At 57.0% G+C, this 138,495-nt stretch overlaps 6 protein-coding genes across 15 annotated transcripts in view; 3 read left to right on the top strand and 3 right to left on the bottom strand.

Moving 5' to 3' along the window:
- LOC102394760 (tubulin polymerization promoting protein) overlaps positions 1–19,504 on the bottom strand; it is a 21,480-nt gene extending 1,976 nt beyond the window's left edge. Inside the window, exons 1-4 of one of the 2 annotated variants that reach the window (XM_025270778.3) lie at positions 19,389–19,504; positions 6,961–7,278; positions 1,767–1,920; positions 1–1,656 (exon numbers count right to left, since the gene is read on the bottom strand). The exon at positions 1–1,656 is cut by the window's left edge and continues 1,976 nt beyond it. In XM_025270778.3, coding sequence (XP_025126563.3) covers positions 1,462–1,656; positions 1,767–1,920; positions 6,961–7,277 — 666 coding nt within the window. In that variant the 5' untranslated portion in view covers position 7,278; positions 19,389–19,504 and the 3' untranslated portion in view covers positions 1–1,461. Of the gene's footprint in view, positions 1,657–1,766; positions 1,921–6,960; positions 7,282–19,388 lie in introns of both variants that reach the window. The other variant, XM_025270779.3, reaches the window with a different exon arrangement.
- LOC123465179 (basic proline-rich protein-like) lies at positions 5,516–6,954 on the top strand. The gene is made up of 2 exons (XM_045163672.1): positions 5,516–5,754; positions 6,366–6,954. The coding sequence occupies exons 1-2, from the start codon at positions 5,637–5,639 to the stop codon at positions 6,764–6,766; spliced, it is 519 nt and encodes a 172-aa protein (XP_045019607.1). The 5' UTR covers positions 5,516–5,636; the 3' UTR covers positions 6,767–6,954.
- Positions 7,929–11,446, top strand: LOC102395081. The gene is made up of 2 exons (XM_006053507.4): positions 7,929–8,112; positions 9,799–11,446. The coding sequence occupies exon 2, from the start codon at positions 9,952–9,954 to the stop codon at positions 10,726–10,728; it is 777 nt and encodes a 258-aa protein (XP_006053569.4). The 5' UTR covers positions 7,929–8,112; positions 9,799–9,951; the 3' UTR covers positions 10,729–11,446.
- Positions 19,505–25,631: 6,127 nt separating the features above from the next.
- LOC102398132 (palmitoyltransferase ZDHHC1) lies at positions 25,632–73,390 on the bottom strand. Its single transcript, XM_044932496.2, has 20 exons — positions 73,294–73,390; positions 72,891–72,983; positions 72,587–72,822; positions 72,261–72,389; positions 70,964–71,083; positions 70,588–70,809; positions 68,978–69,199; positions 61,937–62,112; positions 61,444–61,545; positions 60,553–60,677; positions 58,270–58,425; positions 56,272–56,384; positions 54,993–55,027; positions 47,473–47,566; positions 42,695–42,729; positions 38,038–38,128; positions 35,547–35,581; positions 35,035–35,128; positions 27,882–27,954; positions 25,632–26,086 (listed from the first exon to the last, which is right to left on the bottom strand). Exons 1-20 carry the CDS (start codon positions 73,388–73,390, stop codon positions 25,632–25,634), a joined length of 2,703 nt encoding a protein of 900 aa, XP_044788431.2.
- A 1,703-nt stretch (positions 73,391–75,093) lies between these two features.
- Positions 75,094–93,738, bottom strand: BRD9 (bromodomain containing 9). Of its 9 annotated transcripts, none has more exons than XM_025270758.3 (16): positions 93,566–93,737; positions 92,749–92,963; positions 92,333–92,465; positions 90,576–90,636; positions 90,071–90,215; positions 87,829–87,939; positions 87,112–87,287; positions 85,937–86,069; positions 84,348–84,423; positions 83,655–83,750; positions 83,134–83,266; positions 81,491–81,653; positions 79,988–80,026; positions 78,903–79,002; positions 77,386–77,553; positions 75,094–75,751 (listed from the first exon to the last, which is right to left on the bottom strand). In XM_025270758.3, the coding sequence occupies exons 1-16, from the start codon at positions 93,615–93,617 to the stop codon at positions 75,651–75,653; spliced, it is 1,902 nt and encodes a 633-aa protein (XP_025126543.1). In that variant the 5' UTR covers positions 93,618–93,737; the 3' UTR covers positions 75,094–75,650. The 9 variants fall into 9 exon arrangements, 8 of the variants coding, with proteins under 8 accessions (XP_025126543.1, XP_025126544.1, XP_025126546.1 ...); XM_025270759.3 differs by having other exon boundaries at positions 87,112–87,245; XM_025270761.3 differs by having other exon boundaries at positions 87,112–87,227.
- A 46-nt stretch (positions 93,739–93,784) lies between these two features.
- On the top strand, positions 93,785–109,478 carry TRIP13 (thyroid hormone receptor interactor 13). Its single transcript, XM_006053514.4, has 13 exons — positions 93,785–94,015; positions 94,761–94,926; positions 95,033–95,162; positions 95,822–95,877; positions 96,616–96,706; positions 97,937–98,009; positions 102,611–102,674; positions 103,410–103,496; positions 103,704–103,810; positions 104,942–105,095; positions 105,319–105,431; positions 108,186–108,255; positions 108,542–109,478. Exons 1-13 carry the CDS (start codon positions 93,924–93,926, stop codon positions 108,635–108,637), a joined length of 1,299 nt encoding a protein of 432 aa, XP_006053576.1. The 5' UTR covers positions 93,785–93,923; the 3' UTR covers positions 108,638–109,478.
- Positions 109,479–138,495: the final 29,017 nt, after the last annotated feature.

The following is a 138,495-nucleotide window of genomic DNA, read 5'->3' as shown; positions in this document are numbered from 1 at the left end:
CAAGTTGGAGACTTCCAAGATGGCAGTGACCGTGTCCTCCCAAGTGCTTCCGGACCCCTGTGTTCCATCTCTCGCTTCCCAGGTGTTTCTACAGTGAGGTGTCAGGGGCTTAGAACGAAGCTGCCCACGGAAGCCACTGCCGATCGGGCGTGTGCAGCGCTAGCCTGAGCCCCTCCGCGGTGGGCAGGGCCTGCAGGTCCAGTAGGGACCAGTGCGCGTGGCAGAGCTGGCCTTCTCGCAGCTGCCTGTGCTGTGGGCCGGCCGTGCGTCCAGGGAGGGGTGCCCCAGGCAGCCCACTGCCCTGGACACAGCACAGACAGTGGCAGAGCACTGGGCTCCAGGAGGCACTCCCCAGGGGCCGCCATGGGCTTTCCCAAGACAGACACCCGACCCTGGGGCCCAGGGGGTCACGGGCTAGGCTGCGCCTGTGTTCACACAAAAGGACACGTTGCCAAGGGGCCAGTGCCACAGGAGGCCCCGCCCCTGGCCCCTCGGAGACCCCGAATGCAGACGCTGGCCGCTCAGGCCCTCCTTGGGCTGGTCTCGCCCTGCGGTTTCTGCTTTCCTGGGCAGGGGTGGACGAGGGGGCCACTTGCAGAGGCTGCAGCGGCCGGCTGGAGGGGGAGGAAGGGGGCAGCCAGCCACCCGCAGCCTTGAGCCCAGGAGTCTTCTTGGCCCAGGACTCGAGGCACAGGGGTTGTGGGAGAGAGGCCCAGAGACAGGCTATTCTGAGTCTTCCCTGAGCCGTTCTGAGATCAAACTCTAATAACCATTTCTTATTTCTTCTCAGAAAAGCAAAATGAAATGAATTGCCCTTAGTTTTAGAATCCTGTAACTTCACACTTCAAGTCAGTTTGGTCGACGGAGAAGGCTCCTTCCTTTGCACAGCAGCCCTCAGCTCAGCGCCCACCCTTAGCACAGCCTTGGTCCATGGGCGTGCATGTGTGTGTGTGCGCGCATGTGTGCAGCGTGTGCGCGTGCGTGCGTGCAGCCTGTGTGTGCGTAGCGTGTGTGTGCGTGCACAGCGTGTGGGTACGTGTGTGTATGTGCACGCGTGTGCCACCTCCCCTGCCTGCACGGTGCTTTCTGGGCCCCATGGGGCCCTGACTGGGCTCCTCCGCGTCACTGGGGCTGCAGGTCGGCGCCGTCGTCAGCACAGACCCGACGGGGCCTGTCCCACCAGCTCCTTTGGACACCCCTTTGCTGCAAGCCAGTGGCCGGTATGGTCTGGTTCTGGGAGACACTTTGGAAAGGGCCATCTAATTCCTGGCAGGGACGAAGCATGTGTGTTAGGAAAGGTGAGTTCAGGGGCCAAAGCTGGGGTCCAGGGGGCACGAGGGCTGGGCAGGAGGGAGGCCAGGGGCTCTGCGGCCACCCAGCCCCAGGTCCGAGTTCTGCCGGTGAGCACAGGAATGTAACGAAGTGGAGGTGGTGAGGGCCCAGGGACGGGAGGCCCGCCGGCTACTTGCCCCCCTGCACCTTCTGGTCATAGGTGCCTGCGTGCTTGTAGCCTGGCACGTAGCCCGACTCATCCACGAGGTCCACGCGGCCCGCCCGGCCCTTGCCCCTGCCTGACGGGTCAAAGCGCTCCTTGTGGGAGCCCGTGAACTTGCTGGTGTCCGTGAGCCGTGACACAGTGGGCGAGGAGATGGCTTTCTGCAAGAGAGCAGGGACGTGGGGGAGGTAAGCCTGGGCCCCAGACCACAGACAGGGGCCACCCGTGCGGGGACCCACACCTGTCCCGCCTGCCTGCCCGGGGCACTCACCGTCACCCCCGAGATGATGGGGGCCTTGCCCTCGATGAGCTTGTGCACCTCCCTGACAGCCTCCTCCGCGCTCTTGTCTTTGAATCTCTTCTTGGCGAGCTCCTCCAGTGCCTCCTTGAACTGCTCGAACGTGATGGTCCTGCAGGACTTGCCCCTGCAGGGAGCGGAGCCTCAGGGGGCGCCCAGGGACCCCCACCCTGCCCCAGGCCCCGTGACATCGGGGACCCCCACCTCCCCTGCAAAGCCCAGAGTGAGCCTGCCCCTCCCCCACCTCAGTCTGCAGCATTTGCACCCAGCAGTTGGTTGCCATTGGCAACGGCAGCAAATACAAATTGTCTTGGAGAGAAGCTTAAAGAAAGCACATCATTTATGAAAGACTGGACATCAAAACACAGTTTCGTCTGGTTCTAAAGCAGGCGAGCGTGCGGCCTCCGTGGGAGACGGACCCGCAGAGAGGGTGGGAAGCACGTCGCCCCCTGCGGTGTGGAGGGCATCTCAGTCCCGCTGGGGGCCCCCAGCCTGCATGGAGGCACCGTCCCCCGAGGACAGGATTGGGAGCCACCTCCCCACGTTCCGGCCTGACCAGGGGCCTGGGAGCAGCTCTCCATGAAGACAGCCCCTGGCGGCCGGACCTGGCGGGTCATCCTCCCAACTTCAAGATGCCTGAACTGACTCTCCATCTCTGAGAATCTTAACTGGTACAGTTCTGCTCCCTGGAGCAGATCTCCCCCAGCTAATCCGTTCAGTGAGGGCTTCAGTGTTTTACAGCAAGAGAAGGTGGGGGACGTGCCTGGGATGAGAGAGGCCGCCTGCAGGAGCCCAGGACTCCAGGGGCAGCGTGGCTGCGGTGCCCGGGGTCCTGGCTGGAGGGCACCCTGGGTGGAAGGCGCCACGCCCATGTCAGCACTGGCCACAGCAGCCGCAGGATGGCGTCAGAGATGGGGAGCACAGGATTTCAACAAGGTCACAAAGGCAGTGAGTGGTCGCATATTGTCTTTTCAGCAAACAGAGCCACAGCGACCGGTGGGCCGTGTGCAGAGGAGCAGGCCTGGGCTGGCCCCACACCACCTGCGGTAGTAACTGGACCACAGTCCTGAGCTTGTCATAGTGCCTGAACCGGCCGCCTTGTGAGAGGCCATCCAGGTGCAAGTCGCTGTGACCCTGTCTTAGGCAGAGATCTTCTTAGAAACAGCCCCCAAAAAACCATCCAGAAAAAAAAAAAAATGAATTGGACTTGACCAAAACTTTTAAAACCATGCTCTTCAAAAAGATACTGTTAAGAGAAGCAAAAGACAAGCCACAGACTGGAGAAAGTTCACTGAAGTATTCATATCTGAATACGCAAATAACAAGAAGAATAAAACCCAAGGTAAAAAGTTGGGCAAAATATTTGAACCGGGCACTTTGTCCAAGGTGTCTACCAGATGCAAACCAGCCCAAGAAGGCTGTTCCATGCTGCTGGGCGTGAGGAAAGTGAGAGGGCATCCCAGCGTGGCCTGGTGAGGCACCCACCCACCGGCACAGCTGCCATGAAGGCCGGATGAGCGCACAGCGGGGCGTGGCAGGGCCCTGGGAGGCCGGCGGCCCACACAGCCCCATGACCCCTCCTGGCCCACTCGCTCACCCTCCTGTTCACGGACCTGTTCAGTCACCAGAACTCAAGCAGCTCGGCGACGATGGACAGACACACCTCAGGACATCCCCGGCACACACGGGGACTCACATTTGACACGTGAGCCTGAGGACACAGGACACGCTGACTGACTATGCCGACGTCAGGGCGACAGTGGAAGGAGGCCTCCTGAGACTGGACGTCCAGGCCGTGGGTTGCGCCCGCCCCTGGAAGCCCCGCTGCCCTGCATGGCCACTCTGAGGCCATGGGCCCGGCCCTGCCATGGGCAGGGAACCCGCTGTCCCAGCTGGGGGGTGACCCTCCACAGCCACGGGGTCCCGCTTGTTTGTCCCGGGCCGTCAAAGGCGAGCCTGTCTCTATTCACAGGCTCCAGGCCCAACCGGCAGCCCAGTGTCCAGCCGGGGGGCACACAGCCCTCCCCGCATCACGGCACCAGGCGCCACCAGCGTGAGTCACTCGGCCGGGGCGGGGGGACGACCGCCCGGGCCTCCATCAGAGGCCACATTCAGATCGTGTGGACGCAGGGCCCAGGGCTGACCTGCCTGCTGCACCAGGCGGGGCAGGCGTCCCCACCGTGACTGCCCCACAGAGTTCGGGGCCTGGTCGGGGCCAGCAGGGAGCTGCCCCAGGGGCCCGGGGCCCGCCGCTGAGAGCAGTCCCCGGGCAGCGCTGCAGCGACAATGCCAGCTCTTCCCTGGAGACGCCTGGGTACTTGACACAGCTGCGCAGACACAGGGCGCCTGTGCTGCAGAGCACAGAGATGAGAGGGCCCACAGCACAGCCCTCTTCTCCCGCCTGGCACCTGGTCAGAGGCTGTTGTCCTGTGGGGACGCTGGCCCGGCGGTAACGGGGTCACCGGGCGCACACGTGGCCCCCGCGCTGAGCTCCCTGGGCGCTGCACTCCTGGGCCTGCAGGCCCAGGGCAGGTCACCCGGGGACGCCGGGCGGCCAGGGATCCTGGCGGGGGGCCAGCCAGCCCTCCGAGGACAGAGGTCTGTGCCTCCAGGGCCAGCGTCACGAAGGGCCCTGGACTTTGGCCGACACGTTCCAGGACAACGCAAGGGCCCCCCAACCCGCCCTGGACTATAACCTGCCGCATGCGGGGCTGGAGGAAGCCGACTCCGGGCGCCCCTGACCTGCAGGAGCCGGACACGGTGACCCATCCAGAGAGCAGGAGGTGGGACCTGACCCCCAGCAGGCCCAGGCTGGGGGGCGGCCTGGGGGACTGGACCGTAGCAGACATGCAGGCTGCCACAAAAGTGGCGCCAGACACCGGCCCCTGCTCTTTGCCCGGCTCCCCTCTGCGGGCCGCCTCCTGGCCTCACCCCCGCCTGGGCCTGGGCCCCGAGGGCGACGCTGCTCACGCAGCTCTGGGATGCCGGCCGGCCCCCCACCCTGGGCCCAGGCTCTGCAGATGCGCCAGGAGGGCCACAGCAAGCCAGGCCGGGCTCTGCTGGATGCCTGCGCGGCCTCGGGCCGGGAGAGGGACCCCCGGACCCTGTGAGACCACACCACCAGAGCTGGAAGCAGGGCCCAGGGGCGGCGTCCCCACCAGCCTGGACACAGGGGCGGCCCCCGGCGGGCCTGGGACACCCCGTCCCCGGAGCTCAGCCCACCCCACCTGCTCCCTCAGGCCCCGTGGATGCGCCAAGCTCCAGGCTTCGGACAGTCCCCGCCCCGCCCCGCCCCACCCTGCCCCGGCCTGCGCCATCCCAACCAGCCCAGACGAGTCTCCAGAATCACGGGGAACGTGACCATTGTCCAGAAAGCTGTAGTGGGGGCCAGGAGGGGTAGCCCCCCATCCCTGCCTGCCCCACGTGGGCACACACACAGGGACCCCACCGCCCATGGACCCCTGACGGCGGTGTCGGACCCCCGACGTGCTCGTGGGAATGGTGTCCTGCGTTCACTCCTTTGGCCCTGGGGCAGCGGAGCAGGGATGGGGGTGGGGAGCCCCGTCTCAGAAACAATAGTTTTCAATTAAGGCCTAGGGAAGAGCGGCAAGAAGTTTGTTTAAAACTTAACACATAGTAACATCAAAACAAACAAGCGCTGCCACGGCGACAGGCCCAAACAGAGGCTGCAGATACCGGCGCGGCAGGGCCACCGAGCCATGGCAACCGCCCCAAACAGAAACAGCCGTCGCCATCGGCCCCCGCGGCTCAGCGTCCGCGGACGCGGCTCCCACGAGCTGGGCCGCCTCTGCCGGGGCCACCACCTGGGGACCCTCAACCAGCATGCACACGTCCACGCCGCACCACGCTCCGCAGACCTGGGCACCAGGGGGCCCCGGCCTGTCCTGCAAGACCCTACCTGGAGCACCGCCCGCCTCTCCCCAAGGACAAGAGCGTGAGGGTGGGTCCCTCACTCCATACCCAGGAGGTCTGGGGGGTCCGCCCCCGGAACAGGTCACAGGGACCCCACGGGGAGTCTAGGTTCAGGAGGGCAGCGGGAAGGAGCCACAGGCTGCTCTTAACTGTGTCTTGATCATGACCCTTGCTGGGCCCGCACCCCTAGACGGCCAGCACCCCGCAAGCTGAGGCAGTGACCCTGGGGTCTGGGCAGCCGGGCGGCTGGGGTGGCCTGCATGTTTGAGCAGCTGGCGTCCTGCCCTCTGGAGTGAGGCTGGGGCCAGAAGGGGCCACCCTTGCTGGGGCAGGAAGGCCCGTGTCCCCCCACCGTCCACGCGTCCTGCACACGGAGTCGCAGGGCCTGTCCAAAGCGCTTGTCCTCCAGGTGAGCCCTGACCAGGGAGTGGAGCCCTGAGCTCTACGTGTGCATACATGTGCACACGTGTGTGATGCAGCGGGTGCTTTTCTCGGGTGTGGTCCCGGGTGTGGCGGCCAGGAGAGGGGGAGGGGCGTGCTGACGCCTGGAGGTGCTCACGCGTGTGGACACACGTGGACACGCATGCAGAGGCCACTGTTCATTACCCCTGCCCTTCCTCACATGTGAACGCCCCCCAGAGCTGAGGAGCCGCACCACGGACGCCTACCTCCGGCTGCCACCCACGCCAGGCCCCGCAGGCAGGACTCACCCTCGCGAGACCCTCGGCTCCGACCCACTGCCCCTCGGGTGTGGCTCTGGCTCCGCACACAGGGACCCAGCCCCGCCCCCGATGGCCTCCGCAGGCAGGACTCACCCACGCGAGACCCCCGCGGCCAGCTGTGACTGCCCCGACCCGAGCCCCTGGCCCCGTCCGAGGGACCCAGCCCCACCCCCTCCAGCCCCCGCCAGCAAGACCCTTGGGCCCCCGCGGCCGGCTGTGACTGCCCCCACCCGAGCCCCTGGCCCCGTCCGAGGGACCCAGCCCCACCCCCTCCAGCCCCCGCCAGCAAGACCCTTGGGCCCCCGCGGCCGGCTGTGACTGCCCCCACCCGAGCCCCTGGCCCCGTCCGAGGGACCCAGCCCCACCCCCACCAGCTCCCGCAGGCAGGACTCACCCACGCGGGACCCTCGGGCCCCCACAGCCGGCTGTGACTGCCCCCACCCGAGCCCCTGGCCCCTCCCGAGGGACCCAGCCCCCCACCCCCAACAGCCCCAGGCGGAGCCAGCACGCACTTGATCTTGCTGAAGACGATGTCCACGTCAGTGACGGTCACGCTCCGGCCGTCGATCACCTGGCAGTCCCGGCACAGCTTGGACCAGTTCTTGCCGTGCATCTCCCGGCCCGACGCCCGGGCGTCCCCGTGCACCGCGAACTTCCGGAAGGCCTCCTCCAGGGCGCTGAGCTCCGCGCCCGCCGCGGCCGCCCCCTCGCCGGACCCTTCTGCCTCGAGCGACAGCCTCTTGGCTGCCTTGTCCTTGGCGGGCTCCCCCGGGGACTTGGGGGGCGTCTTGTTGGCGGGCTTGGCGGGCTTGGGCCTGCTGTCAGCCATGCTGCTGGGAGGAAGAGACGAGAGGTCACCTGCTTTGTGGGTGGCTGTGTGAGACCCCCTGCCACCCACGGACAGCAGCCCTGTCCAGAAGCGACTTCGCAACCATGGGGGACACTGTCCTGTGTCTGCTGCAGACACAGCCCAGCCCCTCCGGCCCTGGCACCCTGTCCACCTGTCCCCAAGGTCCCAGCCCCAGCCATGGGGGGAGCACGCAGCCAGCAGCCCAGGGGGTGCAGGACCACTCCAGAACCCCCTCACCTTCCCCTCCAGCTACTGCTCTGGGGGCTCCCCAAGCAACACCCCTCTGGACACCGGTGGGGTGACATGATCCTTGTGGCGAGGATCCAGAGCAGTCACACAACTGCCCCCACCTCAGGGCCTGGCCTGCTGACCGGGGTACCCCTCACCCGGGTGGCCAAGCTGAGTACTGGGGGCAGAGAGGGCCCCAGGTGAGGGCAGGCATCTGGGGGACCCTAAGGGCTGAGCACATCTGCGCCCAGGCCCAGGGTGGAGGCCCCATGTTGGGGGGACGGCTGACGGGGTCCGGAGCCCAGTGAATCCCCAAGGCTGGGCCTGGGTCCCCGTGAGGCTGAGACACCTCCACCTCCAGCAGCTTTGGGGGGCCCGGAGCTGAGCATTGACACCCCCAGAGGCACAGCCGGTGGCTAGGGTGGGACCCGTGAGCCCAGCCCCCGGAGGAGCAGCGGCCTCAGGAGAACCAGCAGGTCAGCAAGTGGAGAGAAGGCAGGATGCGGCCCAAGCACAGAGGCCGGCTGGGCGCCCAGAGCCGTGGACAGCTAGCTTGCTCACGGCCGAACCCACAGAAAACCCTCAGGTCTGAGTCAGAGCACAGAAAGCAGTGCCCAGCCAGGCAGGAGTCCCCTGTGAGCGGGACCAGGTGCGTCTGTGAGCGGGACCAGGTGTGTCTGTGACCTAGGCCAGGTGCGCCTGTGAGCGGGACCAGGTGCGTCTGTGAGCGGGACCAGGTGTGTCTGTGACCTGGACCAGGTGTGTCTGTGACCTAGGCCAGGTGTGTCTGTGAGCGGGACCAGGTGCGCCTGTGAGCGGGACCAGGTGTGTCTGTGACCTAGGCCAGGTGTGTCTGTGAGGGGATCAGGTGCGCCTGTGAGCGGGACCAGGTGTGTCTGTGACCTAGACCAGGTGCGTCTGTGAGCGGGACCAGGTGTGTCTGTGAATGGGACCAGGTGTGTCTGTGACCTGGACCAGGTGTGTCTGTGAATGGGACCAGGTGTGTCTGTGACCTGGACCAGGTGTGTCTGTGACCTAGGCCAGGTGTGTCTGTGAGTGGGACTAGGTGGGCCTGTGAGCGGGACCAGGTGTGTCTGTGACCTAGGCCAGGTGTGTCTGTGAGGGGATCAGGTGCGCCTGTGAGCGGGACCAGGTGTGTCTGTGACCTAGGCCAGGTGTGTCTGTGAGCGGGACCAGGTGTGCCTGTGAGTGGGACCAGGTGTGTCTGTGACCTAGGCCAGGTGTGTCTGTGAGCGGGACCAGGTATGTCTGTGACCTAGGCCAGGTGCGTCTGTGAGCGGGATCAGGTGCGCCTGTGAGCGGGACCAGGTGCGCCTGTGAGCGGGACCAGGTGTGCCTGTGACCTGGACCAGGTGTGTCTGTGACCTAGGCCAGGTGCGTCTGTAAGCGGGACCAGGTGTGTCTGTGACCTAGGCCAGGTGCGCCTGTGAGCGGGACCAGGTGCGTCTGTGAGTGGGACCAGGTGTGTCTGTGACCTAGACCAGGTGCGCCTGTGAGCGGGACCAGGTGCGCCTGTGAGCGGGACCAGGTGCGTCTGTGACCTGGACCAGGTGCGTCTGTGAGTGGGACCAGGTGCGTCCGTGAGCGGGACCAGGTGTGTCTGTGACCTGGACCAGGTGTGTCTGTGATCTAGGCCAGGTGTATCTGTGAGCAGGATCAGGTGCGCCTGTGAGCGGGACCAGGTGCGCCTGTGAGCGGGACCAGGTGTGCCTGTGACCTGGACCAGGTGTGTCTGTGACCTAGGCCAGGTGCGTCTGTAAGCGGGACCAGGTGTGTCTGTGACCTAGGCCAGGTGCGCCTGTGAGCGGGACCAGGTGCGTCTGTGAGTGGGACCAGGTGTGTCTGTGACCTAGACCAGGTGCGCCTGTGAGCGGGACCAGGTGCGCCTGTGAGCGGGACCAGGTGCGTCTGTGACCTGGACCAGGTGCGTCTGTGAGTGGGACCAGGTGCGTCTGTGAGCGGGACCAGGTGTGTCTGTGACCTGGACCAGGTGTGTCTGTGATCTAGGCCAGGTGTATCTGTGAGCAGGATCAGGTGCGCCTGTGAGCGGGACCAGGTGCGTCTGTGAGCGGGACCAGGTGCGCCTGTGAGCGGGACCAGGTGTGTCTGTGAGCGGGACCAGGTGTGTCTGTGAGCGGGACCGGGTGTTGTTTTAAAGGCAGCATCAACTCTGCCTCTCCTGGTTCTTGCTGGAGCAGAAGGCAGATCTGGCCTGAGAGTGAACAGGGAATGTGGATTCCTTCTTCTGCAGGTGTGAACACACCTCCGCTCCCTGGTTCCCTCAGCTTTCAGCCCCTCATCCTGCCCACAAACTACACCCCAGCCTGCAGGCACTTCCTGATAGGATGGAGCATCCTGCCCTGGGAAGCTGGCTGCCTTCAGCCCAGGCCCCTCCCACCCCTCCATGTGCTCTGGGCCCGAAGTCTCGGTGCACACCAGATGGACTGCCTCCTGTGGGTGCCAGGTATGCCCAGATGACCCAGCCTCCCTGGGTGGGGGACAAGCGTCGCTGGAGAGGGGTCTAGGCTGGTGTGCAGAGGGGCAGAATGCGCATGTCTGGAGCTCGGACCTGCACAGGGGACCCTCCGCCCCCCACCCCCCACCCCTCAAGCTCCCAGCACCTCCCCGGGGGCTGTGTGAGGTCCTCTGCAAAACCCAGGGCCGACCAGCCCCAAGCAGGCGAGGGGCCTTCAGGCTTCAGGATGCCCCAGCTACAAGCTTTGTGATTCTCCCACCTCATACCCAGCGAGCCGGGCTGGCAACGCGGGAGAGCTGGGGCCACGGCCCAGGAACCATGGTGCCTGGACCCCTCTCAGGCTCTGCCAGGTCACTGGGCTGGGCTGTCGGGCCGGCATCGCAGCCCCTACTTGAAGAGCTGGGGGCCCCTGCCCCGCTGAGTGACCACACGCTGGGGACCACGTCCCAAGAAGACGCTCTGGAGTGGGAGCCGGGCCAGGAGGGAACCCAGGCCCTGGAGGCTCCTGTGGGTCCTCAGGGCAGCTGGCAGCTGGCCGCCCCCACGAGCCAGGTCACAGGCAGCATCCTCCCCCCGGGCCGGGAGCCCAAGTCCCTGGGCCACGGCCAGGCCAGCCAGCGTGACCCCCAGGCCCAGGGTCCTGCTGACCAGCATCTGTGTAAGAACTGCATGGACCCTGGAAACAGCAGGTCCCTGAGCCTCTGACAAGTGGGCTGAGCTTGGACCTCGACAGAGTGCCAGACGCCGGCCAGGCTGACTGTCTGCTGAGGGCACCTGACCTCGGCCCCATGGAGGCCGAGCCACAGAAGGCCCCAAGCCAGACACCGCTGGACACACAGAGGGAACCCAGAGGCCCTGTGCAGCGGGCAGACGGAGCAGAGGCAGTGCAGAATGAGCGGGTGCCTCCCGGGGCACCTCAGCCCCCTGGCTGGCTCAGCCCCTGGGGGCCTGGTCTCAGGGCAGATGTGGTGGAGTGGGGAGGCTGGGGGCGTGACGCCTGCTGCCCTCACGGGAGCCCCGAGCACACTCGCTCTGCAGCCATGCAGAGGAGGCTGGGCGCCGGGTCAGCTGGGCCAGGGAGGACCCCCACCGGCCCCCCAGACCCCTGCCAAGTGTGGGCGCCGGACCCCTGCAGAAGCGCTTGCGGGCGGGGGGAGGAGGTAGACAGTATATTCAAAAGACCAAGCCGAGGGAGCGGACGCCACTACTCTGCAGCCCGCCACCCACCAGAACTCGACTCCCAGGGTCGGGTCCAGCCCCCGGCAAGGGCACAGTCCCCAAGCAAACAGCCCCGGGAGCAGCAGAGCCGAGCCTGCAGACCCGCTGGCTGCCCGGGGCCTGAAGCCTTGGCCCTTTATCCCAGAGTTCATTTGAGCCCAACGCAGCCGTTTGGCAGTTGTTCACATTCGAATCACGATACGGCCACCACTCCACAGCTGCCCAGCACTCGACGTGAATGACCACCCATACCAGTCAGCGGAGCCTCCCCAGGCGGGCACCCACCCTGCGGAGCTGATGGTGCCTGGAGTCTCAGCGTGGACGCAGCCCCCTGCCCCAGCCTGCCTCTCACAGGCTCTGCAGAGACCTCGGCAGGGAGGGGCGCGTGACCGCACTGTCGGACAAGGAAGACGCTCGGGGCCCGTGTCACGCACTTCAGGCCAGGGGCCCGGAAAGGCCCCTGGAAGTGGGGACCTCCTGCACGGGGCGAGGTGTCCCTTGGAGCAGCCTGGTCACAGCCACACTGGTCTGGGTCCCGGAGTCAGAGGTGATGTCTCCGGGATGAGAAGAAAGGGGTGGGTGGGCAGTCTTTCCGAGGGAGGCGTCCACCAAGGACCAGGGCCACTCTCCTGCAGCGAGCCTGCTGTGGGAGCCATCCCACCCCCCGAACCTGGGGGCTGCTGCTGCTGGACCAAGGGGAGGAGGAAGAGGCCAGGACACAGTTACCAGCCCTGCCCTCAGCAGACCTCATGTGGACAGAGGTCACTGGGTCCCTGCGAGGCTGGGGGTTTCCCTCCTGGGGACCCCTTGGCCTCCCAGGACCCACACCCGGGCCCCAGTGTCCAGGCCCCAGAGCCAGCCACTGCCATCAGCCTGCTTCTTACAAAGCCCAAGAACACAACACCTGCAGCCCACCTGGTGCCAGGGTGAGTCAGGTGTGGTCACACGCTCACAAGGTGGGTGAACCTTGTTTGGAAGAAGGGTCCCTACAGACGCCATCAAGCTAAGGATCTCTAGATGGGCCCACTCTGGACCAGGGTGGCCCTAAGTCCAGCGACAGGCGTCCTTGAGAAGGACAGAAGGGAAGAGACACAGACGCAGAGGAGAGGCCATGTGCAGATGGAGGCAGAGACAGGAGCGTCGTGGCCCCGAGCCCAGGGACCCCTGGCACCCTGGGAGACGGAAGCAGCAGGAGGGACCCTCCTGGGGCCTCCCAAGGGAGCCCAGTCCTGCACCAGCTTCATCTCGGACGGGGCTCTGGCCCAGAGCGGAAGGAGGACACGTTTCTGCTGTTGCAGCCAAGCCTACAGGCATTTGTTACAGCAGCCCTGGACCCTCACACACTGGAGAGACCGGGGGGCTGGGGAGGGGGTCCCTGTCCCAGAGAAAAGTGCTTGCGGAGGCCCAAGTGCTGAAGCGCCAGGCGGGCACACAGACCTGGCGGCCAGAGCTGGCAGCGGGCCCGTCCTGGGCTCTGGCCCCCTGCTGCTGTGCATGGTGGGAGAGGCAGAGGCCGCAGCAGGAAGCCTGTTGTTCCAGAAACGTGGCTGCAGTGGGTGGCCTGGCCTGTCTCCGACGGCAGCGCCCGGCAGTCACCATGGCCCCGCACAGCTGGTCCCAGAGCCAGGCCTCTCCTGCCCGGGACCACCAAGACCCCTGGACACCACGGCGCCAAGGGTGGGCCCGGCGGGGCCACAGACAGTGGGAGGCCACGCACAGGCCAGGGGCAGGCCCAGGGCTGGGGGGTGGGCCACTGCCCACACCTGACTGGCTGGAAGGTGAGGAACAGTGTGGCCCACAGGCCTCAAAGCCCCGCAGAGGGGAGAGGTGGCACTGGAGTGGAGGCCGGGCCACCATCCCTGGGGAGCAGGAAGCCCCCGGCTCACCCCGGGGGAGGGAGGCCCCATAGCGGCCGGCCCTGTGCTCAGGGCTGGGGGCGAGGCGAGGCGAGGCCTGCCGGACGGAGGGATGCCCGGGAGTGGACAGGCAGCCAGCAAGGGCCGCCAAGTGGGCTCCTCTCAGCTCACAACGTGGACTTGGGAGCCCTGGATCACTGGTGCCCCAGACACCACTGGACACACCCGCTCCAGAGGAAGAGACTCCCACTGGAGACAGAGACGTTTCTGTGACATCTTTAGATCACCGTATCCACACATGGTGAAGAAACAGCTGAGCTTAACAGGGGAAGTGCCAAGAGCCTGCAGAGACAAGTGGAGACAGAAACGAGAGGCTCCGCTCTCCATACTGGACTCAACTGGACACTAATTCAAAGTAACAGCATGTGCTGTGTGCAGAAGAAATGGGTGGTGCATGCCGTGTGCAAAGAGGAAGGGCGGGATGAGGAATTCCAGAAGAGAACAGCGGCTGTGAGAATGCAGGAAGCGGCTTTGAAAAGAGAACACATAGAGTCTAGCCCTGAAAAGGTTAACAACTAAAATTCAGAACTCAGTGGATCAGTTTTACAGCAGGGAAGATTAAAGAACTCCTGGATCAGAAATCCCCAAAAGAAAACACCTAGATGTGGTGTCAACGTGTGTATGTACACACATGTATACAAACACATGTGTGTACACAGTGTATACAGATGGACGCGTGCAGACATGCATGTTTGTGTACACGTGTGTATGGTGTACATGGGCTTTCCTGCTGGCCCAGATGATAAAGAATCCACCTGCAGTATGGGAGACCCAGGTTTGATCCCAGGTGGGGAAGATCCTCCAGAGAAGGGAATGGCAGCCCACTCCAGGACTTTTGCCTGGAGAATTTCGTGGACAGAGGAGCCTGGCGGGCTACAGCCCATGGGGTTGCAGAGAGTGACTGACACATGGTGTACACACAAATGAAAATCATTTGATGGAATTTAGCATTTATTCATCATAAAGACTCTTAGCAAATCAGAAAAGGAAACACATTTCTTAACTTCATAATGGATGGTGTGTTACTTGCTCAGTCGTGCTACTCCTTACAGCCCCATGGACTGTGGTCCCCAGGCCCCTCTGTCCACGGGATTCTCCAGGCCAGGACACTGGAGTGGGTCGCCATTCCCTTCCCCAGGGGATCTTCCCGACCCAGGGATCGAACCCAGGTCTCCCGCACTGCAGGTGGGTTCTTTATCATCTGAGCCACCAGGGAAGCCCTTGATAATGGGCACCTACAAAAAACTACAAAAATATGTGAATACTGAAAATGTTTCTTTTCAAGCTGGAGTAAGGGGAGGATGCCTGCCTGCTGGCGCCATTCTGTTCGCCTCTGTTCAGTGGTGAGACAAGGGCAGAGTGGCATAAACACGGGCAGGGAGAAGTGGACCTGCCTCTGCTGCAGTCTCCATGACTGTGCACACACAACGTCCGAAGGGGTCCTGGGAGACTTTTCAGAATCAGTGTAAGTTTATCAAGATTCCTGCCTACATGGTGAACATACAAAAGTCTATTTTATTTCCATGAAGCAGCAAAACCAGACAATAACAGTGTTTAGAAATACATCATTTAAAATAATGTGAGGAAATCAATTTCCTAGGGATCAATTTAACAAAAGTTGTGCAAGACCGTCGACACATCACTGAGAGAATAGTGACATCACGAACACAGACTAAGTCTGAACACAAAGACGCCCATTATCCCCAGACTCACACACAGCTTTAATTTAATCCAATCAAAAATTCCTACACTTTTTTTTTGGTCTGGGTTGTGAGACAAGCTGAATGCAAAGCAAACGAAACGGCAAAAGATCGTGAATTAACTAGCCATCTCGGAGGAAGAACAGGTGGAGGATTTGCCCAGCAGTTTTCAGACTTGATGGGAAGTTCTGGAAATGAAGTGGTGTGTGGTCCTGCTCTAGGACAGAGAATAAACCACGGGGCAGAAAAAAGCTCCCCACCCACCCGCAAGGCGGAGACGGTGTGGATGGCAAGGTGGTCCTGCAGGAAAAGAGGGAAGAAAACGTTCTCCAAGAAAGGAGACAGGCTTACTGACTAGACACACGGCGAGAAACGAGAATTCACTCAGGTGCCGACGGCAGTAGGAGGCGAGGCCATTAAGCCCCAGGTGGGTGATGCTTAAGAACATCCGATGTCCTTGTGTGGGAAAGACTGTACATGGTATACAAAACCACTGTCCCCAAAGCAGAAGATTCTGAAACAGGCCCAGATTAAAATATGGAGCTTCTGTTCCTCCAAAAGTATCATTTAAGGAGTGAAAAGGTGGCTGTGGGGTGGACAAGGTGTCTCCTGCGTGCAACCTACACCGCTGGTCTCCAGAATCGAGAGCGAGCCCCGTGGGTCAACCAGAACCCCGGAGGAATCCGCAAGGCGCGGGGGCATCGGGCACCAGGCCTCGGTGGGGACGCCAGGCCTGTCACCGTGGCCCGAAGCGCAGGCTCTGACACGCGCCCTGCAGGTGGCCACAGCCTGCCGGGCGCTGCTGGCGATGGGGCTGCGACTGGGAGGTGGCGCCCGGGGCCCTGCAGACGCTTGCCTGTCCCCCAAGGAGCAGAGCAGGGAGACTCCTGGTGGCCGTGCTCACAGGAACCAGAAATCAGAAGCAACTCAGGGCCTGTGGGGCACAGCGGAGCAGCGGACAGCGGTGGCATGTTCACAGAACGGACACGCGCTGACGGTGCAAGAGCACATGCTCTGAGCCGAGGTTAGACTAGACGAGGGGCGGGGGGCGGACAGGCTCAGGCAGCAAAGCCAGCAGGAGGCAGAGCCCGGCCTCTGCAGGAGACAGGAGGGCACCCCGGGAGGCGTGGGCCCAGGGCTGCGGAGCGGAGTGAGCCCTGAACCTGCTCCCGGAGGCTGCTCAGGCTCAGAGCCGTGGCCACGGCGGCCAGAGATAGAGGGCGTGTGAGACATCTGGCTTCGTGACGTTGCCGCTGGGGCGGCCCTCCCAGGGTTCACCTGCGACCGGGCACTTGGCCCCTAACACACGGGTGCAACAGGGTGAGGCCCTGGGGAACTCGGCCCAGGGCAGGGGACTGTGCCAGGCACGCACACGTGGGGCAGGAGGGGCACACTCAGGGGCGCCATGCAGAGCGGGAAGGGCCCCGGGTGTTCTTAACCCCTAGGCTTGGACAAAGGACAGTCCTTCCTTTCCACAAATCTAGCAAGAAAAGGGAAAGCGGTGTGAACGAGAGAATGAGCTCCCCGCCCCCACGTCACAGAAGACACATGTGTTCCGTGCCAAAGTTGGAGCCCTTTGGAGGCTCAGAAGCCTCACCATCCTCACGCCCTGTGGGAGCCAGTTTACGTGTTCCCAGCCAAGAAGGTCCTTCCTTTGGACACTTACACATTGCACTGCAGTTGAGCTTCACTGCATGTCGCCGCACGTCCTGGTACAGTCAAAGGGCAACTCTGCAACCTGCAAGGAGTCTTGCTTTCCTGCCAGGGTGACAGCGCACTCCTGACCCTGCCGTGGTCCTCTCCCAGCCCCGCCCTTCCCCCACACGCCTCTCCTGGAGGCTGCAGACCACAGAACCTGCACCCCCTGGCAACGCGCCCTCCCCCCCGTGACCCAACCCCCTGGCGATGCAACCCCCCCACCAGCGACACACCCCCCTAGTGACCCCCCAGTGACCCACCCCCTGGTGACCCCCCCAGTGACCCACCCCCTGGCGACGCACCCCCCGGTGACACCCCCCATGATGCACCCCTCTGGTGACACCCCGTGACGCACCCCTCTGGTGACACCCCCCATGACGCACCCCTCTGGTGACACCCCCCATGACGCACCCCTCTGGTGACACCCCCCATGATGCACCCCCCGGTGATACCCCCCATGATGCACCCCCCGGTGACACCCCCCATGATGCACCCCTCTGGTGACACCCCCCATGATGCACCCCTCTGGTGACACCCCCCGTGACGCACCCCAGGAGCAAGCAGCCACGTGAATGCCGCAGAGGACGTGCCCTCCGCAGAGGCACTGCTGAGCTGGTACACCGAGGTCCCGTCGAGGATGCTGGGGTTCGGGGGTGCCAGCTCTGCGGATCCACGGACTGTGACCCCACAGCCACCTCCACAGCCAGAGAGGAAGCTGCTCTGCCAGGAGGGGCTGGATGGTGAATGAATGCACCAGGGCCCCGCAGGCCCCATCAGGGCTCCACTCCTTCCTGCCCTGGGAACACCTGTCGATGGAGCGGCCGGGACTGGACACGGGTCGCTCCTCCTGCCTGTGCCCGTGGCCTGCCTGGTCTTTGGCTTGTGAGCTCGCGTGGGCTCCTCACAGTGCCCTGCACCCTGGGTCTGCAGTGGCTCCAGGGTGGCGACAGGCGGGGCCCGAGGAGGACCTGATGCCCGGTGCCGCGTGGCCCCCACATCCCCGGATGGCATCTCTTGTATGTGCTCCTCCAGCCTCACCAGCAACATCACCAGCTATAAATAGCCCTGGCGCTAAGTCAGCAAGCCTCTCCCCGAGGAAGCGTTTAATTCTCAGCCTCTTCTGCAGGGAACGGTTCCTCTACCCACCGGGGAAGGGAGCCACGCGGAAGCGGCCCCGAGGGCACTTTGGCTGCTCATGGTTTTCTCTTATACCTCAATCAGTGATAAGCCATTTTAATTTTCTTTACGAAATTCTCCTGTGATTTGCACATTTCCCACAGTGAGCATCTATAACCTTGTATGTAGTTAAAACAGTTTATTTATTGCGACTTCAAAGGATTCGCAAAGATGAGACAAACGATGCCCAGGCGATAGGAACACGGCCCCAGATGGCTTCCTCTGGTCCCTCTCATGTCGTCATTCCAGAATGAAGGAGAATTTTTTAATGTAGTACTTAAATGATGACACCTTCCTGAGAGATCCTTCTGAAAGCCATGAAGGCCACGGGCCCTTTCCCCAGGAAAACACGCACCCTCCTGTGTGTCACGTTTGGCAGATACTCCCAGGAAATTCACCAACACCGGCTTGCCCCCTCGCTATCCCTGAGCCCTGGGATTCCAACCGCGGGGTTGGAACAGGGGCCGGTACCAGAGCCGGGATCAAGAGTCCAGGGGAAGGCCCCCTCAAGGCGCCCCTCCCGCGGCCCGCCCCACCCCATTTCCTGCCTGCTCCAAGCTCGCCCTCCCCACCCCATCGCTCCATCCCCGGATGTGGTCCCAGGGCATTTGGAGTTCAGGTCAGGGTTCACTGACCACCTCCCAGGCTCTGGGGAGGCCCTGCCAGCACCCCTCCCTGAGAGACCGGCCCTGGGGAGCCCTAGGATGTGTGCTGGGGGCCTGGGAAGCTAGGTCTTTGATCATTCGTAAATGTCAGATGAATTAGCCAGTAAATACACACACGCGTGACCGCACAGCCAGCTTATCCTAAAAGGCGTCTGGTCTTCAGAGAACACAAGACGCCCATCAACACGGCAGGCACAGGGGGCCCTTCTTCCCACCACGTTTCCAGGCTTCATTTACATAACTGAAGCCGCAGATAAAGGGTTTCTCCGGATCCTCCTTCAAGGGCGGGGCTCTGGTCCCCAGGGGCGTGTGGAACGCACGCACTGGCCGCCAACCTCTTTATCTAGATTGACGGTTATGCGCCCACATGCGATAAGAAAACATAACACCCCTCTGGCGGATTCTGAGTCGCAGAGTGTCGGTCTGACACACTCACCTGCTCCGATAGGGCACAGCAATGCCCGACACAGAGGGGCGGTGTTCTCGCCAGAGGATCACGCTCATTCTGGGCCGCGGACGCAAACGGCCCTTTCTGTGGCCCTGAGATTCGTGCAGCGTGACAGCGGCCCCTTTTCAAAGCCTCCAAGCCCTAAATTTCTGCCGTCTCGTTAGCAGCCGCCACCCTGGGCCTGGGCATGTGAACGCTGTTTATGCAGATGGACCCGGAGGGGGAAGGGGCTGCAAGGGGCGTGCTCAGTCCTCTGCTCACCGACGGGCAGAAAGGCCGGGGCGCCCCAGCGAGGGCCGATTACAAACCCGTCCTCTGCATCGCCGGTCGCTCCAGCCTGTGCCCCCCGCGCCCCGCCACCCGTCCCCAGACCCGCGTCCGGACGCAGCCGCGGGGGCCCGAGCGCCGGCAGCTGCGGGGCGCGGGGCCTCGGGGAAGGGACGCGGCCGGCGCGCGGAGCGGGAGGCGCGCCCCGACCTGCGGGTGCAGGTGGCTAGAGAAGCAGGCGCCCCGCGCCCCGGGACAGCGCCCCGCGGCCACTTACCTCGGAGATGCGGCGACCGCAGCGGCAGCGCCTCCGCGACTCGGCCGCGAGCGACCCGGTGCCCGGCCTGCGCTCGCGCCGCCGCTCCCCGCCGCCGGCCCCGCCCCCGGCCCGGGCCCGCCCCCGGCCCCCCGCTTCCGCGCCCGGCCCGGCCCACGCCCTGCGCGCCGCGCGCTCTCATTGGGAAACGCGGCCCCGGCCCGCCCCGTGCGCTCCGGCCGCCCCGCCCGGCCCTCCCCCCGGCCGCCCGGCGCCCGGAGGCCGGCCTCGCTCGGCCTCTGCCTTACAAGGCGGGTCGGCGCGGGCCCCGGGGCCACACGGCTCCGCGGGCGGGGGCGGCCCCTCCCGGCCCTCCCGGTCGCCCCGGCCCCTCCGGCCCCCGGGCGCTGGGAGACGGAGGGGCGCGCGGACCGGCCTCCCTGGGCGGGCAGTCGGGTGCGAGCCTCTCCGCGGAGACGCTGTGGGTCCGCTTTGGGGGCCGGGGTTGCGGGGTTGGGACCCCACGGAGCGAGTGCAGGGGGCGGGGAGTGGGGGCGCCTTGCGAGAGCTGGGGGACGACGGGAGCGTGCGGTGAGCGCCTCGGTGGGGTCGGGGCCGGGCACTGGGCGCCGTGCGCAGTTGGGCCGCTTTGGTGGTGGGGGGGTGGGGGCGGGGTGTAACCCCATTCCAGCTGGAGGCGATCGGTCTTCCTGCGGACAGCCTGGACCCCAGGCTTCCCGTGTGAAAGCGCAGACCTCAGACCCTCTTCCACTGTCTCCGTCCTTCTCGGGGCACCTGCTGCCCTCTCACCTCCAGGCGGTGAGCTCGCGGGCACCCCCGCTGCCCTGGACAGCAGTGCTCAGCAGAGGTTCTCGGGCTGGGGTGACGGAGGTGCTAGTGTTGAGTGCTATGGCATGGGGTGCAGGGGTCTTCCTGTGGATCCTCCAGGAGCCCCTCCGGTGGAGGAAGCTGCCCCAGGCTGCCGGGATGCCCAACCTCCTGGGGAAGAGTGGCCTTCAGGTCGTTTCCAGTTTCGCTGCTTTGTGACTGGCCAAGGAGCCACCCCAGGCCCTTCCTCCCCTCCTGGCTGCAAAGCCACCCCCTCCCCCACGGTTACACACACCCCACACCCCACACCCCCACCCCCAGGACCTGTCCTCTGTCCTGGCTGCAAAGCCCCCGCACCCCAACTTGACTTGAGTCTCACCTGAATCAGAATTGTGCCAGTAGCTTCTGACTTCACCTGGGATTCCAGCCAGGCCAGGGGGCCATAGAGGCAGCAGAGGAAGCTAGGCTGCTGAGCTGGAGGAGGAGTGACCGACAGGCAGCCCCACAGGTGAGAGGACGCGGTTCCCCCTGGGGAGCGCAGCAGGCAGGTGAGTTCTGCCCTCCCCACCCTGGCCCTGGGCCTTTCCCTCAAGCCCTCTGGTTTCTGCTTCTGCTCAAAACCGGCCGAAGATGGGCTTCTAGTTCTAATTCCTCTGCAAAGGTTCGCACTGCGGAGCTCGGTGAGTCCAGAATCTTAGACCAGGAAGAGCAGGAAGAGCAGGGAGTCACCCGAGGCCCGCTCCTGGCCAATCTTGGTCCTGACTTTCCAGGTGGATGCTGGGCTGCGCCCTACCAGGCCCCCACAGCCCTGACTGCCGTCCACGTTGTTCTTAACGCAAACGAAGTCACAAAGACCACTTCTCAGTATTATGTCCCCATTTTCGTATCAGCCAAAAGGCAGGTGTTCAATCCATTTTTCAAAACCAGTGCGAATGCCGTGACGTGACCGCTGGTGGTTTTGCCAACGGAGAACCGCTCTGGGAGGCGCGTAGCAGGCTTCAGGGGTAGAAACGCTTGAGGGACAGTGTCCTTGGGACGCAGAGACGGGGCCTGGGGGCCACGGTGGGCTCCCACAACATGTGCTCCCCCCCAACGACAGAATGGCTGGAGCCGCAGCCCTCAACCCCGCCCCACGCCCAGGTGCAGACTGCCAGAAGCAGAGGGGAGCCCTGGTGCCATTCTGAAGGCTGCCTCTGGTTGTCTGCGAGTGAAATTTTGAGTTCACAGTGTGCTGTTTCATAGCGTGGGGTCCGTTCTGGGCACACTCAGAAAATCCCCTGAAATAGTGACGTTGGCTGTTTTGCTGGGAGCATTTCCTTCTCTAGGGGAGGCAGGTTATGTCCTGGTTTGGGATCAGGGGACCCTTCTTCCATCTGTGGCTGCCGGACTCATCTTTTGTGGGGGATGACCACCCCCTGGCCCTTGGTCCTCTGACAAGACCTGGATGATCCCCGTCTACCCTGCAGTTATTACAACCCAGCCTGAGTGGGCAGGAGCAGGTCTGCACCGTGGCCGTGTGGAGGCCCACGGATGGGACGATCTGCCCTTGCGGAACACTGCTGGTTTTCAGGGCCACGGGGCAGAGGACCACGTGCTGGTGGCTTAAACAGCAGAAGGCCGCACAGTTCAGAGCCAGGGCGCTCCCTGCAACGCCTCTGGGGCCCCTCCTCCTCCTCCGGCTTCCGGGCCGCCAGGCGTCCTGGGCCCCAGGCTGCATCACCCAACCCAGGCCTCCGTCCTCACATGGCCTCCTCCTCCTCTGGCTTCTGGGCCGCCAGGCGTCCCTGGGCCCCAGGCTGCATCACCCAACCCAGGCCTCCGTCCTCACATGGCCTCCTCCTCCTCCGGCTTCTGGGCCGCCAGGCGCCCCTGGGCCCCAGGCTGCATCACCCAACCCAGGCCTCCGTCCTCACATGGCGTCCTCCTCCTCCGGCTTCTGGGCCACCAGGCGCCCCTGGGCCCCAGGCTGCATCACCCAACCCAGGCCTCCGTCCTCACATGGCGTCCTCCCCCGTGTCTGTTTCCGCCCTGCGTCTTGCACCAGGACATGCGTGGATTTAGGGCCCATGCGGGTCGTCTGGGGTGCCCTCCTGTCGAGCCCCTAAGTATGCCTGCAGAGACCACCATCTGTGCTGTCCCCTGGGATGGGCGCTAAGTCTCCGCGGCCCAGCGGCCCCAGCCCAGCGTCCTGGGTAGGTTCTGCGTCCCGTGTCTCGACTGCGCCAGCCTGGCTCTGGACCCTGGGCCCCCTCCCCACTGACCACTTCAATGGGAGGCGGCTGTGGGCAGGAAGGCATTGGGCTCTCGGGCAGTACCAAACTCCACATGCTGGGCGTGAACGTGGTCCTTATTTTAAATCCCGAAGGACACCTTCTTGGTTGAAATGCATCCTTTTCCACATGCTTGGAGGCCCTGGGTGGCTGCATCTTGGACCATGCAGTCTTCCCCAGGTGGGAAGCCACTCCTGGGCCGCGGGCTGTGTCCAGGCTCCACTCGAGTGGCAGTGGGGGCCCGTCCATCTCGCCGGGGCCGGGGGCAGAGCTCTGGGCCTCCTGGTGGTGCTGCTCAGCTCAGGCAGGGTTGCCCTTCATCACAGACGAGGCCTGAGGAGTTCTGTGCAGCCCAGGGAGTGGGGAGACCTCAGTGCAGAGCCCCGGATGGACACTGCGTGGGGGCGGGGCCACTCTGTGAGCTCGCTGCAGGTCAGCGCCTGGCGGGGTCCCCTCCCCTGTGGGAGGTGTGTGGGGAGGGTGGACAGTCAGCTTCTTGGAGGAACATGCTCAGGACAGGCCAGCGTGGCGGCTGGGGATGGCCAGACCCGCTCTGTGCCCATGGGGGCCCTGTCCCCCTGCACATACAGGCCTCCTGGGGTGGACGTCCAGCCAAGGCCCGTCAGGGGCCAGACACTTGCTCCAGATCGTGAAGAATCTCACGATGGCAGCAGAGCACTGGACCAGCCCCAGCACCCCCCGGGGTCCTAGGTGTGAATGGGCCTGATTGCCATCCCGACTTTAAGGCAGTGCCCCTGGGACTCAGAGGCCGAGTTGCTGACCCAGGACACACAGTGGGTTCGGGGCAGGGCTGGCGCCCAGCACCAGCATGTGCTTGATGCTCACCTTGGAGACCCTAGGTTCACCCTTGTAGTCACAAAGCTGGGCATCAGATCAGATCAGTCCTCAGTCGTGTCCAACTCTTTGTGACCCCATGAATCGCAGCACGCCAGGCCTCCCTGTCCATCGCCAACTCCTGGAGTTCACTCAGACTCACGTCCATCGAGTCAGTGATGCCATCCTCTGTCATCCCCTTCTCCTCCTGCCCCCAATCCCTCCCAGCATCAGAGTCTTTTCCAATGAGTCAACTCTTCGCATGAGGTGGCCAAAGTACTGGAGTTTCAGCTTTAGCATCATTCCTTCCAAAGAAATCCCAGGGCTGATTTCCTTTAGAATGGACTGGTTGGATCTCCTTACAGTCCAAGGGACTATCAAGAGTCTTCTCCAACACCACAGTTCAAAAGCATCAATTCTTTGGTGCTCAGCCTTCTTCACAGTCCAACTCTCACATCCATACATGACCACAGGAAAAACCATAGCCTTGATTAGACGAACCTTTGTGGGCAAAGTAATGTTTCTGCTTTTGAATATGCTATCTAGGTTGGTCATAACTTTCCTTCCAAGGAGTAAGCGTCTTTTAATTTCATGGCTGCAGTCACCATCTGGGCATACAGTCTTATTAAGAAAGCCATATAAATTTCTCATGGTTTAAGATGATTCCATAATTTTTATTGTAATAAGGTTTTCAGGACCTGGGACCTGTTATTTACTCTGCTTCTAAGAAAATCTAGCCTGGCTTCAGCTCAGCAAGGAGGCCAGGGGCTTCCCCTTGGGTCTGGGGACCCGCCACCCACCCATCCCTCCTCACCTCTGCTTGTGCCAGACCTGCGGTGCTGACCCTCCAATGTCTTTGCCCTATGCTGGCGTTGTTGAGTCCGTGCTTCCATACTGACTGCTATTTCTGTCACCCTGTGATGCCACCCCTCCTGGTGTTACCTTCCTGCCCTCCTCCACAAGATCTCTAGGCAGAGGTGTCTGTTTACGCAGCTTGGCACACGCTATGCCTCCCGTATCTGTGCTTCCACATCCTTTGTCAGTTCAGGGGACCCTGTCACCCCTAACGCTCACCTCCCTGCATGCTCGTCTTCCTGGCCTCCAGCTGGACACACGACATCCCCTTCTGCCCTCCATCTCTGCTGACCTTTCCTCTGTCCATCTCATCCTCTCTGCTGGGTAATTTCTTCACATTTATCTTCCAGTTTAATAAGTCTTTCTTCAACTCTGTTTATTGTTTCATTTACTTTAACAACTGTATTTATTTCTAAAAATTCTTTTACATGTCCTTCTGATCATGCAGAAAATCCACTTATTGCTTATTTTTTGTGATTGTCATGTATTTACATATTTTATGCACCCAACTGAATACTCCTCATTTCTGATTCCAAATCTCAAGTTCCCAGGGCCTGAATCCACCTTTGTCATTTGTTGACTTCTACTCATGATAGTGTTTTCTTTTGATCTTTGATTGTGAGCTCGTTTTCATTGATCTTAAACTTTGAAATCTAGAGTGCTCAGAAATCTAGAATCTCAGCTTTGGCCACTTTATTTCAGTTTCTGCCTCAGTCCCTGACTTTGTCTTGGAATCTTGCACCCAGGCCTGCTTTTGATTTGAGGCCTGGTTTCAAAGAAGCCCGCCCTTTTGTGTGCCCACCACTTATCTCCAAGCTCACTTTCTTCCTTTAGTTTCAGCCAGAGAGGCCTGGAGGGTCACACCTCAATTCAGGGGTCTCCCCCCAGAGACGGGCTTGGGAGCCTGTTCTGGAGGCCCAAACCAGGCCTGGTTCCTGCCAGGCTGCAGAGCCCAACGCCAGCATGAGGGAGGGCCAGGGTCAGTCGCCAGCCCTCCACGGAAGCCGCTGCCCAAATCATCTACCAGGACTGGTTTCAAGTTCATTGCCGTTAGAATTAACTTTTATTATTTCCTATAAAACTTAATAAAGAGTTCCGAAGAATTTCCTTAAAAAGCTCCTTAAAGTCATACAGTCCAAAACACTAATAATCAACGAAAGTGAAAGCATGGCAGCCAGCCCGTCGTGAATCTGCCTTCTTTCTGGAATAACATATAGACGTGTTTAGAAAACTAGGCGGGTCTTTAAGATACGGCTTCTGGAGTGAGGGAGATGCGAGTTCATGAGACTCTTCCACATAGCCAGAGCAGCGGGCTTCGGCTCTGTTCCCTCTTGATGCCGGGGCAGGGGTGGGGGGACTCTGAAGGTGGGTGGCGGGGCCCAGGTGTCCTCCTCGAGGTGGAAGCCAGGCTGGGCAGCATAGGCAATGCCAGCCAGAGGGAGGGGTGGCCTGGGGGCCTGGGGGACGCACCCTGGCTCTACACGAGCTGAGGTGCCCTGTCCCCCAGCTCAGGGTCCTCCGGCATCATGATCATGGTGACGGGGGTGGGGCTGCTGGGCACAGGGGCCTTCGTGGGGGTGCAGACCCCCATCTCTCTGATGACCAGGGTCCCCTCCTCCCCGCACTCTTCCTTGATGCCAGGCAGGCTTTCAGGCGCCTGGACTAACGGCATCACCGCCAGCGTGCGGGGCACGTGCTGGACGTCCAGCTCGCCGTCCAGCCCTCCAGGGATGTTGATGACTGTGGACTCCATGGTCCAGGGCTCCTGGTGGCTGGGGACAGTGTCCTGGTGCATCTGGGGCCACACGTCCTGGTCACGGCCCTGCAGCGGGGACAGCAGCTGGAGGGTTTCCGGGACAGACTCCGCAGCTGGGATCCCGGTGGAAAAGGACACCTGGGCGCAGGACTCGGCTGGTTCGGGTCCCTGGGCTCCTGCAGAGAAAGGAGACGTCCCCGTGAGCACCTCAGGGCAGGGATGGGAGTGGAGCCCAGACACCACACAGGGCCCTGCACGCAGGCCCCCAGACAGCGGGGACCGGCATTGGCAGCAAAGCCCAGGCTCAGCCCTGTGCGCCTCTTCCTGCCCCTTTGCATGTCTGTAAGCTCTATTTCATTCTTTCTCAAACGTGTTTTGCTCATACTCAGCCGCATCTGACTCTTTGTGACTCCATGGACAGTAGCCCACCAGGCTCCTCTGTCCATGGGATTTTCCAGGCAAGGGTACCGGAGCAGGTTGCCATTTCCTTCTCCAGGGCATCTTGCTGATCCAGGGATGGAACCTGGGTCTCCTGCACTGGCAGTTGGGCCTTTACCACTGAGCCACCAGGGAAGCCCCTCAAATGTGTTTGGTAATTAATAGTTTTCTGTTCTCTTCAGATATTTTGAACTTGGTCTTTTATTTCTCTAAGCAAAGTAAACCCCGTAGTTATTTGGTGGTTTCACCTGCTGAGTCCCAAGGCCCTTGGGCTGTTTCTCCCGTGGTTTTGCTGACTCTCTCACTCAGGGGCCTTGTCTCCACAGGGTGTCAGCCACTTGGACAAGGAGCAGCCGGTTTTCCGTGTTCTGTCTGTGTCGTCCGCAAGGAAGCAGCGTTGCGTGATGAAGGGCGAGTCTCAGAGGGTCACCCCCTTTCACAAAGTCGGGTTGGCCGGGGTCCAAGAGTCAGCAGTGACTTTGCTCTCTTCCCCTCTCCCCAAGGGTTGAGGCTGGGGGTGGAGCGTTGGGGCCCTCTTGTTCACCTCTACACCTGGGGGTCCCAGTTTTATGGGATAACTTAACCCGTAAAGCAAGTCAGCCCTGGACTTGGCCCTCTGTTTCTGTCTCCTTCATGTCTGTGAAGGTTAAACTCAGCAGGGCTTGTGCCCTGGGCGTCTCTCTGGGCATCCCTCTGCCTCAGTCCCCGCCCGAGACTCCCTTACCTCCCAGCGGGTTCACCGCCCACAAGAGGCCCTCCCCACATGCGGGGCACACCCCGTGCCTTTCCTCCTTGGAGTCAGTCTGCTCGCTCAGGCTCACGGAACAACCTCCCTTCTTCTCCACCAGTTTCACTGACAGCACGTTTGTATTTTGTGGTCCTTACGTGGAACCACGTAGACATCAAACTAGCCCTCCCGGCCGCCAGCTCCCTCCCAGGGGTCGGAGGCGCCGAGCCCCGTGTCAGGCGTTTTGAAGAGTTAACAGCTCAGGTGTCCTGTGCTCAGGGGCACACGCTCGTGAGAGGTTAGCATCGTGAACGTTCATTGTTGAAAAGCTGAGTGGTGGGTGTTGTTCACACTCGGAAAGGACGAAGACTCACAAATGAAGAGGTCTGTGTGAAAGCTCTGGAGACCCTGGCGGGCGGGGTGCGGCAGAGCTGAGCCCGAGTGTCTGCAGGACCCTGCCCCGCGGCCACCACAAGCTCAGCCGCCGTCACTCTTGGGCTCCTCAGCTCTGGTGGGGCCACAGGAGAGGACACAGGGCGGCCCTCAGCCCGGGCAGATGTTTGCTGCTGCTGCTTAGACCCGTGCCCAGCTATTCCTCTGGAGCCCACCGCTGTTTGGCACGCAGGGGCAGGGGCTGTCTGCGGACCTCCTGGCAGGCTCCCCCTTGTCTGCATCACAGACACAAGGGTCCCAGCCCTAGCTTTCTCTGGCGGTTTCTCTCCTTCTTTTTCTTTTGAGAATATTGGACATTCTAGACAATCAAATGTAGGTAGATCTCGACGTGCCCAGACTGTGAAGGGTCTCACCTGAGGCGGAGGCTTGGTTTTCAGCCGTGTCTCCTGCTCGAAGTTGCTTTCTTTCTCTCTGATCCTTTGTGTTCTACAGAAAGAGAAATCACAGGGAATCCGTGATGTAGGGTTCGTCATACTGCCCAAGAGAACAAAACAGGTGACACTTTAGAGGATGCTTCAGAGACAGACGGGTCTGCGCCCCACGCCCCGTGAGCTGCGGCGGTCACCTAGAGCTTCAGAACCTTCCCCTCAACCTGGGGCTGGAACCCGGCAGCCTCAGCGAGAGGCTGACCCTCCTCCGGCCTGTGCGTCAGGACGGACACAGGTGTGCTTTGTCTGATGCGTGTGAGGGTCTCAGGAAGCCAGGGAGACCCCTGTGATTCCCAGCACGAGAAAGGCTGGCTGCTCCCTGTGCGGGGCTCTGCCTACCAAGAAGCCTGAGCATTTCACCTGTATCTGAACACAGGCGTGTGTCTCCTGCCCTGGCCCTGCAGACCAACGGCAGTATTGTCCTGCGTCCGCTGGCTGGCAGGTCGGAGGGGTGACCACAGTTCTTGCCAGACTCGCCAAAGGGTCAGGGATGCACTCACTCCAGCTTTCAGTGGCGCACGTGCGGTCCCAGAGACTGGGCCTGTGCAAAACTTCTGAGAGTCTGGACAGACTCACAAGAAGATCTCTTGCTGGGAGACTTCTCAGTCCAAACAGTCCAAACAGTCCAAACAGCACATCTGTAAATGCTCTCGACCCTTCCCTGGTCCAGGACTTTAAAATTATCATCAAAGTACAAATATCGATAGATAACGTGAGTGCGTGAAGATACAACTTCAGGGGAAACAAGGAGGGACTCCTCGCTGGGCCAGAAGCACGGATACCACAAGAGGAGAAAGCAGAGGCCCAGAGGAGGCTGCTGTGGACGGCGGGTGAGGCTCTCGTGGAATCCACCACGAGGGAGGCGGGGTGGCCGTGGGAGTGAGGATCCCGATGGATAGCTTGCTGGGGCCTCAGCAGGCCCAGCGGCCAGGCAGGCAGCAGGTGACTGCTGCAAAACCTCCTGAATCCACAGCAACAGCGGGGTGCCTGCCCCGCATGAAAACGGTAACCTCAGTGGACAGAGGGCAGTGTGAGCACACACACGTGCAAGGGCGTGGTGCCCAGGAAGCGGAGGTGGGTCGAGGTGTCACCAAACACCCAAGCGCCGCTGGGAATCAGGAGCAAAGCGCTGCTGTGGGGTGAAGAGGAGAACGCGACGCAGCGGGTGGATGAGGCGCAGGAGGGTGTGGAGCAGAGCCTGTAGGAGGACATGGGGGCTGGTGGGGGGGGGCTGTGCATCAAAGCACACGGGGGTCTGCCAAAGGAGAGCGGGGCCGTCAGAAGCTGCAGAAGCTTGCTCTCCACCGAGGGCTTCCCAGGTGGCATTAGTGGTAAGGAACCTGCCTGCCAGTGCAGGAGAGGTAAGAAATACAGGTTCAATCCCTGGACCAGGAAGATCCCCTGGAGGAGGAAACGGCAAGGCACTCCAGTATTCTCGCCTGGAAAACCCCATTGACAGAGGAGCCTGGTGGGCTACAGTCCACGGGGTCCAGCTGCAGCTTCAGGGGAGGGCAGCCCCACTCCCCACGCTGTGCAGTGTTGGTGGCTGGCGCGCCGCGCGTGGGGGGCGTGCACTCTGGCTGGCCTGGCCCTGCCCTGAGGGGTGGGCACAGCTGCTGTCCTGGTTCTGGCCCCCTTGGCAGCAACAGCCTCCCAAGTGCCGCCCAGTGGAAGACTTAAAGAGACAGGACCTTCCCCCTCCTGCTTGCAGCCAGACAGTCAAGGATGTCTTCCCCAGGCCACGGGCTGACCAGACAGGCAATGGAAGAAAATTTTCAGTGGCAAGAAACACACTCTTTGCAAAATTCAGCCTTCAACAGGCAAAAATCTATAATCCCCAAGGAACAAATCTGACTTCCATCATTATCACGATTTATTACGAAGAAATAGGAAGTCTGGACTTTCAAGTTAATAGTCAAGAATATTAAATCAGCTGTCTCAGAAATACTCAATGAGTCAGGGGACATCAAGGATGAAGAATTAAAGGACATCAGGATAATAGTGTAAGAACAGATCAGAATATCAACAAAGAAGTAGAAATTATGGACAGAAACTAAACAAATTCTAGAGCTAAAAAGTACAACAATTGAAATTTAAAAATTCACTAGAGGAGCTCAACAGATTTGACCAGTGAAAAAAGCATCCAAAAAAAAACTTGTCTAAACTGAAATTATTAATATCCAGTCTGAACTGTAAAGAAAAAACAATGAAAGGAAGTGAACGGAGCCTGGTGGGCCTGTGGGTCTCCATCAAAGGTATCAAGATATGCCTTGTAGGACTCCCAGGAGGAGGAGAGAGAAACAGAGCAGAAAAATTGCTGAATAAATAATGAAAACTTCCCAAAATGGATAAAAACATGAATCTACACATCCAATCTACCTTCTCCATGAAGAGTATGAAGAGGCAAAAAGATAGGACACTGAAAGAGGAACTCCCCAGGTTGGTAGGTGCCCGATATGCTACTGGAGAAGAGGGGAGAAGTAGCTCCACAAAGAATGAAGAGACAGAGCCGAAGCAAAAAATCCACAATGCCCAGCTGTCAATGTGACTGGTGGTGGAAGTAAAGCCCAATGCTGTAAAAAATATTGCGTAGGAACCTGGAATGTTAGGTCTGTTAATCAAGGTAAATTGGAAGTGGTCAAACAGGAGATGGCAAGAGTGAACACCTACATTTTAGCAATCAGTGAACTAAAATGGACCAGAATAGGTGAATTTAATTCAGATGACCACTGTATCTACCGCTGTGGGCAGGAAGCCCTTAGATGAAGCGGAGTAGCCGTCATAGTCAACAAAAGAGTCTGAAATGCAGTACTTGGATGCAATCTCAAAAATGACAGAATGATCTCTATTCGTTTCCAAGGCAAACCATTCAATATCATAGTAATCCAAGTCTATGCCCCGACCAGTAATACCAAAGAAGTAGAAATTGAATAGTTCTATGAAGACCTACAGGACCATCTAGAAAGTGAAAGTGAAAGTCACTCAGTTGTGTCTGACCCTTTGTGACCCCACGGACTATACAATCCACAGAATTCTCCAGCCCAGAATACCAGAGTGGGTAGCCTTTCCCTTCTCCAGGGGATCTTCCCAACCCAGGGATCAAACCCAGGCCACCCACATAGCAGGCAGATTCTTTACCAGCTGAGCCACAAGGGAAGCCCAAGAATACTGGAGTGGGTAGCCTATCCCTTCTCCAGGGGATCTTCCCAACCCAGGAATCAAACTGGGGTCTCCCGCATTGTAGGTGGATTCTTTACCAATTGAGCCCCCAGGGAAGCCCTTCTAGACCTTCTAGAACTAACACCCAAAAAAGATGTCCTTTTCATCACAGGGGACTGGGATGCAAAAGTAGGAAGTAAAGAGACACCTGGAGTAACAGGAAAGTTCGGCCTTGGAGTACAGAATGAAGCAGGGCAAAGGCTAACAGAGTTTTGCCAAGAGAACACACTGGTCAGAGCAAACACCCTCTTCCAACAACACAAGAGAAGACTCTACACGTGGACATCACCAGATGGTCAACACCGAAATCAGATTGATTATATTCTTGACAGCTGAAGATGGAGAAGCTCTACACAGTCAGCAAAAACAATACTGGGAGCTGACTGTGGCTCAGATCACGAACTCCTTATTACCGGATCCAGACTTAAATTGAAGAAAATAGGGAAAACCACTAGATCATTCAGGTATGACCTAAATCAAATCCCTTACAATTATACAGTGGAAGTGAGAAATTGATTCAAGAGATTAGATCTGATAGACAGAGTCCCTGAAGAACTATAGATGGAGGATCGTAAGTTGTACAGGAAGTGGTGATCAAAACCATCCCTAAAAAAAAGAAATGCAAAAAGGCAAAATGGCTGTCTGAGGAGGCCTTACAAATAGCTGAAAAAGAAGAGACGCAAAAGGCAAAGGAGAAACAGAAAGATATACCCATCTGAATGCAGAGTTCCAAAGAATAGCAAGGAGAGATAAGAAAGCCTTCTTAAGTAAACAATGCAAAGAAATAGAGGAAAACAATAGAATGGGAAACACTAGAGATCGCTTCAAGAAAATTAGAGACACAAGGGAGCATTTCATGCAAAGATGGGCTCAATAAAGGAAAGAAACTGTATGCACCAAACAGAAGCAGAAGATATTAAGAAGAGGTGACAAGAATACACACAAGAACTATACAAAAAAGATCTTCATGACCCAGATAACCACGATGGTATGGTCACTCACCTAGAGCCACCATCCTGGAGTGTGATGTCAAGTGAGTCTTAGGAAGCATCACTACTAACAAAGCTAGAGGAGGTGATGGAATTCCAGCTGAGCTATTGCAGATCCTAAAAGATGATGCTGTGAAAGTGCTGCACTCAATACGCCAGCAAATTTGGAAAACTCAGCAGTGGCCACAGCACTGGAAAAGGTCAGTTCTCATTCAAATCCCAGAGAAAAGCAATACCAAAGAATGTTCCAACTACCGCACAATTGCACTCATCTCACACACTAGCAAAGTAATGCTAAAAATTCTTCAAGCCAGGCTTCAGCAGTACATGAACTAAGAACTTCCTTCCATATGTTCAAGCTGGATTTAGAAAAGGAAGAGGAACCAGAGATCAAATTGCCAACATCTGTTAGATCATAGAAAAAGCAAGAGAATTCCAGAAAAAAAAAATCTACTTCTGCTTCATTGACTATGCCAAAGCCTTTGACTGTGTGGATCACAGCAAACAGTGGAAAATTCTTCAAGAGATGGGAATACCACCTTACCTGTTTCCTGAGAAACCTGTATGCAGGTCAAGGAGCAACAGTTAAAACTGGACATGAAACAACAGACTGGTTCCAAATTGGGAAAGGTGTACATCAAGGCTGTATATTGTCACCTTGCTTATTTAACTTATATGCAGAGTACATCATGCAAAATGCTGGGCTGGATGAAGTACAAAGTGGAATCAAGATTGCCGGGAGAAATATCAATAACCTCAGATATGCAGGGGACACCACCCTAATAGCAGAAATTGAAGAGGAACTAAAGAGCCTCTTGATGAAGGTGAAAGAGGAGAGTGAAAAAGCTGGCTTATAACTCAGCATTCAAAAAACTAAGATCATGGCATCTGGTTCCATCACTTCATGACAAATAAATGGGGAAACAATGGAAACAGTGACAGACTTTATTTTCTTGGGCTCCAAAATCACTGCAGATGATGACTGCAGCCATGAAATTAAAAGATGCTTGCTCCTTGGAAGAAAAGCATATTAAACCAACCTAGAAGGCATATTAAAAAGCAGAGACATTACTTTGCCAACAAAGCTCCCATATAGTCAAAGTTATGGTTTTTCCAGTAGTCATGTATGGATGTGAGGGTTGGACCATAAAGAAGGCTGAGCGCCAAAGAAGGACTGATGCTGAAGCTCCCATCCTTTGGCCCCCTGAGGTGAAGAGCTGACTCACTAGAAAAGACCCTGATGCTGGGAAAGATTGAAGGCAGAAGGAAGAAGGGGATGACAGAAGATGAGATGGTTGGATGGCATCACCGACTCAATGGACATGTTGAGCAAGCTCCAGGAGATGTGAAGGACAGGGAAGCCTGGTGTGCTACATTCCATGGGGTCACAAAGAGTCAGACACAACTGAGCGACTGAACAACAGCAACACAGTCAAGAAGCTTAACTTAACTCCAAGCAAGATAAACTAAAAAAACCTCTCAGTGAGATATATTACAGCCAATTTCTTAGAACCTAAAGAGAGAATTTTGAAAGCAGCAAGAGAGAGAGCTAATCACAAAGGAGAGCTCCTCAATGTGATAAACAGTGACTTCTCATCAGATTCCATGCAGGCCAGAAGGCATTGGGGTGGCATGAGATCATGAAGGGGGAAAAAAAAAAACTGCCAACCAAGAATTCCAAACCCCCCAAAGCTATCTTTTAAGAATGATGGAGAAACTAACATTTTCAGGTAGCTGGGCTGAGGGACTTTATCACAATAGACCTGCCATACAAGAAATGCTAAAAAGACTTACACAGTTTACTAGTCTCTCCACATTCTTCAGGTTAAAATAAAAAGATGCTGCTGCTGTTGCTGCTGCTGTTAAGTCGCTTCAGTCGTGTCCGACTCTGTGCGACCCCATAGACGGCAGCCCACCAGGCTCCCCCGTCCCTGGGATTCTCCAGGCAAGAACGCTGGAGTGGGTTGCCATTTCCTTCTCCAATGCATGAAAGTGAAAGGTGAAAGTGAAGTCGCTCAGTCGTGTCCGACTCTTAGCGACCCTATGGACTGCAGCCCACCAGGCTCCCCGTCCCTGGGATTCTCCAGGCGAGAGCACTGGAGTGGGCGCTGCTGCCCTCTCCGTAAAGGTAACTACGTATGTTAATTTATCAGCCAGTACTGTTGTGCTTGGATGCGTAATGCTTCCCCTTTTCTATATGATTTAAAGATAGAAACATAAAACAGTAATTATAAATCTTTGTTCATGGGCACACAGTATACAAATATGTAATCTGTGACATTAACAACATAAAGGAGGAGAGATGGAAATGTATGAGAATAGAGTCTTGGAACACTATTGAATACTGAATTAAAATACTACTGAAACTGAATTAGTATTATTCAATAAAGTATAACTTTATTGTTATAAATTTAGAATGTTCATTGTAATCCTCAAGGTAACCATTAAGATGACTAAAGACCATGTAGAAAAGGAAGAAGGTAATCAATGGGTACCGCATAAAAGTTCAATTAAATACAGAAAGTCAGTTGTATTTATTCGACTCCTAATGGAGGAATTGAGGAACAATATATATATAATAGCTGAGTAGCAGAAGTAAATCCTTATCTACTGGTTAATTACCTTAAACATGAATGAAGCAGGAAACACTAGAAATCCCATGGGAATTGGGGAGCCAGACCCCTGCTTCACACCGCACACACCAACCACAGATAGGAAAGGACCCAGCTCTCAAGATCAAAATGTTAAACTTTCGGTAGGAAGTATCGAAGACTCTCCTTTAGGTTTTTGGGTGCAAGATTTGTGAATACAGCCCCAAAGCACTATCTTTAAAATATTCGTAATTGTGACTCCCGGGCCCGCGGGCTTACCTGGGGTGGTGGGGAGCTCTCGGGGGTGACGGTGCTGACGGAGCTCAGGCTGGAGCACCTGGAGAGCGGGGGCAGGAACTCCTTCCGCTTGACTCTGCCCGACGAGACAGACAGACATGGGGCGGCGCCACGAGGGAGCCGGGGGGCGGGGCTGGGGGTGTCTGAGGGCTGCAGGGGAGAGTGTGTGTGTGCCCGTGTGCATGTGTGCGTGCGCTCACGCGTGTGTGCTCGTCTGCATGTGTGTGAACCGTCGGAAGGGCTGCCTACACTTCCACAGACAGAAGTCAAACGAGTGTGATGCCTGGTGTCCAGCTCAGGCGCCAGCCGTGAGCAGGGTGACCGTGAGGGGTCGTGCCTTCCAGGCTGGGGCAGAGCTGAGAGCCAGAGTCAGTGACTGAAATCCGCACAGGGGTTTCCTGCCCCAAATCTCCTTCACAGATGCTCGCTCTCCTAGGAGACCTGCGCCGAGGCGCACCCCCAGCCCCCGTCGGGTAGAAAGTCTGGCAACTCACCGCACTGCGGACGCGCTTCGGCCGGCACTAGCTTCCTGCGGGCAGGAGGGGAGGACCAGCCGGTCAGGAGGAGCCAAGCCCCACCCTGGATGTCATGTCAGGGCGCCTGGGGGCCCCGGGTCCAGGGAGGGCGCTGGAGGATGGCGCCCGGCCCCACCCTCGAGTTCTGGCTGAACTGCGTCCCCTCCCTTCCGTGATTGAAGTCCTGTCCCTCGTGACGCAGCATGTGACCATTCTTGGAAACGGGGCCCCACGGAGGCTATTAACAGTGGAGCCAGGTCACCCGTGTGGGTCCCGGAGCACGAGGCCTGATGTCCTGGCCTGTGCCAGGTGCCCTGGCGGTGCCCTGACCGCAGACTTCTAACTCCAGGATGGGAGAAGGAAGTGAGCTGCCTGGCCAGCCTCTGCAGCCCCAGCAGAGAAACACACGCCTGCGCTCACTTCTCCTTGGTCAGGGCGGGAGCAGGACAGCCCCAGCTCTGAAGGCGCCCACCTAACTCCTGGGCACAGGCCTGGCCTCCCCGCCTCTGGCTCAGACGTGGCCTCCGTAGATTGGAGCCTCACGGGCAGGTGTGTGGTTACGCCTCCTGTCGCTGTCATCTGCGTGTCCTCTGGGCCTGATTCTGGGCATCTTTTCAGGTGCTCATTTGCCACCCATAGATCGCTTCGGTGAAGAGTTCGTTAAAATCTACAGTTTGAACTGTGGTGTTGGAGAAGACTCCTGAGACTCCCTTGGACTGCAAGGAGGTCAAACCAGTCAATCCTGAAGGAAATCAGTCCTGAATATTCATTGGAAGGACTGATGCTGAAGCTCCAATACTTTGGCCGCCTGATGTGAAGAACTGACTCATTGGAAAAGACTCTGATGCTGGGAGGGCTTGGGGGCAGGAGGCGAAGGGGACGACAGAGGATGAGATGGTTGGATGGCATCACCGACTCAATGGACATGGGTCTGAGTAAACTCCAGAAGCTGGTGATGGACAGGGAGGCCTGGTGTGCTGTGGTTGATGGGATCACAAAGAGTTGGATACGACTGAGCGACTGACCTGAACTGAACTGAGGTTATTTCAGATTTTTGTTTTTATAAACAACGTTACAGGGAACATCTCTGTCATAGAGCTTTGTCTGCTTTTCTGAGGTTGGGCTTTAAGTTACTGGTGGTAGACAGCCGATGCGCCACGTGCTGAGGCTGCAGCAGCGGGCCGTCTCCTTTAATCGTCACCCGCACACTCGGAGGTGTGCGCGGGGCCCCCTGCCCAGGTAACTGCAGAACAGGGTCGGACCCGGGAAGCCTTCGAGTCTATTTTAATTCTTGGGAGTGCAATTCCTGGGTCCAAAAGCTTTATCAGTGAGTTTACCCAAAGGAAGACCCTTTAAAAGTAAACCAGTGACCTAACATGCCTCATGGTGACTGAACTTGCAATTTCAGAGTGCGTCTCAAGGTCTCCTCTCACACACAAAGGAGACGGGTGGTAACTTGCAGTCGTCTCACGAAGGACGCGTGGGTCTTCTTCCTCTTTCACAGGTAGCACTCTGTGCGCCATACCAAAGGGAACCCTACACAGGAAATCTTAACACAAGACCACACGCGATTCATCCCAGAAGCAGTGAACGGGGAGAAACGCGTGTGTGTCTGAGTGCCCATCTGGACCTGAGAATGGACACAGAACCCTGCTTCACCCACACAAACACGTGTCTCAAAAGTGAACACAGACCCACATGCAGGAGGTCAAACCCTCACCTTCACCCGGGCTGGGGCTCAAGCACGACATCAGGTAAAAGTGGTGAGTGCGGACCCCGTGTCTTAAGGGGAAGCTTTCAGCTTTTCATCACTAGGTAAGATGTTAGCTGTGAGTTTTCAAGGTGCCCCCTGAGGGAATGGGGATCTTGTCTTTGCGTTCCCAAGCTGGGGCTGTTTTAAAATCATGAAAGGGACTTTGTTGCTGTCCGGTCCTCGCTCTGCAGTGACCGCCGCATCCATACGATGGTTGTCCAACCCTAACCAGACCCAGGCCTCAGACGCGGTGCCCACTGGACAGATGCAGCGTCTCCAGACGGCCACACCCAGGCCTGCGAGGACCGGCAGGAACTGACCAGCCTCTGCTGCTGAAGGCTGACCCGGTGAGGGCCCAGGACCAGCACATCCTCAGGGGCGGACCATGTCCACGCTGCTGCCCCGGGAGGCCTCGGAGAGCCTTGCGCTGCGTGCCCGCGGGCTGCTGAGCCCACGAGGGGCGAACCCGCAGCAGATGGGCTGGGGCCACGCAGACACAGTGCGCTTGGCCCTACAGGCCTCCGTAGCCTGTGGTCTGCACCTGCTTCTCTCACACGCGTGCCCACCACTTTCCCGGGCAAGTGGCACGCCCCGAAACACTGCAAACGCTTAAAGTGAGCACGTCAGACCAGCACCTCCTGTGCCGTGCAGTCCTCTGCGGGGTCCTGGGGTGGCCGTGCCCCTGCCTCTGGCCCCCACCCCCCGCACCAGGCTCACCTGCTGTGACAAGCAGCTGCTGGCATGGATGTTGAGGTTGGAGACCTGCCAGTGGTCCAGGGCTGCTGGCAAGAGTTGCATGGACTTCACGCTGGTGGGGACGCACAGGAGAGAGAAAGCGCATGTGTCAGCAAACGGGGATTCTTGGGGGCCCAGAAAGTCTCTCTGTCGTGGTTCTCCATTTTCCTGAGGACCTCACAGCTTGGGATGGGTCGCGGGATCCCCCTGCCCCAGAAAAGTCAGAAAGCAAGCAGCCCTGCTGATCCCCGGAGCCTCCGACATGGACGGAGAACCGGGGCCTCCTGTCTTAAGCCCCCGTTTTGTGGGAATTCGTCGCACTGAACCTAAAATGCCACAGGAGGGTCACGTTGAATTATCCACATGTGGTCACCTGAGCCTTGAGGAATGGAGGGCCCGGGAAGGCTAGCTGAGATAGATCGGAACATGAGGAGGACTGGGACTGCTGTGGCTGGCGGGAGGGGCGCAGCAGGAGGGTGTGAGCCCGTCTCCCGGCGCTCCTGGGGTCCTCCCCTGCGGGGTCAGAGCAGAGACCAGGCTCACCTGGCCGGGTTTCTGCTCCAAGGAAACCATGAGAAGATGCATGCTGGTGTGTCTTCACGTGTGAGACCATAATCCTTGTTCATATTCTCATCCTACCCACTTAACCTTTCAGAACAGACGAAACAGTCCAGAAGAAACTCTCTCAGAAATGGCCCAGCCACCGCCCCCAGGGGTACTTTGTAACGTCCTCCGTAGAGGCTTTCCTCTGAAACGTGCCCGCGGAGCTCCCACACCCCGCACGGGTGTGTGCTGGGCGTGTTCCTTCCTTTGGCAGGTGTCACGAGGCTTAGAAACGTCCTCTGATCGCTGTGAACTCGACCCCACTGGCTCTAACTGGCTCTAAGAGGGTCAACCTCGGGAGTGGGGCTGGGAATGGCCGTCAGCAGTGCCAATTTGCTCAACTGGACCCAGAAACTGCTTTACCTGGAAAACATTCCCTGCAACAAAAGACTACAGAATTTACTTCCCATCTCATCTAGCGGATTTGTAACTTACTTGTATCACATTTTACCCATTGCTAACCCTTGATTAAATAGGGCGGGCTCCTCTTCCAGGAGAAGGAACACAAGCTGGATTGGAAATGAAAACAAATGTTCCCGTAGATATGCACGTGGCACCTGCCCAAGGGGGGTGAGTGTACCCGTAAAAGTCTTGTTATTTTCTTTTAACAGAAAGAACCTCACAATACATGAGGTAAAACAAGAAGCTCCTAAGGAATCGTATATGCTCACTCTTTTATAAAATAAAACATTGTGTGTATATATATATATGCACAGAAAAGGTACTGGAAAGAAAGATGTAAAAAATACAAATCAATGTCCCAGCAACAGTTATTAGTGGGTGGGGAAATCTGTGTGTTTCTGCTTTTATACTGGGAATTTGTATTTCCAAATTTTGTATAATAAATACACGTTGATTCTAAAAAAAAAAAAAAAAATTAAGGCAAAGGTCTACCATCCTGGTTCCAGTTAAGTTTCTGTCTTTCTTACCAGAAAAGGAAAAAATAGAAAAAGTTCTTAGATTTTACTTAAAGGATCATGGTTAAATGATATTTTGAAGTGAAATTCAAAATGATGTGGATTTACATGTTAGTATTGCCAATCAGATTTCTAAGGAAGAAAACCTGGAAGAAAAGTTATTGGGTTGTTTGAAAGAAAACAGGCCTTGCACGGTGAACTGCATTTCCTGGCCAACTGCTAACTAAGCAAGAACCTCAGGAACGCTCAGCCTTTGGGACACTGCCGAGTGCTGTCTTTCTCTAAGCTCCCCGCTCCTGGGGTTCTGTGGGCCCTCTCTGCCCCTCTGAATGCAGGACAGGGACGCAGTGACCCCAGGGCCACAGCCCTGGTGCCCCCCCCAGCTCCAGGCGCCCCTCCTGAAGTCACTCCAGGCCCCTTCCCCGCCCCCAAAGGAGATGACTCTGTGCCCCCACCTGGGGCAGCGACGCTGGGAGGAGCCTAGTCCCCCGTGAGTGAAGGTGTATTCAGCACAACGCCAACCCCAAATGCAAGTGACTTGGAACTGGACAAAATCACTTGAAAGTTTACACGGAAAAACAAATGTGCGAGAATTGTCAAAAAATGTGAAAAATGAGAAAGGCTTGGGAAGAATTTGTCTACTAGGGAGTAAAGAGAGGCTGCAGAAGAAAGAGATGACGGAGGCAGAAGCAAGTGCGTCCAGACACGGAGGGTCAGCGGGCCATCTATGCCATGGGGATCACTGAGCTTGTCCCCTCTCTCGTTGTATCCAAAAGCTAAGATGGCCTGAGGATCAAAGTGCAAAGGAAGCAAGTAAAACTGCAAGAATATTACAAAGATTGGAGGAATGTTTGGAAAACTCAGAAGCAAAGAAGGTTTTTAAAAGACAAAATAAAAATTTGACACACTTGGCTTCAGAAAAATTTGTGACCTCTACATTGCAAAAGACACAATAAACTTTTTAAAACGACAGATTGGATGAAATATATTTGAGACACAAAGAACAAAGAATTAATCAGTATTTTCAATAGTCAAAGAGCTCTTAGAATGGATAATATGCAAATACCCCAGTATAAAAATGGGGAAAATATTTGAAAACCTAATGCAATGCACACAAGAGAGATTGTCGAACAGTCAAGACAGATGGAATGATGTACGTTCCCACTGGTGTCAAGAGGAATGCACATAGAAACAATTGTTTTACTTGGATAAAACCAAATATACTGTTCTTATGCTGCAGAGTCTGGGGAAATTGGTGGTCCCTCTAGCTTTGGGGAAAGTCATCGTGAAGACTTATGAAGATGTAGCACAGGCAGCCCTTTGCCTTCGGACGTCCGACAGCAGTAAAGCCGCTGTACCTGACAACAGGGCCCCTCAGGGGCTCCGCGGTGAAGCGCCCAGCTGCATTGCACAGGACGCGGGCTCGGTCCCTGCATCAGGAAGATCCCCTGGAGAAGGCCATGGCCACCCACTCCAGGCTTCTTGCCTGGAGAATTCCATGGACAGAGGAGACTGGCGGGCTACAGACCACAGGATAGCAAAGAGTCAGACACGACGGAGGCGACTCAGCACACGTGTGCAGCTGACAATGTGGGCACAGAGACACTCCCAGAGTGCTGTCAGAACAAACCACCAGGAGGCCAGAGCCTCCCGGTCTGTCAGGGCATGGTCCGCCCATGGAGGACAACGCTGCCGATGAGAGGTGGTCACATCTGCCCGCAGGGTGACAGGAGCTGCCCTGGCGTATGGCTGGGGTGTGAACGAGGGCGTGGCAGATGGACAGGTGCGGCGTCACCTAACCCTGTGAGTTTCATGCGTGGATGGAGCGCGCTGAGAGCTGCTCGGGCGTCACCCTTGAGGTTCTGCTGGGGGTGCCGCTGTCTCTACACTGGTTCACGAGCCCATGTCACGACATAATAATGAAGAAGCAGTGAGGAACCAATCTCAACCAACTCTCACACTTTAAATGGGTAACCAGCCCGGCTTCCTGGCGTGGAGCTGGGGGGGGTCTGGCGATACCACAGATGACCAAGCCAAAGGGGGTTGCTCTCAAGACTTGAAGCCTGAGGCATTTGCCCTGCTGGGTTTCAGACAGGCTTGGGGCTGGTGACCTTTGCTTCCTTCTGAGTTCTTCCTTCTTGAATGGGTGTGTCTAGCCTATGATGGTCCCCTCAGTGCATTTTGGAAGCAAATGGCTTGTCTAGTTTCACAGGTTCACAGATGGAGAGGACTTTGGTCCAGGATGAATCCTGCCTGGGGTCTCAGCCATCACAGATCTGCATGACTTAGGTGACAGGCTTTGGGACTTAGAGCTGATGCTTGAATTCAGGGAAGTTGTGATGCAGTGAATTATTCTGTGTGACAGAAGACAGTGGGCTTTCGGGGGCCAGAGGGCAGACAATGTGGACCAAATTGTGTCTCTTCAAAAAAGGTGAGTGGTTTACCCTTGAACAACACGAGTTTGGACTGTGCTGGTTAACACATGTGTGTGTGTGTTTCAGTATACCGTTGGCCCTCTGGATTCATGGGTCTCATATCCAAGGATCACCAAAGCTTGGACTGAAATGTCTGTGTTTGGTTGAGCCCTTGGATCCAGAATGCATGGATGTGGATGGCTAACTATGGGACTTGAGCATCCGTGGATTTTGTTAAATGCAAGGGCTCCTGGAGCCAACGTCCCACAAGTACCAAGTACGACTGCATTGGAGCCCTAAAATGTTAGCGTTAACTGATCAACTGACTCAGAATGAGCCAGCCTGACTTTTAGGAGCTTCAGTTCAGTTCATTCGCTCAGTCGTGTCCGACTCTTTGCGACCCCATGAATCCCAGCACGTCAGGCCTCCCTGTCCATCACCAACTCCCAGAGTTCACTCAGACTCACATCCATCGAGCAGAAACCAAATGTTATTGGGGACCGTACAGAAGACCCTCAGACGCAACACTGCCCGTGTTCTCCAGGTGGCACAGAAGATAGATGGGCGCTCTTACTTTCATGCATTCATCCGGATGTTAGTTTGTAAAGCAGGCTGAGAAGAATTATTGTACTTTTTGCAAAATAAGTAAAACTGAGATATGAGTAATTGTTAGTAATGTTAAGCGAACTATTTGATCTAACTTACCTCTGTACAGATGAACTTAAGTTGGCAACTGATTTCTGTGAAAATAAAAAAAAAATCAGTAACGTTGCACAAGAGATATTGTCGACGTTGAGGTTATTTTTTTGGAAACTTCACGTCTGTTGTTAGTGGACTCACCTGATGCTGCTGCGGGGATGTCTGAGGCCTGGGGAAGGCCTCACCGAGGGGACAGCTTCTGTCCTCCCCAGCCATGCTGTGCGCCCAGGGTGGCTTAATTTCTCCTTAGTGAGTGTGAATATATTTAAATTTTAAGAAAACTGCCAAACAGCTTTCCCAAGCCGTGCCACTGTAAGTCCTCGTCTTACTTTCAATGTGTTAGACACCCAGCTCCTCCACGGATCGCCATCACCTGGTGTTGCTGCCTCTTCAGTGTTAGCCATTCCAATTCAGGTGTGCACGAGTGCGTGTGTGCTCAGTCATGTCTGACTCTGCGACCCCATGGACTGTGGCCCACCAGGCTCCTCTGTTTGTGGGATTTTCCAGGCAAGAATGCTGGAGTGGGTTGCCATGCCCTCCTCCAGGGGCCATTCTTGACACAGGGACTGAACCTGCATCTCCTGCCTTGGCAGGCAGATTCTTCACCACTGCGTCACCTGGAAGCCCTGACTCCGTGTGGTGGGGTCTTACTGTGGTTTTGATTTGCATTCCCCTAATGTCTGATGGTGTTGACCATCTTTTCATGTGCTTATTTGCCACCTATATATATATATACGCACACACACACATATATATGCTGCTGCTAAGTCGCTTCAGTCGTGTCCGACTCTGTGCGACCCCATAGACGGCAGCCCACCAGGCTCCCCCGTCCCTGGGATTCTCCAGGCAGGAACACTGGAGTGGGTTGCCATTTCCTTCTCCAATGCAGGAAAGTGAAAAGTGAAAGTGAAGTCACTCAGTCGTGTCCGATTCTGTGCGACCCCATGGACTGCAGCCCACCAGGCTCCTCCGTCCGTGGGATTCTCCAGGCAAGAACACTGGAGTGGGCTGCCATTTCCTTCTCCAATGCATTAAAGTGAAGTCGCTCAGTCGCTCAGTCGTGTCTGACTCTTAGCAACCCCATGGACTGCGGCCCACCAGGCTCTCCAATCCATGGGATTTTCCAGTCAAGAGTGCTGGAGTGGGGTGCCATTGCGTTCTCTCTCTCTCTATATATATATTGGTGCAAAGTTCGTTAAAATCTTTTCGTATTTAAAAAAACCTGGGTCATTTTTCTTATAATTGAGTTTTGAAAATTCTTTATGTATTCTGGATACAAGTAGACGATTTGGAAATATTCCAGCCAAAGTATTTTTGTTTTTGAAATGGTGACTCCCAAAGGGCAAATGTTTTCGCTTCTATGAAGCCCAACTTCTTCATATTTTTATTTAATAGCGCTTTAGGTGTCATGTTAAAGAAAAGTTTGCCTAACGCAAGCCCACGAGATTTTATTCTGTTTTCTTCCCAGAGTATTATGGGTTTACCCTTAAAATTTAGCTCTAAGATTGATTTTGAGTTACTTTTGTATCTGCTGTGAAATAGCACGTGAGGTTCATTTTTTTTCCTTGTGGGTATCTGATTATTCCAGTACCATTTATTGAAAATACATTGCTCCCCATTGAATTGCCTTGGCATCTTGGTTTAAAATCCAATGATCAGAAATGTAAATGTTTTGTTTCTGGAGCTTCGACTCTGTTTGTCTGTCTGTATGTCTGTCCTTAACACCGGCACCTTACAGTACCTTCGTAGTAAATTCTGGAATCAGATTATGGAAGCTTTCCAATGTGTTTCTTCTTTTTCTAAATTATTTTGGTCATTCGTAAGGGTTCTGAATTTCCACATACAGCTTGATACTTCCTTAAAGAAAAAAGCTTGCTGGGAATTCAACGGGGATCATTTAAGTTTGTAGATCAGTGTGGGGAGATCTCCTGTCATGACAATACTGAGTACCCCAATCCCTAAATATCATAAGTCTTTCCATCTATCTGGGTTGTATTTAATTTCTCTCAACAGCAGCTGTAGCTTCACATGTATGGGTTTTGTATTTGTGTTTTGTTGTTTTTTGACGCTGCTGTGAAAGGAGTAGTTTCCTCAGTACTATTTCCAGACTTTTCTCTGCGAGTATACAGGAGTATAATTCAATTTTTTAATATTGATTTTGTATCCTACCACCTTGCTAAGTTATCCTATTATTCCTATTAGCTTTTCTGCAGGTTTGTTAGGATCACGTTACCTGCAAATAAACACAGTTGCACTTTCAGATAGATGTGCGTGTAACTTCTGTTTCTTGCTTTATTGTACTGGCTGGAAGTTTTTAGTAAAATGTCAGACAGACGTTTGGAGTGCACATTTTTGTCTTGGTCCAAGTCTTAAGGACACTGCTTCAGCATGAATTAAGTATGAGTTAGTGGTGAGTTTCATCAGATTCTTCATCAGGTTTGGGGGCTCCACCCTTAGGCTGTGAAATGGTTTTATCATATCTAGATGTGCTGTTGGCAACTGCTTTTTCTGACTGGGTGTGCTCATGTTTATTCTACTTTATTTTATTAATCGGAGAAGACAATGGCACCCCACTCCGGTACTTTTGCCTAGAAAATCCCATGGACGGAGGAGCCTGGTAGGCTGCCGTCCATGGGGTCGCTGAGGGTCAGACAGGACTGAGCGACTTCACTTTCACTTCTCACTTTCATGCATTGGAGAAGGATATGGCAACCCACTCCAGTGTTCTTGCCTGGAGAATCCCAGGGACGGGGGAGCCTGGTGGGCTGCCGTCTATGGGGTCGCACAGAGTCGGACACGACTGGAGTGACGCTGATTACGCTACTACATTTTCAGATGTTAAGCCAACCTTGCGTTTCTGGAATAACCCTCCCTTAGTTACAGTGTATGCACCTGTTGTGTGTGTTTGTATATGCCTGTGTCTGGTCAATGATATTTGCCTCTATATTCACGGGTGACATCAGCTTATAAGATTCTTTCTTGGCAACAGGATCTGGCTTTGGTATTATGTACTCATATATGTACAGAGGATGGGAGGTTGGATGGCATCACTGACTCGATGGACATGAGTTTGAGCTCCAGGTGTTGGTGATGGGCAGGGAGGCCTGGCGCACTGCAGTCCATGGGGTCGCAGAGTCGGATGCGACTGAGCGACTGAACTGAACTGAGTATGTACCCACCTCGTAGGATGAACTGGGTGGTATTTCTTCCTCTTCCATTTTCTGAAAGTTTGCGCGTGATTGATTTGGGTTTTTTTTCCCTTAAAACATCAGGTAGAATGCACCAATGAAGCCATTAGGGCCTAGGATTTTCTTTGTGGAGAATTTAAAATTACTAGTTCACAGTTTTTACTTGTTATATGTCCATTTGAATTTTCTATTTCTTCTTGAATCATTTAGTAATTTGTATCAATTAAGTAGAATGGTAAATCCCTTTCTTAAGTAACAAAGCATGTTTCAACCTTGGAACACTTATAATTAAGCATAGAAAAGTCTAAGAGACCCAAACCCATGACGTTATTATTTTCGCTTTGGCAAGTTATCGGCACATTGGCGATTTGGATTTTATGTTCCTGAATGCCAGAGCTGATGTGTCCTGTGCAGGAGAGACAAAGCTTTCAGCTCTTAGAGTCTTAGAGATTGCCTTGCTCTCTCCTGTTTCCCACCAAATAAATCTAACAAAGCTGCATCCAGGGGACCCTTTGCTGAGATTTAACACAAAGGTCAGTGACAAGCGTCCGTCAGGGTGCTGGCTGCATGGTCAGGGCTGGCAGCGGGCGTCCAGTGGGACTGTCCCGGGCACGTTGGGACCTGGGGTCACCCTGGCTTCCACAACAGCAAAGCATAACCCCTGATTGCCTGCTCCCACCTTGGAGTGGATATCACATGTAGCGGTTGAGTCTGGGATAGGGACAGGATTATAGGTTCCCATAAATGTGCTTCCAAACCTCGAGTGGAAGCTGCTGGTACAAGTGTAAACAAGAAAAACATCACTGCTGCCGAAGGTGGGTACTGACCCCCTTCCTAGTTCTATCTTATTACAAGAAGCCCCTTCTCTGATGCCCTGCAGGGGTCGTGAGAAGAATCTCCGCTGCAGAGAAAGTGAAGTCACCAGTTGCCTGCAGGAATCAGTACAATTGCAAACCTGCTCACATTAACCCACCAGAGACCCCGGGGCACCTGACCTCTGGGGGCTGAAGGTGGCAGCCCCGCTGGCTCCATCCTGGGATGGCAGAGATGACGGAGCATACTCACACGTCACCCTCACACCACACATACACACACACAGACACACAGGGCACACACACACCACGCACAGAATACATACGTCACACACATACACACCCCACAGAAAACACACGCATCACATCGCACACACACACCACTCACACACACTCACACGTCACCCTCACACCACACATACACACACACAGAATACACGCACACAGACACACAGGGCACACACACACCACGCACAGAATACATACGTCACACACATACACACCCCACAGAAAACACACGCATCACATCGCACACACACACCACTCACACACACTCACACTCACACAAGTACTCGCCCACGGTTCAGCTGAGTTCCATCCCTCACTTCCTCTTCTGTCCCCACCTCCTCATTCCCCTGTGAGCAGCACTCCCCAGGCACCACATAAGGGCTGCAGTTCACACAAGCGGTTCCAAACACGGCTCTGCCCGGGTTCTTGGAGGGCCTTGGGCCCAGCCCTGGCTCTAGCCCGGTGGGGCAGCTCATGCTGGGGGCTGGGGGCTCACCTTCAGCGATGTCGGGGTGTCCTCTGGCTGTATGGTGGCGGCGGAACACAGACTCGGGTGCCGGGAAGAGGGCAGGAGCTCCTTGGGCGTCTCTCTGTGAGGACGGGGGTGTGGGCGGTCAGCAGGGGTGCCTGGCTGTGGGTGGGGTGCTGCACACGGCCCCCCTCCCCTGCAGGGCTCCGAGCAGCTGCCTGGGCTTGTCCCCCGCCCCGAGCACCCTGACCCCTGTGCGTGCCAGTCTGGCAGCAGTGGGGCAGGGGCCTGCAGAAACGCACAAGGGCACAGAGCTGGGCCCACGGCCATGGCATGGCCCCTCCCTGCGGAGGCCCCAGGAGATGGACCCTCAGGGGGCGGCCTCATCACATGAACAAGAGGGGGGCTCGGCCCTGCACTACCGACCTGACGGCGGAGCATAAGGGCAGCTCTGGCCGGTCAGAGCTCCAGGCCCACCATCCATGGGGACGCGGCCCCAGGAGTCTTGACTGTCCGCGCATAGCACTGAGCACAGCCCAACACGCTGGCTGGCATGTGAGCTGCTGGGACCGTGTCCGCTTTGTCACTTGGTCTATGTAGCAATGGGCATGGGTGCAGGCCACACCTGCAAGATTGGACAGTGCACGCCTGCCTGTCTGCGGTCATCCCCACTCACGTTTTCATCCTGGCCAGTCAGTCCCAATAATCCAACCCAGTTACAGTCCCCAGCAGCAAACAGTCCAAAAGGAAAACTCCCCATAAATCGGTCGGATCACTGCTGCCAGAGACACACTCTGTAAAGTCCTGCAAGGTGCTTCCACTAAGCACCCGTGAGACACGGCAGTGCCCAGGATTCAAGCATATTCCCAGGTCTCCAGAAGCCCAGATGCCTGACCTGCCCCAGCAGCAACCCCCAGGCTGTGTCTGCTGCTCGCTGTTCGTGTCCAAGGCCAAGCATTCAGCATCACACTAACCAAGTCTGTGCCCCAACACTGAAGCCAAAGAAGCTGAAGTTGACCAGTTCTATGATGACCTACAAGACCTTCTAGAACTAACACTTAAAAAAAGACATCCTTTTCTTCATAAGGGATTGGAATGCAAAGTAGGAAGTCAAGAGATACCTGGACTAACAGGAAAGTTTGGCTTTGGAGTACAGAATGAAGCAGGGCAAAGGCTAACAGAGTTCTGTCAAGAGAACGCACTGGTCATAGCAAACACCCTCTTCCAACAACACAAGAGATACCTCTACATGGGGACATCACCAGATGATCAATACCAAAATTAGATCGACTATATTCTTCGCAGCTGAAGATGGAGAAGCTCTATATAGTCCGCAAAAACATGAGCTAGAGCTGACTCTGGCTCATATCATCAGCTCCTTATTGTAAAATTCAGACTTAAATTGAAGAAAGTAGGGAAAATCACTAGGCTATTCAGGTATGACCTAAATGAAATCTCTTGTGATTATACAGTGGAGGCGATTAATAGATTCAAGGGATTAGATCTGATAGAGTGCCTGAAGAACTATGGACAGAGGTTAATATCATTGTACAGGTGGAAGTGACCAAAACCATCCCCAAAAGAAAGAAATGCAAGAAGGCAAAGTGGTTGCCTGAGGAGACTTTACAAATGGCTGAGCAAAGAAGAGAAGCAAAAAGCAAGGGAGAAAGGGAAAGATATACCCAACTGAATGCAGAGTTCCAGAAAATAGCAAGGAGAGATAAGAAGGCCTTCTTCTATGAACAATGCAAAGAAACAGAGGAAATCAATAGAATGGGAAAGACTAGAGATCTCTTAAAGAAAACTGGAGATATCAAGGGAATGAAAAGGACAGAAATGGTAAGGACCTAATAGAGGCAGAAGAGATTAAGAAGAAGTGGCAAGAATACACAGAACTATATAAAAAATGTCTTCCTGACCCGGATAACCATGATGGTGTGATCACTCACCTAGAGCCAGACGTTATGGAGTGTGAAATGAAGTGGGCCTTAGGAAGCATCACTATGAACAAAGCTAGTGGAGGTGATGGAATTCCAGCTGAACTATTTAAAATCCTAAAAGATGGTGCTGTTAAAGTTAGAATGTCAATACATCAGCAAATTTGGAAAATTCAGCAGGGGCCACAGGACTCAAAAAGGTCAGTTTTCATTCCAGTCCTAAAGAAGGACAATGTCAACTTTCAAACTATAGGACAATTGTACTCATTTCACGTATTAGTAAGGTTATGCTTAGAATCCTTCAAGCTAGGCTTCAGCAGTACGTGAACTGAGAACTTCCAGATGTATAAGCTGGATTTAGAAAAGGCAGAGGAACTAGAGATCAAATTGCCAGCATTCACTGGATCACAGAGAAAGCAAGGGAATTCCAGAAAAGCATCTACTTCTGCCTCATTGACTACACTAAAGCCTTTGACTGTGTGGATCACGATAAACTGCAGAAAATTCTTCAGGAGATTGGGAACACCAGACCACCTTCCTGTCTCCTGAGAAACCGTATGAGAGTCAAGAGGCAGCAGTTAAAGCTGGACATGGAACAGCTGAGTGGTTCCAAATTGGGAAAGGAGTACATCAAGGCTGTATATTCTCACTCTTTTTAACTTAGATATGCAGACAATACCACTCTAATGGCAGAAAGAAGAGGAATTAAAGAACCTCTTGATGAGGGTGAAAGGGGACAGTGAAAAGGAGGGCTTAGTTCAAAAAACTAAGGCCATGGCATCAGGACCCATCACTTCATGGCAAATAGAAGGGGAAAAAGTAGAAAGGGTTGCAGACTATTTCCTTGGGCTCCAAAATCGCTGTGGACAGTGAGTGCAGCCGTGGAATTAAAAGGCGCTTGCTGCTCAGAAGGAAAGCTAAGACAAACCTAGACAGCACATTGCAAAGCACAGACATCACTTAGAGACCATTGCTGACAAAGGTCTGTGTAGTCAAAGCTCTGGTTTTTGCAGTAGTCATGTACTGTGAGAGTTGGATCATATAGACAGCTGAGTGCTGAAAAAATGATGCTTTTGAATTGTAGTGTTGGAGAAGACTCTTGAGAGTCCCTTGGGCTGCAAGGAGATCAAATCAGTCCATCCTTAAGGAAATCATCTCTGAATATTCATTGGAAGGATAAATGCTGAAGCAAAATATTCAATATTTTGGCCACTTGATGCAAAAGAAGAAGAGGGCAGCAGAGGATGAGATGGTTGGATAGCATCACCGACTCAATGGACATGAATTTGAGCAAACTCCAGGAGATAGTGAAGGACAGAGAAGCCTGGCGTGCTGCAGTCCGTGGGGTCACAAAGAGTCGGACACGACTGACTGAACAACAACGAGTCCGTCGCTAGGCTGACTGCAGATGAGCCCAGGAAGGTTTCCGCAGCAAAAGGGACGCATGTTCTCTTGCTCACTGGGTCTGGACGGTGGGAAACTGGCACACTTCCCACGCAATCAACCTCTCAGTAAAGGAATGCAAGATCAGACTGAAAATGAAGAACAGTATTCCAAAAATGAGGAATACAGTACATTCCAAAGATGCAGTAACTTACATTCATAAAAAGCCATATATTCACAATATATGAAGTTTTTAAGGCTTCTAAAGAGTTCTACAATATGATTGTAACTTTATAAGACATGATGTATGCTCATACACACAAAACATTCTTAAAGGAGACTCGAAAGACACTAATCGACACGCCAGCTGTGCCGCTGGGGGAGGGCTGCTCGCTTCACACTGGGAAGCTCTGCAGTTTCCCAGTTTTGTGTGATGAGTATACATTGATTAGGCAATTTGAAAAAAAAAAAAAAGAGGCTTTTGTCTTGTTTACTTTTAGAGCTAAGTTTCCAGACTGATTCCAGTTAGTTTCTTACCAAAGGATAAAGGAAAAACTATTCTTAGATTTTATGTAAAGGACGCTACAGCTGGGTGATTCTTGAAGGTGGAATTCAAGCTGACTAAGATTTTCACTAAGTGCCAGCAAGTTTCTAATACGTTTGAAAGGGACTGACCTTTCACACTAAGCTACTCCCTGGTCATCAAGCAGAAATCTGCAGGAATTGTCAGCTTTGGGGAAATGGACTCCCGGTGCATGCCTGCCTTTCCCGGGTCTCTCTGCCAGCTGGGCTGGAGGGAGGGGAGATGTGGAGCCCCAGCAGCCCGATCTTCTCCGCCAGGAACGCTAGTGCCTGCCCTGCAGGTTTCCAGGAAGAAGGAGGCCGCGAGGGGCAGGTGCGCCCGGCACTTCCAGGCCCTCGATGCCCCCGCCACCCCAGGAGACTGGCTTCCTGGTTCTTCTCAACACAGCTGCTGAGCAGGCAGGTGGGAAGGCAGGCTTTGTCCCTCTCACATAAAGTGCATACCTAACCTAACTCTAGTTCAAATCCCAGGTTTCTTGGAACTGCGCAAAATGATCTTTAAGCCTATAGGGAAAAATAAATGTGAAAGAATTGTCAAATGTGAAGAAAAACAAAAATATGAGAGGAGGATTCACCTGCCAGGTATTAAAAGGTAGCTAAATGAAGTCGTTTTTTGAGATTGAAATGAAAACTGGCTTTTTCCAGTCCTGTGGCCACTGGTGAGTTTCCCAAATTTGCTGCCATGTTGATTGCAGCACTTTAACAGCATCATCCCTTAGGATTTTAAATAGCTGAGCTGGAATTCTATCACCTCCACTAACTCTGTTCATACTAATGACTCCTAAGGTCCACTTGATTTTGCACTCCCTGATGTCTGGCTCTCGGAGAGTGACCATCCGTCACAGTCATCTGGGTCATGGAGACCTTTTCTTGTGTAGTTTTCCTGTGTATTCTTGCCACCACTTCTTCATCTCTTCTGCCTCTGTCAGATCTTTCTGTTTCTGTCCTTTATCATGCCCATTCTTGCATGAAATATTCCCTTGATATCTCCAATTTTCTTGACGGGATCTCTACTTTTTCCCATTCTATTGTTTTCCTCTATTTTTTTGCATTGTTCATTGAAGACAGCATTCTAATCTCTCCTCGCTAGTCTCTGGAACTCTGCGTTCAGTTGGGTATGTCTTTCTCTTCTTTGTTCAGCTATTTGTAAAGCCTCCTCAGACAACCACTTTACCTTCTGGCATTTCTTTTTCTTTGGGACGGTTTTGGTTACTTCCTCCTGTACAATGTTATCAACCTCTGTCGATAGTTCTTCAGGCAGGCTGTTGACAAAACTCTGTTAGCCTTTTCCTGCTTCATTTTGTACTCTAAGGCCAGACTTGCCTATCATTCCAGGTATCTCTTGACTTCTTGCTTTTGTATTCCAGTCCCTTGTGATGAAAAAGACATATATATATATATATATTTTTCGTGTTAGTTCTAGAAGGTCTTGTAGGTCTTCATAGAACTATTCAACTCCATCTTCTCCAGAATTAGTGGTTGGGGCATAGACTTGGATTACTGTGACGTTGAAAGGTTTACCTTGGAGACAAACTGAGATCTTTCTGTCTTTTTTGAGATGACACCCAAGTACTGCATGTCAGACTCTTTGATTGGCTATAAGGGCTCTTCCGTTTATTCTAAGGGGTTCTTGCCGGTAGCAGTAGATACAATGGTCATCTGGATGACATTTTCCCATTCCCATCCATTTTAGTTCACCCGATTCCTAAAATGTCACTGTTCAATCTTGCCATCTCCTGCTTGACCATGTCCAATTTACCTTGATTCATGGACCTAACATTCCAGGTTCTTATGCAATATTGCTCTTTACAGCCATTGGACTTGACTTTCACCACCAGACACAGCCACAGCTAAGCGTCGTTTCCGCTTTGGCCGCTCCGTTCTTTGTGGGGCTATTAGTAATCGTCCTCCACTCTTCCCCAGGAGCGTATTGGACACCTTCCGACCTGGGATACTCATCTTCTGATGTCCTATATTTTTGCCTTTTCATACTGTTTGTTCATGGGGTTCTCCTGGCAAGAATACTGGGGTGGGTTGCCATTTCCTTCTCCAGTGGACCACGAAGGTATCAAAGAGGCAGAGGAACCAGGGATCAAATTGCCAACATCTGTTGGATCATAGAAAAAGCAAGAGATTTCCTGAAAAAAAAATCTACCTCTGCTTCACTGACTACACTAAAGTCTTTGAATGTGCAGATCACAACAAACCATGGAAAATTCTTCAAGTGATGGGAGATGGGAATACCAGACCACCTGACCCACCTCCTGAAAAACCTGTATGCAGATCATGAAGCAACAGTTAGAACTGAACATGGAACAACAGACTGGTTCCAAATTGAGAAAGGAGTACGTCAAGGCTGTATATTGTCACCGCTTATTTAATTTATATGCAGAGTACCTGATGCAAAATGCTGGGCCAGGTGAACTTTAAGCTGGACTCAAGATTGCCGGGAGAAATATCAACAACCTCAGATATGCATATGAAACCACTCTAATGGCAGAAAGTGAAGAAGAACTAAAGAGCCTCTTGATGAGGGTAAAAGAAGAGAGTGAAAAAGTTGGCTTGAAACTCAATATGAAAAAAACTAAGATCATAGCCTCTGGTCCCATCACTTCATGGTCAATAGAAGGGGAAAAAGTAGAAGCAGTGACAGGCTTTATTCTCTTGGGCTCCAAACTCACTGCAGATGGTGACTGCAGCCGTGAAATTAAAAGACGCTTGCTCTTTGGAAGGAAATCAATGACAAACCTAGTCAGTGTATTAAAAAGCAGAGATATCATTTTGTCGACAAAGGTCCATCTAATCAAAGGTATGGCTTTTCCAGTGGTCATGTATGGATGTGACAGTTGGACCATAAAGAAGGCTGAGCGCTGAAGACCTGATGCTTTTGAACTGTGGTGCTGGAGAAGACTCTTGAGAGTCCCTTGGACTGCAAGGAGATCCAACCAGTCAGTCCTAAAGGAGATCAGTCCTGAATGTTCACTGGAAGGACTGACACTGAAGCTGAAGCGCCAGTCCTATGGCCATCTGACGAGAACTGACTCACCGGAAAAGATCCTGATGCTGAGAAATATTGAAGGCAAAAGGAGAAGGGGGCAACAGAGGATGAGATGGTGGATGGCATCACCGACTCAATGCACATGAGTTTGAGCAAACTCCGGGAGACAGTGGAGGACAGAGCAGCCTGGCGCACTGCAGTCCGTGGGGTCGCAGAGTCGGACTTAACCCAGTGAGGGAACAGCAGCAAGTAAAGTCCAGTCCTTAAACAGCACAGTGTCCTGTAGGACACACAGCAGATGGACAGACCAGCGTCCAGAAGCAGACGGATCAGCTTCCAGGAAAACTTGGGGTGTCAGGAAGGCGCCCTTAGACTGGATGAGGAAAAGAGGACCATTTAGTTAACGAGAAAACAACCACCAGTTAGGCTGTAATAAGACAACCTTGGCTCCTACTTCACTAAATAAAAAAAATTAATTGAAGATGGTTTGAAAACCAAAATATGAAGCAAATAAAAATTACGAAAGTGTTAGCAAGGAGTATGGAGGATATTCTGTGAAAAAAAGAACGATTTTTTAAAGCAAGGCAGTAGAGGACAATATAGCTACTTCAGACGCACAAAACAACTCTAGGGAAATGGCAACTTACCCCTGCTCGGAGGATCCCAGGGAGCTGTCCTGAGGCTGTGGGGGAAGCACAGGATGCGGCCACTGTGGACACCGCGCTCACCAGCACAGCTCCCGCGCATCTGCAGCCGACGTGGAGGAGAGGTGCCTCGGGGTCTCACGGGGGAGCCCCCTTCCCCATGCCCTTGCTCATGTGTGAATGTGTCTGCTTCTCATTGGTAAGAAACAGGAAGGAGAAGGCTGGGTCACGAGAGATGTATTTATTTTAGAAGAAAATGCCAACTCTTTGCAAAGGCTTGTAGCTGCACACCCGCCAGCCGCATGTGAGCCTGCTGTGTACAGCCTTGCCAGCCCTGGCGGTTGGGCTTTTTGATTACGGCCGCTCTGGGGGGCGAGTAGCGGTGTCTCATCGTGGTTTAGCTTGTGTTTCCTTAACGTGGAACGATGCTGGTGTTGACCATCTGGGTTTGTCTGCCACCTATGGGATCCCCCTTTGGTGAAGTGTGTTCAGATATTTTGCCCATTTAAAAAACCTGGTCAGTGTTCTTGTAATTGACTTTTGAAAGTTCTATACATATTCTGGGTACATGTATATGATTTGCAAATAATTATTTCTCTCTGTGGCTTATATTTTCATTTTCTGAATGGTGACCTTTAAAGACTAAAAGTTAACTCTGATAAGGAGCTGCAGAAATGGGTGGGTCTGAAAGGAGTCAGCCCCGCGGGCTTGACCTTGTGGAGAGTGAATTCAGAAACGACACAACACACACACTCACAGGACTCGCCGAAGACCCACATACACAGAACCCCGCACGTGCACTGCATCACACACACACACACCACACACTCACATGTACGTGCAACGCCCCACCCCTACCTCACCAGCACAGAGGTCCCGGCCTCCAGGTGGCCTTGGGCTGCCCCCAGTCCTGGATGGACAGATGGGGGAGCAGGGGCGCCCGTACCTGTGACAGGTGGCCTTGGGCCGCCCCATCCTGGGCGGATAGATGGGGGAGCAGGGGCGCCCGTACCTGTGACAGGTGGCCTTGGGCCACCCCCCGTCCTGGGCGGATAGATGGGGGAGCGGGGCGCCCATACCTGTGACAGGTGGCCTCGGGCCGCCCCCTGTCCTGGGCGGATAGATGGGGGATCAGGGGCACCCGTACCTGTGACAGGTGGCCTCGGGCCGCCCCCTGTCCTGGGCGGATAGATGGGGGATCAGGGGCACCCGTACCTGTGACAGGTGGCCTTGGGCCACCCCCCGTCCTGGGCGGATAGATGGGGGAGCGGGGCGCCCGTACCTGTGACAGATCTTCCATTTGTAAACTCACATCCTTCTTCCCTTTCTCGTGTTTCGACTTTTGCTGTTGGCGGCCCTGTGTCATGTAATCAAACGTGCTCAACCTTTTGGCCACTAGAAAGGAGAACGCAGGCAAGAGACAGAGTCACTGCCCCCCGTCCACCACCCGCAGTGCTGGGAGCTGCTCCCAGCCTGGAGCCTGGGGAGTGGCCGGAAGGCCACCCCAAGCCCGGCTGACCTTCAGGCTGAAGCCGGCAGGTGCCCGCACCCGTGGAGCCCACCAGCCCTGGCCCCAGGGGGCCTCACAGGCCCATAGCAGTGTGGATGCAGCTCTGTCTTAATTAAGGTGAGATAGCGGCCAGCACGTGGCAGACAGGCTCAGGTTATTAGAGTCTCTAACGTGTTTGTCAACAGAAGACCACCACTAACGGAAGGAAACACGATCCAGTTATGTGTCTCCGCCCTGGTGGTGTGGGGTGGGGCCTAACTTTTCCATTTCTCTTTCTCCGAAAACTGACAAACATGGGAACAGATGGTTTATAATTATTTCTGGAAAGAGAAAAGGCCTCCCACAGAAGCCTATTTGCAGCTTGAGGAGCAGACGGAAGGCCGCCGCCCCCACAGCCCCTGGCCGGGGTCTGCTCCCTGAGGCGGGCCAGGGCTCGGCCCCTCCCCGGGGGCTCCTACAAGGGCTGCTTCTTCTCGGGCCTTCAATTCTTTCTCCATTGACTGCACACACTCCCTCAGAGGCCGTCGCAGTCTGGGGATGAGAACTGGGCCTTGCTGACATTCTAGTGAAGACATCCACTCTTCTGCCTGGGTCTGCACAAAGGCCCCCAGACGCAGGCTGCCGGCAGGCTCTGCGTGTCTCCTAGAGCCCGCCTGGAGTGACACGGGCGTGGACGGCGGTGAGCCCACAGAGAAGGAGATGCGGGACGGGCCTGCGTCCCTGGTCTGACCCTCGGCCTCTGTGCAGCTGCCCGGAGCCTCCTCACGCCTCCGTCTGAGGCCATCTCCCCCTGGCTCGCTGAGCACTCGCCACAGCCGGGCCAGGCTCCTTGCGGCCGCGGCCGTGAGCTAGCCTGCTGGCTCTGCCTCGGGCCCCATGTCTGCGGGGGCTCGTCCTCCACCTCCTTGCCCCCCAACCACACAGAAGCTGGAGACGGCGTCCGCGGGTCCAATGTTCTTATCGTCCGGGATTCTGGCAGGTGCTTCTCTAAACGCCCTGTTCCTGCCTCACAGACTCCATCCCCTCATCTCTCTCAACACGGGCACCCCCCACTTTATACCCCTCTGTGTTTCTGCAGGTCTCAGAGTAGAACTCAGCCCTCTGCCCTCTTGGGGTGTTCCTTTCTACCCTGAACTCATTGCTGGAGGGGGCAGCCTGCCGGGGACCCATGTGAGCACAGGGGTGAAGGCCAGTGAACTTGGGGAGCACGTGTTCAGGTAGAGGCGGAGCCTGGGGAGCACGTACTCAGGTAGAGGGGGAGCCTAGGAGCACGTGCTCAGGTAGAAGGGAACCTGGGGAGCACGTGCCCAGGTAGAGATGGAACCTGGGAAGCACGTGCCCAGGTAGAGATGGAACCTGGGGAGCACGTGCTCAGGTAGAGGGGGAGCCTGGGAGCACGTGCCCAGGTAGAGGGGGAGCCTGGGAGCACCTGCTCAGGTAGAGGGGAGCCTGGGAGCACATACTCAGGTAGAGGGGAACCTGGGAAGCATGTGCCCAGGTAGAGATGGAACCTGGGGAGCACATGCTCAGGTACAGGGGAGCTTGGGAGCACGTACTCAGGTAGAGGGGAACCTGGGAAGCATGTGCCCAGGTAGAGATGGAACCTGGGGAGCACGTGCTCAGGTAGAGGGGAGCCTGGGAGCACTTGCTCAGGTAGAGGGGTGCCTGAAGCACTTGCCCAGGTAGAAGGGGAGCCTGGGAGCATTTGCTCAGATAGAGGGGGAGCCTGGGAGCACCTGCTCAGGTAGAGAGGACCTGGGGAGCACGTACTCAGGTAGAGGTGGAAGAAGAGCAGGTGGCCGAGCAGCAGCAGGCTGATGAGCGCCAGCAGCAGCACCAGCAGCCCAAGCGCCAGGAGGACGCAGGGGTTGGTCCTCACGGGGGAGATCGGGAGGAACAGCAGCCACGTGTCCTTGTTGGAGATACCTGTGGAGGCAGCACCTCATCAGGTGCGTCCTGGGGTCAGCGCCTGGCACTGGGAGAGCCCCTCCCTCCCTCCCAGGTGAGCCCCTCCCTGTCCAGGTGTGTCCCTCCCTGCCCAGGTGAGCTCCTCCCTGTCCAGGTGGGCCCCTCCCTGCCCAGGTGAGTCCCTCCCTGCCCAGGTGGGCCCCTGCCTTCCCAGGTGAGCCCCTCCTTGTCCAGGTGTGTCCCTCCCTGCCCAGGTGAGTCCCTCCCTGCCCAGGTGAGCCCCTCCCTGTCCAGGTGAGTCCCCCCTTGCCCAGGTGAGCCCCTCCCTGCCCAGGTGTGTCCCTCCCTGTCCAGGTGGGCCCCCTCCCTGCCCAGGTGAGTCCCCCCTTGCCCAGGTGAGCCCCTCCCTGCCCAGGTGAGCCCTCCCTGCCCAGGTGTGTCCCTCCCTGTCCAGGTGTGTCCCTCCCTGTCCAGGTGGGTGCCTCCCTGCCCAGGTGAGCCCCTCCCTGTCCAGGTGGGTGCCTCCCTGCCCAGGTGAGCCCCTCCCTGCCCAGGTGGGCCCCCTCCCTGTCCAGGTGGGCGCCTCCCTGCCCAGGTGGGCCCCTCCCTGCCCAGGTGGGCCCCTCCCTGCCCAGGTGGGCGCCTCCCTGCCCAGGTGGGCCCCTCCTTGTCCAGGTGTGTCCCTCCCTGCCCAGGTGGGCGCCTCCCTGCCCAGGTGAGCCCCTCCTTGTCCAGGTGTGTCCCTCCCTGCCCAGGTGAGCTCCTCCCTGCCCAGGTGGGCCCCTCCCTGCCCAGGTGAGTCCCTCCCTGCCCAGGTGAGCCCCTCCCTGTCCAGGTGAGCCCCTCCCTGCCCAGGTGAGTCCCCCCTTGCCCAGGTGAGCCCCTCCCTGCCCAGGTGTGTCCCCCCTTGCCCAGGTGAGCCCCTCCCTGTCCAGGTGAGCCCCTCCCTGCCCAGGTGAGTCCCCCCTTGCCCAGGTGAGCCCCTCCCTGCCCAGGTGTGTCCCTCCCTGTCCAGGTGGGCCCCTCCCTGCCCAGGTGAGTCCCTCCCTGCCCAGGTGAGTCCCTCCTTGCCCAGGTGAGCCCCTCCCTGCCCAGGTGTGTCCCTCCCTGTCCAGTTGGGCCCCCTCCCTGCCCAGGTGAGTCCCCCCTTGCCCAGGTGAGCCCCTCCCTGCCCAGGTGTGTCCCTCCCTGTCCAGGTGGGTGCCTCCCTGCCCAGGTGAGTCCCTCCCTGCCCAGGTGAGCCCCTCCCTGTCCAGGTGAGCCCCTCCCTGCCCAGGTGAGTCCCCCCTTGCCCAGGTGAGCCCCTCCCTGCCCAGGTGAGTCCCCCCTTGCCCAGGTGAGCCCCTCCCTGCCCAGGTGAGTCCCTCCCTGCCCAGGTGAGCCCCTCCCTGCCCAGGTGAGTCCCCCCTTGCCCAGGTGTGTCCCTCCCTGTCCAGGTGGGCCCCTCCCTGCCCAGGTGTGTCCCTCCCTGTCCAGGTGGGCCCCTCCCTGCCCAGGTGAGCCCCTCCCTGCCCAGGTGAGCCCCTCCCTGTCCAGGTGGGCCCCTCCCTGCCCAGGTGAGTCCCTCCCTGCCCAGGTGAGCCCCTCCTTGTCCAGGTGTGTCCCTCCCTGCCCAGGTGAGCCCCTCCCTGCCCAGGTGAGTCCCTCCCTGCCCAGGTGAGCCCCTCCCTGTCCAGGTGGGCCCCTCCCTGCCCAGGTAAGCCCCTGCTCATTGCTCTGCCTGACCTAAGTGCCCTTGCAGCCCCTCCTCTCTGAGGTGGGCATTATGATTCCCCTTATGGGTCTGGAAGGTGAGGCTGGGAGAGGGTAACTAAGTGCCCAGGTCACAGAGCCTGACCCTGGCACCCACTGTGCTGGGCCCTCCCCACTGTCCCTACAGCTGAAAGGCCACAGCCACCACCTGGGGGCGTTTCCAGGACACAGTCTCTGTGACAAGGGGCCCTGAACCCACAACCACACAGGTTCCAAAACCAAGTGAGGAGAAGCAGGGAGGGGCCATGTGCGGGCCACTGAAGGCCGAGTTTCAGCTGAAATGTCTTCGCCCCACAGCTAGCTCTGGACAGGTGCTTGGGCCCAGACTGCCCCATGTGGCCCCCTGGGCGGGTGGTGGGCGGGCGGCCGGTCTCAGGGGTGGGGGGCGCGTACTCCGATAGCGTGCGTCGGTGCGCAGGGTGGCAGGGTTGAAGAAGTACTGGAATAAGATGTACAGAAGGATGATGATGATGCAGAGGAGACCGGCTGAAGCGGAGGCCACTGAGCTGAAGAAGCACCTGAGGGCAGAGCTGGCTGAGTGCCCAGGCCTGATGGCCCAGGAGGGGTGCCGCCAGCTCTGGAGTGTCCCTGCCGAGCCCTGGGACCCCCGCTGAGCCCCGGGACCCCCGCCGAGCCCCCTGGACCCCCGCCGAGCCCCCAGGACCCACGCCGAGCCCCCAGGACCCCCGCCAAGCTCCCTGGACCCCTGCTGAGCCCCCAGGACCCCCACCGAGCCCTGGGACCCCCGCCAAGCCCCCTGGAACCCGCTGAGCCCTAGGACCCTTGTCAAGAGCCTGCGACCAGAATAATGTCTCCCTCCAAAACAATAAACCCTAGGCAGCAATTCTCGGAGTGTGGTTTCACTGAAGTATCTTCCTTCAGTCTTCCTGCTGTTACACCTTTAACGTTTTCAACGTTAAACAGGGTCTTAGTTCACCCGAGACTTAGTTGATTCCCTGCTTTTCCTGAAGGTCCCTTACACCTGCCCCCAGGCCTCCAGCCCCCTGTCCCCAAATGGCCCCATCTTGCTGAGCCTGTCTGTGGACATGGGGACTCCCGGGCTCACCTGCCCCGCCCGGAGCCCCTCTCAGCCTGCTCTGCGTCAGGACCTGCAGTGCCCGTGAGCTCAGCACCCTCAGCCCTCCTCCAGGCGTGCAGGCAGGGAGCAGGCACCTTGAGGGGTTGTGCCCCAGAGGAGGGGCACTGAGAAGGCTGAAGAGGTGGGTCCTGCCCTCCACCAGGGCCCCTCTGCCATCAGGGGGCGGAGGGGGGAGGGACCCTCACCAGTAATTTCTGCTTCCCACGCAGTTGTTCAGCCATTTGCAGTGATGGTCGAAGCCTGAGACACACTTGTTGCACGCGCTGCAGTGCTTGGCTTTGGCACTCCTGGGAGGAAGGGTGGACAAGGCAGCCTGTCAGTAGGCTGTGTGGTGGGGCACCGGGCAGAGCCCGTCTGCTCAGAGGGCCCACCCGACGCAGTGGGCGTCTTCCCTGGGCCTGCTTCAGGTCGCTCCTGCCCGCCCATGGACGCCCCAGGGGCCCCGAGCAGCCCGGGCCGTGATGGGGCCGGGGTCAACAGCTCGTCTGAGACCTCAGGCAGGTACTCGGCCCAGGAGGGGGCGGGGGGCTGTGCCTGGGACCCCGCCTCTCTGAAGGGGGCTGTGCCAGGCACCTGCCAGGGATCAGGGGAGCCTGAATCCAGCCTGCTCGCAACCCCCTCCTCAACCCCAGACACACTGCGGCGCCCCTGCCGTGGCTGACCACGCCAGACACGCACACGGTGACCTCGCAGAGATGGCAGTACTGGTTCTGGATGACATGCGGGTGTTTGGACCGGTCGAAGGTCGGCATAGGCTGGGAGTAGTTCTTCAAGCGGACGCTGGCTTCGGCCGGGTCGATGGAAATGGCGATCAGGTGGACTAAGAAGTGGAAGAAGAATATCCCGCCGGTCACCTGCAGGGGCGTCAAGGAGAAACTCTGCCCAGGCAGCACGCGCGGGGCCCGCCCAGGAGGTGGGTGGTCGGGTCCTCACCTGCCGGCGGGGGTGGGGGGTGAGGGCCCTTGCATAGCTGGCGGCAGGGAGCAGGCCCGCCCCTCTGATAGCCACGTGCCCAGCAGGACCCCTGAGCCCTCCATCCTCCAAGGACAGAGCAGGGTGGGCCGTGGCCCTGAAACCCCCCTGAGCCTCATGGAGGAGCAGGTCAGGCCTGTGCGTGCCCGTGGGAGTCCTTGGGGCAGGGGGGCTGTGCTGAGCTTGAGTCCTCATAAAACTAGGTGTGGGAGGGTTCAAACACCTGCCAGTGAGCCTCTGTGACCAGTGGGCCCAAGACTGTCTGTGTCTGTCTGTCTGTCTCTGTGTCTCTGTCTCCCTGTATGTCTGTGTCTCTGTCTCTCTGTGTCTGTCTCTGTGTCTCTGTCTCTCTCTCAGTCTCTGTCTCTGTCTGTCCTTGTGTCTCTCTTTGTCTGCCTCTCTCTCTGTCCCTGTGTCTCTGTCTTTCTGTCTCTGTCTGTCTGTCCCGGTGTCTCTGTCTGTCTGTCCCTGTGTCTGTCTCTGGCTCTGTGGCTGTCTCTCTGTCTGTCCCTGTGTCTCTGACTCTGTCTGTCTCTGTGTCTCTTACTCTCTGTGTCTCTGTCCCTGTGTCTCTGTCTTTCTGTCTCTGTCTGTCCCTGTGTCTGTCTCTGTCTCTGTCTCTCTCTCTGTCCCTGTGTCTCTGTCTTTCTGTCTCTGTCTGTCTCTCTGTCTGTCCCGGTGTCTCTGTCTGTCTGTCCCTGTGTCTGTCTCTGTCTCTCTGTCTCTCTGTCTCTGTCTCTGTGGCTGTCTCTCTGTCTGTCCCTGTGTCCCTGACTCTGTCTGTCTCTGTGTCTCTGACTCTCTGTCTGTGTCTCTGTCTGTCCCTGTGTCTCTGTCTGTGTCTCTGTCTGTCTGTCTCTCTGTCTGTCCCTGTGTCTCTGTCTCTGTCTCTTTCTGTCTGTCTGTCTGTCTCCCCCTCAGCCCGCTCAGCGCTCCCCCACCCCCAGGGCTCCCAGGGTGAGCTGACGTGCTCAGATCCAACCTCTGCACGTTCTCTTCAGGGACCAACACACTGTCCCCATGGAAACCAAACAGACAGGAGGAAGCACAGCTCTGGCTCCTTTCAGCCCTGCCCTGCTTCCCAGGACGGTCCTCCAGAGGGGTTTGGGTGCACAGGCCTGCTCCACAAGGGCCGCCTGGGCGCAGCGGGCAGCACCTCTGGTCCGCTCCCCGCCCGCAGGCAGGGTCTGCGGGGCCGCACCGTGTGTGGGCTCTGGGCAGGGCCAGCCTCCCGGGCCCTCCTTACCCAGCACTGCCGTCAGGTCCAGGCTCCCGCGGCCCCTGCGGCGCTTGGCTCGGCAGGGGCCCCCAGGCTTGGGTGCCCATTCATGGCCTGTGTGGGCCTCCCTGGACCCACCACCCGCAGGGCGCGGCTGGCCTCAGTGGGTGCTGCTTTGCCCTAAGCTGATTGGCCCCGTCCTCCAGCCTCCAGTGCAGACCCCGGGCCCTGGGTGCTAGGCATGGGGTGAGAGGGGCCCGGGCCAGCCAGGGGGCACGGAGACCACCATGCAGTCTGCAGTGAGTGGGGCCAGAGGGTGGGGATGACTGGAGGGCTGGTGCCCGGGTCAGACCTGCTGCCCGAGTCAGGGCTGGGTGCCTGGGTCAGGGCTGGCCAGGCACACGGCCCGAAGGACGTGGGAAGCGCGGCTGACCGAGGACCAGCTGGGCTGGGGACCCCATGGGGGCGGGGCTGCCGGATCCCTCGGAGTCACTGGGGCCCTTCCCATGGCCGGGGGCCCTGCAGGGCTGGGCGGGGGGCGAGGCCCGTCTCCTCCCATGCTGACCAGCCGACGGGGGCCTTGCCCCGCGTGGGGTGTGGGGTGGTGGGCGGGGCTCCGTGGCCAGCCTGTGGTGTCACAGCTGGGGACACCACATGGTCTGTGCCCGCTGACCCCTGGCACCCGCTTCCTGGAGCACAGCGGGCCGCTCTGTTTGTGTGGTTCCCGGGGCAACGGGAGCATATCCGGAGCGCAGACGGGAGGGGCCGGCAGGGCGGGCGGGGGCAGGAAGTGGCTCGCTGCCCAGGTGAGGCCCTGCTCTGCTGGCCGCAGTGGGCTTGACCCCACCGAGCACCTTCGGGTAGGGCTGGGACCATGGGCAGGACGGCAGGCAGGTGGCCCACATGCTCTCTCCCCACGAGACCAGGCAGGGAGTATGGGCACAGCGACCACGCTCAGACCCTCGGCCTTAAGCAGAGACGCCCGACCCACAGCCGACAGGCTGCCCTGTGGACTTCCCAAAACTGCAGGTGCCAGGGACCCCAGGACAGCATGCCACCTAGACACAGTGGGCCAACCTGTTGGGGCCCCTCAGATATCAAGAGTCCACGGCAAGCACACACCTGGGCCCCTGTCTGCAGGTGGGCAGGCACACACCTGGGCCCATGTGCAGGTGAGGCGGCCAGGTCAGCCATGCTTGCTGGCGATCGCCTGGCCATTCCTGTTGGTCACACACAGGGGGAGTGGCACTGAGTCCCAGAACAGATGGGTGCAGGCGGGTGGCGCACCCTCCAGCTGCCGGCTTTCACTTTCGGATGTAATTTTATCTCAGGAGAGTCTTAGGTTCAAGTTAATAATACAAAGAACCTGGTCCAGCGTCTCACTTCCAGCACACAGGACCCGAGCCGCTCCAGGAGGAGGACGCGGCTGGTCCCCTAGCAACTATCTGTGTTCAGTAAACAAACAGCAGCGGGCGCAGGCAGGACGCCCGCCCTGTCCCCCGGCTGCCGCGCTGGCCTGGGCGGGGGCGCCCACACTGGGGCTGCACCCCCACAGCCTGAGGCCCCGAAGACCCCCGCCCCTCCTGCCCCTCCCGCACACACAGGGAGGCCAGGGTCCAACTTGCTGACCCCCCCCATCTCCAGGGGGCCTGTGGGGTGCTGCCCTACTTCCGGAAGCCCCACAGCCCTGACCCTGGCCCTGGCCCTCCGTTGGCTTTGCTCCTGGGTTCCTGCAGGTGCCAAGGGGCACTGGCGCCCCCCCGTGGCCAGAGAGCAGCACTCAAGCGCACTGCCACATTTCAGGGCCTTCGCTGTAACAGGGCGGGTCTGGGCCGCAGGAGACTTGACCAGAAAACATGTCCCTCGGGCAGACTGAGTTCTGGGCAGCCAGGAAGGCCACCCTGTATCCACAGCCTGGGACAGGCAGGAGGGGCTCACGGAGACTGGGTGCTGAGCCACCCAGGGGCGGGGGCCACAGGGCGGGCGGGAGAAAGGACTGCCTACCCGGGGCTCCTTGCCGAGCACAAAGCAGGCGAGCGTTCACAGGGGCTACTGGACAGGGCACATGGGTCACTTGAAAAGACTCCCAGGGCCAAAACTCAGCTAAATTTTGGGTCAAAAGAGAGCAAAGAGACTGGGTTATAGCCCAGCACAAAGCTATGGTCAACCTGGACAGCGTGTTAAAAGCATAGATAACACTCTGCTGACAAAGGCCCATCTCATCAAAGCTGTGGTTTTCCCAGTGGTCATGGATGGATGTGACAGTTGGACCATAAAGAAAGCTGAGCACCAAAGAATTGATGCTTTTGAACTGTGGTGTTGGAGAAGACTCTTGAGAGCCCTTTGGACTGCAAAGAGATCCAACCAGTCCATCCTAAAGGAGATCAGTCCTGAATATTCATTGGAAGGACTGATGATTAAGCTCAAACTCCAATACTTTGGCCACCTGATGCAAAGAACTAACTCACTGGAAAAGACCCTGATGGTGGACAAGGTTGAAGGCAGAAGGAGAAAGCACAACAGAGGATGCGAAAGTTGGATGGCATCACCAACTCAATGGACATAAGTTTGAACAAGATCTGGAGACAGTGAAGGACAGGGCAGCCTGTGTGTGCAGTCCATGGGTCACGACAAGTTGGACACGACTGAGCGACTGAGCACCAACAGCACGAGCAGAGCCCCATGGGCGAGGCGCAGCTGCGCTCCCGGACGGCACCGGTCTCAGCCCAGCACCTGTCATGGTTTCCCCTGAGAATGGGGTCTTTGCAGATGGTCAAGTTAAGCTGAGGTCCTTGTGATGTGTCTTGACCTCATGGGACTGGTGTCCTTACGAGAAGAGAAGCCCAGGACTCAGACATGCATGGGGATGACCCTGTGAGTATGCGGAGGCGGCCGGATCTGAAGCCAGTGGACGCCTGGGGCCAGCAGAGTTGGGGTGGCTCCCAGGAGCTTGGCAGGGGGCACAGCCCCCGTCCCCACCAGGAGCTTGGCAGGGGGCACAGCCCCCCTCCCCCCGAACGTCTCAGGCCTCTCACTTCCGTCCTGTGCATCTGTGCCTCAGCATGCGTAACGCTGTGGGTGTTCGTGTGTGTGGCCAGCAGGCCCCTTGTGCATTATGTGTATACTTGTGTGTGTGTGTGTGTTTGTGGGTCTGTGTGCGTGTGTGCTTAGAGGTAAACTTACAGCTTCAGATACAATAAAACCAATGACTGAAGCTTCCACATTAAGAAGGTAGAAAAAGAGCAATTAAAGCTGGTACATTGAAAGGAAATAGTAAAAATAAAAGCAGAAATTCAGAAAAAGTAAACAGGGAAAATCAGTAAGACCAAAAGCACATAACCTGAATAATCAATAAAAGTGATAAACCCTAGGAAGACTGATCACTGGTGACATCACTACAGACCCTACAGACACTGGCCAGATAACAGGAAACCGTGTGAAGGGCTTTACTCCAAGAAATGTGACAATTCAGGTGACACACTTAAATTTTCCCAAAACACAACTTGCCAGAACAGACAAGATGAAACAGAGGAAGCTGAAAAGCCCTTTCTATACCGAGGAAATTGATCATGGCAAGTCTTACCACAAAGAAGTCTCTGCTAACTCAGGGGCAGGGACAGACAGGCCTCATCTGAAGGAGAGACGCCCACACAGATGCCCTGGTTTCTCTGGCTGATGGAGGCTGGGTGGGGTGGTGGGGGGGTGCTTTGGGGCTCAGTGCAGGCCCACGTCTGCAAAAGGACTTTAGAAACGGGGAAGTGTCAACCTTGGTATTAGGGAGCAGGTGGTAACTTTCCAGGGACTTTTTAGGTGAGAAAACAGAACGGTGTAGAGACAGACGTCTTTGTCAGAGGCAGCCTGGGCGTTCCAGTGACATCTCATCACATGAGGGAGCTTTAAAGATGCTCAGCATGTGTGAGACACGGCGCAAGACTGGCAGTCTTAATTAGCACCTGGTATTTGAGGTCCATCACTTTGTTCTCCCTGCTCTTTCAAAGCTGAAAGATGCTGAGCTCAAGACTCAGGCAGCTTTGCAAGTCCGTGAGGGCCCTTCCTGCCCTGCCACCTCCAGTTCCTGGCCACAGACGCCTGGCGGGTGGGCGGTGTAGCCCGTTTCCTCAGTGCAGAGCGATGGCGCAGGCCCAAACACCCCACTTTCAGAAGACGGCTCCAGTGCCCACTTTACAGCAGCCCAGCCTGTCCACAGGGCTTCCCAGGGAGCGCTAGTCATAAAGAACCTGCCTGCCAATGCAGGGGATGTAAGAGACGTGGGTTCGATTCCTGGGTTGGGAAGATCCCCTGGAGAAGGGAATGGCAACCCACCCCAGTATTCTTGCCTGGAGAATCCCATGGACAGAGGAGCCTGCTGGGCTACAGTCCAGGGGGTAACAGAGTCGGACACGACTGAAGTGAGTAACACACAACCGGTCCACCGGCTCTAATGTGCTGTGGCCCTTGGGTGGGGGCCAGGGTTCCTGGTGGAGCCCCACACCACCCTGACGCCCACCTGAGGGATCAGATGTCTTGTGCCCAGAACAAGGCCACTCCGGGGGCCACAGACAACAGCGCCTCAGTGGGAAGGCGTGGAGGGGGGCTCCATGCACCTGACCCTGAGGGGGGCATGTGAGCACCTCAAGTCGGTCCAGTGGATAAGACTCTGCACTCCCAATGCAAGAGGCCCAGCTTCACACCCCAGCCAGGGAACGAGACCCCACATGCTGCAACTAAAGATCCTGAGAGCCACAGCTAAGACCCAGTGCAGCCAGACAGATGGAGAAAGCAAATACGCACACACACACACACACATGCACAGAACAGGCACACGCACACACATGCACGCACGTGCATGCACATAAACGCACACACACAAACGCACACACACACGCGCACAACAGGCACATGCATGCGTGTGCACACACAGGCACACACATGCACATAAATGTGCATGCACGTGCACACGCACGTGCACACACACAACATGCACACACGATGCACACACACGCACATGCACACAACATTCACATGCACACACACACAGACAACATGCACAGCGTGCACACACACACACATGCAACATGCACACATGCACACAACACGAACACACATGCACGCACACAACATGAACACACACGCACGCACATGCACATACGCATGCGCATGCACACCGTTCCTCTCACACAGCACAGACTGGCTGTGTAGCCACAGTCAGGGAAGCTTGCGGCCTGTCTGCAGCTCCTCCCCTCCTGGGGTCTCTGCCCACCAAGGACCCTCTCGTCCCTGCTGCCAGCCGGGCACCCTCCCCCTGCCCAGCACAGGTGGGAACTGGCAGCCGGGACCCCGATCCAACAGCCACTGGAGGGTGGCTGTGGGGTTTCTGGTGTAGACGGTGGGGGTGAACCATGGCTGAACCGTGGGAGCCGGGGCAGAGGCAGGTCTGACCACCCCTGTGGGCGGAGCCAGGCCTGCTGGAGGGCCCTTGGGAAGCCCCTCCCAGCTTAGACCACAGGCTGTCCCCGGGAAAAGGATACACTGTAGGCAATGTATCTCCAGTCACGTGGCAGGAGGGGGATGAAGACCCCGAAGGTGGTGAAGGCCAGAATCAGGAACACGGTCCAGGCCATGATCTGGAAGTAATGCAAGGGCCGCGACCAGCCATTCACCCTGGACAGGCGGGGCGGCAACACCTGCGTGTTCCTGCTGGACACAGCTTCTGGGAGGACCCGCCTCGGCCTCCCGGCACAGAAGGCCATCTGCAAGACAGCAGGGGCACAGGGGGCCATGGACGCCTGTCCACAGCCCATGCAACCCTGGGTGTAACAGCTGGGCAAGCAGTTCCGGGGGGGTGGTCCCCGGGCCCCCCCACCCCTGCTGGGACCCCAGGGCGGGCAGTTACCAGTCCCTTGCAGCCGGCGGGCCACCTACAGCGACCGACCGTCTGCTGGTCACTTTACAAACACACACACCTCATCAGAAAATCCACGGACGTGGGGACCCACATGAGGAAGAGGTCCGCATCCCTGGGAAAGCCCAGAGTGGGAGCAAAAGGCAGCTGGAGCCGGGTTGGTCAGATGCTTTTACCCACCAGAAACCCTGTGTGCTTCCCCAGGGCAGGAGGGCTGCAGGCCAGGGTCCTGGCCCAGGGGTGGGCCCTGCAGGGGTGGGAGGGAACCGGGCCCTTCCGGCGCATCAGGTGGGCAGGCCTGCCAGGAATGGGAGGGACGTGTCCGGGGGAGGCTGTGGGGTGTTTGCAGGTGTCGGAGGGGTGACACTGTTAACATCTGCTACAGGCGGAACTTGGGGGAGTTTAGAAGCCCCTGTGCACAGCCTGCACAGCAAGTGTAGCTGACAGGACTTCACTACTGACAGAAACACTGAAAAATATTCCGACTCTTGTGTGAGCTGTGACTCCCCCTGGGGGCTGTCCTAAGGGCGGATCTCAGCTGCTGCCTCTGCTGGCCGTCTACCCAGGTCCTCGGATGAGACGCCACGCAGACAGAGGCCACAGCAGCCCTGAGTTTCCTGGGGTCTAGCAAATCGAACGGCACATTTGTGCAATAAGACCAAGGCATCTGGGAATTAGAACCCTGAGGGGCAGGCCTGGAGCTGAAACATGATCCCCAGGTAGAAGCATGTGATGGAAGGGCCGATGTCACCTCCCACACAGCAGGCACGCGGAAGGTCGCGTCAAGGATTCCTGCAGGTGTTGGAACAGAGGTGTGGGTAAGCGATGGTTGTAAGACTAAACTTCACAGACCACAAAGCTGGAGACAGCATGACGCTGGTCTGTTAGGGTTCCCAGGCGAGGAAAAGGAAGAGGGTATAAGAGGAGAAACAAAGAAAAAAGGGAAGCGTGTGTGTACTGCAGGGGACTGAAGACTTCAGTCCTAAATCACATTCCATGAACCGAGCAGGGAAAAAAGAAATAACCTCCAGTGGTGAAGATGGGAGTTCCGAGGACAGAGTCCTCAGTGTCCCGGAAGAAAACAGTGGCACGACCTACAGCGCGATGTAACTGGCACGTAATCAAGTTCAAATGCTGAGTCTCCTGTCCTGAGATGAGCAGGCAGGCTGTCACCGCAGGCGGGACAGAAGGAGGCACCTCGGGGCACCTACTCACATTCTCAGATCCGAGACTCACCCCGATACCCCGGGCACCTCGCATCCAGGCCGTGGGGGGAGCCAGTGTGTCTGCATGAAAGCCAGAGCCCACAGCGCTGGCCGTGCTCGGACGCGGGGAGCCCGGCCACCCACCCCACCCGGAGCCCCCGTAGGCAGACCTGGCCGGCGGTGGCTGCAGACCTTCCTCTCTGCTCCGCACTAGGTCGTCGGGGGTCCGTGCGCTGGTTCTAATGCTGGGGACCTGGGGAGGGCAGACAGGCTGCGAGGCTGGACCTCTGCCCCTGCCCCCCCTGGGCAGCACCCCCGGGGTCAGGGCCCCGGGGATCAGGGCACCCAGGGCTGGGAGAGCGCATCTGCCTCGGTGCACCGCGGCTGTGCCCACCCTCCTCCGGGGCCTTTGACGGGGGCCCGGCCTTCTGCCCGAGGCCGGACCCTCCCTGGCCACTGCCCCCACCGCCGCTGCCGTTACCACCCCCGCCGCACGAGGAGCGGGCTCCCAGCGGGCCCAGCAGCTGCTGTGGGGACAGGACCTCCTGTCTCACCCGTCCTGAGACACGGTGCCACGGCGCAGCTGCACGTGCACACAACACACACCACAGACACACACCACACACACCTCACACAACACACACACCTCACACACCACACCTCACACACCTCACACACCACACACACACACCACACACCTCACACAACACACACACCTCACACACCACACACACCTCACACAACACACACATCTCACACACCACACACCACAGACACACACCACACACCTCACACACCACACACACACACCACACACACCTCACACAACACACACACCTCACACAACACACACACCTCACACACCTCACACACCTCACACACCTCACACACACACCACACACCTCACACAACACACACACCTCACACACCACACACACACACCACACACCTCACACACACACCTCACACAACACACACACCTCACACACCACACCTCACACACCTCACACACCACACACACACACCACACACCTCACACAACACACACACCTCACACACCACACACACACCTCACACACCTCACACACCTCACACACCACACACCACAGACACACACCACACACCTCACACACCACACACACACCACACACACCTCACACACACACACCTCACACCACACACACACCTCACACCACACACACACCTCACACACCACACCTCACACACCACACACCACACACCTCACACACATACCTTACACACCTCACACACCTCACACACACACCACACACCTCACACACACCTCACACCTCACACACCTCACACACCTCACACACCACACCTCACACACACACACCACACACCTCACACACACACACCACACACACATACCTTACACACCTCACACACCTCACACACACACACACACACCTCACACACCTCACACACCTCACACACACACACACACACACACACCTCACACACCTCACACACCACACACCACACACACCTCACACACACCTCACACACCTCACACACCTCACACACACACACACACCTCACACACCTCACACACCACACACCACACACACCTCACACACACCTCACACACCTCACACACACCTTACACACCACACACCTCACACACACACACACCTCACACACCTCACACACCTCACACACACACACCTCACACACACACACCACGGACCCGCTGAGCCCAGGCGCGCAGGCTGTCCTGGACGAGCTCAGGTCCTGGCCCGTACGCCTCCGTCCCGCCCACCGCCGCCGCCTGCCTTCAGCCCCGTCCTGGGGCCGCTCCCTCAGGACACCCTGGCGTCACCGGGGCAGACCGCTGGGTCGGGCTCGGTACACTGGCCGTTTGGGGTGTGGCGGTGCCCAGGACCCCTTTCTGTTCTACTCTGGCTCCCGCTGCTGGTTTTCCGTCGTCCCTGAGGCTTGGTGTGTCTGGTGCTGGGACGTGAGGCGTCGTCACCTCCGGGCCCCCAACACGAGCAGCACCGAGCTACGCGGGCCTGAGCAGCCTCCGCCCAGCCGGCAGTGGTGACCAGGGGCGGGCGGCCGGGCTGTCCCGGGTCTCCCCCGGGCCCGTCAGTGGTACGGACAGCACCCCTCCCCTCCCGACCCACGCTGCTCCTGTCCTCCCCGGAACAGGTGTCCGGGCACCACACGCCCTCTGAACGCAGCGCAGACGCCGGCCACTCCTGAACCCAGGTCTGCTCGTGCCCTGACGGCCCTGGGCTCTCTGCGGATGGATGTCCAGGGGACCCCCTGCGAGGGCCTGGGCAGAGCCAACGGAGGCGAGGCACCCACCTCCCTCGCGGCCGGAAGGCGTGGCCACAACGAGCACGCGGAGCACACTCTCCTCGAGCACTCTCTCCTCTCGGTTCTCAGGTCCCGGGTGAGCTGGGGAAGCACAGGCGCCTCTCACTCAGCCCAGGCCCAAATGAGAGACAGGACCCAAGACGCATCATAAAGGCGGCCCCGCCGCATCACAGCAGCAGGGGAGGGGCAGGCCCAGGGCCCCTGGCGGACCCTCACCACCCGCACCTGAGCCTGGAGAACTTCAGCCTTTAGTGAGAAGGCAGTGGGTTCAGGCCCCTGACCTGCTGCCTCAGCATTTCGGGCCGGGGGTGGCCAAGGTGTCCACCCCAACCTCATCCTCACGCTTGACCCTGGAGCCGAGATGCCGGGCTCTGTCAAGGGTTGTGGGCACCTCTGTCTGGGCCTGACCAGCCCCCGGCTGCCCCCTTCTTGGCTGCAGAAGGGCCACAGTAGATGGCGAGTGGGGAGTGCAGGCATGTGGACACCATGGCGAGCAGGCGGCTCACACCACGACGGCCAGCTCTGGTCTTGGGGTCTCTCGCCTTCCGCCTCACCCCACAGGGTCTCGATTTCTAAGCTCAAGAAACGCCTGGTCCTCAGCGTCGGGTCTGAGGACTCCTATCTGATGTGGCGGATTCCGATCTCGATCCTCCCTTGGGGAAGTCAGGTAGATGGGGACGTGTCCCTCTCCATCCACAGAGGTGGCATCCCACGGCCTCCAGCCTCCCTGGGGAGTCACCCCTCGGGGCACCATCAGCAGTGGAAGGCAGGCTGGCCTCCTTCAGGCAGCGTGCCAGCCCTGCTGCCTGATGCCCATGGGGATCGGGTTGGCCTCCCCCTGGTCCTCTGGGCCTGGTCCAGATGGACAGGCATGAGGCAGAAGCCAGCGGGTTGCAGGCAGTTGGGTGGGCGGGAGGCCGGTGAGGAGGGGGCTCCTCCAGGGCTTGGGGCCTCCCGCGGGGCGGGGCTGGTCAGGCCGACTCTGCTCCTGGTCGGCCCTGCTCCCCCAGCTGCCTGGCCTCAACCTCTCGCTCACTGGCTTCAGTTTCCTCACATGCCGTTGGCCCAACAGCACTGTCCTGGAGCAAAGCAGCCCCTGGGTGATGGGGATGCTCCTCCAAAACCCCAGCTGACCACAAGCAGACAGGCATGCGAGAGCCGGACGCCACCTGGGATCATCAGCCGGGAGCCCCAGGGGGTGAGGGGGGGACTGGTGCCCACCTCCAGGGCCTCTGCACACAGTGCCTGCCCACGGGCAGGCCTGAGAGCAGGAACCTCCCCCAGAAGGTGCTTCCAGGGAGGCAGGCAGCTCCAACCGCTGTCCACGGTGCTGCCCGGAGTCCACAGCTGCCAGCGAGATCCAGGGCAGAAAATCAGGCACCCACCAGGGTCTGACCCCGAGACCCAGGGTCTGACCCCAAGACCCAGCCCACAGGCAGCAGAGGCCTCGGAGACATTGCAGCCGTGATCTCTGGAGACTGAAAGCAGAGCTTAGCCCCCGCAGGAAGAGTTTGTAAGGCCTGCATCCCACACTTTCCCCCCACCCCGAGGGCTGAGCTCTGAGAGAGCTCAGCCAGCAGCGGCCAACACCCACGCTCTCGCCCTCTGCGGGACCCGGCTCACGGGTCCCGGGAGACTGAGACAGAGCTCAGCCGGCAGAGTGGCCCGCACCCACGCTCTCCCCTTCTGCAGGGCCGGGCTCGGGGGTCCCGGGCACCACGGCTCCCGCTCACAGCAGCTCCGCCAGCTGCTGGTCAGTGTCTTCACATGTCCTGGGAAGTGCTCTCTGGTTAAGATGATCGTCATCACGGGCTCCTGCACAGAACACGCTTCTCCAGAAACGCTTATGTGCAGCCACGCCGAGGGCATCGCAGACCCCAGCCCCTCACCCATGGGACTCTGAGGGATGATGAGCTCAACCAGCCACAAGCGCTGCCGCCAGGTCTACCCAGCGGCCAGGGAGCTTCCGGAGGCGCCAACCTTCTGTTTCACGGCAGGAAAACAGAGCGGAAAGTTGTGCAGGAGCGGACGTGACCCTGGACACCACTGAGGTGCCCAGATCCGGGCCGGAGGCGGGGGACAGCAGGAGATGGCACCAGGAAGAAGGAAGGCCATCAAGCTGAGTGAGAAGTGAAGGGTCTGCAGTGAGTCAACAGGGGACACCTGGCCGGGCTATAAATGATGCACGCAATGACACTGTTTCTTTTTATTAAGATCTGTATTTACAATCTGCAGATACAAACAGGCATCCAGTAAACACATCCAGAACAAAGCATTTCCAACGCGTGACCCGCGGCTGCAGCCACAGGACGGGCCACTGCCCAACAGAGCTCCCCACATGGCCCCCACCGTGACCTGCCCCAGCAGTGTGGGGACATGGGCTCAGTGGAGCGGGGTACACACAGGACTCAGCCACGTCCACTCCCCGAGGACGCGGACTAAATAGTGTGTCTACACGGGCACTGAGAGGGACGTCCCCGCCACCAAGCAGCCCAGAGACAGACCACGCCGGCTTCACAGAATCTGCTCACACACCCTTTATAAGTGACGTCCACCCCAGGATGCACAGGGCTGTCCACGGACACCCCACACGCGAGTGCAGCCGACGTGATCGCAGACGACCCACCAGCTCCCCGGGGCTGCTCCCGCAGGCCAAAGGGGACAGATGAAGTCTTTGTCTCATGACAAAAACTCTGTACATGCAAATAAAAACTGCAAAGTACAAAACCACCAAAGGCCGTGTACAGGCTAGGGCTTTGTGGAGACTGCAGGCTCCGGAGACTGCAGGAACTCGTACGGGTCGTGGGCCGCCTCCGGCTGCTCCCCAACACTGAGGCGAGAAGGGCTCCCTGCAGTGACGGGAGGGGGGCATGTCAGCCCAGCGCTGCCACGCACTCTGCCCAGGAGGCCCGGCTGGACACATGTCCTGTGGCTGCGGCCAACTGGGCCTATGGCGCAGCCAGAGCCCCGGACCCAGGGCAGAGACCACCCAAGGGCCCCAGGGAGGGCGTGGCCAAGGGCCCCAGGGAGGGCGTGGCTGAGCCTCCACACAGCAGGGCTGGCAATCCTGCAGGAAGGCAGCTCCTGGGCCGGGGGTCCTCGGACACTCCCAGACCCCAGGAGCCCCAGGGTCACCCTGAGTCCACCAGGACCTCGGGGTCTTCAGACACCCCAGACCCCAAGGAGTCCTGGGGTCACCCTGAGTCCACCAGGACCCCATCAGGCTCCTTAGACACCCCAGACCCCAAGGAGCCCCAGGGTCACCGAGTCCACTAGGACCCCATCGGGCTCCTTGGACACCCCAGACCCTGAGGAGCCCCAGCGTCACCCTGAGTCCACCAGGACCTTGGGATCCTCATAGCTGGGAGCTACCCCAGAGTCACATGGAACCTCTTCACATGCTTTTATCACCAGGTTAATGGGACCAAAATGCCGGTCCTCTACTTGGACAGCTTCAGCCAATGGTCTGCAGCTGATCGCTCCCCTCCCCTCCCCCAAATGTCAGGGCCGCAGAAAGGGAAGTTCAGTGCTGTGTCTGGATCTGACGCAGGACCTTGAGGACGCAAACAGCGTGCTCAAGGGGCCAGCAGATGACGTCTGCTCCTGTCCTGGTGGGGTCGCCACCCACCACCCACCCACCCTCATGTGCAAACGGGAGCTCCCGACCAAGGACGGTGGTGTGCCCCTCCCAACTGAGAGCCCTGAGGTCCCATGACCCCCACCAAGGACTGCGAGGTCTGTCCTGTGCCCCCCACCAAGGGCCTGTGCCCCCCGCACTGACGACCGCGTGGTCTGTCCCATTCTCCCCACAACCACCAAGGGCCCCAAGGTCTGTCCCGTGCCCCCCCCACCGAGGGCCCTGAGGTCCCACGACCCTCCACGAGGGCCCCAAGGTCTGTCCCATGTCCCCCCCACCGAGGGCCCCAAGGTCCCATGACCCCCTACAAGGGCCCTGAGGTCTGTCCCGTGCCCCCCCCTACTGAGGGCCCCGAGGTCCTGTGGCCTCCACCTCCACCAAGGGCCCCGAGGTCTGTCCCGTGCCCCCCCCCGCCGAGGGCCCCGAGGTCCCATGACCCCCAACCGAGGGCCCTGAGGTCCTGTGGCCTCCACCTCCACCAAGGGACCCAAGGTATGTCCCGTGCCCCTCCGCCACCGAGGGCCCCATGACCCGCCACGAGGGCCGGGCAGGAGCACAGTGCTTCAGGACCAGAAGCAAGAAGAAGCCAACATTCCCTCCTCGATGACGCTATGGGGTCCACGGCTTGGACACGACAGGCTGGGGCTCTTCCCAACATGGACCCAGCATCTTAAGGCCAAGCCCCTAGTTCACAAGACTGACTTCCACGCCAACCCCTCCCCAGTGCAGCTGCCCGACCAGAGCCCCTGTGGGGGCCTGCAGCACCCCTGGACCTGGCCCAGCCCGCTGGCCTCCGGCCTCCCAGCTACCCCTGAGGCCCCCATGCCAGTGCGCGGCGGGCCTCACCCAGGTGGTGCTGGTCCCGGTCGGAGGCGTTGGACAGTGAGCTGAGGTTGGACGAGGGCCGTGAGCCCCCGCGCTCCGCCTGTGCCTCCTGCAGGTCCTGCAGGAGCTTCGTCGTCTCGTCCAGGCTCAGGTGCCCATCCTCGGGGTCCAGCTCCTTCTTCACCTTCCCTGAGGACACGGAGATGGGGCTGGGCCAGGCTCTCCCACCACTGCCCAGCCGGGCCCATGCCGTGTGAAGCCCTGCGCAGAGGGGGGCGACGCACACCGGACGACTGGCTGCGCCCCCCGACGGCCCGGCAGGACCCTCCCCATAATGGTGGGGCCACGCTCCCCTGCGCCGAGTGGCTCCCCACCCTGAGGAGGCCGGGAGAACGCCACACGGGGCTCTGCGCTGGCATCAGGCAGCACCCGCATGGCGGACCCACGGAGAGCCGGCGGGCGGGAAGCAGGGAGGCTCAGCCCCAGGGGACATCGCAAACGAGACACAGGGGCGGCAACCGGGACCCACAGCATCCTCAGAAGGGAAAGGACACGTGATGGGAGGAGGAGGGAAGACGCAAGAAAAGCTGGGGGTCAACAAACTGGGGCCCGCAAGGCCGTGTCCGCCCCAGCTGGAGACCAGCGGAGAAAACATGCCTCGAGGGAGATGGGCCGAATCAGGTCCAGGTGAGCGCGGGACAAACTACAATCAGAACCCCCACGTTCAAGATAAACCCCAGGGCCCGGGCACAGCAAAGAGACGCAGCGCAAGAACAGACCTGACAGAGAGCAAACAGGGCTGGTGACAACCCGATTACCGCGAGAGAGGAAACTGTAGACTCGGCGGGAGGAGAGCCGGCGGGCGGCCCTTGGCGCACCCGAGGGACAGAGGACCCACCGGGCCCCTGCCTGCTTTCCTCCCGGGGCTGGGGCCGCGCCTGGCAGTGGGTGACGGGCCACGCTCGCTGCCAGGGGCTCCATGGGAACAGGGCTCGGCAAACTGATGCTGGTTCCCGCAGCGCCTCCTCCCCAAGCGTGCCCCCCTGGAGGGCCCTGGTCTGTCTGCTGGGACAAGCCACGAGCATGACCACCTGCAGACTCCACATGTCAGTAGGTCTGAAGGGGCCGGAAGGGCAGGGCCCACATACAGGGCCAACAAGGGCAGAAGGCCCTCCTGGGGGCACACGCCGTGATGGCGGCAAGCACGCCGATGCAGCACCACGGCGGCCACGGCAGGAGCTCCCCGCTGCCCACTGGACCAGGGGACCCAGGGATGGGGCCAGAGATCAGAGAGAGCCTGGCGAGCCCTGCCAGGAGCCACTGGGAGTCCTGAGGACAGCAGGTGGGGGGGGTCCTGAGGACAGGGGGGTCCTGACGATGGGGGGTGGTCCTGAGGACAGGGGCTGGGTGGGGTGGAGGGGGTCCTGAGGACAGGGGGCTGGGTGGGGGGGGGGTTACTCATTCGAGGGCCCACGGGCTGGGCTGGGTCAAGCCACCCTCCCAGGAACAGGCACAGCACGGTCCCCAGCACAACCTACCCAGACAGCCAAGCACGGAGATGTCCAAGGAGACGTCCGAGTAGGGCTTCATGGCCATAAAGTCCAGCGTGGAGCTGCCGTCCCCGAGAGGGTCCCCAGCCTGTGGGAGACAAGCCACGTGAGACGGAGGAGAGACAGCGAGCTGGTGCCCACCACCCAGGGAATGGAGGCTGGGCCGGCTGTGTCCGGTCTGTGTGAGGAGCCCACAGACAGGGAACTGTGCCGTAGCCCAGGGACCACAGGGCCTGGGCTCCCCAGGAAACCTCCACCTGGAGGAGCTGGGAAGGGCACTGGTCCCCGGGGACCCATGGGTGCTAGGGAGACTGAGGAGAGACCCACAGATGCTGGGGGGAGGCGGTCTCCAGGGAGACGCCCAGGACTCGAGGCCAGGCTCCTTTGGGAACTCGACAGCATGGCAGGTCCTTGTCTCCTCTGGGCTGACCCGCAGGGGCCCTGCTGTGGGCCAGTCGGGGTCGGGGGGTCCTGGCTCCGGGGGCTGCAGCCCGCCCCAGATCCTCGCGAGCCATGTGGGGCCGGTGCCGAACACCACACGTGTCGCAAAGCCCAGACAGAGACCAAGCAGACGCCTGGCCGCCGGCACACCCGGGCAGACACGTGCCCTCGGCCGGCACCCTCTCCAATCTCCGTCAGTCAAGGGCCCGTCTGACGGGCACCTGACCTGCCTTGACCTCTGCCCCGTGAGGCCCCGTCAGGGAGGCTGGTGACCCCCACAGCCCGGCCCAGTCCCAGTGCCGCTGCCCATACAGGCAGTTTCAGAGCTGGGGCCAAACGTGCTCCTGGTCACTACAGGGCGGGGCAGAGGCGGCGGTGGACCGCGTCCTCAGGAGCTGGCGAGGCCCCAGGCTGTCCCTGCTGACTGCCCTTGCCCACCAGTGAGCCCACCCCTGGGAGGAGCCCCTGCCGGCTGCACAACCTCAGGCAGGTCACGGTGACTACCTCACTTTCCTCCTCAGCAAAGGGACTGAAGCTCCTCCCACTCGCGCTGTCTCAAAGGCCACACGAACATCCTCACAGGGCCTCAACCACTAGGCTTTTACTGGCTGCAACTTGTCCACGGAACCCACCTTCACTTCATCTGGAGGCTTCATCTGAACGCTTCTCCTCTACAAAGAATCACAGACAGGAGCCAGTCTCTCAGCAGCTGTATCCAGGCGGACCTGCTTACCCTCTCACCCATAGTTGGGACAGGCCCGCCCGCAACCCGAGCGGGCCTCACGGGCCGCAGCCAGAGTGAGCCTGCTGCACAAGACCAGCTGAGACCCCCGGCGGGCTGGGCACCCACGAGACCACCCGGGGCGAGAAGGCCATGAAGGCGCGAGAGCCCTCAGGATGTACCCGCAGCCCCAGGGGTGGGAAAGAGGGCAGTCAGACGCTGGGCTGGGGCTTCACCCGGAGGACAGCTGACCCGGCTGCGGGGGAGGTAGGGTGCTGAGACCAGCAGAGGAGATGGCTGGATGGCATCACCGACTCAATGGAAGTGAGTCTGAGCAAACTCCAGGGGACACTGGAGGACAGGGGAGCCTAGAGGGCTGCAGCCCATGGGGTCACAGAGTGAGACACGATGGAGACGAAACAACAACGGTCTGAAGCTGTGCTGCTCAGTCCACATTCAGTAAAGTGCTCAGAGCTTTCTTGCCTCCTCTGCCCTGAGCTAGCCGCATGCGTCTGGGCTTCCTTCTGGGCTATCCTGCTCCACTCGCCTATGTAGCTAGTTCACTGCCGGCACCGCACGGCTTTGATTCCGGCAGCTCAGCGGTACACTCTGAAATCTGCATGAGTGATACCCCCAGGCTCTCTCTCAAGACTGCTTTGGCTACTTGGGGTCTCCTGTGCCTCCATGTAAACTTTAAAATCATTTGTTCTAACTTTCTGAAAAATGCCATTGACGTTTTGATAGGGACTGCACTATATCTATGAATTGCCTTGGAGAGTATGACCACTTTAACAATATTAACTCTTCCAGTGCAAGAAGAGAGTCTATTCAATAAGTAGTGCTGGGAAAAGTGGAATGTTACATGTGAAAGAACGAAGTTAAAATGTTTCTCTAGTGCTGTAAACAAAAACAAACAAAATGGCTGGAGAGGAACCATTCAAGGCTTTGTGGTCAGGCACAGGGTGTGGCCCGCTCTCCATTTCTACTTTCTAAAACACTCAAAATCTGTAAAAAAAAAAAAAAAAAAATTGTTAGCTCACAGGCCAAAGTTTGCCAATCCTGATCTTGACCAAAAAAGACAAACTACAAATGGAAAATAAAAATAAAAGTGACTGCAGACACTTTCTCAGACACAAGGTGAGTCAGACATCACTCTACAAAGAGGCTAAAACGTCGATCCAGGTGTCCACACCAGAAAGACAAGTTCCAAAAATGAAGGTAAGATGAAGACAGTTTTCAGATAAAGAAAAAGGTTCTGTAAGGTTAAAGGATATTTCTCAGGACAACGGAAGGTGACAGCTGATGAAGAAAGGCAGGTCTAAAAAGGGATGAAGAACATGTGCCAGACGAGGGCATCCTTCTTAGGTTTCCCTGGAAGGTAACCGACCCGCGGGGAGGAACAGCTCCGGGTCACCTCACACACACTCCCAGCTCCCATCTGGCGGCTGCTGGGGCTTGCGCCCACCTGCCTCAGCCGGAAGAGCATCCGCGAGTGGTCCCCGCCCGTGATCTGGTCCAGGAGGTCGTCCACCAGCTTCTTGCTGTAGCTCCCAGCATCCTTCACGAACTCCTGCAAGCTGGAGGGGGCCGCGAGAGCAGGCTGGGACCTGCGTTCCGCACCCCCCCGCCCTGGCTGCCCACCCCCGAGGTCCAGATGGAGCAGGCGGGGGGTGGGCAACAGTGACTCCAGAACAAGAAAAGAAAGGACACGCATCTGCACACCTAAGTCCCTCACGCCCACTTTATGAGAGCACTCAAGTCTTTCGGGTTCAGGGACACAAGGAGATTAAGGAGAAATCACACGGAGGGCTCCACACTGGGTGGGCTGGGAGCACCTCTGGGGTAATTCTGGACCATAACAAAGTGAGAAAATCCCAAACCATGCCACAAGTTGAGAACAGAAGCCGGGAGCAGAACCCACAGACCAAGCAGCACAGCCAGGCCAAGGCCTGAAGGAGCCCTGACGGCAAAGCCTTCACACGGCTGTGGGCCTGACTCTGCACCCAGCGTACAGCTGCCTGGACTCCGTGCCCAGCGCCGGCTGCCTGGACCAGGGGCAGCAGGCCCCAGAGCCGTGCACTGGGGCAGGACGACACAGGGTCACCTCCTGGGAGGCCACCCTCGGCCACCACACCTTCCTCTTGGTCTTCCTCCTCTACTTGCTGTTTTCACACAAACGTTGGGGTCAGCTGCTCGTTGATCGTATTGGAGCTACCTGATCCCTGTGTTCTTCACACACGCTGCACGTCGTGTTGAAGTAAGACAAAGATCTAACACGGGAAGCCTCCATCTCTCCCCGACCGGCACAGCTCTCACGGTCCCCGCGTAAAAACCAAATTCTGAGAAATGGTCCTCTTTTCTCTCAGGAATGAAAAAACACAAATCCCATTCCACCGAGGTGCAATACCAGATCACTAACTGTACACCACACCTGTCACAACTGAGGCTGAACTGTGTCCCCAACATCACACGCTGAGGCCGTGACCCCCTGCACCTCATAACACAGCTGTGCATGCAGACGGAGGCCTTAAAGGGAATTCAGTTAAAATGAAGCCTTCAGGGTGGCCCTCAGTGTCTCCAGAGCAAAGGAGCTCAAGACGCAGAGTGAAGCTGGGGGAGGACGCTGTGGGGAGGACACTGGGGAGGGATGCTGGTGGGAGGACGCTGGGGGGGGGATCCTGGGGGAGGACGCTGGGGGGAGGGAGACGCTGGGGAAGGACTCGGGGGAGGGGCTGAGGAGGACAGAGTCTGCACCGAGCAGCCAGGCCTCAGGAGGAGCTCGGATCCCACCTCCAGGACGCGGGTGCTGTCGCAGACACCTGGTCTTGGCTGCCTGAGCCGACACACGGGCGCGAGAGCCCCTGGAGGGCCGTGACCCTGGCTCTCCCCGGAGCACGGAAGGTCACACCAGGCTCTTGCAGGCTCCGGCCTGGATCGTCATCCCCTTAAAAACCTGGTCCAGTCACCTGAGCTTCGAGGTCACTAGCAGAGGCCAGTCATTTTACTGAACACAAGCACGGCCTGCAGCCCGCCACAGACGCTAGGCAGCCCACCCACCTCAGCGCGCACTGCACGCCCGTCTCGTCTCCGTAGGCCGAGTACAGCAGCTCCAGCTCGTCAGCCTTCAAGTCGCCGAACACGGAGTTGTTGTGCGTGGACAGCGCGGTGCTGGCGCCGGAGAGGAAGGTGACTGGGGGGTGCGGGGGCCGACGTGAGGGACACACATGCGGGCCACATCTCCAGGGACCACGGAGGCCCCCTGCGGAGCCCACGTGCCCTCTGCACCGACTTCTCGGTAACCTCCAGGCGGGGGGTCTCTCCGCTGCCTACAGCATCATGACCCCCAAGTGGAGGAATCGTGACTTTGTTGGAGGACCTTTAAATGGTGTCACTGGACCACCAGCGCGTGGAGGGCAGCTGAGCGCGGGGAGGGGGCCCCACACTGGCCGACGCGGAGGCGAGTCCTGCCCTCTGGGCTCCAGCTCCTGCCCCTCCTGGGACCCCCAGAGTGTGATCAGCCCCAGAGCTGGGCCTGACGGGGCAGCCGCTGGGTGGGGTTGGTGGGGGGGAGGTCTTACCTCGGCTCCTCCGCTCCTCCCGGAAGCCCAGCGTGGTGAAGCCAGGCAGCAGCTTGCTGGACAGCGAGCTCAGGTCCACTGGGTGGGTCTCCTCCTCTGCAAGGGGACCAGGGCCGTGAGCAGGCGGCCCCCAGCTGCATGCAGCGGTGGGGGCACGTGGAAGCACAGCCTGGTGGCCCCCAGGACGATCTGAATTCAGGTCTACACACCCGGCAGCCGCCCTGAAACCCTGGCTGCCCGCGGTTTGAGTGGAAAGCCAGCGGTCGGCTCACCGCACGGCAACACAACCCCAACTCACGCCACGGACCCCGCCTCCGAGACCTCAGTCCACATGCTGCAAGAGCAACACAGCCGCCTCCGCCTCCCGACAGGCCTGTGGGTGGTTCCCACGGGGACTGGGGCCTGAGAGGTCTCCATGTCCCCATCAGAACCTCAACCTCGCGTTCGGAGTGGAACCAGCTTGCCTGCTCTCTTTTATCGAGAACGCTACGGTTCACTCCAGCTGATGGTTAAAGTGGTCAGCTCCTGCCCTCCGCACCCACAGAGGACCCCTGACCACACTGGCATCCTGCCACGTGGGCGATGGGCCATGCCCCATCTACACGTCACCAAGGCGTGGACATGTCACCAAGGCATGGAGACCAGGGACGGGGCCGGTCAGCAGACAGGACAGGGTGGGGGGCGGGCACGCACCATCAGCATCCAGCCCGGCTGTGTTGACCACGCTGTAGAGCAGACTTCCATCCCCATTCTTCTTCAGGTAGCCCATCTGCAAGAGAGCTGCCTGAGCGCCCGCACCCCCAACCCCCCGCGGCCTCCAGGCCCCACCCAGGGCTCCCCCAAAGCAGGGCGCCCTTGAGGGACTAGGAGAACCATGGCTGCTGAGAACGGCCTGTCCTGAGTAAACCCTGAACAACCACAGAGCTCCCCGTCCCCCAGAGACCAGACACACCTCATGCCGTGAGCACATGACCCTGGGCACACGTGTGCCACAGAGGAGCTCCTGAGCCGGGCTCCCAGGACCCTCATGACCAGGAGCTTCAAGGACAAACGACACCCCAGAAACAGCCTTTTCCAGGAGCCGGAAGCCTGACCAACGCGAGCTGGGGCAGGGGCTGGTCAAGGAGACCAGAGGCCCCACCCCACACACACGGAGTCTGCCTCTGTCTAAACCGAGCTCCACCTGGGAGCAGTGCCCCTTCGCAGGCAGGAGCAGCCGCGTGCGCCGGTGCAGGGGAGCCCGGGGATGGGATGTGGGCGATGGCAGGGCTCCTTGCTGTAGTCACGAGCCCGTGAGGAGCAGAGGACCCTCGGGTGTGGGCAGACCTGCAGGTTTCGGTGTGAACGCACAGCCTTTGGTGAACGTGAGTCAGGGCAGGCCGCGCGGACGGAGGCACAAACAGATGTGGCCGTCCCAGCCCTGTGCACCCAGTGCACCCTGTGCACCTGGGCCCAGACAGGACGGGACACCCTTATGGGGGAGGAATCAGTGCTCATGCGGAAACACTGACTCCAGGGCTGAGGAGCCCCCACAGCGCAGACCAGACTCGACACAGAGAGCTGCCACGTGACCACACGGGGCCCTCACACCTCACGGCAGGCATGTACAAACCAGCAGAAAACAGGTGACGTAAAACGCGATGTGTCTTATATAACCCGACACATCCCAACTGCGACCACTTCATGGTTCTTTATGTAAAACCCACCACGTCCTCTGCAGACTTAGCGTAAATACAAAGCTCAGGCAGATTTCCACACAGGCTTTGCGACAACAGAATGTTAGACACACCAGGTCAAACAAAACACCAGGATTAACTTTGCTTGTGTCCTTGCTAACAATCACCAGGAAATCTGAAGCCACTCGCCCATATGGTTCCCGCCACGCCTACCGGATGCCTCCTGTGTCAGAGAGGAGGTGTGCAGAGCAGGGTGGGCCGTGAGGACCAGCTCACGCCTGGTCAGACCCACGGAGACTGCAGAGGCGCAGACACTGAGAACACGGAGAGGACACGCCGCCACCAAGAGGCAGGTCGGGCTCAGCCTCGGCCTGGAGACCGAGCGCAACCCTCTGCTGGCCGGCAACCTGCACACCACACGCCACCCCGCTCCCAGGAGCTGGCCAGCTGGCTGCGGCCGCCGCGGGACGAGGAGCTAGCCCTCCAGCGACAGCGGCACCAGGACAGGGCGGCGCTCCAGCCAGACGCTCACGATGACCGCTGATGCTCGGTCGTCCTGACAGGCCAGCGCCCGGCAGATGACGCGGCCGCCCGTGGGGGCGCTACCTTGCCGCCAGGCACCAGCCGGCTGATCCTGTCCCGGGCCTCGTCGGCCGCGTGCTCCACCAGAGCCAGCACGTGCTCCTCCGCGGTGCTGTCCGTCAGGCTGCAGGCATTCCCCTCCGGCTCGAACACACAGCTGTGAGGCGGGGACACGCACGAGTCACGCCTGCCCTCCCGGAGGCCCGCCTGCCTGGCAGAGTGGGTAGCGGGGGGCACAGAGCGCACGTCACACCCTCCCTTCCGCTCCTAACCCTCTGCAGGCTACAGTGTGTGAACACTGGCCAAGCAGAGGCCCCTGGGTCTCAGCCCCAGCTTCCAGTCTAGGGCGACAGGAGCCTCGCTGGCAACAGCGTCACTCAGGCACTGGACCAACAGCGGCAGTAATTCCGTGCAGGGTCACGGCGCTGGCAGTGAGCCGGGCTGTGAGCAGCCCCCAGGCCCCAGAGTGCCCTGAGACGGAAGAGACGAGGGGCAGCTGCCAGCGCCCAAGGGAGGGGGTCTCCTTGGGGAAGGCTCTAGAAGCACAGTGGTGGAACCCCTCCAGTGAGTGTGGGGCGAGCCCTCTGGGGTCCCAAGTCTACAGGAAGCCCCCTCACAGCCAGGGCCCAGCTGCAGGCGCCCAGAGACAGGCCCCTGCCTGCCCTGCCCCGAGCTGTCGTCTACAATGGCGCAACGGAGCCCCCGAGCCGGGGACGCGGAGCCCTGGCCACCAGCACGCGTCCTGCATAGAGGAGACCCTCAGGAGTGAAGGGCCAGCGAGAATTCCCAGGACGCAGTAGCAGCAGCGCCCGGGCAGCGCGCCTGGCGAGCCACACCCGGGACTGAGAGTGAGCGTGGCCGGTAAGGGTGGCTCGGCCCCTGCCCCCGACGCCCGGGGCGGGGGGACGGCCATGACTCCCTCACAGGACCCGTCACTGTACCAGCACGCGGGGAGCGGGGGCCAGAGCGGAGAACTGCGCCCCTCACGACTGACCCCAGGGCCTCCTGACACTCTTGGCAGGATGGGGGCCGCCACCACAGCCACGGCACTCTCGCGCAGGCAGGGAGGAGGGCTGCTTCTGTGTGAACACAGGGTGAGCCTCCGTCCCAGCTGCCGGGAGTGAGACGGGCTGGAACGCAGCCCCCACCAGCAGCGAGGGCGTCGGTGCCCGCAGAGCCGGGCGGGCGGGCGGCTCTACCTGATGACTTCTCTACTTGGCCGCTTGGACTTCTTGGCCGTCTCTACATGTACAGGCACGACCTCGGGGACAGGCTCCTCGGCAGCCGTGTCTTCGTTGCCCAGAAGAGCCGCCTGCTGAGAGAAATCCATGTCCTGCATAAACGACATGCTGCGCTTCAGAGCTAAGAGCCGCTCCTGGAACCAGAAAGCACAGAGCCGCGGGCTTGACCTCTCCCTCCGGCCACAGCACCGACGAAGCGAGAGGGGGGTGGCCGCAGCCTCGCCCGGCCTGGCGGCTAACCCTCCGGGGGCAGGGCGCGCCCCCCGGAGGCTGGTGAGGCCGCATTGGTCCTAGACACGTGGCGCATGCAGCCTGGCTCACGGGGCTGAGGGGGGCCTGGGGCTGGAGGCGGGGCACTGGGCTCCGGGAGGCAGCCACACACGACAAACCCACGAGGCAGGCCGTGAGCCAGTGAGACCCATGCGTCTGGAGCTCCGCCCCGAGCCTGCTGGGGACACGGCCATGGGCAGGAGCAGAGAGGGGGGGTGTGTCTGGAGGAGGGGCGTGCTTGCAAGGGCGGCTGGCTGGGGGCTCCCTAGAGCAGAGGTCCCGTGCCGAGGCCGGGGGGCGTGGCCAGAGCATGGCATTCACTGAGCTTCCGTTCAGCTGTGGGAGCCGCGGAGGCGGCGGCAGCACTCAGCCGCAGCCCGGCGCTAGCCACCGGAGGCCCCTTACTTTGCTCATCATCTTGAAGCCAGCGTGCAGGATCTTCTTGGCCAACTTGTAGTACACGGTGTCCGGCCTGTTGTATGTCATCGCGTTGTCACACATCAGCTTGAAATCTGCCTGAAAAAGAGCCAATTCACCAGATGTGGAACACCACACAGACGACAAGAGCCTCAAGACTCCTCAAGACTCCTATCGGGAGAAGCCACAGGGAGACGCTGAGGCACACAGAGAGCAAGCGTGGCTCTCCGGTTTAAAGAAGACCTTTCCTTTAACTTATGCAGATCTTCTCGGCTCATTTTCTGCCACAGCTTACTATTAAGACACCGAGTGCACGGCCCCGTCCCACCGAGTGCACGGCCCCGTCCCACCGAGTGCACAGCCCCGTTCCACACAGTAAGCGCCTGTATGTAGCAGTTTGTGTCTGTGCCCCCCGGATCCCTGATTTGCTCTCCCCTAGTCGGAGAAGGCAATGGCACCCCACTCCAGTACTCTTGCCTGGAGAATCCCATGGATGGAGGAGCCTGGTGGGCTGCAGTCCATGGGGTCACTAAGAGTCAGACACAACTGAGCGACTTCACTTTCACTTTTCACTTTCATGCATTGGAGGAGGAAACGGCAACCCACTCCCCTGTTCTTGCCTGGAGAATCCCAGGGACGGGGGAGCCTGGTGGGCTGCCATCTATGGGGTCACACAGAATCGGACACGACTGAAGCGACTTAGCAGTAGCAGCCCTGCCCTTCCAGCAGCCGCCACTCTGTTCTGTCTGTTTCTGTTGTGTAGACAAGTTCATTTGCATCATCGTTTAGATTCCCCTTGTAAGTGATACCATATAACATTTGCCTGACTCACTTCACTGAGTATAACCTCTAATTTCATCCACGTTGCTGCAAAAGTGAAATAATATTTCACTCTTTTTTATGGCTGAGTAATCCAAGAATCATTTTTAAAAACTTTGAGAAATTTTCGTAACTGTTCATTAATCTTCACTTGCTTGAATGAGAAGCCTGCCAAACTGTAATCCTTTCTGAACTCAGCACACACACTTCACGGGGGTAAAATGCTGGTTCCTCCGCTTCTTTCCTGACCTGCCCCCTTCCCTCTCCTTGGAAGGAACTCGGACATTAACGGGAACAAGAACCAACAACCAGTTCTTTTGAGCAAAGCAGAGGGATAACCTGAGAGGTGGGCATGCTCTCTATCTCTAGTTATTTCATAGAATTTGAAATTCTGCCCACAGATGGTTACTCTAGTACCATTAGAAAAACACTTTACCCTAAAATAAGTGAACAACTTAAAGGTAAACGCCCTGAAACGTCAGTATTCTGTCACCAGAGCCAAACTGCTGACGACACGCCTGACAGGGGAGTCAGCCTCAGGATGACAGTGACTGCCATGGTGCTGCGTGCCACCTGGAGTCCTTCCCTCCCCAGGCCAGTGTCCCCAGGGCTGGGCCGAGGCCATAAAGCCCGTGTCGCGGGTCCCGACTATGACAGGCTCAGGTCACCACGGGGGACAGGGTGACACTCTTCACATCTCAGCTTTGTCACTGGGTGACTGACCAGACTCGGCCCACAGGTGGATGGGTGCACTTCAGGACCCAGATGCAAGTGACCACCTGCCCGAACTTCCCGGGAAACCTTTCCTTTTCTCCCACCCACCTTTCAGTCACAGGTCAGCCAACACTTCCAGTGAGTTCTCCAGTAAGCAAAATAGGAAAGCCAAGCTTGGCCAAAGGGAACAGAACCTAAGAAAGAAACGCAACGCCTTTTTCTAAATGGCATCACTGTCAACGCTGACAGACATTTGTTTTGATCTTCCCCTGAATCTGAATGCCAAAAAGCAGCTTTCACCTTTCACAGCCAGTGCTGAAAAACAGAGAGTCAGCAACAGAGTACTCAAGAGACAAAAAACTATGATCCTAAAAAATCTAAACTCCCAGGTAATTACGTTAGAAAAATTACATTGCAGGTCAAATCAAACACACCTTCACTGGACCCAACATGTCCGTTTATACCAAAACAGTAACTTAAGAAACAAATGCCCACTAGCACGCAAGACACAGGCCGACTTTTAGACCAAAACTTGGAGAAAGTTACAACTGACCCCTGTATTTTCAAAACACCAGCCCAACACAGAAACACCCACAGAGCTTGCAACTGCAGGCAACCACAGCCGTATGAAGGGCCTGCTGTGCGTGAATACACGCGGAGCTTCCTGGCGACGCCTTCAGGAGGTGCAGTGACCTACCTTGAACTCCGTGACTGACTTGTACTCGTTCGCTGCGATCTTGTCCTTCATCGTGCCGAAGTCCATCGGGTGCTTTATTATCATCGAGTACCCAGGTGCGATTGCATCCGTGACAGGAAAAGCGAAAAATCCATGAGGATCTTTTCTGAAAACACAAATATCTTTATTTAAACTGGAAAAACCCTAAGACCTAAGTGTTTGAACAAAACACCTCACAGTAAGAAATCTGAGGCAATTAACCAAAACTTAAGGTTGCTTCTTAAAATTAACAAAATTTATGCTCTTTCAGACTGTGGTATTTTGGATACGCTAAAAACTCCAAAACTACCGTCCTGGGTCCTGCCATGACCCCACCCTCTGGCGTTTGACCCCTGGTGCCGACTTCAGGGTTTGTGGAACCCTGAGCCCTGCTCCCACAGGCACGCCCACCCCCTGTGAAAGCAAGAGCACTCGGAAAGAAGAGCCCAGACACCCCCAGCAGGAGCCCCTCGGAAGCACCCTTTACCTCTGGAGCTGGCGGAGGAAGTGCTCCAGCAGCTGCTGAATAGGCGTGCTCTCGTTTTCAGCTGCCGATTTAAAAACGGAAAAAGTAAAAGTAAACAAAAGCGTGTCGCTAACACTTCACCATAAAGAAAACACCAATTTCACGATCCTTCTTAATCTATTACCTGTTCCAGTGTTCCAGGCTCACACGAGAAGCAGATGAGAAGGTTAGCAAACCCACGCACAGTCCCCACCCAGTGCAGCTGGAGACCCAGCAGCAGCCCCCCAACCCCCCCGAGGCAACCAAGACGGGCCGTCACGCGCCACCCTATCCCCAGCCTCCACCTCCTGGGCCTAGGACGCTCCAGACAAGGTGAGGAGATGCAATCAAGCCTTTGAACAGAAGTCGCCAATGAATGCCCTGATAGCATTCAATTGGTATTCTCTGCTCACGCCTCTGCTCACTAGTAAAATGGGGATAAGACCGGGGTTCTCGTGACGACTCTGACTATTAACTACATGTATTCTCTGCTCACGCCTCTGCTCACTAGTAAAATGGGGATAAGACCGGAGTCCTCGTGAGGACTCTATTAACTACACCTCTGGCCGCACAGCACGAAAGCATGGCTTCCAGGGAGCGTGAGCACAGAGGTCAGTCAGGTTTCCTCCACAAGAGCACGTATGTATATAGTCTTCCCTGCTGTGTCCCCAGGGCTGCACCCAGAGCCCCAGATGTGGGGTTCCAAATGCTCTTCTCCACCAAGGAACCAGGGTTCTTGGGGTCACTCCGGTCACCAGGGCAACACTGTTGAGCGAGACTAGAAGAGGCCCAAGGAAACATCATCTGACCACAGGCTTTCCAGGCACACAGGGGAGGGCGCTCAACAGGCAGTGTGAATGAGCTGAGTGGTTACTAGCAACCACAGGCATTCCACAGCCTGGAAAATCCTATGGACGGAGGAGTCTGGTGGGCTGCAGTCCATGGGGTTGCTAAGAGTCAGACATGACTGAGCAACTTCCCTTTCACTTTTCACTTTCATACATTGGAGAAAGAAATGGCAACCCACTCCAGTGTTCTTGCCTGGAGAATCCCAGGGACGGGGGAGCCTGGTGGGCTGCCGTCTATGGGGTCGCACAGAGTCGGACACGACTGAAGTGACTTAGCAGCAGCCGCAGGCATCCCACAGCCATGTTCAGCTGAGCAGCTGCTGCCCTATGCCGACCTGTCTCCCCGACAGCAGGCCCAGTGTCCCCATGTCTTACTGCTCCCCGGGAGTGGGGCTACCAGCAAACACCACCTCCATGACCGCAAGACAATGTCTCCCCGCTCCCCCAGCAAATCAGAGGTGGTCAGACCTCCAGCCATAGCCAGCGGGCCTCCCCCAAGAGGCGCCTGACAGTCTGAAACCTGAGGGAACTGCCCACACAGATCAGAGGGGGCCTGAGCTTTCCAGGTTTCCTCGGCTAAAGCCAGCACAGCTCCTGGGGATCTAAGAGCCCGAACGACTGACGCCAGCGCTGGCCTCCTCCCATCTCCAAGGACCTTCTTGGGGCTCTAGCGCTAAGAGGCCAGGAGCCGCGGTGGGCCAAGCCCTGCTCTAGAAGCTCGAAGCGAGCAGCAAGAAACTCAGGCCGGCCCAGCTCCTCTGTGAAGCCCTGGAACGGAGAGTGTGGCTCCTTCCGTCCTAGGCGTCTCCCCAAGCCCAAGGGCAGAAAGCCAACTGCTGCTCCCCACGACAAGCCCCCCAGCTCCAGGATGCTCCGAATGCCACCACTTGCCTGGCTGCGTCCGGCACGCTCGCACCGGCCGGTCGGGGGGCGGCTCCACCTCCACCTTCTTCCCCGGGTCAAAGTCGTCGGCCTCCCCCTCTGTGTCACAGTGCTCCTTCTCCCGTTTCCGCTTCTTCTCCTCCTGCGAGGCAGGGTCAAGGCAGCGAGGGCAATGAAGCGGTTTTCAACAGACCTCCTGTCTCTAAGGGGGCGCTGAGAGCGAAAAGCCTCTTCCGGGACCCTTCTCACTGCAGACCCCACCCTTCCAGAGACCCTCCACAGTGGCCGGGCGAGAGATGAGAAACGGGAGGCCCTGACTCTGCGGGGTGTGCTCCGCCAGAGAGGACACCCGGCCCGAGCCCAGGAAGCCCTGGCTCCGTCCAGCCCCCCTCCCCTGCCAGAGGATTTGGGCCACCCTCGTTCACCTTTCGCTTCCTCCTTTCTTCATCGTCAAGGTGCTTCTCCTTCTCCGACTTTTTCTTTTTCTTCTTCTTCTTCTCCTTGTGTCTCTCCCGCTCATGGTCTGACCTGTCATCGTAGTAACTGGAGTCGTGGCCGGACCCCGAGAGTTCCGTCACTTCGCTTCCTCCAACTTTGAGGACCAGCTTCAGGGGCTTCTCCAAGGGCTTGTCTGCATAGTCTGTGGACACAGAGGAGGCCTTCACCATGTGAGCTTGGGGAGGCCGCTCAGCAGCACACACTGCTACCCAGCCGGCGGCACCTCGGCCCAAGGTGAGGGGACACCGGGAGGTCCCTGAGGTCCGGGAAGGTGGGAGGACAGGCCGAGCCGAGGTGAGCAGCAGGGCACTGGCAGGACCATCAGAGAAAGATGGCGGTGAGCGCAAAGGGCGGTAATAGGGGCTCCTTCCCCTCCCCGCCCAGTTATCCTCCACCGGACGAAAGGGGGTCTCCAGGCCACTGTCGGAGGAACCAGATCACGCCTGGGGCCCCGGGGCCCAATCCCGGCCCGCTAGCTCCGGGCCCCGGGTCGCCCCCCCCCCCCGGTGCGGGATCCCTGACACAGGGAGCAGGACAGCGCGCAGGCGGGGAGAGACCTCAGGAAACACGGCCGAAGAACAGGGATGCTCCACGCTTTTCTCCAGGGCGCGGCGACAGCGGGGGCGGACGCCTGAGAGCCGCGTCCACGGGGCCCGGTGAGCGCGCCCGCGTCCCCGCCCTCGAGCCCGGGACCCCGCCACCGCGAACGCCCGCCCGGCGTCACAAAGCGCGCCGCCGCCTCACCCTCGTACGACGAGCGCCATTCGGTCTTGTGCTTCTTGTGCTTCTTGCCCATGGCGGCAGCGCCCAGGGCAGCAGCGAGCCCGCCTGGAGCGCGGCCGCCGCGCGCCGGCTCCGGCCCGCTGCCCGCCTCGCCCGCGGAGCTCGCCGGGCCGCGCCGGAAGGGGCTGCGGCGGCCGGAAGTGACGCGCCCGCTTGCGCCGGCGCTTCCGGGTAAGGGGGCGGCGCGCCGCGCGCGGCAGGTTTGAAGCGCGCGGGGCGCCGCCTGAGGGCCCAGGCTGCTGAGGTGGCGGGGCGCGGCGCGAGGCGCCGGCGGCGAAGGGACGGCCCGCTCCCCGCGGCTTCTAGCGGCGGCGCCGACATGGACGAAGCTGTGGGAGACCTGAAGCAGGCGTTGCCCTGCGTGGCCGAGGCGCCCACGGTCCACGTGGAGGTGCACCAGCGGAGCGGCAGGTGAGCCCGGCCTCGGCCCGACCCTGGCAGCGTCCGACCTGACGGGACCCCGCTCCGAGCAGACCCGCCCTGACAGGGTCGGCCCAGACCCCGGCCTCAAGCCCGCCGAGCCCGGCAGAGCCGGCCCCGGAGACTCAGTTTTGGGAAACGGCCCTGCGCCCTCACCCTCGCCCACCATCCCCTCTCCCCGGCCAGGCCCTCGGGACGATGGGCCCCGGAGGTGCTGGCGGCGGCGGGTCTCCGCGGGGCCGGGTGCTCTGGGGAGCGGACACCGCCGCAGGCGCCGCTGGAGGGCCTGGGCCCTCGGGGAGGCAGCGAGCGCGGGGGGCAGGGGCTGAGGGTGGACCCAGCCCGGGAAACTCCTCTGGGGCCCCCAGCTGTGGGCGTTTCATTCTCCCGTGACTTGTGCTGTTTCCCAGCTGTGGGGCTGGCACCTAGGCAGCAGTTCCAGCTTGCTGACCAGCTGCCTGGGTGGCACCGACTTGCCTGCACCCCCTGCCTCTGAGGGGCCTGGGCAGAGTCCTTGGGCAGCTTCCCTGGGTCATACAGCCTGCAGTTACCGCCAGCGCCTAGTCGGTACCGGATCACTCCCGGGCAGGCCCTCCCACCAGCCCTCTCCATGGGTGCATTTTCCCCACTATGGTCTGTTTTGCTTTTAATCACTCTTTATTAAGATGTTAGGGTTGTTTTTTTTGTTTTTCTTTTTTTTAACTCAGATCTGATTTTATGTGTTCTGTGTTTCTAGCACTGCGAAAAAAGAGGATATAAAGCTGAGTGTTAGAAAGCTACTCAACAGGCATAACATTGTGTTTGGTGATTACACCTGGTCTGAGTTTGACGAGCCTTTTCTCACCAGAAATGTGCAGTCTGTGTCTATTGTTGACACGGAATTAAAGGCTAAAGATCCACAGGTAACTTAATTCTCAGAGCTGAGAAACAGTTAACCCGTGGCCCGAGAACATTTGCTGTTTCGATAGTGTGTTGTATAGATTTATTTGATTTTCTTTCTCATAACAGCCCATTGATTTGAGCGCGTGCAATATTGCACTTCACATCTTCCAGCTGAACGAGGATGGCCCCAGCAGTGAGAACCTGGAGGAAGAGACAGAAAACATAATCGCGGCAAATCACTGGGTTCTGCCTGCAGGTACCTGTGACAGAAGCAGCAGGTGGCACGTGCCTACCACGGCAGGGCGGAAGGCAGCGCACACCTCAGGCTCCGAGATATTGTGTGTCTGTTGTGTAGAGTTTTAGGGCGTTCTATCTGTTAGGAAGTTTATCACAGGACAGAAAAGTAGAAATTTCCAGTATGAGGCTACTTGGATGGGTCTCTCGAAGCTGGTGCTAGTTGAGGATGACGCCGTCGCTCTTCTTTCCTGCCTAGTTGGTCAGTCTTGCTGGACCACTCCTTCCTCCCACCTTCTCTGTACTTCTCTGTGCCAATGGGATCTAGCCGGCTGAATCCCATGTCTAATCCAGGTTAGGCCTGACGTCTTGAAAGCTAGACTCCACCTGCCACTAGGCCCCGCCAGAGTGTTGGCCTGTGGGGAGAGTGGTGAGTTCAGGGCAGTGCTTGGGTCCACGCACAGGTCCACAGAAGGTTCATTATCTGCCCAAAGCCACATGTGACTGCCGCTTATTCAACATCTTTAACTTAGAAATGACTTTGAAAGTTTAGCTTCTCTGTAACCAGAATTGCAGCTTGCTGCGTCTGGAGCAGTTGAGGATGTCTGCGGCTCAGGGTGGACATAACCAGTAGGCGCAAGGCTTGCTTACCTAACATTTGGTTTTGTTTTGTTCTCTCAGCTGAATTCCATGGGCTTTGGGACAGCCTGGTGTATGACATGGAAGTCAAATCTCATGTGAGTTATGCTTTTTCCTGAAAGGCTTCCATGTTTCAGGTGAATCATTATTGTGTTCTCTCTAGTGCCTCTTATGTTACATGGGCTTCTAGGAGTGCTGCTTGCCAGCAACCCCTGCCCTGGGAGTCTGTCTTTCTGTCCTGGGCGTCTCCTCTGGGCTTGCTCTGAGTGGAGCTGTACTCTGGGGAGTTCCCCTCGGGAGAAGGGGGAGGGTTCAAAAGTGAACCCACTGGCACTGGGTCACACTCTTAGGAACCTGTGGGCTGAGAAGGCAGTGCCAAGGGGCAGAACAGGTGGGCGATCTGAACGAGTACCACCATGTCTGAGCCCCCTTCTAGGTGAAGAGTCCTTCTGCACACAGATGAGGGAGGGGAGGATCCCAGAATTCCGTCCCCACCACCCCCGTCACCCACTCCAGCTCTCCTAGAAGCCACGGGGACCCCAGAGCCCCAGCTGTTCTTTTAGCAAACACAGCTTGTCCAGTGCAAGTGTCCCAGAAGAAGGAGCTCACTTACTCGGTGTAGCCCTCAGTTAAGTGACCTTTGAGTTTCCTTTTATCCTTGTAATAGTCACACCTAGCACTTGTCCTCTTAGATTTTAAGATGTCTTCTGAGGTGAAAGCCTGAGTGTGCTTGGCAGCCTCTGAAGACTCTCCTTCCTTCTGCTCATTCAGGGCACGTTCAGCTGAACCTCTGCTCTGCCGAGGACTTCACTTCTGTCTTTCCTTTCTTCATGCAGCTCCTCGACTACGTGATGACGACGTTACTGTTCTCAGACAAAAATGTCGACAGTAACCTCATCACCTGGAACCGGGTGGTGCTGCTTCACGGTAAGTGTTTTGGTTTCGTTTGACAAAATAAAATTGCGTGGAGTCAGGCTTTCTTCCTGCCTTTGTCCTGCGAAGAGTTACAGCTCCTTCCTAGTGGGGCCAGGAATGCTGTCCTCTGTGAAGCCAGCCATGTGCATGCTCTCTGCTTTGGTTACTTGACCCTTCATGGGGCAGCCACCTGAGCATCCCTTGTGACTTTTTATGCTGTTATTCAGCTTTCCAAATACCTGCCTCATTTCCCGCTGGTTATGGGTTTCTCAGGGTAGCAGCTGCCTTCTATTTCTTCATAGTACACTTGGAGCTTCTCTTGATGGAACAAACTGCAAAAGCCCACACTTCACAGAACTCTGCCTAGTTCTCGGAAGAGAATACTGGGGGGGGGAGGGCGGGGAGGGGTTTGTTGCCGTTGTTATTGTTACTATCCCAGGAGAGACAAAGAATTGAGAGAAAGCCCAAATTACAGTGAGGTAAGAGCTATAATTAAAAGTGTTATTAGCTTCTTTATACAATGAAGATTGTAGGCTTGTGTTCGGTTTTATGAAAACAGTGCCTTTAGGGCGTCTTGGCAAATTTTCTTGATACTAGAGCCAGAGAAGGCGGTCAAAACGTGTCTCACTTGGTGCAGTGCAGTGTCCCATTAGAGTCGCTCACGTTTACTTGTGAATTACGGAAAACGCAGAAGGTCAGAACAGAACGTCATCATTTTCTACTGGACACGTTTGTGCTCCCACGTCAGCGTCCTCCGCTCCTGTTAGATGCTGTGCTGAGGGGCACACAGCGCCCAGGCCTTGCCCGACCGCTCCCCCTGTGTAGCTTGAGGTTCGGGCCCATGTGTGCGGAGCTGGAGTGAAAGACGCAGGTGCCGTGGGCTTCAGGAGCAGCAAACACCAGTGCCTTGAGCGCCTGATGGTTATCAGGAAAGGCTTGTTTGACCTTTGAAAGGTGGATTTTCATAATCAGCGGATTTCATAGAAGACATGTAGGGACAGGGAGGGTTTCAGTGAAGGTGGAAAGAAATCAGAGTGGATTACGGGCCAAGAAGCTCCTGGTGATGTTTTCTAGCATTTACGCTGTTAACAGATTTTCAGTAACTTAAGTGATCCTTGTGATGATAACATTTATAGCATTACAGTCCGTTCCATGTGTTATATCCTGTGAATAAGGCAGCTACTGTTTCAAGAAATCTCTTACAGCACTAACTTATACTTATTTGTTTGCATTTTGTTACAGGTCCTCCAGGAACTGGAAAAACGTCGCTGTGTAAAGCTTTAGCCCAGAAATTGACCATCCGACTCTCGAGCAGGTAACTTTGGTGATTCGAGAGAGGAGCCGCAGAGGCGGGCTTGCTCTGTTTCAGCTGTAATGATGGGAGGAGCTGCTTCTCTTTTTAAATCATCTTACATGAATAGTAGGTGTCTCGGTGTAATGTAACGAATCCCTCTGTACTCACATAGTCTTGAGCTCTGATTCCAGTCTTCTTACATGTGCTGAGACTCACCCTGGGACCAGCACGGGACCTCTCGTGGTGACCACCCTGTGTACACTTGGAGGAGCGCGTCTCTGCTCACTTTGGTTCGACCGTTCTCCACTTGCTTGATGTCTGTGTGGACCATCTGTCTGCCATCCAAGCCTAGCGCTGGGCTTGTCTGCCGCTTTTGAGTGTCATCCATTGGCGGATTTACGGTTCCACTACATTTATTTATTCCGGACATTTCATGTAATTGAAATTAAACAGTATGTAGTAGTCTTTTCTGATTGGTTCTGTTCACTTACCATACCGTTTTTCAAAGTTCACCTATGTTATAGCATATATATTGGTAGTTCATTCTTTTGAGTGTAGTCCGTTTAGGGATTTATGGTTCCACTGCATTTGGAGACTATTTGGGCGTTAGCTCTTCAGCTCATTCCCCTGCTCTGCCCCATTTGTGGGGTCTGTTCATTCACATGTTAGACTGTCTCATGCTGCCCCGCAGGCCACTCATGTGCTCTTTCATCTTTTTTCAAGTTTTAAAAATTTTATGAGTTTCATTTTGGATAGTTTTCTGCAGTATCTGATCTGCTTTTACTTCTGTTCAGCGAAATTCCCATCTCTGAGCGTGATTTTCTTGTCTGAAGATTGATTTTCTTGTCTGAAGATTGTTCAGTTCTGTTTATGCTTGTAAGCTCTGTCTACCAATTCCATCCTCGTTATCATTTGGGTCTGGTTATGGGTCATATGTTCTGCTTCTTAGTGTGCCAGGTAATTGTTGAATGTGGACATAAAGATTTGAAGTGACTGGATTCTCTTGTTTGTCTTTAATGACTGCTGGGTTTTATTCTGACGGGGTTTGGGTACTTGTGTTTGGTGTGATCCTTTTGAGGTCTGTTTTTAAGCTTTTTCAAGAGTGGTCTCAGTGTGGTCCAGACTTCACCCTCAGGAGGACCCTTCTGGGGTCTCAGTTGAGCCCCTGAATGAGCAGCAAGTACTCTCGCCCCTCAGCCCTGGGTCTCGAGCACTCTAGCGCTGGGCTCCCTCTTCACACGCTGCTGCCCCATGACAGTTGCCAGGCTTCATTCCTGCATCTCCCTCCTCCCTGGATCCCTGCTCTGTAGCCTCCAGACACCTCAGCTCCTTGAACTCTGGCCTCTGTCTCCTCAGCTCACTACCCTGGCCTCTCCTCCTGGGTCCCCTTCAGTGTCACTCCAGGCAGGAGATCAGGGCCGTCGCGCTTGCCCCTTGCCGCCTCCCAGGTCACAGTCCCCGATGATGTTGTCTGGTGCCCTTCACAGATGCTGTTTCACTGTTTTGTCTAGTTTTCTAGTTGGTTATGGCAGAAGGTAAATCACCCTTTTAGCCTAGTATGACTTCAGAAGAGGAAATCCTGTGAGATTTACTTTTAAATCTGTTTTTTTTTTTTTTCAAAACTATCTTAAAAGTAGGGAAGTTGCTCGTTTCAGGCCTTTGTTTTATGCTCAGTATCTTGGCCTTTGTCTTGACATAGTGAAACACATCTGTGTTTGATAATCTCCGAGGGCAGTTTCCTGAAACAGTGGAAGGTGAAGGTGTTATTATAAGAAATGTGACGTTTTCCAGTACAAAGATCTGGAAACTGGTATTTAATTTGTGGCAAGAAGAAGCCTTCGCAAGCCTTTTTGCTTTATTAACTTAAGTCCACTTTGCTTAATAATCACAATGCTTTATAGTTAATCTTGTGACATCCAATCCAGGCTGTATTCACCAGGTTGTCTACCTCCCCCTTCTCCTCATCTGTAAACAAAATTACTACATGATGTTTTTCAACTGGAAAGTCAGTGATACTTTTTAAGGTAATTATTTTTTTTTGTGTGTGTGTGGACTCTCAACATGAAAGAAACTGTAAAAAGGATCTGGGAGTTGGCTTCTCTGCTGGCCGTTTCCTGTTTGATTTTAATCAGATCTAAAGTGCATCCAGAGCCCTCGCTGACTCCATGGTAGATGGGGTATTAGTGCTGGATTTCAGACAGCGTGTGTCCAGATTCCCTTTGAGCTTTCCAGGGCTCCAGGTTTGAGGGAAGTGATTTTGTGCTGGAAAACAAATTCTTACATTCCTTTGGGTTTTGTGGAAGGAAAAAAAAATGTTCAACTGTGGGCAGACTTTTGATGCTTATGTTTTGATTTGTTTGCCACGTTAATACAGATAATGATTTTTGAACACAGAAATATAAATTATAAGTAGACTAAAAACAGTATTAGGAATTAATTGTATTTAACTAGTTATATTAACTATTGGAGAAGGAAATGCTAACCCAGTCCAGTATTCTTGCCTGGGAAATTCCATGAACAGAGGAACCTGGTGGGCTACAGTCCATGGGTTCGCACAGTCAGACACAACTGAGTGGCTAAACCAAAAAACTATTAAGTATTCTTCAGTTCAATTGCTCAATCATGTCCGACTCTTTGTGACCCCATGTACTGCAGCACACCAGGCTTCCCTCCATCACCAACTTTCAAGAGCTTGCTCAAACTCTTGTCCATTGAGTTGGTGATGCCATCCAACCATCTCATCCTCTGTCGTCCCCTTCTCCTCTGCCTTCAGTCTTTCCCAGAATTAGGGTCTTTTCTAGTCAATCAGTTCTTCACATCAGGTAACCAAAGTATTGGAGCTTCAGCTTCAGCATCAGTCCTTCCAATGAATATTCAGGACTGATTTCCTTTAGGATCAACTGGTTTGATCTCCTTGCAGTCCAAGGGACTCTTAAGAGTCTTCTCTAAGACCACAGTTCAAAAGCATCAATTCTTTGGTGCTCAGCTTTATGATCCAACTCTCACATCCATACGTGACTACTGGAAAAACCATAGTTTGACTAGATGGACCTTTGTCGGCAAAATAATGTCTCTGCTTTTTAATATGCTGTCTGGGTTGGTCATAGCTTTTCTTCTGAGGAGCAAGCATCTTTTAATTTCATGGCTGCAGTCACTGTCCTCAGTGATTTTGGAGCCCAAGGAAATAAAGTCTGTCAATGTTTCCACCATTTCCCCTTCTATGTGCCATGAAGTGATGGGACCAGATGCCCAGATCTTTGTTTTTTTGAATGTTGAGTTTTAAGCCAACTTTTTCACTCTCCCTTTTCACTTTCATCAAGAGGCTCTTTGGTTCCTCTTCGCTTTCTGCCATAAGGATGGTGTCATCTGCATATCTGAGGTTATTGATATTTCTCCCTGCAATCTTGATTCCAGCTTGTGCTTCATCCAGTCTGGCATTTCGCATGATGTACTCTGCATATAAGTTAAATAAGCAGGGTGACAATATGCAGCCTTGACGTACTCCTTGCCCCATTTGGAACCAGTCCATTGTTTCATGTCCATTTCTAACTTGCTTCTTGAGCTGCATACAGATTTCTCGGGAGGCAGGTCAGGTGGTCTGGTATTCCCATCTCTTGCCCTCACAGGCAGGCCTGGCTCAGTCTCTTGGGGGGGTCACTGCTCCTTTCTCCTGGGTCCTGGTGCACACAAGGTTTTGTTTGTGCCCTCCAAGAGTCTGTTTCCCCAGTGCTGTGGAAAGTCTGTAATCAAATCCCACTGGCCTCTAAAGTCAGATTCCCTGGGGGTTCTCAGTCAGTCCCTTTGCTGGATGCCCAGGTTGGCACATATGCTGTGGGTCCTAGAAGTTTCATCACAGTGCGAGAACTCTGGTATAATTGTTCTGCGGTTTGTGCGTCGTCTGCTCAGTGGCTCAGTGATAGAGATAATGTCAGTCTCCTCCAAAAGGACTTAGGCCACACGCCGCGCCTCCCGGGTCTGCTGCAGCCAGAGCCCCTGTGCCCACGGCAGGCCACTGCTGACCCCCCCGTGCCTCTGCAGGCGACACTCAAACACTCACAGGCAGGTCTGGCTAAGTCTCTGTGGGGTCCCTGGATCCTGTGTGCACAAGGTTTTATTTGCGCCCTCTGAGCATCTCTGGCAGGTATGGCGTTTGATTCCAAATGTGGTTTTTGCCCCTCCTACCATATTGCTGGGGCTTCTCCTTTGCTCTTAGATGTGGGCTGTCTTTTTTTGGTGGGATCCAACATTCTCCTGTTGATGGTGGTTCAGCAGCGAGTTGCAATTTTGGAGTTCTCGCAGGAGAAGATGAGCGCATGTCCTTCTGCTCCAGCATCTTACCACCACTTTTTCTTGCTTTAACCGAAGTGAAGATGCCGCTCAGTTTAGACACGAGTTTGCTCCAGCTAGAGCTATCGGTGTTGGTGCGTCTCGTTAAGATCGCTCCTAACTACGGGTTCCAGTTCGCAGGTGCCTCATCCTGGGTCATAGTAACAGAGGAGTCATCATCAGCTTGCTGGGCACTTGAGCAGTGTTGCGTGATAGAGACGGAGGTGGTTGCCGCCAGGGATGTTGTTGGACTGACTTGTAACGATTGCTCTCCATCTTTTTTTAAACCATCTTAGGTACCGATATGGCCAGTTAGTTGAAATAAACAGCCACAGCCTCTTTTCTAAGTGGTTTTCAGAGGTAAGTATTTATATTAATCCAGTTCTCTGGATTGTCCACCATGCAGTTGAAAACTTGTCCAGTGGATTAGGCAAACTCTTTTCCTCCAAAAGCTTTAGGAAAGAAATAGGTGAAATAGGAACGTGAACAGGGGCTCTGACTGTGTGGTCAGAGGAAAGTTCCAGAGTTTAGTGATAACCTGGAAACCATCTGAGGCCTGAGAGGACCCTCTGCTTGTCACCTCCAGCCCCGGGCTGGGGCCCAGGGCGTTCGGTGTTCGCTGAGGAGGGCGGGGCCGCCTTCCGGTGGGACTGCACCCTCAGCTTGGGCCTGTCCGCCAGCTGCGCCGAGGCCCTCAGGCCAGGGCATGCCACAGCCGCCCTCAGCTCGGGGGCTCTGCTGCGGGGCCCGCGTCGGACGGCACCCCTGGCGGGTGGTGGGCAGGGACAGGAGTGCCTGGAGGAGGTGCGCCTGGCTGATGTGCACCCGAGACCCAGCCCGTCCAGGACCGCTGGGGAGAGAAAGGGGGACCGAGGTGCGAGTGTGGCCCCTCCCAGGACGCCAGGAGGCAGGCCTCTGGGTTCCCTGCAGACCTGGCTTCTCTGATTCAGGAAGTTTTCCAAGGGGCTGTCAGGAGACGGTGGGCTTGTGGGGCCCCCTGGGGTCAGAGCGCAGCCAGGTGGAGATGGTGGACGCACGTGTGCACCAGGCAGCCTGAAGAGTGCGAGTTGATGATGAGGAGGGTTCTGTTTCCAGAGTGGCAAGCTGGTGACTAGGATGTTCCAGAAGATTCAGGACTTGATTGATGACAAGGATGCTCTGGTGTTCGTGCTGATCGATGAGGTGGGTGTGTTGAGACGTCACACCTGTGAGCGGAGGAAGCACAGGACTGGGTGGCCTTCGGCGTTGCTGGCTCTGCCCGCCCGTGCTTGTCCAGCCCCACAGGCTGCACCCTGCAGGCCTAGCCTTGGGGCCTCTCAGGCCCTCGGTGCAGTGTTCACACGCCCCCGCGTCCACCCAGCTGACCACCCTGTCACTCTGTGCCCACAGGTGGAAAGCCTGACCGCCGCCCGTAACGCGTGCAGGGCAGGCACCGAGCCTTCCGATGCCATCCGTGTCGTCAATGCCGTCTTGACCCAAATTGATCAGATTAAAAGGTACCCCTGCACACTCACAGCCCCAGCCTCACCCCCAGTTTTTCCAGCTCAGAGTGCGTCTGGCATTGGGTGTGGGCTCTGTCTTCTCTATGTTTGAAGCAGTGTGTGCTACATAAGCTTTTCAGAAATGAAGCACTTTTTACGTTATCGAAGTGTTAAAAATGCACAGCAAAGCTTTGGTGTGGGGAGAAGGTACCCATTGCTCAGAAAAGGGGGTCTCCCTGACTCTCGTCCTGTCGCTCTGGGAGGAGTGCCTTCCTTGCCTCATGCGATTCAGGCCTGCTCTGGTGACCATTTGTGAAAAGCTCAATCCTGGCACATGGCTCCCAGCTGTGTGGGGGGGCCCTGTGCGCACTCCACGCTCACCAGCCTCTGCCCAGACTCCTGGGCCCCATGTGCCTCCCTCACCTGGCTCAGCCCTGCTCACCCTGCAGAGGACTGGCTACCTGTGGTCACAGGACGCGGTTGGTCGGGGGCAGCTGTCCAGGTGCTCCCCGGCCACAACACTGCCCGTGGTCTCTGTGCTGCCTGTGGGCCCGGGCAGCCCTGCCTCGTCCCTGGGACTCAAGCCCAGCAGGCCAGGCGGTGTGTTCCCCAGGGCGGCCCTCCCCCTCCGTGCCGGCCCGGGGGTGAGCAGACTGGATGACGGGGCCTCTCTGGGGAGCTTGGGAGCCGGAGGGGAGGGCCGCCAGTCCCCAGGGTGAACCGTGCAGATTGGCGCCACAGCCTCCAGGGCAATGAGAGTGACGCCCGGGTGTGGCCGTGCCCAGGCAGGGCAGTGTTGGCGCTGGGGCGCAGGGACGCTGTGCAGAGTGAGGGCTTCACTGTGGTGAAGGGGGCAGGGAGCGGTCCAGCTGGGGGCCGCGAGAACTGTCCATAGGCGGGGAGCTCGCAGACCGGGAGCGGGGAGGCTCTGCACGGTCGCAGCCGGAGCCTGGCAGGAGCGAGGGTCAGGTGGAGCGCAGGAAGCAGGGCCTCAGAAGGCGTTGTGGGGGTGGGGGGTAGACACAGGGCGGGAAGCTGGCTGAACGCCTGGGCCCTGGTGCTGGCCTGTCCTCACACTGCGTGTGTCGGGTCAGGGGGGTCGAGTCCCTGTGGCCCGGGGTGACTGGGCCCACCCTCTGCCCGCAGGCACTCCAACGTGGTGATCCTGACCACATCCAACATCACAGAAAGGATCGACGTGGCCTTTGTGGACAGGGCTGACATCAGGCAGTACATCGGACCGCCCTCTGCAGCGGCCATCTTCAAGATCTACCTCTCCTGCCTGGAAGAGCTGATGAGGGTGCCTGGAGCTGTTTCTTGCTTTCCTGAGAACACATTAGCTTTCTCTGGGGTCTTGATTTGTTGGCATAACGTACGGTGTCTGGCTCCGGTGCAGAACGGGGTGTCGCTCGGCCTGCACCCACTGTCTCACACTGAGCACTGCAGTTGCTGGGTCTGTATGTTGAGCTCAGGGAGAGAGCGCTGACCCGATGCTTTTGCTGCCCCGTCCTCTGTCCCCGCAGTGCCAGATCATATACCCTCGCCAGCAGCTACTGACCCTCCGCGAGCTGGAGATGATTGGCTTCATTGAAAACAACGTGTCCAAGTTGAGCCTCCTCCTGAGCGAAATTTCAAGGTGTGTGCTGACCTCTCTGTTTCTTTTTAAAACATTTTTTGGAATATAGTTGATTTGCAAAAAATATTGTAGAGCAAAGTGACTCAGTTATACATACACATATCTACTCCTTTAGATTCTTTTTTATAGGTCATCACAGAGTACCGAGTAGAGTTTCCTCTGCCCCACAGTAGATTCTTATCAGTCACCTGTTTTATATGTAGTAGCTTGTATGTTATCCAGAGTTGAAGGGCTGGCTCATTGGAAAAGACCCTGATGCTGGGAAAGACTGAAAGCAGAAAGAGAAGGGGGCGGCTGAGGACGGCTAGTTGGATGGCACCACTGACTCTGAACATGAGTTTGTGCAGACTCGAGGGTGTGGGGGAGCTGCCGGCATGCTGCCGCCGGTGGGGTCGCAGAGAGTCAGACACGCCTGAGCGACTCAACAGCAACGTGTCAATCCCAGTCTCTCAATTTATCCCTCTTCCCCATACCCCTCTGGTAACCAGAAACTTGATTCCTAAGTCTGAGTCAGTTTCTGTTGTGTAGGTAAGTTTATCTGTATAACTTTTAGATTCCATGCCTAAGTGATATCATACGACATTTGTCTTTCTCTGTCCGCCTTGGTTCACTTCGCATGCTGATCTCCAGGCCCACCCGTGTTGGCATCCTCTCACTCTCCACTGTGGAGTAGCACTGCGCCCTGAGCCGCGCCTCCCTCCTCCCCCGCGTGTCAGCGAGCGTCTGGGCGTCTGTGTCGCCGCTGTTGTGTGTAGTGCTGCTGTGAACATAACGCTGCCTGTATTTCTTGAATTTTGGTTTTCTCAAGATATCTGCCCAGAAGTGGGGTTGCTGGGTCATATGGTAGCTCTGTCTTAGGTTGTTAAGGAACCTCCGTGCTGTTCTCCGTAGTGGCTGTATCAGTTTGCATTCCCACCAGTAGTGGAGGGCCCCCTTCTCTCCACACCCTTTACCGGGTGTATTGCTTGTAGACCTTCTGATGGTCACTGCTCCGGCCGGTGTGCGGCAGGGCCTCACCGTGCCCTGGCCTGAGTCCCCCACGGTGAGTGGTCACTGCTCTGGCTGGTGTGCGGTGGGGCCTCACTGTAGCTCTGGCCGGTGTGCGGGGCCTCACTGTGCTCTGGTCTGCGTCCCCCACGGTGAGTGGTCACGGCTCTGGCCAGTGTGCGGCGGGGCCTCACCATGCCCTGGCCTGCGTCCCCCACGGTGAGTGGTCACGGCTCTGGCCGGTGTGCGGGGCCTCACTGTGCTCTGGCCTGCGTCCCCCATGGTGAGTGGTCACGGCTCCGGCCGGTGTGCGGCGGGGCCTCACTGTGGTTCTGGTCTGTGTCCCCCACGGTGAGTGGTCACGGCTCTGGCCGGTGTGCGGCGGGGCCTCACTGTGCTCTGGTCTGCGTCCCCCACGGTGAGTGGTCATGGCTCTGGCTGGTGTGCGGGGCCTCACTGTGCTCTGGTCTGCGTTTCTCTCACGGTGAGTGGTCACTGCTGTGGCTGGTGTGCGGCAGGGCCTCACTGTAGCTCTGGCCGGTGTGCGGGGCCTCACTGTGCTCTGGCCTGCATCCCCCACGGTGAGTGGTCACTGCTCCAGCCGGTGTGCGGCGGGGCCTCACTGTGCCCTGGCCTGCGTCCCCCACGGTGAGTGGTGTTGGGCCTCCTTCCGCGTGTCTGTTTGCCATCGGTGTGTCTTCTTTGGAGAAATGTCTGTTCAGACCTTCCACTCATTCTGGGATTGGGCTGTTTGTGTTTTTGATATTGAGCTGCATGAGCTGCTTGTATGTTTGGGATATTTAATCCCTTGTCACTTGCTTCATTTGCAAGTATTTTCTCCCATTCTGAGGGTGACCTCACTTGTGCAACCTAGAGAAGCCCCTTCCCTTTGGTCACAGGGGTGGTCGTTGCCTGTAGTAGCCCAGGTGGTGATGTGGGTTGGGTGGCACGGGCTGAATCCCAGGGCGTCTCCCCCGCAGCAGATGCCCTCCGGCCTCCCCAACCGTGGGCTCCTGGATGGGAGGATGAGGCCAGCCGCTTTCCCCCTGTGCCCATGGGCAGCGAGCAGAGCACCACTCCAGCACAGGACAGGCTTTCAGATTAAGGCTCTTTGTAGCATTGCTGGATTCTTAAACTGTGTGTGTTAAGTTTTTACAAATGGCCAAGAAAGTGAAGTGGAGGCTTTTTCTCTGATGAGCAGAGGAGACAGGTGATCAGGCCGGGCCGTGGCCTCGGTGCTGCGGGAAGGACAGTGACCCCGCCGCCCAGGTGCTGAGAGCCACAGCACACGGGGGGACCCCCGGCACGCCGGCCTGAGCCCAAGCCGGCAGCACCGGCAGGCACTCAGGTGGCCCCGGGGATCGAGCCGGGAGGTAGAGCAGAGCCTCTGAGGACAGCTGGACTCTGGATAAACTGGGGAGGTCAGGGAGGCCACGTCCACTGTGTGAGGGCCTCAGGTGAGCAGACGCCAGGCGCCAGACATGCTGGTGGGGCGTCGGAGAGACTTAGTTACAGTGGCCAAGGCAGGACAGAGGGGAGCAGTGCAGGCTTGTGCGAGAATTCAGAGGTGTGAGCTGGCCTGTACCCACCTCACGGTGCCCTGGCCGAGGCCATGGGTGGTGTCAGGACCCTGCCCCTCCTGGAGCAGTAGCTGAGGCCTGCGGGAGACTGCCCACCCCCCGAGGAGCTCTGGGGAGAGATCGGGGACTTGTCCTGAAATGCCCCGCGGTCCGTGTGGAGCTGACGCCAGTGTGGTCATGTTCACAGGAAGAGCGAGGGCCTGAGCGGCCGCGTCCTGAGGAAGCTCCCTTTCCTGGCTCACGCGCTGTACATCCAGGTGAGTGCCTGGGCCCTGGGCCCCTGCCGCCCGCTCTGTCTGCAGGGCTGGCCTCAAGGAGAGTCCCGCCCGCCACCCTGGGGTTTCCGCCTCCTCCTGTGTTTCTGAAGTGACGGGCCCAGGGGCAGTGGAGGGCCGGCGTGTGTCTGCTCACCTCACTGGTGTGTGGAAAGCTCACGCCCAGGGCCTCCCTGCCACCTCAGAGTGCTTGTGCCCTGGAGGCGGGTGCTCCCAGGCCACCCCCACCTCGAGGGCAAGGACCGCCACGATGCCGTGTGTTTTCCAGGCCCCCACCGTCACCATCGAGGGCTTCCTCCAGGCCCTGTCTCTGGCCGTGGAGAAGCAGTTTGAGGAGAGAAAAAACCTCTCGTCGTGCGTGTGACTTGGCGCCCCCGTCCTCGTGAGCACAGCGCGGGAAGGTGCCATCGCTTCCTCACAGCGGTGGCTGCCCCAGGACATCCGAGGCCACGGCTGAGACCTGCAGACTGGTGTGGTTCAAGAAGCGTGTTCTGCTCACACAGTGTTGCTCAAGAAGTGTGTTGCGTTTATGTGCTTTAACTGCATGTTCGAAGACAAAACAGCCTGTTTTCTGTTTTGAAAGATGATCATCTGAGCTCAGTGTCTCTTTATAAAGAACTGTCTAGATGTCCTGATTCTATCCTGCTTTTGGTTGAATGGACCCAAAATGCTGACGTTTTATTTAAAAAGATGATTAATGTAAGTTTTATAGAAACAAAACAAACTGCATTGCCTTAAAGAAGAATGTAATCATAGCATTAAAAAAAAGTACATGTTGCTCAAGACGAGGCAGCATTTGCTTCCTGCTGCAAGCCCGTCCTGGTTAGCGCACACATTCTGGAGACTATTCCTGTTACAGAAATCAAGAGAAAAGTTTAAGGCCAGTGCTCTTGGTAGCAGATACGTTCTGCTTGTCGGGGAGGGGCAGCTGACGGGGCCTGCCTCCCTGGTGACCAGCGTGGCTGGCCTCACGGCGATGTTTCCCGGTGAGTCGTTTGTTGAAGGACATCAGTCACGGCTTAAACAAAGATTCCCAATAACAGATGTAAAATGAATCGACCGATAATTGGTGTATTCCACAGAACCTTGTTTTGCTTTTATCTCATGCTAAAATAAATTTCATATCACCGTTTTATAAAACATTTTTAAAAGAATGTTACCTTTTGTCTTAAATTTTTTTATGTATTAAAAATCTTTCTCCAAAATTTTCTCATGTTGATTCTCTTAACACTCCAAACGCTTCGAGTTTTAAATCACTCACACGAGGAGGTAATTTAGCCTGTCTTACCCTGAGGGGGTGGAGGTGCGCCGTCTGCGCATGGCGTGCAGCCTGGGGAGGCCCGGGGTCGGAGCCGGGCTGGGGTGGGGGACCCGGGGTTCCACCCCTGGGCCATCAGCCAGCCTTGGCTCTGGTCAGGTCCAGGGCTAGAGCGAGCGCAGCCTTGGGGGCCAGGGACCGGCTCTGTGATTTCCTCAAGGCCCTGAAATGGGGTGAGAAGGGAGGTCTGTGGGCACTGGGGTCAGGGCGGGGGGGCCCTCCATGCTCCATGGTTGCTGCTGAGGAGCCCAGTGTCCCGATGGGAAGAGAGGGTCTGGGGAGGAGGGGATGCCCAGGGCAGGGCTGTGTACAGGGCCGGACAGATGAGCGAGGGGGCAGCCCAGGGGAGAAGCCTTGAGAAGGCTGGGTGCAGGTGGGCGAGGCCTGCACCCTGAATGTGAGGGGTGGTCCGTGTACTGGACCACCGAAGCCCCGAGAGGGCTGGGGGCGGGTGGTGGGGGCAGGTGGGCGAGGCCTGTACCTCGAATCTGAGGGGTGGTCCGTCCCCCAGGCCCTTTCCTAGAGTGTGGGGGTGTCTGATGCCACCGCCCACGGACACCAGGGGGCAGCGCCGCTCTGCGGGATGGACAGGAGGGGCCTGGGGCAGAAGGAGGAGTGGTCCACAGAGGCAGCCGGCCTCGCCCATGTCCCTGCCCCGGCTCCGTAGGCCCGCCCACACACACCAGCCACGAGCGTCCAGGCCCAGCGGACGTCTGAGCACGCGAGCCGGGCAGCGGTGGGGGCGTGGGTGTTATGACCGCCGCCTTGGCCGCCAGCTCACTCTGGGTCGGGGGTGGGGGCTGGGCCTGGTAGGAGGGGTCGTACCTGGGCCCCCAACCGGAGGCAGGCACCAGCCTTGTGGGCACTTTCTGGGCCATGGCTGAAAGCCCGAGGTGCCTGCGGCTGAGCCCTGGGTTCAGGATGGGGGCACGCTGTCCTCCCGCGGGGGCAGGCTCCTGGGCGGGCGCTGGCGGGAGAGGGGGCAGAGCGCCAGCCTGGGACGCCCAGGGGGCATGGTGCTGCCTGCCTGGCCCGGCACACAGGCCTCAGGTCCAATCCCTCCGCGGGCAGGGGCACCTGCGGGAGAGGCTGAGGACACGGCCTGATGGAGCAACCGTCCCCAGCAGGACAACCCGGAGGCCGAGGTGACAGGGACCACAAGGATGAGCGTCGCGGTCATGCCACGGAGGAAACACGTGCTGAGCCATAGCCCCTCTGCCCGGGGGAGGCGGCGCGGGGCGGAAAGGCCCCCGGAGAGAGCCGGCAACCGCGGCTCGGCCCTCCGACAGCCCCGAGGCCCTTCGGAGGCTGTGGTTCCCGCCTGGCAGCTTCTTCGCCCCAGCAAAGGGGCTGCTCCCGGGGAGGTGGCTCCTGTCACCGTGGCAGCCCCGCTCCACGGCTGAAGCATCCTTTCGGATGGGGAGGTGGGTTTTCCATCCCCTGAGTCCTGATTTCTGACTCAAACTCCTTACCGTCCAGAACTGGAAACGTTGTAGTCTGTTTCTCTCTCCCCTAAACTGTCATTTATGGATGGAAACCTTATTTCTGTGTGTCTGGACCTATGTATTCCGGCTGGAAGCCTTTTTCTCTAACATGGGTTACCCTTCATTCCTGAAAACTTCGTCTATAATCTGAGTTTGCACTTGTTGTTGGAAACCTTTCTCCTTCCCTCCGTGGCCTGACTGTGACGATCACCCTTGCAGTCCCCCGTCACCTCGTCCTCCGGGTCATCCTGCCGAGGACGGTCTGCTCTGTTGTTGGAAACCTATCTCCTCTGTCCTACGTCATAAGTTAGGAAAAGAAGACTTCCTCCCCAGTCACCTGAGTCATTATTACTGACCGCAAACCTTGCTCTATGCCCTGACATCATTCACAACGTGAAACCTTTTTCCTCTTCCAGAGAATCATCACTTCATAGGGGGAGGAAACTTTTCATTTTGTATCACCTGGGCTGTTTGTGGCTGCAAATGACCTTCTCCGTCACCCGATGTGCCTCTGTGATGGGCGAGCTTCCGTCTGGACCACCTGACTTAATGATTTATGACCAGGAAACTTCTTTCCGTGTCACCCAACTTGGGTTTTATGACTGCAATCATTTTATGCTGCCTGGGTGACCGTTTGTGACTGGAACTTTGCCCTGAGTCCCTGGAGTTACCACTTAGGATTGGAAACCGCATTTATGCGGCTCCCAACTTGGCGTTTGTGACCGAATCTTTCTTTCTCCCCCCGGGGCTGCCACTGTGACTGGAAGCCGTCTGTCACCGTCACCTGAGTTACCACTCCCGGCTGCACACTGCCCTCTTCGGCTGGCTTTAAGCAGCAAGCCCAGCTTTGCCGCCTGAGCCGTCACCTGCGACTGCTCCCTGCTTCCTCTGGCACGCGAGGCCTCCTTTGCCACAGGACAGCGTTGTCCTGTCGCGTCGGCACCCAGCCCGGAACAGTTCCCGCTCCGTGACCTCGTTACCTTTGTGACAGAAAGTCTTTTTCTGTGACCCGAGTTGTTGTTTATGGTGGAAGGCTTTTTATAATATTGGTTACCATGTATGACTAGAAGCCTTCTTTCTCTATTGACGCGTTACCATTCACGACTGAATTTTTTTCTCTCCCGAGTGACCATTTATGGCCGAACGATCTTCTTTCTCCGTAACTTATGACAAGCTACCCTGTTTTTTTAATCACCTGACAACATTTAGGCCTGGAAAGCTTCCTTCTCTCAACTGACGTATCATTTATGAGTGAAACACTTTTTCTTTGTCACCTGAATCATTAATTATTGGAAACCTTTTTTCCCGCCTTATTTATGACCAGAAAACTTGTTTCTCTCTCACCTCAGTTCTCTTTTTTGACTAGAAACCCTCTCTCTATCACCTGAATGATTACTTATGACTGGAAACCTTTCTCTGTAAGTTCTCATTTGTGACTCGAAACCCTCGTTTCTAGCCTATGAGTTATGGTGTAAAACTGGAAGTGCTCTTTCCCTATCCCCTGAGTTACGATTTTTGATTGAGAACCTTTCCTTTTCTCTCACTTGATAGATGTCTGTATCACCCGAGTTATTATTTATAACTGGAAACACTCTGTCACATGACCTATCCTTTATGGCTTGAGTCATTCTTTATCACCTGCACAATCAATTAAACGTAGAAAATTTTTTCTGTCGTCAACCACTGTTGACGGTTACCATTTGTGACTGGAAATCCTCTTTCTCTATTTCCTGAATCACGACTTATGACGGAATGTTCCTGTCTCACCTGAGTTATCATCTACGGCTGGAAACCTTTCTTTCCTGCCGCCTGATTTATGCTCTGTGACTGGGAAGCCTCTATGTCACCACCTTCCTCTCGTGTGCTTTACCCTCAGGGCCGCGGTTTCCCTTCTCTATCGCTTCACTCTTCATTTATGACGTGAAGCCTCTTTCTCCGTCTCCTGAGTCGTCATGCAGTAAGTACTGGGAAACTGCTTTATGACCTCATCAGTGCAGTTCCATTCTGCCGCTCAGTCGTGCCCGACGCTTTGCGACCCCACGGACCGCGGCGCGCCAGGCCTCCCCGTCCGTCAGCACCTCCTGGGGCTTGCGCAAGCTCGCGTCCATCGAGGCGGCGATGCCATCCAACCATCGCATCCTCTGTCGTTCCCTTAGAATTCCATTTACGAGTGGGATTCTGTTTCTATATCTTGATTATCATGTATGATGGAAATACTTTTTTCTGTGACCATGGTTATTATTTGTGACTGGATGCTGCTTATTTTTAAGTTTCTCTTTTAGGTAAAATTTATGACTGGAAACTTTGTTTCTTATCTGCCGAGTTACCATTAGTGACTGGAAACACTTTGAGTTATCATGGCTAGAAACATTATTTTTTAATAAACTGATTTATGACAGGAAATCTTTGTTCTCCATTACTTATTACTTATGACGGGAAGCCTTCTTTATCTATTACTGAGGTACCACTTAAATCTAAAAAACCTCTAAGTTGTAGCTCATGACTGGCACCTCCCTTTTAACCACCTGAGTTACCACCAATGCCTGGAAGTCCTGCTTTCTCTAATCATTAGTGATTAGGAAACTTCTTTTTTCATGACCTGGATTATCATTTGCAACTGAATACCTTTCTTTGCCCAAGGTCTACATCATAATTTATAACAGGAAACCTTTTCCATCATGAGATTTTTCGTTTATAATTGAATAACCTTTTCATCTACCCCCTGCCTTCGCACTTATGACAGAACCTGCTTCTCTAGCACTTGGGTGATCACCATGAATGGAAACTCATCCACCACGTGAGTTGTTATTACTGAAAAACTTTGGTCTCGATCACATTATCATTTATACTTGGAGATCTTCGGTCTCTATCACCCGAGCTAACACTTTTGACCGGAAATCGTTACCATCCGAGTCATTGTTCTCGCCTGGCAGACTTTCCCTCAGTCAACTGTGCTGCCCTTTTGGCTGCACATCTTTTTTCTCCGTTTCCTGAGTATGTTTTGACAGGAAACCACTATCACCTTACTCATGATTTGGGACTAGAACCCTTTTCCTAACACCTGATTTACCATTTATGACTGGAAACCTTTCTGAATTATTTATGACTGGAACTTTAGCCTCAAACATCTGAATGATCATTTCTGAAGTAACGTTTTCTTTCTCTATCACCTTGGTTATAATTTATGACTTCAAATCTTACTTCTCTATTTACTGAGTGCTTATTTTTGTAGGCACTGGGCAAAGAAAGGTATTCAGTTGCAAGAGAATTTCAGAAAAACGTCTACTTCTGCTTCATTGACTAAGCTAAAACCTTTGACTGTGTGGATCACAACAAACTGTGGAAAATTCTGAAAGAGATGGGAATACCAAACCACCATACCAGCCTCCTGAGAAACCTGTATGCAGGTCAAGAAGCAACAGTTAGAACTGGACGTGGAACAACAGACTGGTTCCAAACTGGGAAAGGAGTAATTCAAGGCTGTATATTGTCACCCTGCTTATTTAACTTATATCCAGAGTACATCATGAGAAATGCTGGGCTGGATGAAACACAAGCTGGAATCAAGATTGCTGGGAGAAATATCAATAACCTCAGATATGCAGATGACACCACCCTTATGGCAGAAAGTAAAGAATAACTAAAGATCCTCTTGATGGAAGTGAAAGAGGAGACTGAAAAAGTTGTCTTAAAGCTCAACATTCAGAAAACTAAGATCATGGCATCCAGTCCCATCACTTCATGGCAAATAGATGGGGAAACAGTGGAAACAGTGGCTGACTTTATTTTTTTGGAACTCCAAAATCACTGCAGATGGTGACTGCAGCTACGAAATTAAAAGACGCTTACTACTTGGAAGGAAAGTTATGACCAACCTAGACAGCATATTAAAATCAGAGACATTACTTTGCCAACAAAGGTCCATCTACTCAAAGCTATGGTTTTTCCAGTCATCCTTCTCTGCCTGGACTTGAGTCCACTTCCAGGTCTCCTCTGGCCACTCATCCTGCCCTGCCTGGTTTTGACTCCTCTTCCAGGTCTCCTCTGACAGTCCTCCTGCTCTGCCTGGTTCTGGGTCCACTTCCGGGTCTCCTCTGGCCAGTCAACAAGCTCTGCCTGGTTCTGGGTCCACTTCCAGGTCTCCTCTGGCCGGTCATCCTGCTCTGCCTGGTTCTGAGTCCATGTCCGGGTCTCCTCTGACAGTCGTCCTGCTCTGCCTGGCCTTGAGTCCACTTCCGGGTCTCCTCTGGCCAGTTGTCCTGCCCTGCCTGGTTCTGGTCCACTTCCAGGTCACCTCTGACAGTTGTCCTGCCCTGTCTGGTTCTGGGTCCACTTCCGGGTCTCCTCTGCCAGTTGTTCTGCTCTGCCTAGTTCTGAGTCCACTTCCGGGTCTCCTCTGACAGTCGTCCTGCTCTGCCTGGCCTTGAGTCCACGTCCGGGTCTCCTCTGGCCAGTCGTTCTGCTCTGCCTGGTTCTGAGTCCACTTCCAGGTCTCCTCTGACAGTCGTCCTGCTCTGCCTGGCCCTGAGTCCACTTCCAGGTCTCCTCTGACCAGTCGTCCTGCCCTGCCTGGCCCTGAGTCCCCTTCCGGGTCTCCTCTGGCCAGTCGTCCTGCCCTGCCTGGTTCTGAGTCCACTTCTGGGTCTCCTCTGGCCAGTCATCCTGCTCTGCCTGGTTCTGGGTCCACTTCTGGGTCTCCTCTGACAGTCGTCCTGCCCTGCCTGGTTCTGGGTCCACTTCTGGGTCTCCTCTGGCCAGTCGTCCTGCACTGCCTGGTTCTGGGTGCACTTTCGGGTCTCCTCTGACAGTCGTCCTGCCCTGCCTGGCCTTGAGTCCACTTCCGGGTCTCCTCTGGCCAGTTGTCCTGCCCTGCCTGGCCTTGAGTCCCCTTCCGGGTCTCCTCTGGCCAGTCGTCCTGCCCTGCCTGGTTCTGGGTCCACTTCCGGGTCTCCTCTGGCCAGTCATCCTGCTCTGCCTGGTTCTGGGTCCACTTCCGGGTCTCCTCTGACAGTTGTCCTGCCCTGCCTGGCCTTGAGTCCCCTTCCGGGTCTCCTCTGGCCAGTCATCCTGCCCTGCCTGGTTCTGAGTCCACTTCCGGGTCTCCTCTGGCCAGTCATCCTGCTCTGCCTGGTTCTGGGTCCACTTCCGGGTCTCCTCTGACAGTTGTCCTGCCCTGCCTGGCCTTGAGTCCCCTTCCGGGTCTCCTCTGGCCAGTCGTCCTGCCCTGCCTGGTTCTGAGTCCACTTCCGGGTCTCCTCTGGCCAGTCATCCTGCTCTGCCTGGTTCTGGGTCCACTTCCGGGTCTCCTCTGACAGTTGTCCTGCCCTGCCTGGCCTTGAGTCCCCTTCCGGGTCTCCTCTGGCCAGTCGTCCTGCCCTGCCTGGCCTTGAGTCCCCTTCTGGGTCTCCTCTGGCCAGTAGTCCTGCCCTGCCTGGTTCTAGGTCCACTTCCGGGTCTCCTCTGGCCAGTCATCCTGCTCTGCCTGGTTCTGGGTCCACTTCCGGGTCTCCTCTGACAGTTGTCCTGCCCTGCCTGGCCTTGAGTCCCCTTCCGGGTCTCCTCTGGCCAGTCGTCCTGCCCTGCCTGGTTCTGAGTCCACTTCCGGGTCTCCTCTGGCCAGTCATCCTGCTCTGCCTGGTTCTGGGTCCACTTCCGGGTCTCCTCTGACAGTTGTCCTGCCCTGCCTGGCCTTGAGTCCCCTTCCGGGTCTCCTCTGGCCAGTCGTCCTGCCCTGCCTGGCCTTGAGTCCCCTTCTGGGTCTCCTCTGGCCAGTAGTCCTGCCCTGCCTGGTTCTAGGTCCACTTCCGGGTCTCCTCTGGCCAGTCATCCTGCTCTACCTGGTTCTGGGTCCACTTCCGGGTCTCCTCTGACAGTCGTCCTGCCCTGCCTGGTTCTAGGTCCACTTCCGGGTCTCCTCTGGCTAGTCGTCCTGCTCTGCCTGGTTCTGGGTCCACTTCCGGGTCTCCTCTGGCCAGTCGTCCTGCCCTGCCTGGCCTTGAGTCCACTTCTGGGTCTCCTCTGGCCGGTCGTCCTGCCCTGCCTGGCCTTGAGTCCACTTCCGGGTCTCCTCTGGCCAGTCGTCCTGCCTTGTCTGGTTCTGAGTCCACTTCTGGGTCTCCTCTGGCCAGTCGTCCTGCCCTGCCTGGTTCTGGGCCCACTTCCGGGTCTCCTCTGACAGTCGTCCTGCTCTGCCTGGCCTTGAGTCCACTTCCGGGTCTCCTCTGGCCAATCTCCTGCCCTGCCTGGCCTTGAGTCCACTTCCGGGTCTCCTCTGGCCAGTTGTCCTGCCCTGCCTGGCCTTGAGTCCACTTCTGGGTCTCCTCTGGCCAGTCATCCTGCTCTGCCTGGTTCTGGGTCCACGTCTGGGTCTCCTCTGACAGTCGTCCTGCCCTGCCTGGTTCTGGGTCCACTTCCGGGTCTCCTCTGGCCAGTCGTCCTGCTCTGCCTGGTTCTGGGTCCACTTCCAGGTCTCCTCTGACAGTCGTCCTGCTCTGCCTGGTTCTGGGTCCATACTTGGATACTTGGTTTATCTCAGGGTCCTCCCACGTGTGTGCTTGTCTCTCAGCCAAGATGGGTTCCAGTGAAGGGCCTCGTGGGTGGGTTACCACGTACTCTGAGGTGACACCCTCCGTTTGACCTCCAGAGAGCGTTTGTGTTCCTGTGCAGTCAGGAAAGTCTCCTTGACTTCAGAATGAGGAACATGTGGGCCCTGTCTCTTCTCTGGGCAGAGTCCAGCCTACTCGCTCAACTGTCCTGCTATCGAAATTTGGAGCATCCGTCCACAGGGGCTGAGCTGCTCAGCCTGGAGCCCACCTACCCCCACCTCAGTGCTGGCTCCCAGGCCCACAGGGAGGCGGGGCCAGGACCCCCAGAACCCCTGGGCCAGGGTGGCCCCTGTGTCTGTCCTTTCCCCGCCTCCAGGCAAACCTAGTGTGATGGGCATGAGGAAGCTGGGGGTGGAGGTCTGGATAACGTATTAAACACAGGCACAGAGGAAGACATGGACGTGAGTCTGAGTGAACTTCAGGAGATGGTGATGGACAGGGAGGCCTGGTGTGCTGCGATTCACAGGGTCAACAAAGAGTTGGACATGACTGAGCGACTGAACTGAAGCCACCTGAGGCTGCCAGCCAGAAAGAGCCAGAGCTGGATTTGGACCCCAGGGAGGTGTGCCCCAGGGGGGAGAGGGGCAGAGCTTGGGCCCCAGGGAGGTGTGCCCCCAGAGGGAGGGGGCCACACCAGTCAACAGGCTCGGCTCCTCTGGGCTCCCTGGGTTCATCTTGAGAAAGAGGCTCCTTTCCTTCCTCTTATGGTTGCTGAGCCCTCCGGGCCTGTGTCCTGGGGCTGGACATGTGCCCGTCGTGCGGCCGCTCGCTTCTGTGCAGTCACCAAGGTGCGGCACACTGGCTGCAGGAGCCCTGTGCACGCAGGCCCTGGAGGTGGGGCTCCAGCAGTCCCAAGGGGGCTGGCCCATGTCCAGGATGACAAGAAGGTGTCCGGGCTAAACGGGGCCCTGAGCAGATGGCCAGTGCCCCCACCCCCATCTCCTCGGTCTTACAGAGCCCGGCTAGGGACCCTGGCGGTGACCTGGAGGCCAGATCAGCGCAGACATGTGACCTATTGTCCCTCAGAAGCCACCGGAGCCCCGGGGGCGGCTGTTCCATCCTCAGACAGCCTGGGGAGAGGGGCTGCGCCCGCCACTCCAGCGGACCCTCACAGCGGCCCTCACAGTGGACCCCTCTCCAGCAGACCCCACTCCAGCGGACCCTCACAGCAAGGACCTTGGGGTCAGGAGCTAGATTTCCTCTGGTCCTGGAACACGGCCACTCATATTTATCCAATGTGTCTCAGACTTTAGAAAATCCAGGAAGTTTCCCTCAAGAGCCGTCACTCCTGAAAGCCCCGTCTGTGACAGCAGGGAGAGTAAGCATCTGCGGCTGGGACGGGACGCCGGCCCCGCACTGGTTCTGCGCCCCGTACTCCCTGTCGCTGCGTCTGCGGCGGCCCAGGCCCATTGTGAGGTCCCCTCGGAAAGGACGAATTCCTTCTCTGGCTTGGGGTGAGTCCAGAAAGCAGGGACCACGGGAGGCAGGGCTGGGAAGGGAACTGGTTCCAGGAAAACCATTTGGTCGGCTTCCCAGAGAGGCGGGTGGAGGGTTCTCAGGAGCTTGCAATCCTTCCCCCACATCGAGGGGCAACAGAAGGCTGTTTGGTGTCCCCTGGGCAGGCGGGAGAGTTTTTAGGGCTCAGCCCCGGAGACCCCAGGCCCTGCGTTCCCCTGGCAGAGGCTCTCCCAGAGTCGATGCCTGTCAGAGGCCACCTGAGCATCACAGGGACCCAGAAGACTCCAACCCAACCAGGCGGGAGTCCTCGCAAAGGGGGCAAAGTCAGAGGACAGCAGCGCCCAAGGACTGAGGCCTCTGTGCCAGTGTTGACGGCCAGGTGGGCCCGCAGGGACCTGGAGTGATAGTGACCTGCCACCCAGGGGGCAGGGGGCACGGCCCATGGCCACGCTAGGGTCAAGGGGGCAGCTCCAGGCAGCACGCAGGTGTCAAAGCCTCCAGCGGTGGACTCGCCAGGTGTGACCTGTGTTTCGTTTGACCCAGGGTTTTCTTTTCATAACAACGCTGGTCCATGTTGGGACTCCCGGCCGTCCCACGATGGCTGGCCTGTGTCCAGTACAACAGGAAGGTGTCTGGTCTAAGCAGGGCCCCTGAGCAGATGGCCAGTGCCCCCGCCCCCACCTCCATGGTCTTAGCCCGGCCAGGGCCCCTGGTGGTGACCTGGAGGCCAGCTCAGAGCGGACGGAGGCTGCGGTCTTGACCAACATTTGGAGCATGTTTCTTTCGCAAGTTTCGCAAAGAAGTAACTGTGTGAGCACGGGTCACAGGGCTGCGTGCCGGGACCACAGTGTAAGCTCAGGGTGTCGGGAAAGTGGAGCTCTAAGCCCAGGATCGGGGCACAGACCTGGGGATCCGGGGAGGGTCTCTGCTGAACCTGAGACAGAGGCATGCAGGGACACTCCCGCTGACCCCCGGCCACTGGTCCCTCGTCAGCCTACACAAGCGGAGCGTCCGCCTCCCCTCAACTTGACACAGAGCGCTGCTGGCGTGGCCCGGCAGCCTGCCGTCAGGACGCGCCTCAGAGACCGGAGACCAGGCAGCGGTCTGGCTGGGCGTGGCAGCTGGCGGCCGGGCCCAGGTGACCAGGGCTCGTGGGCCTTGGGTGGCATGGAGGCCCCGGCCTCGTGGGCTCTGCTCTGGCCCTGGGTGGGGGGATGGTGGCCCCACCCGCCGAGCCTGTCTCCCCTTCTTTTCTGCACGGGTGGGAGGGTGGGCCTGGCCTCCCTCGCCCATGTTGTCCATCTCCTGCGAGACATCAGATGCAAAATGCTGCGTGGAAATCCCGCCCCCGCATCGGTGCCACGCCCACGCCACACCACGGCAGGCGCAGGCGTGCTTTGCACACCCCGCCGCCCCCCACCGTCAGTGGGGCGTGTGGCTGCGTCCAGCGTCCGGCCCCCTCACAGCCGGCCTGCGTGAAGCAGGACGCGTGGACGGGCCTCAGATCGCCAGGGCCTCAGGGCCGCCTGAGTCAGCCCAGGCCCTGCATCCACACGGGCCAATCGGGGGACGGGGCCACCCTGCTCCTCCTGGGGAGACGGTCGCTCAGAGGCGCGAACATGGGCAGACGCGACCAGGCAGGGGCTGGGCTGTGCGAGGGCCCCCACCCCGCGCCCCGTGCCCCCCGCCCCGCCAGCCCTGCAGCTGCCTGGCACCCCGAGCAGCAGTGGGTCACGGAAATCGCGCCAGGAAAACAGCCTCCTGTTCCCAGTTGCACGGCTCGCAGCCTCTTCCTCCGAGCAAATCCAGGAGGGACCCTTGTTGTCGTTATTGTCTTGGCTGCGCCGGGTCTCTGTGAGCTCCAGCTGTGAGGAGCCGGGGCTCCCCTCTAGGGGTGGTGCCCGGCTTCCTCTGTGGAGCCCAGCCTCCACGTTCCCCGGCGTCAGCGGTTGCCGCTCCCGGGCTCCGGAGCACCGGCTCAGGGCCTGTGGCGCACACGCTTCAGTGCTCTGAGGCACGTGGGGCCTTCCCAGTCCAGGATCGAACTCCTGTGCCCTGCGCTGGCAGGGGGCGCTCAACCCCTGGACCACCTTGGAAGCCCCCTGAGGCCGTTTCTAACTGAATGGGCCCCTCTATCGGGGAAGGCTCAGCCTCTGAACGCAGTCTGTGTCGACCCGGTGGGGGTCCCCCTTCCCTCCTGTGTCGACCCGGCAGGGGTCCCCCTTCTTCCAAGTCCCAGGGAAGCTGGTGTCTGGGCTGTGCCTCTCCCTGCTGGCTTTGCCAGCTGTCATCTCCCCAGGCTCTGCATGCAAACCTCCATCCACATGTCCTTTCTGCCTCATTCAGACTCAGAGTTGCCAGGGCCTCTGTCCTCAGGGCGCTTTCGCCGTGGGCAGATGCGGAGGCCAGCGGGGGAGGTGAAGGGCAGGGCCAGGGCCGGGGCGCAGCCCCACAGTGGCCAGCCCTGCGAGCCGTCCCAGGGCCCAGCTGCCTGCTCCTGAAGGCAGATGTCGGGCTCCCGCAGTCCAGACCAGCACCAGGGCACTGACCTCCGCCTGAGCTTTCGAGGGCAGGCCTCCTACAACCAGGAGACGACCAGCGGGGACCCGACCCAAAGCCCTGGGCTCCGAGTTCCGAGACCTTGAAGGCGCTCTCCATCGTGGTGCTGCCTCGCGGGGGCCCAGGCCCTCTCCAGCCCTCCTCTTCTTGACGCTGAGGTCACCACAGGCCTCTTCAGTTCAGACACTCCGGATTGCTGGTATCAGTGGGGCCCAGAGAGGCTGAGTGACTTTTCTGGGGTCACACAGTCAGGAGTGGCCAGGAGAGGTTTTTGAGTGCAAAATGCCTGGTCTTTACAGTCTGAGGTTTGAAACCAGGGCCAGTTCCCCTGCCGGCACACAGGGCTGCGGGCCACGCCCACCGTTATCAGGGGCCACTGATGGCCCCCTGTGGTGCCCATGCTGCAGAAAAGGGGCAGATGCCTGCCTGGACTGTGGTTTGGTTGAGACTGGTGACCTCCCTCCCTCCCTACCGCCCCACCACGCACATGAGAACAGGATGTAAGAATCTTTATCTCTCACGTAATACGGCTTTCTGGGGGAGAGCCAGGCAGCTCCAGTGGGTCTGAAAACAGCCTGAGGGGCTGGGAAAGGCCCTCACAGTGGTCGGGTGGGGCCAGGGGTGGGCCCTGCACACAGGGCGCTCACATGGCTTGACTCCTGCCAGTGCCAAAGGCAGGAGCCGTTTCCCAGCAGCCTGTCCAGGAGGGGACAGGGCTGGACTGCTGGCAGAGCAGACACCCACAGGCAGGGTCTGCCTCTGCCACAGCCCAGAGGGACCTTGTGAGTCTGAGTCCCACCTTCACACACACACGCAGACACACACAGAAACACAGATATGCAGAGACGTAGATACCCAAAGATGCACACGCACATACATGTAGACAAACAGACACACACATGCATGTAGACACACACAGAGATGCACAGAGATACACAGAGACGTAGACACACACAGACACACAAAGACAGACACATATACATATAGACATACAAACAGACACACACATATAGACATACACAGAGATACACTGAAACATAGTCACACAAATACACAGAGATAGACACACACATGTACACACATACATACGGACATACACACACATGTAGACACAGAGACACACACAGAAACACAGACACATAGATACATGGAAATGCAGACACACAAACATATAGACAGACACACACATATAGACACACAGAGACACGTGTGCATGTAGACAGACACATACAGACAAACACACATTCATATAGACACACTGCTCGGCAACCCACTCCAGTGTCCTTGCCTGGAGAATCCCAGGACAGCGGAGCCTGGTGGGCTGCCGTCTATGGGGTCGCACAGAGTCGGACACGACTGAAGCGACTTAGCAGCAGCAGCAGCAGCTCATATAGACACACACAGAGACACATACAGACAGACACACATATACACACAGAGACACACATACATATAGACACGCAGAGACATGCACAGAAACACAGATACACGGAGACATAAGTGTGACACACACCTATAGACACACAGACACACATGCTCTGTGCCAGGAGCACAGGCTGTGGGTGGGATGTGGGGAAGGTTCCTCCCAGATCGCAGGGTGCGGCTGACTCCAGGCCGAACCCCGGACACCTCTGTCTGCATCCAGACTCAGCTGGCAAGGGGCTAGGCCCTTCCGTCTGGTGAAGCTGGGGCAGCAGGGTCTGGAACCTGGCCTGGGCAGGGCTGGTCTTGAATCATCTGTGCCACCCAAGGGCAATGGACTTACCACAAGCTGCGGGGTGGGGGGTGCGGGTGGGAGGTTTCTGCCTCCTGACTGAGGCTCTCATGTACCCAGAGCCGGGGGTCTCTGCTTGCCCCTGACGCTCGAGAGGTGGGGACAGTACGGTCACCAGGGGCTCTCATCCAGGCTGTGGACGGCGCCCCCACGAGCTCACACCCCACCCTAGCTGGCCAATCCAGAAGCTGCGCTGTCTGGGCACCCTGCCTTAGTCCTGTCTGGAACAGGCACCTCGGGCTGTTGGCGGCTGAGGACGGGAGGCTGAGGACGGGAGGCTGGGGCCGGGGAAGCCTGCGAGGTCATCAGGGCATGGGCCTCCGCCCAGGACGTGGCCAGGCCAGTTGGCCCTGTGGAACCTCCACGAGGGATACTCGTGTCCTGGGCTGAGGGGCCAAGCAGCTGCTTCCCCAGATTTGACCCAGGAACCATGGGAACCCTGACTCAAGGGGGCAGGTGACGTCTGGGGCAGGGAACTCTCTGGTCCCTGTGGGCCAGTGGGTCTGGGGGCTGCCCAGAAAATGTGGGGCCCAGCTGGATGCCAGCCAAGGGAGAGCTAACCTAATTATTTCCAGTGGGGGCACCTCACACGCTGAACCAGGGCTCTAGTCCCTGCCCCGCCCACCCAGTGCCCAGCCAGGCCCCCTTCAGCCCCCCTCCCCCGCACCCCTCTCACTCCCAGGTTCCCGCACCCCTCACCACTCGCAGGCTGCCTTCAGGGGAGGAGCGTTTTCTTAAAAAGGTTTTCACCTCTTTTATGTTTACTGTACTTTTCACTTGTAGAATTTCCATGTGCTTCTTTTTGAGCATGCTCATTTCTCTGTCAAAATATTCCACCGTTTTTTCACTCACTCTATATTTTTTTAAAAGAAACTTAATTTCAGAATAGTTCTGAAGTTACAGGGAAGCTGCTGAGGCGGCACCGAGAATCCCTGGACACAGGCACTGTTTCCCTGAGTTAGTGTCTCATGTGGGTTAGTGCGGGACATTTGTCTACCGGCCGCATTGCGTATTGTTATTCTCCAAAGTCCACAGTTTTTTCAGACTGCCTTAGTATTTCCCGAACGTCCCAGGACCTTGTCCAGGATGACCCAGCACGGGTTCTCTCGGCCGCGACAGCTTCTCAGACGTGGCCCACTTTGAGGGAGACGGGCCAGGTGTCGTGTAGCCGTCCCTCCAGTACGACTGGTCTGAGTGTTTTGGCATCAGATTTGGGCTCCGTGATTTGGAGGAAGACCACCAGATACGGTTCCCTTCCCCTCCTGTTTCACTGTCTTGGAGAGAAGCCTGCGCCCCTGCAGAGGCGAGCGTCCCCCGCCTCCGTTCACAGTGTGTCCCTGTCCCTTCTGTCTCCTCCCATCCACGTGGGACGCGTCAGCCTGTGGATTTGGGGAATTTACTCTCTTTGCTGCGCCCTGAGGAGCTTCGTGCCCCTGTGGTTTGGTGCCTGTCATTACTTCCGGAAAGTTCCCAGCGGTTGTTGTGTCAAATTCTCCTCCCTCCCCGCTCTCCCCTGTCTTCCCGGGGCCCCAGGGGCACACCGGCTGCGCTGCTGGACTGTCCTGTGGCCCCTGGCCCTCTGGGTGTCCCGTCCTCCTTTCTCTATGACGTCAGCCCGCCTTAGCCCGTGGGCTCTTCCATCGCCATGGCCGACTACTGCTGAGCCTGTTTTCATTCCTGTAGCGGCCGACTCCTAGCATTTCCTTGGGATCTTTCTGAGAGTTTTCTCTGCTGACGTTACCCGGTGCCGTGGTCTTGTCGTTTTTCTCCCTGGGGCCTTCGTGGGTCGTCACAGGTGTTCTAAACCCCTCGTCTCAAGGTCCTCAAATCTCCGCTCTACCTTGCTGGGTCTTGCTCTGATGGCTCGCTTGCTCTCCTCACCATGTTTCCCTTGGCCCTTTCCCGCCTTGTACTGAGTTGCTGGAAAACAGACCTGCTGTGTGGGGTCGTGGGAACCGAGGTGGAAGGGCCTTTCCCGAAAGACTCACAGTTCTCTGGCTGCAGCCCCTCCCAGGTCCTGACGTTCATCTCCCCTGCTCATTGGGGTCCCCAGAGCCCTTCCTTGTGTGGAGTCTGCATCTTTCGGCTTTCTCAACTATGACCCCTAGGTCACAGTGGGCCCCTGATGGTGCGGTGGTCAGTGGCGGGCACCCATAACCTTGTGATCAAACTTCATCCTCGGTGGAGACTGGCTCTCTGGGCTGTCTCGCTGCCGTTCTTCAGCATCCAGAGGGGATGGTTCTGCATCTTCAGCATGAGACCCTGGTGGGGCTCCTGAAGCTAAGGCCACGGAGGTTTGGGGAAGTCTGTCTGCCACTGGAGGAGCCCCCTGGTCTGTGACCCCCCCTCCCCAGATTCAGGGAGGTGGCCTATCGTGTGACCTCAGTCCTCTGGGGCTTACGCTGTGACCGAGAGGACAGGGTGAGGACAATCCTCCCCAGTGATCAGGACGGGGACCCTGCCCCCTGCCTGGGGCCCTGGTCACTCAGACCCACCGGCTCACCGCCTGCCCTCCTGTGGAGAAGCTCGAGGGCAGGGGACTGAGTCCACCCCCCACCCCACCCTCCAGGCCTGCTCTGTCCTTGCCGTCATCCCTCACCTCTTCCCCCCTCACACTGCAGCAGGTCAAAGAAGGGGGTGAGGGTCGCTCAGCCCCCTCGAGACTTCCCAGGGAACTCCTGGAGATCAATCCCTTTTCAATGAACAAGGCACAAGGCCAGAGGGAAAGTGTCCTGAGGGTGGACAAGCTGTGCGGGGGTCCCCGGGAGGCTGGCCTGTGGCCTGGGTGTGACGGGTGTTGCCCAGGGGCAGGGGAAGGGGTCTCCCCGAGCCCAGGACAGCATCTGCCCTCAGAGCCGGGCATCTACCACTCACATGGGGCTCTGGGTCCCAGAGCAGAGAGTCTGGGTCCTCGCCAGTCCTGACTGCATGGCCCCTGCCCCGCCCTGGGCCCCGAATGCCCCCCGACTCCACAAGGGACTGGTCTGACACAGTCTCCCCCACTGGCCGTGTAGACCAAGTGCAGCATCGAAGCTGACTCAGGGGACCCGGGGTGGGCGTGCAGCGGCTGACCTGGAGGCCTGCGGGCACCTGGAGCCACCCCTGCGGAGACAGGCACTGCGGGTGTGAAGGTGCCAGGCGTGGACGCAGGGCAGCTCAGCAACAATGTTAACTGTTGTTATAGGTGGAGGGTGCCTGGGGTTAAATAACTTGTACTGCTAACAGTATTGTCTATTTCTTTCTGATTCCTTTAATACAGCTGCTTGAAGGTCTGTATTTATCCTGGCGGCTTGGCTGGCGCTGATCCAGGTAGAGAGAGCCACCCAGGCGATGAGTCTGCATCCTTTAATGTGAGGAGAAAGGGCTTCAGAGGAGGCCAGATGGACACCTGGTTAAAGCTCGTGGTCCGGCCGGGAAGGGTTCACTGCAGCCTGACCCTTCATGGTCTCGTGTGAGAAGGTGCGCGTGCTGGGGGAGGGGCCCTGAGTCCTCCGTGCTCTCACGCGTTATATTTTAGTTTTGGCTCTGCTGGGTCTTGGGAGCAGCCTCTCAGGCCCCAGATTGTCGGGAGAGGTTCTGGGGTGGGAGGGAGGACCCAGGGAGGACAAGAGGCTCCACAGGGTGCAGGCAGCGATGGCTGGGGGGTCCTCCTCCTTCCTCCAGGTGCCTTCCAGGAGCCCCCGCCCTTCTCTCTCTCCTATTTGGATCTAACTTCCCTCCTCTCTGGGCTTCCCTGGTGGCTCAGCTGGTAAAGAATCCTCCTGCAGTGCAGGAAACCTGGGTTCGATCCCTGGGTTGGGAAGATCCCCTGGAGAAGAGAAAGGCCACCCGCTCCAGTATCCTGGCCTGGAGAATTCCATGGGCTGTATAGTCTATGGGATCGCAAAGAGTCAGACACGACTGAGCAACTTTCACGTCACTTTCCCTCCCCTCTAGGCTTCCAGAACTTCACAGCAGGAGCCGGCTCCCCAAGGCCCCCACAGCGGCTGAGCGCCCTGCACACAGCAGGGACCCGGCAGATGCCTCAGGGGAGTGGTGAGCCGCCGGGGGCTGGGCCTGCAGGAGGCCCCAGCCTCACCCAAGCTCCCAGCCACAGTGGACTGGGGGCAGGGAGCAGGCTCAGGTCTGCCAACCTTTCTGCAGGAGAACGGGGCAGGGAGGGCTGGCCTCCCTCACCTGGGCAGGTGGCATCACCCAGCACAGACCAGGTGAGGGAGGAGGTGACGGGCAGTATGGCCATCTCCTCCTCTCCTGGGAGACACGGGGAGGCCGCCCTGCAGCTCTAGGGGCGGAGGAGGCTCCTGCAGCAAACCGTTCGCCTCCTGAGCTGAGAACTGGCAGAGAAACATGGGCCCAAACGACCTCAAAGGCACGCAGGTTGGAATGGACCATCCAGGGCCACAGTCACATCCTACAGCCCATCAGCTCAGTCCACAGAGAAGCCCCACGTGGGCTGGTGCTTCCATTTTTCCCTTAATTGACTCAACATGGTAGTGTTGTGGAGACGTTGACAAAGAGTGAGTTCCTGGCCGGAGCTTAAACTTAAGAATAGATTCCCGAGAAAGCCTTTGTTTTTCCCTGGCCCCCAGCCCCCAGGACTCTGCAGGGTGTTTGGGCCGGAGGCCCAGGACTCAGGGCGGAGGAAGACAGGGAAGAAGCTGAGAGCGTTAACTAGGATGGCTTCTGCCCTTCTGGACCCCGGAGCCCTGAAAGGTGAGCCAGCATTGACGGGTACATTTTGAAGGATCGTGAGTGCTTTCAGGAGCAGTGGGGGGGTCTCATGAAGCCGAGGACTAACTGTCACACAGTAGGGCTTCATGATGGACACTTACAGTCAACCTCTGTGCATCTTATTTTATTTGTTTTTTAAAGGCTGTACCAATTGTTAAAACTTTTTAAGAGGCGTGTTTATGTATTTATATTTTAGTTTTGGCTCTGCTGGGTCTTGGGTGCTGCTGTGGGCTGTCTCTGGCTGTGGTGAGCAGGGGCGCTCTTTGCTGCAGTCTGAGGGCTTCTCACCGCAGTGGCTTTTCTTGTTGGGTGCAGGCTCTATAGCTGTGGAGCATGGGTTTAGCTGCTCCACGCATGCAGCATCTCCTTGGACCAGGAGTCAAACCCGTGTCCCCTGTTTTGGCAGGCAGGTTCTTTAATCACTAGACCATCGAGGAAGCCCACCTCTGCCCATTTTAACACGGAGCTCATCTTTTTGACAGACTAACATTTAGTGAACACAATAAGTCCTCTACACATGAACCTTCAAGTTGTGAGGTTTAAAAGATGCAAATGTGTATTGTCGTCCGTTCCCTTGTCTGGAGTTCACTGCCACGCGCGCGGCATCTACAGGCAGGTGTGATTCCGTGTACTTTACAGGTCTGTGTACAGAAACTGAGCAGTTAAGTTGGACCATAAAGAAGGCTGAACACCAAAGAATTGATGCTTTCAAATAATGGTGCTGGAGAAGACTCTTGAGGGTCCCTTGGACAGCAAGGAGATCCAACCTGTCCATCCTAAAGGAAATCAGTCCTGACTATTCATTGGAAGGACTGATGCTGAAGCTTAAGCTCCAATACTTTGGCCCCCTGATGCAAAGTGCTGACTCCCTGGAAAAGACCCTGATGCTGGGAAAGACTGAAGGTGGGAGGAGAAGGGGGTGACAGAGGATGAGATGGTTGGATGGCATCACCGACTCGATGGAAGTGAATTTGATCAAACTCCAGGAGATGGTGGAGGACAGAGGAAGCTGGCCTGCTGCAGTCCTGGGGGCGCAGAGCCGTACGCGGCCGAGCAAGTGAACAGCAGCAGAAGCGTACGGTAGTTCAGGACCCTTATTTCAAGCCCAGGACATCCAGAAGCAACTGGTTCAGTTCTTCAGAAGTAACTGAAGAACCAAAGAGGGTCAGGACACAGGGAATGGTGAGGAATGTGAGGAGGCAGTGCTGGAGTTTAAGGCACGGAACCTGAATCGGGAAGAGCACAGGAAGACTGCAGGAGCCGTTCAGAGCACAGCCCAGCGCTAGGGTGTCGTTTATGGCGAGGAAAAAAGCGCTGCTACCCAGACATCACTGGATTATTTTTTCAAGACAGTAGATGGAGTTGAACGCAGCAAGGAACTGAAACCTATGCCTTTGACTTCGGTGTGAGTGCCGCTGCGGCTGGCCCTCCATCCCCACTGCTCACGACGCTTCAGCTCTGCTGCCCCCGCCCCCTCCTCCAGCCCGTGACCCTTCTCACCTATTCATGGATGCCAGCCCCTGGGTGCCCGCTGTTGTCCTGGACTACTGTACTTCTCAAAGTGCTGTGCTGTAAGATTAAAAACGTTTTTGTTATTTTTTCATGCTTGTTTTTCATGTATTATTTGTGCGGAAAGTCTTCCAAATCTACTACAGTTTGTATCATATAGCCACTTGTGTTCGTTGGGTCCCTGGGCTAACTTTGCTGGACTTACGAACACATTGGACTTACTAATGTGCTCTTGGAAGGGAACTCACTCGTTTGTAGCGGATTTACTATACTCATCTGCTTCTCATTTCCCAGGCATCACAGGGAGGCCCGAGGTCAGCAGGGAGGCCCTGAGGTCACGCTGCTAGAAAGGTCCGGACCTGAAGAAGGGAGTGATGTTTCCTAAGGTGGCCGTTTGGGCAGCATCTTGCTGGGCGCTGGGCAGCCTCCGCTCTGAGCAGTGGGAGCTTCTCTTCTTGGAACAGAGTAGACAGCCGTCCTTCTCGTCCTCCTGGGCATGCGGCTGTGTTGTGAGTGTGGAGGCGGGGGGTGGGGCGGCCTCCTCCCAAAGTGTTTCGCAAGCCTCCCCTCAAGGTTAGACCCTGGGCCACTGGTCGGGTTTCAGATCCCAATTGGAAACAGATTTGTCTTCTCTGCTTTGATGAAGTTTTGCTATTTTTCAGGGCTTTGAAGTTTATTTATTGTTTTAAATTGCATTAATTATTTTTGAAGTTCATACTTTTGTTCATGACTTGAAGGCTCTAAAGGGCACAATGTGACAGAGATTCAAATAATTCAAAGGAATGCGTCCAATAGTTTCTTTTAATTGGCAGCAGAAGATGGCATCCAATTTATTACAAACTTACACGCTGCGATTTAGGACTAATTTAACTTCCTCTTAAAGCTGGAATTCGAAACCTCACTCAAATCCGCCATGGTATTACCCGGGGAGAAGGCGTTTCATAAGCTGCAGCAAGAACTAGGGTCTTGTGCGAGGCCCAGTGTTACTTCCATATGAGGCGGCTGGACGGAAGGACAGAGCTGGGCACCTGACCAGGGTGCCCGGGCTTGGAGACCAGGGACCACTCTCCACAGTACCTGTCTTCTTGAGCTGAGATCCAGCTGGGGTGCATGCGCTGGGGTCACAGGAAGGCAGCGACGGAAGCACCCCCTCCCAGTTCTCCCCACCCCCGGAGGGGGCAGGCCAGGCCCCTCCCCCACGTCCATCCTGGCAGGCACCTCCCCTGCCTGCATGGAGCAGCCGCCCTTGCTCACTCAATCCATAGTCTTTCTTTCTTTTTTTTTCTCTTTCTCAACAATTTTTGGGGCACCTGCTTGGGAAGCCCTCTTCCAGGCTCTGGGTACCCAGCAATGAGATAATGTCCCCACCCTCAAGAGGGTCAGTCCTCCAGGGGATGCGGCGGGCACAGGTTGCCTCTCGTGAGCTGGCGGGGGCCCATATGGGTCAGAGAAGGGAAGCAGGTGTGGTGTCCCCCACACACAGACCCCAAAACAGGGCATGGGACACAAGGACGTATCTGGGAGGGGCCCCACAAAGCATAATGGCCTGACGGCCCCAGAGGGGGGTTGCAGGGAGTCTCCTCCATCACCACTGCCCTGGGGTGCTGGAGCCTGCCCATGGGGTTGCCCAGCTCTGGGCCCAGGGTGCAGCCACCTGGTGAGGCTTGGGAGGCATGAGCACGTCTGTGCGGCGTCCACACGGCGGCTCTCAGCAGGGCCCAGGGGGCGGGGTGCCCACAGTGCAGCCTCCTAGCAGAAACCCAAGGCCTGTGGGACCTGGCCTCTGCGCTTCTCAGGCAGACAACCCCTGTCCTGGGGCAGGACCAGTGGGTTTGGCTGGAGGAAGCTGAGGTGGGCAGGCAGTGGCCTGCGCTGTGGGAGCTTTGGGGACTCTAGTCCTACTGGGAAGCTGAAGTGTGGGCCTGCGGGAGCTGCTTAGGGGTGGCTGGGCCTGGTTCTAGGGGTCCTTTGGCTCCCCATGATGGATACACTATGGGAAGCATAAGAGCAAGACCCACCAGGAGGGTGGTCAGTGCCCAGAGCACCTTCTGGGGCCTGGACAGGGCAGGGGTGGGGGTTCCTGCGTCCTGGATGGGCTACAGAAGAGCTGAGAGCATCTGCCAATGGGTGGAGTGTGAGGGGGCGGCCAGGACCATCCTGGGGTTTCATCCGGAGGCCCAGAAGGAGGCAGGGGCTGGTTCCCAGGAGCAGGGAGGGCTGTGGGTGGATGTGTGTAGTGGATGTGCCAGAGGGGCACCCAGAGAGGATGTCAGAAAAATTCACGTCTGCAGTCCCAGGGAGAGGACCCAAGGTCATCACATGTGGGACCTTGGAGAGGCTGGGGACCAGGAGAAGTGGTCAGCAAGGTGATGGGAACCGAGAGCGGGGGCAACCAGCAAGCCTGGAGGCTGGGCACAGACCTGCCAGCCCACTCAGGTTTTCAGAGTTCACTGACTATTTGGACATTTCCTGTCATCTCTTAAATTTCCATTTGCTTTTCTCATTCATTTTTCTTATTTTTGCCTTTATTCAGGTTGACAGCAAATGCCCACCTGATCAGAGGAGGGTCTCATGGCCTCTCAGAGCCCCTGGTCTCCAAGTCCTGGCCCCTCATCCCCCAACACTACAGAGAGTTCTAGTTCTGGGCTCAAGCTTGTTTTTTTTCTTTGGTCTTAATTTTTTCTTAAGACAACAATAAACTTTATATAAAGGTATAGTTTTAACCTTTCTCTTTTTCTTCTCATATCTCTTACAGCTTTTCTGGGTTTGTTTCTTTTTATTTTGAGGTTTCCTCCAAAAATATTTTCACTGTGGGTTTCGTTGGCAAGTCCTTTGAAATCTTATGAGAATAGCTTTATTATGCTCTCAAAATAGTTTGTCTTTTCAACTATTGTGTACCTACTATTTCTACTTTCTTCCTTTTTCAGGATATTTTCCTTTTTCCTATTGCTAATATCGTCCCTTATTTTTAGAGGATATTTGTCATGCTAATTTCAAATAATTTGTCCGTCCTAATATTTCTGTTTCAGATGTTATAAGCTCGCTGGTTTGTGGCTTTCCCTTTGTGATTTTTAAGCTTCTCAAGAGTTTAGATTCCTCGACTCAGGGCTACGTCCCCCTAGAAGCGAACGAAACGGTCTTTGGAGGAAAATACATCATCCAAGACCTCTGTTTCCATGCATTGCATCCAAAATACACCCAACGTTTCCAGCCACACCAAGGACCAAGTGGCCAAGTACAACAAGACGAGAAGACAATGTAAGCAGAGTCAGACGCGAACAGATGCTGGACTTACAGATGTGGGTTTTAGTTAACTGTTTTCATTCCTTCTAGACCAGTTTTTAGCAATTAACAGTTTACTAACATATACACAGAGGTAAGACAAGATGGACAATTTAATAGAACTGGAATCATATTTTTAATTGGTAGAAATTCTAGAACTGAAATCTACATTGATTGAAATTAAATACTTGAAAGGTTGAGACCCTGATGCTGGGAAAGATTGAAGGCAAAAGGAGAAGGCAGCGACAGTGTGAGATGGTTGGATAGCATCAGTGACTCAATAGATGTGAATTTGAGCAAACTCAGGAAGGTAGTGGAGGACAGGGAAGCCTGGTGTGCTGCAGTCCATGGGGCTGCAAAGAGTCAGACATGACTTAGAGACTGAAAGACAGCAACACTTGAGATGTGGATTTAGTGACGACTTAGAGCACAGAACAGAGGCCAGTGAGCCAGCAAATAGGTTGGCAGGAAAAAATCAGTAAGAACATAAAAACACCTGAGATTCAGTGAAAAGCTATAACTTTTCAAAGGAGAGCTATAACTTTTGCAAAGGAGAGCAGAGAGAACAAGAGAAAGACTTGAAGAAATGCTGGTCAAGAAATTCTCAAGCCAATGGAAGATATCAAGCCATATATTTGTGAAAATGTGGAAGAATGAAGCAAAATGAACACAAAGGAAACCACACCCGAGCACATTGCAGTCCAACTTCAAAAATGAAAGTAAAGGGAATATTGTGAACAGGGCGACGGACAGCGGACTTTTCCACACAATGATGGAAGGTGGGAGACAACTGAAGGGTGGATTTACAATCCTGGGGAAATAAGCTCACCCAGAATTCTCTATCCAGGTAAAACGTTTCTTTGAGAATAAACATAAAATGAAGATGTATTAAAATAAAAATTGAGAAAATTTGTCAATAGTGATTTTCATTAAAGGTAATGTTAAAGGAAAATTTTTAGGTAGAAGGGAAATATTGATTTTTTTTAAGGTGAGAAATTTATGGAAAACGATAGAAAGAATAAATGTGAAGGGAAACCTAGATGGCTACTGACTGACTGTAACAATAATATCATGTAGACACTAAATATGTGTAAAATCAGGTACAGAAAAAAAAAGAAGCTGGGATAGGTGAGTGGGATTCAAGAGTTGAGGTGTGGTTGCTTTCCAGAAAGCTGGGAGTACTAACTCTAATATATCAAGGATACATGTGGGAAATCATTGAAAGAGAAATAGAAAACGTATGTGGGGAAAATAATAAATTAATTGATTAGCCAAAATCTGGCAGAGGAAGATTTAAAACGGACAGAGAAGATCCTACAAAGCAAATTGTAACGCGGTAAGTTTGACACGAATACATCGTTTATTACAGCAAAAAACATGGCTGTCGTTCTACTAAATAAAGCACAGTAATGCTCTAAGTGAGGACAAAGATGGTCAGGCTGGATTACAAAAGTGAAAGAAGATAGCAACTGTTTCTGCAATAGCACACGTAAGTGTGAGCACACACGGAGGAGAGGGGAGAGGCACCACAAGCAGACTGCATGGTAGAAACGGTGAAGGCGTGAGAGTCACGGTGAGCAGACCTGACCTGGCTGACGTGCACAGAGCCCCGCGTCTAACAGACGGCTGCGGTGCACACTTGCTTCCCTGAGTGTACAAGGCACGGTCGCCAAAGCTGATGCCCTTTTGTGTCATTAAAATCCCTCAACGAATTCTTAAGTGTTGAAAACATACAATGATCAATGACCACATTGCAATTAATCTAGAGATCAATAACTGAAAGATACGTATGGAAAATCTCAAATGTCTGAAAATAACATGCTAAAGTTCTAAATGATCCATTCGTCTAAAAGAAGTCTCAACGAAATTAGGAACTATTTGAATTGGATGATATAAAAACTTGTGTGATGTACTAAAGCAGTACTGGAAAGAAAGTGTCTGACTTTTAATTGTGTATATTAGACAAAATGCTGACTATCAAAGAACTAATTACTTCGCTCAAGAACTTGAGAAAAGGACAGAAAAGTAAAAAAATTACACTCAATAAATTAGAAAGAATACAGCAATGATAAAATCAGTAATTAATGAAATACAAAACATATAAGAGAAAAAATCAATAGCCAAATGTTACTTGCTTGAAACAGAATGATAAAAACAAAATTATAAACTCCTGGAAACTTTAATCAAGGGAGAATGCAGAGGCACAGTTAACAGTGTCAAAGATGAGAAAGGAGACATCACTAAGGGTCTCACAGACGTTCAGTCATGAAAGGACCTGCTGACAATTTATGCCAGTAATCTTGACCGCTTAGACAAATTGAGCAAATTCTGGAAAATGCAACTTGCCAAAACTAATACAAGAAAAAAAAATTAAGTCCATACAGTCCTACTAAAAATATTCCCACAAAAAGTCCAGATCCAGTTGGCTTTAGGAGTGAACTCTTCCAGACGCTGTGGAAGAAATCACAGCAGTCTTATATGCACTGTTTTAGGGAAGAGGGAAGAAAAATGTGATACTTCACAACTTGATTTATGAGATCAGAATAGCTTCATAAATATCTGACCACAAATAGGAACATCACGGCAATCTCTGACATGAGCACAAACATGAAAGAGCTTTAAGATGAGCAAATCACAGCAGAATACAGATGGCTGTGTGGCGTGTTTTATACAGAAATACACCACAGCCAACTGAATTATAATCCAGAGGCACAAGAATGGTAAAACATTAAAAAGGAAATCAATATATAATCATATGAAATCAAGCAAGAATTGCTGCAGCACAGGTGAAGCCTGAGGACACAACTGACGGAAACGCCCTGGCCCTAAAAAGGCAGACTCCAGTGACGCCACGCGCCGAGGCTCTCGGAGCTGCCGACGCGTGGGGCTAGCAAGCAGGCGGAGCTGTGGACGCGAGGGGCTAGCAAGCAGGGGGAGCTGCGGACGCGAGGGGCTAGCAAGCAGGCGGAGCTGTGGACGCGAGGGGCTAGCAAGCAGGCGGAGCTGTGGACGCGAGGGGCTAGCAAGCAGGGGGAGCTGCGGACGCGAGGGGCTAGCAAGCAGGCGGAGCTGCCGACGCGTGGGGCTAGCAAGCAGGCGGAGCTGTGGACGCGAGGGGCTAGCAAGCAGGGGGAGCTGCGGACGCGAGGGGCTAGCAAGCAGGGGGAGCTGCGGACGCGAGGGGCTAGCAAGCAGGCGGAGCTGCGGACGCGTGGAGCTAGCAAGCAGGCGGAGCTGCGGACACGAGGGGCTAGCAAGCAGGTGGAGGGGCCAGGAGCCGAGGGGGCAGAGGGAGCTACCGTGTAAGGGTAAAGGTTTCCGCTGTGCAAGGTGAACAGTGGTGGAGACGGTGGAGGTGAAGGTCACACCGTGCTCTGAACAGAGAGCACACGGGTCAGTCGGTGAGCTGTCTGGACTGACCCAGGACAGTCAGCACTGCCACGTCACCCTCTGCCGGGAACGAGAGACAGGAGCAGGCTCTGTGGGGCAGCGGGACCAGAGAAGGAGACGTTCTTGCTGATACCGGCTCGGAGACGAGGCATGGCATGAGGCCCGGGGCTGGCCTGCACCAGGGGGAGCCAAGCGCAGCCCCGCGTGGGGGCCCGCTCTGTCCTGGGGCATGGCGGACATCCACGAAGGAGGCTGCCCGGGCCAGGCAGCGGTGTGAACGCCGCTGCCCCCGTAGGACCCCCACCTCACACCCTGTGCGAAATGGGGAGTGTGGAAGAGCCCCAAAGGGGAAGGCACAATCCTCACAGCTAACAGATGTCAGCCTGTCTTCACCACCTGAAAGCCACAAACGGCAACATGGAACTTACCGCGTTTGCCGGCATCAAGGTTAGATGTGTGTGTTCCATGGAGGACAGCCTATGAATGAGCTGTTTCCAGCATCAGAACCCTGGGGGGGTCTGCCCCCCAGACCCCTCCAGAGCTCCTGCCACTACCGGGCAAGGAGGAGCTGGGACGTGGGCAGAGGACGCGGGTGGGCAGGTCACAGGCGGGCTTTCAGGAGGGTGAGCAGCCTCACAGGTGAGTGGAGGGTGGTGGTCATTTCATGCCCACTGGCCAGGGTGGGGAGGGGAGGAGGTGGGGTGGGGAAGCCCTGCAGGGTGTGGGGAGCATCGCCCAGTGGGGACGGGCATCGCAGCTTCTGGAAGGCAGCTGAGCAGACCTGGGCAGAGGGTGCTCACCCTGCCAGGGGCACCATCCGGGGTGCAGGCGTGGGGGGTGGCTGGTGTCACCACGGCCTTCTCTGTGGGGGGAGGAGGGTGGGGTCCCCGCCTGAAGGGACAGGTGAGGTGGTGCCTAACCCACCCACATGGGCAGTGAGGAGGGGGCACCCCAGCCTGTGCGAGGGGCAGCCCCAGGCCCTGCCAGCCACCGTCTGTGGGCTAGGACCAGACAGGTTTGCTCCGAAAACCCCAGGCTGACCCAGACACAGTGGTCTGAGAAATCAGTAAACCAACTGAGTAGACGACTACACGAATCTGGACGTGGCTTTAAAATAGTGTCTACTTTAGAAAATTAGCCACTAAGAGTAAGATGAATCACAGACATCAGTTATGGCAGTAGAATCAGGTCAGGCGGCACCTGGTGTGTGTGCATGGTTCTTACGCAAACAAGCGGAGAAGGCAGTGGCACCCACTCCAGTGTTCTTGCCTGGAGAATCCCAGGGACGGGGGAGCCTGGTGGGCTGCCGTCCGTGGGGTCACACAGAGTTGGACACGACTGAAGCGACTTAGCATAGCATAGCATACACAAACAAGGACTTGCCCGGTCGCAGGGTGGGGGTGAGTGGGACTCGCTGGAGGGATGGATGGGGGTGGGCAAAGCAGTGTCGCTGAGCCAGAGGTGACCCTCGAGGGGGCAGCACACGGGCCAGACCTGAGTGGTTCAGTGAACCTTGCGTCCAAGCTTGGGAAGTAAGCAGAGGGCAGAAGCTAAACCATCGGGATTAGAACAAAATACAGACGTTGCCGTCAATGTACTGGTTGTGGCAGAAGACTCCAAGAAGAGATCGGTGTTACCTTCCCCCAAAACGGTTTTAAAAAGCTCTGTCTCTTCACGCCCAACCTGAAATGCCGTCTTTACCAACAGTAACTCCGGAAGCCCTGGGATCCACTGCTGACTTCAGAGTCCTGCCCCACGGAGTTTCTTATGTTTAACACCTTTTAGGGAGAGTCACTCTTCTGACTCTTTTTGGGATTCCTTGGCTATTATTGGATTCTTTCTTTTTTCTTTTTTTTTAACATAAACTTAATTATTTTGTTGCAAGTTTACAACAGTGCCCCTTGGGGTTGGCTTTACTGGTTCTCTGAAGGGTGTTCAGCTAGACTCCCCTCCTTCCCATAACATCAAGGCCTCTGAAGGGTGGGCTCGCCGTGGCCCAGCCCCTGTGGTGGACCCCATGGCTGCACCTGTGCTCTCACCTCCGGCAAACAGCAGCTCTTCACAGTGGGGGGCCACTGGGGCCCCTTGTCAGCTCAAGACCCCGTCCTTGTC

The sequence above is a fragment of the Bubalus bubalis genome, chromosome 19 (genome assembly GCF_019923935.1).
Source record: "Bubalus bubalis isolate 160015118507 breed Murrah chromosome 19, NDDB_SH_1, whole genome shotgun sequence".
In the NCBI taxonomy this organism is placed as follows: Eukaryota; Metazoa; Chordata; class Mammalia; order Artiodactyla; family Bovidae; genus Bubalus; species Bubalus bubalis.
Note: the sequence above shows the minus strand (reverse complement) of the source record. Positions and strands in the feature narration are given on the sequence as shown.

Bases quoted from the DNA above. Each gene is read 5' to 3' on its own strand.
- TRIP13 (XM_006053514.4), top strand. From the start codon at position 93,924: ATGGACGAAGCTGTGGGAGACCTGAAGCAGGCGTTGCCCTGCGTGGCC. The intron at 94,016-94,760 runs GTGAGCCCGGCC...CTGTGTTTCTAG, and splicing joins GTGCACCAGCGGAGCGGCAG to CACTGCGAAAAAAGAGGATA. The intron at 95,878-96,615 runs GTGAGTTATGCT...TTCTTCATGCAG, and splicing joins ACATGGAAGTCAAATCTCAT to CTCCTCGACTACGTGATGAC.
- BRD9 (XM_025270758.3), bottom strand. From the start codon at position 93,617: ATGGGCAAGAAGCACAAGAAGCACAAGACCGAATGGCGCTCGTCGTAC. The intron at 90,216-90,575 runs GTAAAGGGTGCT...TTGTGTTTTCAG, and splicing joins TTCCTCCGCCAGCTCCAGAG to AAAAGATCCTCATGGATTTT. The intron at 75,752-77,385 runs GTGAGGCCCGCC...CCGTCACTGCAG, and splicing joins CCGGGACCAGCACCACCTGG to GGAGCCCTTCTCGCCTCAGT.
- LOC102398132 (XM_044932496.2), bottom strand. From the start codon at position 73,390: ATGGTGTCCACATGCCTGCACTCCCCACTCGCCATCTACTGTGGCCCT. The intron at 72,984-73,293 runs GTGCCCACAACC...GTGCTTCCCCAG, and splicing joins CTGGTCAGGCCCAGACAGAG to CTCACCCGGGACCTGAGAAC. The intron at 60,678-61,443 runs GTGAGGGTCCCT...CTCTGCCCTCAG, and splicing joins GTGGGAAGCAGAAATTACTG to GTGCTTCTTCAGCTCAGTGG.
- LOC123465179 (XM_045163672.1), top strand. From the start codon at position 5,637: ATGCACACGTCCACGCCGCACCACGCTCCGCAGACCTGGGCACCAGGG. The intron at 5,755-6,365 runs GTGGGTCCCTCA...AACGCCCCCCAG, and splicing joins CCAAGGACAAGAGCGTGAGG to AGCTGAGGAGCCGCACCACG.
- LOC102395081 (XM_006053507.4), top strand. From the start codon at position 9,952: ATGTGCTCTGGGCCCGAAGTCTCGGTGCACACCAGATGGACTGCCTCC.